Source organism: Chrysemys picta, chromosome 20 (assembly GCF_011386835.1).
Source record: "Chrysemys picta bellii isolate R12L10 chromosome 20, ASM1138683v2, whole genome shotgun sequence".
NCBI classification, from domain to species: domain Eukaryota; kingdom Metazoa; phylum Chordata; order Testudines; family Emydidae; genus Chrysemys; species Chrysemys picta.
In genome coordinates this window covers 17,016,750-17,137,555 of record NC_088810.1, presented here as the reverse complement: position 1 = coordinate 17,137,555, position 120,806 = coordinate 17,016,750, and the positions used below count along the sequence as shown (strand labels likewise).

The window sequence follows — 120,806 nt, the reverse complement described above, 5'->3', positions numbered from 1 at the left end:
GGCTCTTGGGGCTGCGTCCAACCAGTTGCCAGCTGCCCCCTGACCTGCCGCGGCATCTCCTCCCCATCCGGCCTTGGCTCATTTCCCGTTTCCCTGGTTCTGCACAGCGGCCCTCTGAAAATGCCAGCCCTGCGCTTGAAACCCAGCTCGCTGCCCGGGGAAGCAGCCCTGAGCCTGTGATGGTTTATGCTTGGGAGCAACTGCACACTCAAAAGTGATACTGTACTGCTGCTATCATAGGCGCTGGTGCCCCCAACCGAGATCAGGGCCCCATGGTGCCAGGCGCTGCCCAGACACAGTGAGCAAAGGCCCCTTCCTGGAAGACTTTATAATCTATTAAAGAGAGGGAGGGGAAACCGAGGCACAGAGCGGGGACATGACTTGCTCATGGTCAAGGGCAGAGCCAAGGCCAGAACCCAGGTGTTCTGACTCCCAGTCCAGCCTCCAAGCCACTGGGTCAGGCTGCTTCTCAAAGTGGGCCCAGCTGTAAAGTTACTCCAGCGAGAGATTGCAGGGTCGCTGCTCCCCTCCGCTCAGCGCTCCCCCGTCAGAAATTACGCTTCTCCGGGCCTTAGTTCTCCTCTCCAGCCGTTCTGTTTTGAGGCCCTCGTCAGCCGGCAATTGTAAAATAGCATGATACTCCACATGCTAAACAGCCTCTCATCTCTACCGCGCTCTGAAATCAACCTATACCACGGGAAAGAGAAGAAGAAAAACTATGTTTACAGTCTCCTGCTAATCCAGTAATTGTAAATAATTTCGTTGAGATTAGCTGTGATCCAAAAGGATTCGAGTTGCTGCCATTTTCTCCTCTCCACTTTTAGAGAATTTTAATGGTTTTTCTTTATATATTTTTTTCTTTTTATTTGAGGGTGGGTAAGAGGGAGGGGGTTTATTACCTGGTACTTTTATTTAGAGGGGAAAAAATACAACTTTTAGTGGGGAAAAAGAAGAGAAAAGTTGAAGTCTATGTTTCAGACGATATCGATGCTTAACTTATTTGTTATTTATTGCCATTTACTTTAAATAATTTAATTTTTTTTTCTGTCTAAATAAAAAGAAGTAAAATCAAAGAAAGGTCCCTGTGGCTGTGTTGAGTTCAGCACTCCATCGTGCCAGGCACTGCCCAGACACACAGTAACCGAGATCGGGGCCCTGTCATGCCAGGCGCTGCCCAGACACACAGTAACCGAGACGGGGCCCCATCATGCCGGGCACCGCCCAGACACAGAGTGAGAGACAATCCCTGCCTCAAAGAGCTGACAATCTACATAGACAAAGGCTGCACAGGAAACTGAGGCACGGCAAGGGGAGGTGACTTGTCCAAGGTCAGCTCAGGGGCAGAGCCAAGAACCAGGAGTCCTGAGCCCCAGGCTACTGCCGCATTTAATTTGCTGTATCTGCGCTGCCCACTAGACCATGCCATGTGGGCAGGGGACTGGACTCGATGACCTCTCGAGGTCCCTTCCAGTCCTAGAATCTATGAAAATCTATGAAAACCTGCCCACAGCACTGATCAGCTCAAGGCGCCCAGCTTCATATCCCAACTCCACACGTCTAGAAAGTCACCAGAACAATAAAAGGGCACACGGGCTTTGGGAACCTCAACTGAAGTACCAATATCCCATCCCCAAGGAGCAATGCTGCCCCAAGAACTGGCTCTAGGCACAGAGTCTCAGGGAGAAAGCGACACCACCCCCTGCTGCTTGCAACAGCGCCCCAAAAAGCGATACCTTCACCAAACTAACAGTGATGCAGCATTTCTCCTGAGACTAAACACTTGCTCGCTCACTAAGAACTAGCAAGGCTGTGTGTAACAGCGCCACCTGGAGACCCCTTGCTGTAACACTTCACCTCCAGCCCTGTTGAGTGCATGACATCAGTACCAGCTGTTGGCGTGGCAATAGCTGGCTGGAGAACGCTCCCACCCAGAGACAGGCACATGGGATTGCCCGGGGGCGGGCGGGCGGGGGTTGAAGGCGCATGATGCAGACAGTGCCAGGCTACTGCTGCCTTTGAGTCAGGATTGATGAAGGGCCCCGCCCATCCCACACCGGCAACTGCAGAGAGAGCAGCAGCTGGGGTGGGTGACGGCTCTGAAAACACGCGAGGAGCCCACTCCCCTGGCAGCTGTTTGCTCACAAAGGAACCACAGGCACTTTCAAATGTTTCCCTTGCTCAGGCCATGGCGGGGGGGCGGGAGGGGAGAGCATGTGTTGACGGCCGGCGTGCAACCGTTGAGGCCAGGAAGTGAAGGCGGCCGTCTTCGGAGGGAGCATCTGATGAGCCCAAAATTAACTGTCAGAGCTGAGATTTGGCCCAGGAAACCTAGGCTCACACCTGGCTTCTGTGCAAAGCGCCCTGAGATCTAGATCAGGGTTATGTCTCATCGGAAAGACAACGCCCCCCCCAGTGACATGGCATCTCCGGCACCACAGCACCCCCCCCAGTGATACAACACCCCCCAGCGGCAGGGCATCTCCTGCAGCACGGTGCCCCAGAGCACCACAGCGCCCCCCAGTGGTACAACACCCCCCAGCAGCAGGACATCCCCAGCAGCACGGTGCCCCAGAGCACCACAGCACCCCCCAGTGGTACAACACCCCCCAGCAGCAGGACATCCCCAGCAGCACAGCGCCCCCTAGCAGCACACTGACATTTCCTACAACAACCTGGGCACCTCCTGAGCAGGCTGCGGGGGGGGGGGGGAAGAGGCCGGCTGTGCCAGAGACTGAGTGCCCCTGTGATGCACAGGCGTTATGTGCTGTGCGAAGCCCTCTCATTTAAGCCCCCAGATGTTGCGCAGCCTGACTCTGCACCTGCAATACACAAGGATGCACCTCCCAAACGTCACCTCGGTGCCAAGGATAGCCAAGCAAGGTACCAAGTGACTCCACTAGATGGCAGCGCAGGGCAAATTTTGTGCCACTCTGCCAAGTCTTGCATGCAAGAGTCGATGCTGCTGCTGGTGGTGGGGTCTCAGGCCCCTTGTGGATGAGGAGCCAGCAAACGTCACAAGTGAACACGTACACGACTGGCGCAAACATGGTTTCCTGCGGCACAGCCTCGGCCACCAACCATTGCAGGCTGCTGGCTCTTTGCTGTTGCTGAGGCACCAGCTGCCACGAGAACAGGTGCCCTGCTTTCGCCGCTCAAAATACGGCCTCGAATCGGCCAGATGAACAAGATGCTCAGGCCGAGACAGCAGAGCTTTTACGAGTGTGTTTTGAAGGCCGTCCATCCACCACCGCCCGAGGATTGTGCTAGTAGGAACCTTGTCCCACCATTCAACCACACAAACAGACCAGAGGTGGCACACGTGGGACCGATCCAGTGTCCTAAAGTGGTGACCCGACACTGTCCATCTCTCACAGCCAACGAGCCGCGTTGTGTCAGCACGACTGTGCGCTTAGCATCTGTTTTGGTGCGACAGCGCCCCAGATGCAGCCAAGGCAGGTCTAAGAGGACGTTGTTGATTTTAATAATCAGGTAGACATGTGTAGCCCCCAGCACAGGTTGGGTACTTCAGGTTTCTTTAGGCTGACTGTAAAACCAAAGCGATTGACCGCACGGGCAAAGCGTTCAGCTATAAACCGGACGTCAACTGAGCGCGCAAACAGTGCTCAGCCGTCAGCGAAGAAAAGCTCCTTGATGGGTGAATCTGCCACTTTCAGGCAAGCACGGCAGCGTTGCAGGTTGAAAAACTCCCCCGCAGTGCAGAACTGGCTCTAGACTCCTCTGTCAATCATCTCATGACACGTATCCTGAAGCATAGCCCAAAAAAGGATGCAAAAGCACATGGGAGCCAGCGTGGCAACCATGTTTGGTGCCACTGGTGACCGGGATGGCGTCCAACGTCATCCCACCATGGAAGGACCAAATGATAGAAATAAACTTCACAGGGCATCTGATAAACAAACACTTCCAGAGCCCCTCCCAACTCACTCAGTCTAGAGCATCCTCTAAGTCGAACATACGAAGATCATGGTTTTGCTTCCCCCACTTTTCCTGCAGCTGGCGGGCCCGTGAGGGTCACATCCATCGTGCCTCATCCAGCCCAGAGTTCACACAGACTCAGGAAGGATCGGTGTTAAGGCTAGTCCACGTGACCGTGCAAGGATTTTCCCAGCGACAGAGAGGAGGGAAAGGCCGCGGTTTGCCTGATCACCCTCATGTTTATAGGCTGACAATGTTCGCATGCAAAACCTCACTCTTGCTCCCAGAGAACGCGGAGATGCCCTGCAGTAGACCTTGCTTGGTAGCCCCTGCTTATAGACCTTGGCAGGAACGCCATCTGCTCCAGGCACTGGGCCCGGTTTGATTGCTGTGACGGCAAGGGAGGAGGCGGGAACTCATGCCCGCTCTGATGTTAATGGGCGGTGTGGAAAAGGAAGTAGCCTGTAATGGACACGCACGGCAGAAGGCTTGAACCTCAGCAGAACCGGCCTCTTCCTCTGGGCCTGCTCTGCTCCATCCATCTTCTGGTCACCTTCTCTGCGTGAGGCTGGCCTGTCTCCCCCACCCATGCACATATACACATGCCTGGGTAGCCCTAACCCTGCATAACCACCCTGTGGAGATGTGAGAGTTTAGACTTCTCTCTACAGAGGGATAGCTCAGTGGTTTGAGCATTGGCCTGCTCAACCCAGGGTTGTGAGTTCAATCCTTGAGGGGGGTCATTTGGGGATTTAGTTGGGGATTGGTCCTGCTTTAAGCAGGGGGTTGGACTAGATGACCTCCTGAGGTCCCTTCCAACCCTGAGATTCTATAAGGAACCTTCTACAGAGCCCTGGCTGCGTCCCACGGCCTGCAGAGGAGAAGAGGCTGTTTCTTTAGCACTTACGCAACAGGCATATGGGGGCTGCAGGCTGGCACTGAGGGGCATCAACAGAGCTGTGCGTGAGGGAGCCAGAGCTGGGATAGCCAGGAACTGGTTGAGCCTCCCAGGGTAGCAGGCGCTCCTTGTGGGGGAGGGAAAATTCACAATCCTCACAGTTCAGCACCCGCCTCCTGCAGGCATTGGTCTAACAAGTCTGTGTCCAAAGCCGAGGGCCACTCCTGCCCCAACTCCTCTGCCACGCCTCTGTGTCCAAAGCTGAGGGCCACTCCTGCCCCAACTCCTCTGCCACGCCCCTGCCCATAAGGGTTGGCTGCTGGCAACACCCCCACTCCCAGGAAGGCCAGACAGGCCTGCCCCCCCCCCCCCCCCCACTCCGAAGGCGGCCGGGCCATGGTGCAGAGGTGGCAGCAAAGTTGCATCCCCAGCAACCTAGATTGCTGTGCTGTTGGGGGAGGCGCTGTCCCCCTCCAGGTAGGGCGAGGTGGGAGGGGGAGCAGGATCTGCTGACCGTCCCCCCAGGGTTCTTCATGCACAGGAGCCAGACGCACCACAACAGCACCACAAGAACGGCCTGCAGGGGCGGAGCTCGAGGGGGGGGGTTGAAACTGGAGGGCGGGGCCTGTCTTCACTGGGAAGATGGGGTGAAGCCAAGGGGAGGTGTGAGAAGGATCCGCGGGGCTGGTCTTCACTGGGGAAATGGGGCAGGGCCAGGGGGCAAAATGGGGGGCCCTGTCCTCACCAGGGGCAGGTGTGAGAACAGCACAGCCCATAGGGAGATGGGGTGGGACTGGAGGGGAGACAAGAATGGGGTGGGGGGGCAGTGGGGCCTCCATCCCCCAGCCAGCAGGATCTAGGCCCAGGGCAGATGGGGCAGTTGTACAGGCCCGAGACTGTTTCTCTGCTCGCTGCCCCCCCAGGTGCCTTGGACCAGATCAGAGCGAGCTCCACAGATGGGCAAGGATCTCCCAGTCCAGTCACTTCCCCAGGCCTGCCCAGCCCCCCCAAACCCCTCCCCCACAAGACAGACAAAGGGGGCCGGAGAGGTTGAACTAGTAGTTTCATCAATAAATCAATTTATTTAAAAGAATATGTTACAATTAATTACACTAAGTGACTTTACCAAACAATTTTAGAGTGGTTAGCTCTACAGAACAAGGAATGAAACACTGTTAGCAATCGGCGTTTTGTTTTGTTTTCTTCTTCACATTTCTGAATCACAAAAATAAAAAATACAAGATACTGCCGTGAAAATACAATTAGAGTTCTCTCAAATAAATTAAAACAAGTGTGCCTGGGATCGAAACCTGGGGTATTTTACTGGCTCAAAAAAAGGGCGGGGAGGGGGCGATACAAAATTTCTGTAAATTTAGTAGCAGGCATCAGTTCAGTCCCCCTCCCATCCCCCCAGGAGGGGGAACTCCCCCCCCACCTTACATCAAAGCTCTGACTGATGTATTATTGCTGTTATATCTGTTGCTTTCCTCCCGCGGATGAACCTTTGCATAACACGCTTCAACCCAGGGTTGGGGTGGAAGAGGGATGGCCGGGGTAAGGTATAAAATGCAGAGGAAGGGATGAATTGGGGGCACTGAGTTGCGGATTCCCTCCCCCCGAAAGCTCAATGTAACAGCCTACTGATCCATACACGACAGTCTGCGTCCTTGGCTATAGGGCAGTTGCTTTGTTGCGACTGGCTAAGAGCTGCCAGGTAACAGGTCAGGGAACTTCTCAACTGGAGCAGCTGGAATCTAAGCCGGGAAGAGGAGGACGGTGGCTGGAGAGGGTCAAGGGATGAAGCAGACACGGCAGCTGGGTACTTGCTAAACTGAATTCTGAAGCTGCGTTAACATTTTCTATACACCTGCATTTAAATAGTTCCCTCTAGAAAGGTGCTAGGATAGCGTGCCTCACATGCAGACTGGGCTGGGGGGTGGGGACTCTCCAAAGGCCGGGAGCAGTAAGGTTCCAGAGACTTCCCACCTCTCTACCTGTCGGGGTGCGCGCAAGGGATGAACAAGAGGAGAGGCCTGGTGCTGCAGACCGGCAGGGAGAAGGACGTGCAGAAGCAAGCCAGGGGCCTTCCTGCTAATGGGAAGCTACTGTATTGTGTCCAAACTACCTGGTTGCTGAACTGGTTTAGTGCAATCGGATGGGTTAACTGGAAGCAGAAGAGCTTCGTGCTGAAGGACAACTACATCTTGGATACCCTGCTTGGGTGAGAAACGTACCCTCCGCCACTCCCCCAAATATCCAGCCCTAGCCCCACCGGTTATTTCAAACAGGGACAAATTCTGTTCTCAGCCACCCTGCCCAGGGCTGTGCCAGAGGGCAGCGGACTTAGCTGTAACCGGGCAGTGCTTTGTAAACTCTTGGTTGGAGTCCTTTCCAGCACTGAATGACCAAGTTCCACGCTCTCAGTTGGAGCTTTGCAGCCAGAATACAGGATCGCTCGGTAAGTGTGAGGGCTATGGAGGCTTTATACAAAATTAGTTTAGAAAAATAGAACAGTCTCCATGAGCAAGGCTGCCATCAGCTTTAATAATATACGCTTCACCTCCGAAGCAGGGGTGTGTGTGTGTGTGTGTGTGTGTGTGTGTGTGTGGGGGGGGGGGGGGATGATCTGTAAACCACTTGGGTTTTTACAAATGCATCACTCACCAACTTCGGTTTGCAGGCAGTGAAAAGCTTTTGCACAGATAAAAATGTAGTTTTCCCAGAGAGCACTTGGCCATCTAAGCCACTCAAATCAGGTTAAGAGTCCATAAATCTGGCTTTGAGTTAGCTTCCCAGCCCTGAAGTACAGCTCTGTGCAAGCTCGAAAGCTTGTCTCTCCCCAACAGAAGCTGGTCCAATAAAATATATTCCCTCCCCCACCTGGTCTCTATAAATGTGGAGGAAAACAGAGCAAAAAAGAAAAAAAAATCTGCAAGACAGCAAAGAAGCAGTTACCTTGCTTTGGCCATTACTGCAAACCATCAGGCTCAGAGGAGGAAGGGGGGCTGAGAAGTTTATTTCTCGTCTAATTAAGGCTTCCTCATCAGCTGCATCTTCTACCTATTTAATTCAGAGAGCGTTTGAGGAAAGCAGTTATTATACCAAGCGCAACCTGACCTATTTAACTTTAACAGGCTCGTAGGTCTGACGTCAGAGCAGCCAAAGCCGATCAATTGATTTTTAAAAAAATCTGAAAAGTAAAGAGCCTGGAAATGGAAGGACTGGGGCTGCGTTTTTAAAAAGTGACCTGTGTTAAGATAGAGAGACAGCCTCATTGCTTATTTCTGATGGCACCAGAAATAGGACAAATTAAATCAGCCAAGGATTTTTTTTTTTTTTAAAGGAAGAGAAATTGACAGATTACCCGTTTCTTTCCAAATTTAAACACACACACACACACACACACACACACACACACACACACACACATAAAATCAGCATTTCGGGACCAGTCCTGTGGAAATGGAAATTTCAGTTCTTCCCCCTCAGGCCCCAAAAACCGGCACTCTGATGTGAGCAAAGGTGCTTGCTTTCTAGCTCTCTCAACAGACAGACAATGAGCAACATACCTAACAATGGTTAAATGTCACAGCACAGAAGTCAACTGGAAGAGGTTACTAGTTCTTAAGTTGACCTACTTCAGTCAGCAGTGAAATTTCATGTTTATGGCTCTCGCTCCATTTTTGTTTTTTACATGGGTCCCGCTGCAGAACTTACTGCTGCAAACAGATTTCCAGCTTCTTTAGCTATGGAAAATTTGAGTATTGGCACAAGTCCTTCCCTAAATCCAGTGGACTGAGAGAAACCTGGCAACACAATGGCTGATTACTGAGCTACTGCCTGTGTGAAAAGGGTCATAAGGAATATGGGAGAATCTCCCCTCCCCTATATCCCACCCCTGGATTTTAGGGAATAAGTAGAGGCAAGTTAAACCTTCTCAAGGTGCACCCCAAAACTGGGGGAGAGGAGACTTGGAGCCTGAATAAATTACAGACAGGGGAGGTGTTCGGGGAATGAGAGTTAAGCATTTGGGCGGGTGGCTCCCCTTTTGGGGAACTCATGTAGTGAAAACTGCCCCCCTCCTGCCCATGGAAACCAGCTCCTGTTCAATGACACAGTTAGCACATTGCACCTGATAGACCCAATAATTGGTCCTCCAGGCCCAAAGGTGGCTCCAGATCTCTGGGACTCCCTTATTTCCTTCCCAGCAGGAGAATAGCTAGACACACTTACAACCGCACTGGATGCCAAGGGAGCTAATACTGGGGAATATAAATTGCACAGAATCTGTATTCCTCAGATAACACTGCAGAGCAAGTCTAACCGAAACCGTCCACTCCTGCTAGTCCCAAGAACCTAGCTTAGCATCCTTCAAACAGCCTTTTAGGGCTCTCTCCCCAGCCTTAGCCAGGTGCTTGGCTGTGTGCAGAGAACTGTCAGCAAAGCCAAGCCAGCCGTGCACGCAGAGCTCTCTGGGTCCAAGCCTCCCCCTCTAACACAGATCTCTGCTGGAACATGAAATCCTCCAGAGGCTCCCAACGCAGCGCTTATTCCTGTGACATACAAACCCACTGAACTCCTCTGACTTGAGTCACGTGAGTAGCCGAGCCCAACGAACAGAGACCGGGGAGGGGCTCTTAACACTGCTGCTGAGATCTTTCCATCTGTTCTGATTAAAACAGAAGGAAATGTTTTGCTGATGAGACGGGGGCTCTGAGACAATCTCGTCACTCCATACACGAGAGTATTGCCCTTTGGGTAATTTATTGGGAGAGGCTAATACTGTGCACTTGGATAGTGCCTCCCAGTCAAGGGTTTCAAAGTGCTTTACACAGGCGGGTACGAGCACCTCATTCTACTGGTGGGGAAACTGAGGCATAGAGGGGTAAGTGACTAGCCCAAGGTCATCCAGAACGTCAGTGGCAGAATCAGAAATAGAACCCAGGTCTCCTGACTCCCAGTCCCCTGCTCTAACCCCCTGAACAAATTGCCTGCCTCACACACCAGGAGGGGACTCTCCAAGCTCTAAAGGGCTTCTGTGCTGGAGGATACACACTCCAGCGAGACAGCCCATCCGCCCGCTACTGAACTGCCAGAGGGGCCCACGATCCCCAGTGCCTTGAGGACCTGCCCGCCTGAGCAGGACGAAAACGCCTTCCTGCCATCAGAGGTTGATAGAACCACCTGGAAAGGTAACAACAGGGTCCAACCACAACAGCTGTGCCGTGTTCTGATTGGTCTCGCTCGGAGGTGGGGGGGATATAGCAGCAGAAGGATTAACCAAGGGAAACGAGCAAGCTAGCTTATCGAGGAACGGCTGGTCCAGGGAATTTGATGAAGGGTGGGAATGGTCCTTTTGTAGGTAGCTTTTCTTATGGCCTTCCAATTCTGCTCCTAACGCCAATGACGGGCAGGAAGTTGGGTAGATAGACCCGAAACTCAACACCCCACTCAGCCTAAACCGCAAATACTGCACTACAGAAGATGCTTAAGGGGAGAGCGACTTTGAAAAGGCACAAGCATTTTTAACCCAACAGCACCTGTCCCGCCCCAGCCACACCCTCTGAACAAGTTTCAAACACACACCCAAACTTTGGATTTATCTGCCCATGGCCAGTGGTTTGGGCTGCTCTATATTGTAAGTGACTCTCTGCTACAGGGAGCAACAGTTGCTATAGGACACAAAAAGCTTCTTTTAAATGAACAAAGAGAAGAATCTTGCGGCCCAAACGAGCCACTAGCAGCCTGGGATTGCAGAGGAAAAACTAATATTGCTCCCCAAACCCACCCGGCTTCTGACCAGCTTAGATCTCAAGTTGGTGTAAAAACATAATTCACTTCATGTTCCAACCAATATTTTGTGCTTCCATCACTACTTAGGTCCTACATCACATGCAATATGTTCCTGTACATAGGGCTGGAAAATAAGAAAAGCCGCACTGGGTCCATCTAGCCAGTACCCTGTCTCCCGACAGCGGCCGGTGCCAGATGCTTCAGAGGGAATGAGCAGGACAGTTTGGAGTGATCCATCCCGTCATCCAGTCGCGGCTTCTGGCAGTTGACGGTTTAGGGACACTCAAGAGCGTGGGGGTTGCATCCCTGACCATCTTGGCTAATGGCCATCAATGGCTCTATCCTCCATGAACTCATCTAATTCTTTTTTGAACCCAGTTATACTTTTGGCCTCCACCACGTCCCCTGGCGACGAGTTCTACAGGCTGACTGCGCATCATGTGAAGAAATACTTCTTGTTTGTTTCAAACCCGCCGCCTATTAATTTCATTGGGTGACGCCTGGTTCTTGGATTATGTTAAATTACATAATTCAGGGGTGTGAGGAAATTAAGCCTTGGGGCATCTAGAAGCCACAGACCAGGAAAGGAGGTGGAAAGTAAGAGGGATATTTGAAAAACTTTAAGTCTATATAGTTAAATGATAACGTTTTCACAGCTGCCCTGAATCTAGACTTCAGCTGCTTCTAAAAGCACTAACCCCCAGCCCCAACAAGTTTCTTATTTTAAGAAGCATCTAGCTTTGAGTGAGCCATGTGCATTTCAAATCCAGTTCTGATCGAGAATTCCTCACGCCATCTACAGGGCACAAAAGCTGGTTTGCATAACCTGTTGGCCCAGATACTTAGGTTGCGTCCAGCAATACCAAATCAAAGGAGGCGGGTTTCTGTGCACCAAGGCATCCAATGGGTTAACATATTAAAGCCCCTTATACAGAGCCACCCAGCTTCCGCAGCTCAATTTGGTTTCTTTGCAGAAGGGACACGTCATAGGTTCAAGATCTAAAGTACAGAGTTCCTACTGCAGCCTTTAATTCTTTGCACTCACTCAGACGGGTGTACCTAAGCTACCTAATTCACGCCCAGAAATGAGACGTTTGTAGGCAAAAATGTAGAGGCCAGCAGAACACTGAATTCTAAGTGCAAGGCCAAGGTTTCTCCTAAGCTGACGCTGCTCCCACTTCGAAATTGTGACTCGAAGGATGCTGTCTATCTTTAGAGAGCATTTCCTGGCCCGCAGTTTAAAGCAGCCTCCTGGCAGACCACACTGGCTTCATGCCATGACAGGCAGTGTCAGATCCCACATGTGGCGAGCTGGGTACCACGAGCCTCAAGGGCCGTCCTGCTTTATTAAAGAGATGGATTCTTCAAGGTAAGGGTGTATCGAGTTAAAGCAAGCAGGAAAGCCTGCCCAGGCCTCAGCTTCGGGTCTTTCTTTGCAGCTTCTCAAATGCACGGGCAACAGACAACCCAGCTCAGGGGAAAGCTGCCAATTGTCCTAGACTTCTTTCTGAAGACGGTAAGCCAATTCCATTGCTCCCGTCTCCCTCTCCTCTTCCCCTCCTGTCTATACTGACTGTTCCTTCATTCCCACTCTCCTTAGCCTCTCGCCTTCAAGGTCCCCAGGCTCCCTTTGATGTCCTTCCTGAATCAAAGGTGGGGCTGTCGGACCTCTCCCCTTGACCCACCATGGAGCTGAAAGTGCTGGACTCCGGCCCTGCCTGCCCAGAAGGCAAGACAAGGAGAGGGGCCTCCAGTGCCACCGAGTCCCACTGCAGGGCAGTACTGTACTGCTACCACGCCAGCTGGACCTCACACTCGGCAGACCAGGTCGCTGGCAAGGGCACCGTGGCCATTGGCTGGAATGGGCGAGTGAAGAGTTACTACTATGATCCACAAGGACCACAGCCTAGCTCAACACGGGTAGAAGTTGCCAAAACACCAGTCGGGGCGATAAATCAACCTGAGCGGCTATAAGGATGACCCGACTGCTCACTAGCAAACTAACCTCAGGTGTCCTCTAGCCTCCGGCTGCCTCCTCAGGTCCTTCAACCTGCAGCTGGCTCCCTGCGTCCAGTCCTAGAACCACACACCCGGGGACGGGGGGAGGTGAAGCAGTAGGAATTCATAACAGCCTGGTTTATACAGGGCCAGAACCCCCTCCCGTACAGAAAAGCCTTTGCACTGAAAAGCACTCGGAGAAGTTCGGCCCCACACTAAGCTCTGCTCAAGGGCAAGCAGAGGGCACATGCAGGAAAGGAGAGGAATGACCCAGGCTGTTGCTTGGCTGGTTAGAACAGTTCCAATTCTCACAGAGACGGGGCTGTTTAAAACCCGCCCCTAGCTCGGGGAAGCCACCCTGCACTGCCAGACCTCGTCTCCCCCACCCTGCCTGGGCCGACCGACTGCTAGTGAAACACAGGCGTCAGCACCGCACCCAAACAATGCTGCTTCTGTCCTGGAAAGCCGCAAGGAGCAGCCAGAGCCCGTCAGGAAGATATCAGCTCTTTGGCTGCGACAGCTCTGGGCGGTCTCGCCCCGCCCCAAAGAGATCTGATCAAGTTGTGGGGAAAGCCACAGACGGGGCCTCACTTCCCCTCCAAGCTGGACGGAGCTAATTCTGCTTTGCGGCTCTCCTTTTTGCACCTCTGCCTGAGGACCTGAGCGCCAGCACAAGGACTATGAACCATCCCAGGTCCACTTAACCCTTTAAACTATGATTGCAGTGGGCCTTACACTGAGAATAGGCCTTAATCTGGCACTTTGGCACAGAGGTGAATTTCACTCCTTAGGGCTTTGACCCAAAGTCCATTGAGGCCAATGGGAAGACTCCAACTCAAAACCCATCCTACCCATCGCTTTCAGAGTCCCATCAATTACAGCATCACACCCTGCGTGAACATTTACACCCGTGAGCAGCCCCACTGATTTTAAACGCTACCCAAGGTAAGGATGCAGGATCAGACTGTCAGTGAACAAAATCCCCTCTCTCCTTGTCCCACTAGTTCTGGAGCCAGCTGCTTTATACAATTATTAAAAAGGTTCAATGCAAAAAATGAAAAGAGAGAAAAAAAAAGAACCCAAATTAAAAGCTTGTAAACTTGTCAAGGTCCTTTGAGAGGAGAGGTATTTCCCTGTAATGTTACTTTTGTCTTTTTTTTTTTTCCATTAAAGTTAGTTTTTAAAAAAACACGATGGATTCGGAGGAAAGAGATGCGTGTAAAAACGCAAGCTTAGAAAAGGTACTGCTGCTGATATGAAATTTTAAAAGAAATATATATATGTATATACGTGTGGTATTTTGTATATATAACTTTCTTTTTTTTCCTTTTTTTCTTTTTTTACATACATACATATATATGTCTGAACAGTGCAAATGGATGGCATTTCTATTTCCAGTTGTAAAAAATATAATATAAGCACAGTCCATCTTCCAATGCAGGACCCAAGTGAAACGAAAAAAGAAAAACAGAATACCCTTGGGTGGATTTTGTCTGTTGTTGAAAAGTTTTCCCCTCTTGTTACTCTGATAAGCCTGCTGGTTTTTTCCTAGTTGCTTAATTCCATAACCATGAAATTCACAAATGGTATTGTTATTAATAATATTTAGTTTAAGGGCTTTTAATAACAGAATTTTTTAAATCTTTTTTTAAGTGTTAATTTCGGGGGGGTTTACGTTCTTCCACGACAGGAGGGGCTAAGTGGCGGCGTCTCTCTGCTGTGATCTGGCCATCTGAAAGATATTCTGAAAGAGAAGAAAGGGAAATTAAAAAGATGTTACTTACAGTAAGCCTCTGGGTTTGCTCTTACAGCCTCGCTAATCATCAACCCTCTCGGGGCAAGTTAGACAGAGGGCAGCCCCTTTTGCAGAGGGGGAAACTGAGGCACAGAGGGGGTGACTTGCCCCAACGTCACTTGACGAGTCCACAGGAAAGCAAAGAACAGACCATTGAGTCTTAATTCCAATTCCCAGTCCCCCACTCTAAGCACTAGACCCCTCCCCATTTCTGGGTCTCACCACTAAGGGCTACCAGGATTAGAAAACCTGCCTTATAGCGAGAGACTCAAGGAGCACAATCTATTTAGCTTGATAAAAAAGAACGCTAAGGAGTGACTTGATCACCATCTATAAGTACCTACGGGGGGAACAAATATTTCCTAACGAGCTCCTCAGTCTAGCAGAGACAGGTCGAACACCATCCAACGGCTGGAAGTTGAAGCGAGACACATGCGGACTGGAAATAAGGCGAACGTTTTTAACAGGGAGAGGAATGAACCTTTGGAACAATTCACCAAGAGTCGGTGACCATGTTTAAATCAAGACTGGGTATTTTTCTAACAGCTCTGCTCTAGGAATTTCTATGAGGTGTTCTCTGGTCTGTGTTGTACAGGGGGTCAGACTAGATGATCACAGAGGTCCCTTCTGGCCTTGCAGTCTATGACTATGAAACCTCCTGGGGCTAGTCACATGAGGCTCCGCTAATGCTCCTCAGTGTTGACCTGCAACTCCCCCACCTGCTACACTAGTCCTGTCCCTCCCTCCCTCCCCACCACTCGTTCACCTCATTCTTCATCTAGTGCCCCCGGACCATTCCAGCTCTGCCAACGCCTCAAGCCCCACTTGCAACTTCCATTCGCCAGCTGTGTAATCCAATCCTGGGCACAGCCTGGCAGTGAAGCTAGACCGAATGAAGGCTCTGCAATCGACCGTTCACTTGTGACCCAGACAGGGGAACGACTGGTGCTCTAACCTACCGCATGAGGCAGCCTCCCCCTCAGATCCCCAAGCCCATCATCATCCTAGGTTTGTCTGTCCAAGAACACAACAGCGTGGTGGTTGAGAGCAGGCAGATCTCGGAACACACATGCATGGATTCCTTGCCAGCGCTGGGTGCAGAAGTGATTCTGGTACCCGGAGTGCTAATCCCCAGCACCTTGGGATGCGCAGGCTGCAATGCTCTGCTCCCACTGCACTCCCTGCAGCAGCAGCATAAGCAGGGTTGATGGACGACACCAATAACCATTCGTAATTACCATCACTGGAAGCAAGGGTTGGAGGACCAGCCTTGCAGCAGGCAGCTATAGCAAAGATCTACTCCCCCTGGGCTTGCAGCTGTAAATTAGCCCCCTTCGCCCCCCAGCGAGGATGAGGTTTCCATTCATGGAGGGAGCCTTTGCTGAAGCTGCAGTCGGGCTCATGGAAGTGGGTTATAAAGGGGAGGGGTTTATACTCCCATCTCTCTAGAGGTAGAACTGCCATAGCGCTGGGTCAGCGAGTGGGCATGGGAAGCCATGCTTTGGAGGGGAACCAGCATCTGGCCTGAAATAGGTGAACTCCCAAGAGAGGGAGGGAGAGGAATCCAGACAGGTTGCACACACCTTGCACCTCTTGGAAGTAAATTCGTCCGACTTTTGAACAAGGCTTTTAAAAAGCAAAGTTCCTGGTTGTGCCGAATGGTCATTAAAGATCTCACAAGAGGGTTTTGCCCAGGTGTCCTTTGTCTCCCCTTCCCCTCCCAATCCCATGACCACTGTGCCCTGGTGCCCACTCGCAATCCCCACTCTGAGATGGCTGAATTGCTCTCTCTGCTGATTGCTTTGGGAGCCTGCAGAGGGAACAGAAGCACACGGCTTCCCTCGGTCAAGGCTGCTCCGCCCTCTCCAGACTTTCTCTAGTTCAGTGCTTCTCACCACGGCGTTTAAGCGCTGGTCCCCCTTGTGACTGAATTAAACCACTGATCTACTCTTCCATACGGTCACAAGGGGGCACGTAACAGCCTGAACACCACATGACACTCAGGGTACGTCTCCACTGCAAAGACAAACCCTGGCGCCGAGTCTCAGAGCCCAGGTCGGTTGACTCAGGCTCCCAGGGAGATAAAAAGAGGAGCATAGACGCTGGGACTGGAGCCCGGGCTCGGAGACCCTCCCCCCTTCCCAGGTTTCAGACCCCAGGCTCAAGCCAGGGCTGGAATGTCTACACTGCTATTTTTAGCCCCATAGCCTAAGCCAATTGACTTGGTGCCTTAGTTTAGGACCTGCGAGCAATTAAGTGGAAGGCATCGTACACAAATGCAAGAACATCTGGAATCTCAGCAAGGGGAATTATCTAGAGCCGAGTTCTCCAGAGCATTGCAGGCAAAGGGGCATTGCAGGCAAAGAGAAACACTAAACAATTTGTACAGGCCAATAGATCGATTACGGAAGTTCCATGCTGCTCATTGTGTCCCCGCTACCCCTGCACATATGGAATAGACCACAGCAGTCTGCAGAGACTTCACTTGACAAGATTTCTGGCACACAGAGATGCAAGTCAACAGCACGGGCCTACGCAGAACCAGAGGCTGTAGCCAAACACAGCTGGAGGGGAGGGACAGAGTCGAGTGCGTACAGAGATACTGCAAGTGGCCTTTACTTCAGCAGTATAAATGGCTGGGCTCTCACTCGGAGGGAGGAGCACAAGGTAACTAGACAGGAACTGGCGCTCACTGGTGAGCCCTCAACTCAACTCATCCACCCTCCTGTATAACACGGACTAACGAATCCTCGTGTGCATTTAGGGCAGCAACGGGGAGATGCGGAGTCAAAGATTGCCCTGAAGGAGCCTTTGGCACAGCTGAAAGGCTGGAGACTGCAGCACAGCCAGAGGTTAAAGTGGGGCAGAAAACGGGCGGGTGGGTCCTCAGGAAACCAAAGGCCTCAGCTCTCGCAACACGATAGGACGAGTGTCGGGTTTGGCTCACGGGTAGTGTGGGTCACGTACACTCGGACTGCATATTAAGGTGTGGGCAGCAGAATAAAACCCTCAAATTACATCTACCCTACAGAACCTACTCCAGCATAGCGCCTAGCAGAGACACAGCGCATGCCGACAAAGGTATAGGATCAGCTCTGCAAATGACATTAGCTATCTTGACGGGAGCACTTCTCTGTTGGTGTAGTTGTGTCTACACTGAGGGTTTGGGTCAACATAACTATGTGGCATGGGGGTGTGGCTTTTCACAGCCCAGACTGACCCAGCTACACCAGCCTACATTCTAAGCATAGATTAGGCTAAAGATAGAAAACCCCAGTCAGGCAATGGAAACTTCCTGGGTGCATCCGAGGGCAAAATTTGAGGCTAAAGGTTTAAAACTCTCTGTAGAACCAGTGAGAAATGCTTACTGCTTAGCAGATAAAAGCAGGGCGGCTTTGCTTAAATGATTCAGCTACACAAGATGGTTTCCCTCCCCACTATTCAATTAACCCCTTGATTACGGAGATGGAAAAGAGATCAGGACCTGCCAATCAAGTGGTACCAGGACGCCCCTCCAGTACTACCGTGGGAAAAGTTGGCATGCAGCTTCCGGGTTTAGTCTTTGGTCCTTTAAAGAAACTGAAAAGTAAAAAAGATGTGTGTCCCCTTTACTGCTCCTTTCTGACCCCCTTTCCCTCTCATCTGGGAGTGGAGAGAGCTTCACAGGTAAAGTCTCATTCCGGGTTCTCCAAAGATTGCCCATGTCCAGGACCTGTCAGGACTAAATATATCCAGTGTAAGGAAACAAAGAACATTTCTTAAGGCGGCATGGCAATCTCTCCCCAGCATGCAGCCACAGGAAATATTTTGCTTTGCAAGTTTCCTTTAAGGACAAGCTGCCACTGTTCTGAACGCTATTCTGCACTAGCAGGAATTGGCATGGAGAAGCAGGAAGTAAATAGTAGGTCCGCAGTACAGCAATCAGACCGGCTCAGAGAGCCCAGATGCTGTTTGCTTTCACCCCAGTTACCTTGCTGCACATATTGTCTTTACTGAAGTTCTTGTTATCCTTGTCTGTCGCTTCCTCCTCCACCTTTACGAGAAAAAAAAATATAAAAGGGTATAAATAAAAACTGATGGCGGGGGACTAAATATCTATTTCTATGGCACTGGTGTATTTAGGGTGAATTTAGGGATGGGATTTTGGAGGCTTCAATAAGCACCCCGGAGCACCAGGCAATGAATTTCAACTGTCTACTATTCTTTCTGTTAGGAACTAAGCCAGGATCAGACCTATGTTCACAACACACGCTCAGCCCTGCTCTGACACGAGTGCAGAAAGAGATGCCCACGTTTGGACTTAGCCCCTGGAGCAGATCAATATCTCCCAAGCAGGGGACAGTAACGTGAGGGGCCCAGTGCCAACCTGAAGAACACGGCTAGAGCTAGAAGTCTGTATACACTGACCAAAGTGCCTCTTCTCCCCCTCACTGCGTAACCATAGTGCCCAGCTGTTGCATGTGATAAAGAGCCAAAAATCCTGCCAGCCACCATAGCGAATGCTGCCCCTTAGGAAATCCAGCAGTGCACATGGCAACGGCATGGTTATGTACAGATGAGAGCTATCCAGACTGCCAGAGCATATTCACATACCAGCCTCAGATCTCTGGGGTATAGGAGCCTACACAAATATCAGCCCATCAGTCCTTACAGAAATACACGTCTGCTCCAGGCCCATCTGATGCTACAGGCAACTTGTGTTCAGAGATGGCACCCAACAGTGTTCTAATACGCAAAGCTAGTCACTTCTGGAGGCTGCCTGCTTCAGGATCAAGAGACGATAGAAGTGACCGAGTTGATCCTCAGAGGTAATGGGTTGAGCAGAGGAACTTAGAAGCACAGAACAGACTAATGGCCCATTTAGTGCAGTCTCCTGCCTCCCGCAGTTGCTTGTATCCAGTTGCTTATGTACTGGGATGATTGAGAATCACTGAGACAACAGAGCAGCACAAGTTTTCCAACGGACACCTTGTGGTGATTCAAGACACGACACGGGATGATGGCCCAGCACATTGCTAGTATCAGACCTCAACATCCTAAGCAGACTAACTCTGCATCATCTCCTCTGAGCCAACTCCCTGGGGGGCAGGTTGCCAGCTACCTTCTTTTGCCATCTCCCTGCTACACTGCAGTTCGCTGTAACAGGAAGCCGTACCAAGGGGACACAGAGCAGTCACATGGGGATAGGGAGACTCTGGCAGGTGGATGAGGGGTGGCCAAACATCTCCTCTAAGGACCAGGAGAGGATGGAGAGGTGCATGCAGTAGAAGCAGAAAACAATGAATACAAACAAGTGAACAAGCAACAGGTGGAGTGGGCTTATTTGCTAAGGTCTCCTTGGCTTGGAAAGAAGCCCCAGCACCAGCCAGAGTCGCACCTAAACATTGAATAATTTACCAAGAGGACGTCATGACTGACCGATTCTGAGCAGTCAACCGGGACTGGGATTCTGGGCATAATTTAAAAAAATATTTTGCACTTCTACAGAGCCTTCTCCTGCAGGATCTCAAAGTACTTGATGAACAATTAAGTAGTCCTCATAACCCTCCTGGGAGAGGGAGGTTTTGCTCTCTCCTTTTAACAGATCAGGAGACTCAGGCAAGGGAGTGACTTGCCCAAGGTGTCACCGCCAGTGATTTGCAGAGGCAGGGGTTTGATTACCGCATGCCACACACGCACAGCACCTCCTCTTCAAAAGGAGTTATGCTATGCAAAAGACGAGACCATCAGGCCCCAGGAGTCCTGACACCCAGCTCCCTGTTCTAGTCACTCGCCAACACTCCCATCCAACAGCTGCAGATAAAACCCAGGAGTGACTGCCAGGTTCCTGCTCCCAGAGCTGGGAATAGAACCCAGGAGTCCCCACTATCAGCCCTCCGCACTACACAACCCTCCCCTCCTGGTTTGGGCAGTAAGCTGATCTTGCGAACCAGTACGAAAGCTTGCCAGGAAAGGGTTACTGTCAACTCACAAAACGTACTAAGCGATTTCTGTGCAGTTTCAGGATCTTACCTCCTTCCTCCACTTGAGCTCACAGAACACCCGCTCGAAGCACTCGTGCATGTAGTTGAACTGCAAAGATAAAGCAGCCTTCTCTCAGGTTGACGTAAAGCGCAGCACCAATGACAGCCGTCCATTAGAGAGCAGGGCGGGACTCAGAAGCTGTACACTCAGGGGAAGGCAGAGGTACCAGCTCTACCCAGCAAGAACTTACTGTATCTCTGGCTCCTCCTAGTGGCTGTCTGGTTACGCAGCGCAATCTTCTCTCACGCCAAGAGATCAGGGCAAAGAGAATTTTACACCTGTTTCTAAAAACTGGGCAAGTCCCTCTCCTTAGTGCGTTTGCAGTTAACAAGGTCACTTACATATGGGGTGAAGATTTTAACCCATCGAGGTTTCTTCTCTCCTCGTGCGTATTCAAAACAGAATGCCATTCCCTCTTCGTCTGTGTCCCACCGCTGCATCTCGTCCCACTCAAATGCTATTACCTGGTTCTAAACAGAAGAAGAGATCGGGGTCCAGAGCAGGCCATGCTCCAGTTGGGAGGGTCTTGGCCAAGGCCGAGTCAGGAGGCAAGGTAGCTCCTGAAATGCTACAGGGCAGATCTGAACCGGGGCAGGGCAGAGAGCAGGGGAAGAGATGGAAAAAAACAAGGGAGTCCCAGGAATGCTGCAGAATGGTGCGCAGGGGAAGTGGGGAGGTTCTGCTAACGCTGCAGAGCTTGCTATGGGAATCCAACATAGCAGCAGTCTCTGTAATCACACAGCAGTGCATTTACCACCTCCTCCTGCTCTCAACTTTACTCTTCCAGCAGCTGCAACACCCCAGGAATGGGGAACCAGTATTCTGCCTCTTCCTGCAGCAAAGCTGAACTTGCTCAGACCAAGGAAGCCCTGCCATGCCCTTGAGTAGTTTACCTCTAGCTGACCCTCCTCTGTGCAGGCGTGGAGTTTAAAGTGCTTGATGCTGATGGCTGTGATCACATGACCCTTTCGCCGGGAGTCACAGGAGCAGTGGGGGAAGATGATCTCATTGTAACCCTCACATGTCCGCAGCATGTTTAAATACTGGAGAAAAGCAAGAAAGGGATGTGTTGGCAGCAACAATTCCCCCATCACCCCAACCCTCTGCAATCCCCTCAGTGTCCAGCAGCCCCTCACTGCAATCCCAGCTGGGAGACACATCCCTGCTCTTAACCATATGCATACCACCACATTCAGTCCACTGCCAGAAATTTGGCTGAGGTTTGCATGGGCTGAGTTCCTGCAGCCTCGAGCACCGACTAATTCCATAAATGCTTTATAAAAAGCTGGCTCGGCTGGTATCACTAGATACCATGGCTCTGAGCATCCTGGAAATCCTCGGGATATTTTTTTTTAAACAAATGATCAAGCCCTCAGTCTGAGCTCACCCTGAGTGTGGATCTCATTAAAACCATCGTCATTTAGCGCAAATTGCTGCTTATGCTGTCATGTTCCCAAAAATCGCTTGCTGAGTTTTACCCGACTCTGTCATCAGTCAGGGATGACTAGAGTCATACAGAGCTTAAAACCAACATACTGTGTGCAAGTATTGCTGAAGGCCTGGAACAAACTCAAAACAGAAACCAGGGACTTGGGGCCTAGAATGGGAGGGAGGGAAAAGTTACAACAGGGTGAATTGAGGCCAGGACATTAGCCTGGACTTTCAGACCTAATGCTGAATCTCCTAGTCATGGGCTCAAAAATCACATAGTTAAAGACACTGTCAAGTAGATTCAGGCTCGCCAGCCAAGGTTTGCGTTAAAGGATTTTAACAAAAACTATTACGGAAATATTTACAAGGGATTTCTCTTATTTAAATTAACGCTTTTTAAAAAGTGTAATAATTCGCCAGCAGTGCTGGGAACCCAAACAAAGCAGCCTTGAGACAGAATGGGAAACTGACCTAGCGAATTTCAATGAAAGCTCAGGGAGATGCGAGCAGTAATCAGTTAGATTTCAGAGCATCAATTACATGTTAAATAGCCCTTCTGAACTTCAAAGCACTTTCTAAACACAGCACCTCACTGAGGCCAGGTTTACACTTAAAACTTTTGCAGTATAAAAATACTGGTTAGAGGAGCAATTATTTTTATCCTGGCCAAAGCCCTAGCGTATATGTAGCTATAGCAGGAGGGGAAAGTGCTTTTACTGGTCTCAGTTATTTTGTTCAGGGAACTGGTATAAACCTGCATAAGCTCCATCCACTGGGGGGCTGCCAGTATAGCTATGCCAGCACACTTTTTCTAGTGTAGACTAGGTTATAGTGTAAGTTGTCACATCCCCATTTTACAGATGGGGAAAACAAAGAAAGTTTCAAGTGACTTCGCCAAGGGCACAGAGGGAGTCAGTGACGAAGCTGGGAAAAGAACCCAGTAGTCCTGTATTCCAAATATGAACCTTAATTTCTCCCCCTAGCTTTATGATTTAAAGTGTTTTATGTAAGGTTTTGGGGACAAGAGCCATGTCTTCCAGTGAGTTTGAACAGCTCCTTGCACAAGATTGCTCCAATCACAACTGGGACCTGTAGACTCTATTGCAAAAGGAAGTTATTAGCACAGGTGAAGAGTTCCAATTATATTACCTTGACCTTGGCCCTTTAACGCTATTTATGATGTTTGCAGTAGTTGAAAAGCCAGTGATGAACCAGCCGGTAAAGGAATGAAGGGGCTCCAGGCTTACTGGAGTGTCTCACCAGCTCAGCGGTGAAGCAGGCAGGGGGAGGGGGATGTTTAGTATTCGCTGTGGTAAGCAAATACACGGATTAGGGAGTGATTAGAATGCAACTCTTGGCTTAAGGCACCACAGCCTCTCAGGTGACCTGGAGCTCCACACAGAGACTTTCAAGATCCTCCCGCAATGATCTGTGACAGCTGTTACCGTCAAAAAGGGTCAACAGGGCTCCCACTAGTACGAGCATGGGTGGCGGGTGGAATCCCTCTCTGGGGAGGCTAGCCCCCAGTCTGCCCCTTCCGCCCATGCACTCCCCACGGCCTGAGCCCCGAGACCCTCTGCCCCCTCCTGGCTGCAGGAGCCCCGAGCCTCGCCCCGCCCAGAGGAGCTCCAGGCTGGCCGAAGCCCTGAGCCTCCCCATCCCTCTCCAACCGCCCGGAGGAGCCCCGGGCCAGCCGCAGCCCAGAGCGCTCCCCCACAGCCACCCAGAGGAGCCCCTGCTGGGCTAGCCGAAGCCCCGAGGCTCCCCCTCCCCCCGCCCGGAGGAGCCCCGGGCCAGCCGCAGCCCAGAGCGCTCCCCCACAGCCACCCAGAGGAGCCCCTGCTGGGCTGGCCGAAGGCCCAAGCGTAGGAGCCCCGCAGGACCGGCCGAAGCCCCGAGGCTCCCCCTCCCCCCTCCACCTGTCCAGAGGAGCCCCAAGCCAGCCGCAGCCTGGAAGGCCCCCTCTCCCCGAGCGTAGGAGCCCCGGCTGGGGCAGCAGAAGCCCCAAGCCGAGCCTCCCCCTGCCCGGACCCAACCCGCCCACCATCTGTAGAAGATGCGTTTGATATGCTCCATGCAGGTTCCGGGGCAGCTGAGGAGGAGGTATGTGCCTCTTCAGGCGCCCCGGAACCTGCATGGGGCATAATAAAGCAAAAACTTCACCACCAAACCCTGCAACTGGAGGTCCGGCAGCGCCTCCCTGGCCTATTATACCCGCCACCCATGAGTCTGAGGTACGGTAAGAGCTGGCAAAGACTAACTGGGGAGAGGATTTCAAACTGGGAGGTCATTGGCACCAGAGACCAGCAACCTACAGGCGGGAACACTGCTAGAGGCTGTGAGCATCCACCAAAGGCGGTCAGGGAAATAAAACCTGACAGGATGGAGCTCAGAGTCAGAAAGGACAGTGGGAGGCCCCATGTTTATTCAGTCTCGGTGATCCCAGAGCAATTCAGTAAGTTATTCCATGTACAAGCCCAATGAGTCTTCTGACCTTGAAGCTACATCTTCTGCCTCTGACAGCCCCAGCAGCAACAGGGAGGCTAGGAGTGGAGCTCAGCTCACGATGTGGTGACGTGCAAGGCAGGAGAACACCCCAGCTTGCTCGTGCGCTGCCGTGTTGGCACAGACGCAGAAGCCGGAGGTGTGTAAATAAAGTTACACGAGCGCCACAAGCACTAGCTATGCAGACTGCTTGGCGATGGGTTTTATAACCTTCCCCTGAAACGTCTGGTACTGGCCACAGAGAGAGAGGATACGGGATGAGATGCACTACTGGTCAGACAATTCCTGTTCTTAGAACAGATCAGGATGGAAACAGCCCTTTGCTCATCAAATACTAAACAAGCAGAAGAGCTACCATAAAAGGACCCCAACCGTGTGATTTATAAAAAGTCTTTAAGGGCTGTAGATTTACCTGCTCAATGTTTTTTAAAGAAGAATTGAATCCTGCCCCAGTGGTACACACCACACCAGTAAGGGAGTTTGACTCAACGCAACGCATGATCTGGCATATGGACATTAGCTCCATACAAACTAACTCACCGAGTGTTTTGGGAGTCTCTCTTACCAGTTAGCACCATGATAACCTTGCATGGGGGGACTGGCACAGCAACCTGGCATTTCCTTGTGTATTCAACCAACGCAAGTCAAAATACACCCACAGTGCTCTTCCAAACACAGCTTTCCTTGGAAAGCTTTTATAGCTACACTGCAGACCGGAAAGGCACAATTCAGGGCCAATGCACCCGATTTCATCTGCCAGAGGAAAAACAGCTATTTCCAAGTAATGAGAGAAGAACAAACATACCATGACCATCTTTTTCTGCTCAGACAGTTTCTGTAACTGGTAGGACTTTTCCTCAGCTTTGATGCAACCTTTCTTCACATCATCTACAGCCTACATGAAAAAAGGGGGAAGGAAACCGAGCAAAGTTGAGTCTTCAACCGACGGTTAAGGGATTTCTTCACTGGTCTGAAATGCAGGACTTTCACCTGGCACTTTTACGGGATTGTTGTGTGCTTTACCAATATGAATTCAGTGCACATCAATGGGTGGGCATACTGGTTTTACAGAGAAGTAAATGAAGGAAAACAGGTGAAGTGACTTACCAAAGAAGACAATGGGTCAGTGGGAGCACAGACAAGAACCCAGGAGTCCTAGCATATCTAGTGGCTAGAGCAGGAGACAGGGAGTCTGGACTCCTGAGTTCTGTTTGCTTTTTGAGGGCCTGAGCCAGTGATAAGTAACAGCAGGATCCTGTATTCTGTTTCTGACCCTGCCACGGAGTCACTGGGTGACAGTGGGCAAATTACTCAAGCCTCAATTTCCATTTCTTACACAACAGCGATGGACACAGGACGGGGCCTGCCCCGCCCCAAGCTCGTCATGGCGCTGGGGCATTCAATGTCTTGGAATTCGGACTAGCTACAGCATCACGAGCGGGAGCCGCTTTAAATGGCTTGTGATAAAGGGAGTTCAGCATTCCGAGGCAAGGAATTCACAGGCACCTACCTGGTGGAAGAAGTAGGTAACTGCGAGGTCATTGTCATTCAGGAGGGCTTCCTCTTCTGTAGTGAAGAGCCATTTCCTGATAGTCAGACAAGTCCCCGGCACCGCCGACGTGTAGTTCTGTACGTAGAGCTTGTGTGGGAATTCATTGGGCGCCAGTTTACGCACTGCAAGATGCATGGGAAGAGCAGGATGAGCTCTTTGGGGGCAAGAACCAACCTTTTGATCCGTATCTGTACAGCGCCTAGCACGATGGGTTGCTGGCCTATGACTGGGGTTCCTAGGCGTTACCGCAACACAAATGAAGAACTGTACACCAGGGAAGTTACACTGCTTCAGCTAACACAATGCAAAGCCAAGTGAGTGAGCAGGTCCCATGGAGCAGATGGGATCAAGACCAAGATCCTTCCCCCATCTGAATTTTGCCTTCACAATGTCGGATCTTTACTAGGCTAGTTATTTGCAGGCTCAGGTCAACATACAGGCACCCCAGCTATCAGGAATTTGTATGAAACCAGAATCCACTCGCTTGACCTGCTGTCTGAGGAACGCTGCTCCCCAGGGGTTGTACCTCAAGTCTGTGTGGAAAGCAGCTGTGTAACGCAGGACTTCAGCTGAAAGCAGCCACGCTTGGCGAAGAAAGACTATATTTGTCAGACCATCACAGTTTGTTTTCACTCTTCGTGACGAGTACAGGGATGTATCCTGCACAAGCCTTAGATTTTGGGTCTCTGGCCTGGGCATTGGGGCATTCAAGCCACTGGTGAAAACAATGCAGGGAAGTCTTGCTTTGGCCTACGGGAGTGAATAACACGGAATCTAGTGGGGCTACGATTCTTATGATCTATTGTCGAGCACTTCAGAACAGTACAATACATTTTCTCACACACACACTGAAGCGGCTTTAAGATTCTCCCAAGCGACAGGAGGATCTCACACACTATCTGGGCAGTCTGCCATCAGAACCAGAACAAAGACTCGTACAGCGGTCAGTGACGAAGGAGCTGCCTTCAGGCTATTCAATATCAGCTCGGGATGGTTGGTACCATAGGCAGCGTGCCTTTGTTGTGAGTTTACTGTATTGAAAAAACACTTTGCAAAACGAGGGAGAAAAACACAGTGTGGGCCGGTATGACCCACCTGAGTGACTTTTCAGCCCCACGTTCAGGTAGGAACACTGTCCTTGCACGATCACAGATGGAGCTCAGTTGTTTGGAGGGAAACTAAATGGAGTGTCAAGTATCAGAGGGGTAGCCGTGTTAGTCTGAACCTGTAAAAAGCAACAGAGGGTCCTGTGGCACCTTTAAGACTAACAGAAGTATTGGGAGCATAAGCTTTTGTGGGTAAGAACCTCACTTCTTCAGATGCAAGATCCCCACATACAGATCTGCCAATGCCCTTGCATCTGAAGAAGTGAGGTTCTTACCCACGAAAGCTTATGCTCCCAATACTTCTGTTAGTCTTAAAGGTGCCACAGGACCCTCTGTTGCTTTTTAAATGGAGTGTGTACAGTATATACAGAACTGTGAATATTCAGAATGAGTTTTACCAATACACCCGTCATGAAGGTTAACCAGAGCATATACTTTTCAATCGTTTGAGAAGCATGGCGCTCGTAAAAATAAGGAATAACTATTATTAATACCCAGCTCTTATATAGCACCGATTAGAATCACACAGTGTGAAAACTTCCTGTGTGAAGCTCTGTCAATACACCCCAATTCTGAACTCCAGTACGCCTGACATTCGTATCTGGGCTCCCTACACAGCTCTGCCAATACATTTCAATCCCGTCCTGCAGCACGCAATTCTAGTCCAGTCCCGGGCTCCCCACACACAGATCTGCCAATGCCCTGGGATCCTGCCCTGTCATCTCAGCGCCAGGTATCTCTGATAAAGCAACTGTCAACTCGGTGGCATTAAGTGGTAATTTTGTGATTGAGGCCGCTTCACAGGAGACAGGGATGACCCACTCCACTTTGATGATCCAGGATCAAGATCTGCATGCCAATCTAGTCAGCTGTGTCAGAGATATTTTAGAAGTGCTTTCTTTAAAAAAAAATCTAAAAATGCCTCTGCAATCCAAGCCAGACATGTCTTCCAAAGCAAAAGCCAGCGGGAACAGTTTGTACCATCTCAGCCTATATTGCACAATTAGCAACATAACACAAGGATTTAGGGCACGCCTTCAGCTATATAAGAAAGTTGTTAACATACAGATTGTGGGAACAGGGCTAGGAATCAGGACCCCTTGGCTCAAAGCCTAGCACATAAAATCTAATACAGTCACATCTAAGTTACTGGACTTCCTTCTGCTTCAGCAAATCCAGTTTGAAACTGGGTGAAAAAACAGAAACGCTGCTGCTGCTGATTGGAAAAAAAACACAGATCAAATCAGTATGCTTTAGTTATCTCTAGCTGGCAGGGAGGTGTCATCATCTAAACCCCCCGAGACTCCCACAACCAGGCTCAAATGCCATCAGAGTTCTCAGCCCTTCATCCTCCCAGGCACTATAAAGAGCATCTTAAGCACACTGGAATCCTTAAAACTAAAACATGTTTTTGTTTCTCACAGTTTAGTCTCCTTGAACTGTTTAAAAAAAGGGAAAGTCAAGCATTAGCAGAAGCAAAAACTATCAAACGTCGAGGGCTCCTCATTACCAGAGTCTCCAAGGCCTGGCAGATTTCCCCTGGGGGCTCTGGATTTTGAGAGCAGATAAGAGCGAAATGAGAACGCCAGCAGGCTCTGGTGCTGCAGAACTTTTGCGGGGTTGGGTTGGGAGGATTACGAGACTTACCAAAGGAGTGATTGATCACTTCAAACAAGGCAAAGTAGTTTGCTGTAGTGCTGTCCATTCCTACTTTAGCAGCCACAGCCTAAAGTGCAACCAAAAGGAAAAACGGTGTCAGCAAAATAGTGCTCAGCGCTCATCCGACCTTCTTCGGGGACAGGGCCAGCCTAGCTTCACATATGTTATTTCCAAGTCACCGATCCCGGGTATTAGTCACCAAGGAAAGCTTTAACACTATTCCGGTTCAGTCACACATTTTATTTAACTAGGGCTCAGAGTCTCTCGCTCTTTCCTTCTGTAAACTGCTCCAGATTTCAAGCACTGCCACAGCTGACAATTAGGTCATCTTTTCTTCTGGTGCCTCAAGTTTCAGTTCCTAGTACACCAGGCACAGACGCCCTCCCCCCCTTCCCTTAGGAGTTTTTCCGGCAATACTTCAGTCCTGCATGCTGATAATAGAGCCTTGCTTAAGTAGGACCTCAATACAAGCATGCAATTCAACAGACTGTGTCCTAAATGCATTAATATACACAGAGTCTGATTAGACAAGCACAGTTTTTCCCTGCATAAATCTAGAACCCGTGAGATTTTGCTGGCATGCATGTCCTTTGGCTCTGTTACTTAAAGCAACACTTTAATTTGTTCAGGTTTCCCCCATTAATTCTCTATGAGCTACCATCCTCAGTTACAGCAGTATTGGCTGCATTTTGTTAACCTACTTTAAATGGATCCCTTGGCGGAAGCACCACACTCTAGGCATACTCACGAAGCTGTAAACCAGTTAAGATCACTATGGTGTGGGATGTTGCAGTGACTTCGATGGGAGTTGAGAGGGGTCAGGACCTCCCCGGGGTCAGGCCTTAAACCTACTAGTCCAACTACACAAGGCTGCTAAATACTAACCCCACGCTCACGATTTCCCCAACGCAGACTGCTCCTATTAAGACTCAAGTCACTGCCCTACTAGACAGCCGCACAAGAATCATATGTTGGGTTTGCAAGCTCTCATTGCGTGCCGACAGCTAACTCTCTGCAGCCACAAAATAGAATTTGTCTAGTGATTAGAGAAATCCTGCTGCAGCTTTTAAAATATTATCAGTAAAAATTAACCGAGCGACGACTCTGCCCTTGCAGGAGAAACTGCCAAAGGAAACAGCATTTCACCAAGATGTAAGGTTGGATTTCTCCAGCGCTCTCTCCCCTGTTATGTTCTTGCAGGAATAGTTCCACTGGAACCCACCCACCATGGAGAACAGCAATGGGAAAGGTCTCTCTGTGCATGCAAGGTCTTGCTTCAAGTTTGAGCCACATTCATCTATTTCAGATCATTAGAAAGTTTCATGCAAATATGCACCTTACCTGATACACCTGGTCTGTAGTGCTGTTCTTTTTGACCCTGACTGTCACTGTTGTTGTGTCCGGTAGTGCTACTCTTAGTTCCACATCTGACACCCCATTGTAATTCTGGAAAAGAGAAAAGAACAAGTAATCCATCAGAGTCCTTTCTTCCCATCATGTCACAGAGCATCCAACCAGGAATCACTAGATTAGTAATCTAGGTACTGCAGGAGATACAACAGTCCTAAAGAGGAGTTATTTTACTCCAGAGAAGTAATCCAGAAGTGGCATGATCCAGAACTCACTCCATGAGTTCAAATTAAGTTGGCTAAGTTTACAAGAAGATTTATTTTTCTAACGGCCAGCCCTGCAAAGTCACGCTGGGGTCTGAGAATTAAAACAGGCTCTTTCTGGTTCACCCATCGCTATTGGTATCTAGTTTATCTGGCTCCCATTATGATGGTATCTGAGCCCTACACAAATAGTAATGGTTATCCTCACAACATCTGTGTGAGGCGGGGCAGAGCTATTATCTCCCTTATAGAGGGAAACTGAGGCACCGAGACATTAAGTGATTTGCCCAAGATCTTACACAGGAAGTCTGTTGTGGAGCAGGGAATTGAACCAGGGTCTATTAAATCCCAGCCTAGTGCTCTAACCCTGGGATCATCATCATCCCTCTCTAAGAGTTCTGTAGACCATTTCTGGCCTGTGTTCATAGATGTAACTGACAAGAAAATTTGGTCCTACAAAAAGAACTTGGTTAATCATTCTGGTTGAGGCTGTGTGAGCCAGAACACACTCCAGCTCCCATTCACTCGAGTCAAAGGTGTCCAGCGTCACTATGAATAAATACAGATTTGCTCAACAGGAAGAGGTCATTTTTACATAGTCACTTTTCAGAAAGTAACTGCACTTCAAAATGAATCTTCAAGCCTCAGAAACTGATTTCTGATTGCAACAGAGGCAACTTTTGAAAAAAGGAAGAGGTGAATGCAGCAGCGTCACAAGACAGGAACTTGAGTGAACCATTTCAGGTCACGATTGGATAGGATTTTCCACTTGCCTGAATCAGTGCATTCTAAGTTTGCCAATGAAGGAAAAAACGCTCTTGGATACAGCAACTCTACATACCACAAGAAGTTTGGGGGGGAAAGCCACAGCTAGTGGGAAAACAACAACTCACAATTCCTGCTTTGCAATCATAACGAAATTATTCCGAGATAAAACATTAATGTTTATAACATCTATTGCCTTGGCTGCCAAAGGCTGCAGCATAAAATATGAGTAACATGCAAATGCAAAGCTCCTCAAGCTACCAGAGGCTACACAGAAGCCAGCAGTGCTGCAAGATGCAACTAACACAAGCAGCCAGCAACAAACCCCATCAATGGATCTTTTATTGGGCCTGCCAAGGGGACATGGTACGAAAGGCAAGGACCCACTATTGAGAGAGTTTGGTTGCTTGTTTGTAGAAATCTGAACTCCAGGAACTGACAAGAACGGCATCAGAGCTGTTCTTCACTGCAGCAATCCCCTGGATTAACTGTATCAATAGCAGACGGCTATAACAGAGGCACATGGCGACCTCTGACAAGTCTTTTGCCCCCATTACGATGGTACCTAGTGGCCAATCAGGCAGCTTTCTGGGGTTACAGATACATCAGACTACTACTTTTTTGCCATGATTTTCTTTGTGTAACTGGTCAACAACAGATAGCTCAGGGCAGGTCTTCACTACAGGGAGGGGTCGATTTAAGATAGGTCAAATTCAGCTACGCTATTCGCGTAGCTGAATTTGCGTATCGGAGCCGACTTACCCCGCTGTGAGGACAGCAGCAAAATCGACCTCCGCGGCTCCCCGTCGACGGCGCTTACTCCCACCTCTGCTGGTGGAGTAAGAGCGTCGATTCGGGGATCGATTGTCGCGTCCTGACGCGACAGGATAATTCGATCCCCGAGAGATCGATTTCTACCCGCCGATTCAGGCGGGTAGTGTAGACCTAGCCTAAGCAACCAGGCGACCTGCTCTCTTTGGCCATACTTTACTTAGGGGTTTAGTTTGTTACAATCAACAGTCTGAAGGTAACAGTTATGAAAGGGAAAACACAGCATTGGATTAGCACTCTGGCGTAGTCTCCAGCATGCCCGCTTACCTCATCCGATTCCGATAAGAACTCCTGCATGATGTCGCTCTCCCCAATGACTCGTATGGAACATACTGCAGGACAAAGAGAATGCTGCGTTAGTGGATCACACCTGGAAGTGGGCACAAGAGCCTTCCACCCCAGGGGGCTGGTTTGAACGGAGGCTGGGGGAAGGGAAGATAACTTTCAGTCAGTGGTAGGTGGCCGGTGTGAAACGAAGTGGTAACTAAGCCACTGAGGACAGGGTCCACAACGCTAACAGACACTGCTATTCCGTTCTTGAAAGACTTAACAGGGAGGCTGAGGACTCAATGGGCCATGGAAGGCAGGGCTGAGATATATGAACAACGTGCGGGAGAAGCTTGCTGTGCTAATACCCATGCTGTACCCTCTCTACGCAGAGAATCCTCAGGCTGTCAAACTGGCACCTGCCACAAGCACTTGCGCGCACGGTCCATCTCACCCAGCAATAGCCAATCCCTGCTGCGTCAAGGCAAGCCAAGCACAGGGCTATACCACGGGGTGAATATTCCTTTCTGATCCCCATTTACAACGCCTTGTTCGGCACGTGTGGGGCACGGTCTCTTACTAAGAACACTTACGAGGTCCACAGATAAAGGAGGGGATTTGGATGCGGCGTCGCTACCCAGCATAAGCAACTGAAGCCATAAAAGACTCCAGGCTCTAAGCCACAAAAGCTTGAACAGAGACGCATACCACCCTTTAAAACATACAGCAGTGGCAAGGCCAAGTTACGGCAGTCTGGCTGGGATTCCCTAAGAAAAAGATCTTAAGAACGAGTCTCTGCACAATATCAAGTTGTCCTTATCTCCCTCTCATCCCCACTCCATCCAGAACGCGTGTGTTTACTGGCAAGTGCCACAACACTGTAAATAACGGCCCACCATGCATTAAAAACTAACTATGTTTTGTTGTTGGAAGTGCTCAGTAAGTCAATAACACACACGCCATTATGTCAAGTGAAGTTTGGTTTTTCTTGCAGTGTTTCGCTTGGAAACTCGAGCCTGGTTTTCAATGAGCCTCTTTCCCTTGCTGGTCAGCTCTACCGCCATCACCGTAAGACCTTTCCCCTGCTTGGAAGCCGACAGCTTCAATGGAGCCCTGGGCCTGTGCTTCTGGCCCTTTACCTTTCTCTAGATACTCCTCAAGCCCTCGGCGCCTGGCATCCAACTGCTGCTCCGATAAAGAGAAAGGCCATTTCCCCGGCAAGCGTGGAAAGGTGAAATTGGCAAACTCCCGCTTCAGGTTCTGGTGGAGGATGGCAAACTCCCGGTACCGCTTCGAACACAGCTGCCTCCCTGCCATGTAAACATTGTAAACCTAGCAGGATGCAGAGGGAAGAGAAGGACAGGAAAGTTGTCTCGTGCAATAAAAAGCTTCCCAAATGTCAACAGATGCAGTGCTGCCTTCCTGAGTCTGCAGACAGCCTGAAATTAGCCGAGAGTTGTGAACTGCCTCAGTCATCTCAATGGGGTGTTGACTTTGAAGCTTCATGATAGGTTAGAAAATTGCTAGCAATTTAAATCATTCGCTAAGTCACAGCTGATCGTTTGGTCGGCGAAACACACCAACTAACGATTCCAGGCATCACTATTTGACACAGCAATAGACTGGGGTGGGGGCAGTGAAACAGCTGGCATAAGAAAAAGGGTTGCTGGAGTTCAAGCTGCCTTTCGCCTACAAAAAAAACTGCACCCTAACCCTCTCTCCAAACGCCCCAACTGTGCACTACCCAGATGCCGGTGTCCAGCTTCCACCCTGACAACTTCTACAATGAAGAAAACGTGAAGGGATCACAAACTGAACGTCAAACAAGAAATACTGCACTGATTAGATCAATTGTTTCCATAGCCAGTAACTCCACACACACACCCCACCATGTGTATGTGTGTACACATACACACACCCACACCCACACTTAAAGCTACAGCTGAATTTCCAGTCTGCTGCAGAATTCAGCATCAGAGGGCCCCAGAAATCCAGGGCCTTTGTTGCAATGTTCAGAATACACAAGGCCTTACTTAAAACAAAGACATTCCTCCAGAGCCCAAAGATAGCCTCCGATCAAGGATCAGGCTTAGACTCCATGACTGAGTAGAGCCTCTTCTGCTGTCCAGCACTCCCAACTGTGCCAGAGACAACGGGGCAGGGGAGAGGGGTTCAAATCTTTTGGAAACACCTTGTCGTCCAATTAGCTTCTGTGCTGCGCACACAGCTCTGATTTCATCCCAAGGTCATTCAGGAAATGGGATGTGGCCTCTGTACCCTGATGGGAATTTGACATCAGAAAGGAAAGGAAAACGATCTAGAGCAAAGGGAGGTTTAGCCAACACATCAGGGCATCTTTCAAAGATCTAACGCATCTACAGATCATGCCTTCACCATTCAGCCAGCCTCCAACTTTAAGGTCAATTAATCCTACACACTACATGTGGCAAGGTCTTTTACAACGAATACTGTTAAGGGGTCCAGAGATAAGCGAGGGATTCAGAATCAGCGTTACCACCCAGACAGCACAACGCAGTGGTGCTCAACCAGGGGTCCAGGCCCCGCTGGAGGGCCGCGAGCAGGGGCGGGGTCCGCCAAGCAGAGCCAGTGTTAGTCTTGCTGGGGCCCAGGGAAGAAAGCCGAAGCCCTGCAGTGCGGGGCTGAAGCCCAGGGCCCCGAGCCCTGCCACGTGGGGCTGAAGCCGAAGCCTGAGCAACTTAGCTGTGGCGTGGGGCCCCAGGGAATTGCCCTACTTCCTAACCCCGGCCCTGGCTTTTATATGCAGAAAAACAGTTGTCGTGGCAAAGGTGGGCCATGGACTTTTTATAGCGGGGAGGGGGAGGGAGTGGGGGGGGGGCTCAAAGAAAAAGGTTGAGAACCCCTGGCATAAAGAACTGAAGCCACACACCAGGTTCTTATCGATTTTGCAGATGTCTTGGCATTGCTAATATGCCCACAGTGATAAAGCGGCACGAACCGATGGGATACTGCCTTAATTAGCTTCATAGGAGGAAAGGAATGTGCTAAAGATATAAACGGGCTTACACCTTTTTGTGGGTGCAAGAGAAATTTGCGCAACAGCAACTATCTTGGCAAAGTCACACATCAACTCTCCTTTGCATCTGCAACACTGAAAGCCCCGGCAGGTCAGAGAAGCGGAGTATTTCAAAAGGCACCACCCTAGACACAAAAGAGAACCGTCCACAGCTCTTGGAAAACCAAAGAATTCCGAGTCCCACTTCGCTTCCAAGATCTGTACAGGGCGTGGTCTGGGAATCTGAATCAATTTGTTTTCAGAATTAGCCATAGGAATAGCTGACCTGTGACCTTCCAAAAAAAGATATTTTTTCAAAGCACAACTCTTGCGTTGCTCAAAAGCCTATATTCGTTCTTCTGGCATTGCATGACGTGACGCTGGAGAACCCAGAGGAGGGAGGAAACAAGGAGGCGAGGCCAGTATTGGCTGTCCTCTGTCCAGCTGAGAACATACATTGCATTTGTCTAGTCATTTTAAGTTTGCATTTCATTCCAGCCACATTGCAGGCTTCCTACAGCACGGATACAGCTGCTGCAGCTTCCCTGCAAGATTTCTTCTCTTTACACTAAGACTCATGTTTCTATCTCCCTTTCCCTCTTGTCCTATAACTGGGTACTGAATTTAGCAATCTGCCTGGCGTGGGTGCGGAGCCCAGAACCGGAATAGCACAGGGGTGCTACAGGATTGAACTGATATGGGAAACTTGCACACTCCCTGTTCACACTATGTCTGGCCACTGCCCTGAATCCTTTGTTTCCATGAGGATCAAATTTGCTCCATTTAAACGCACACGGTACAAGCCTCACACTAGATTCTGCTTCTTGGTGATGAACCAAGTTCTAGTCCTCGCCTCCCCACAAACACACACGCTTCTGTGTCATGTTCTCCATGGGAAAATGCCTCCATTTTCTATGCTGTAAGGGAAAAAGGAAGAAACCGGGAAACAATTTGTCATCTGTCAGCTCCTAACACTCCGAACTGTAACTGCAATGCACACAGACGGGACTGCTCTGGTTCAGCCAAACTTTCAATCTGGGCAGAGCAATTCAAACCCCAGCTGAGTTCACTTTAAAAATTCCTTCACCAGTGCATGATTGCCTTGCATGCCCCTCCATCCCACCCAAAAAGCAGTACCACATCTGACCCTGACATCTTATCTCAAGACCCTCGGCAACTGTATATCCAGTTCCCTGTGACTGAAACAGCAGCTCTCTAGCCACTAGGAGGTGAAGGGAAGGGTCTGGGTAAGGGGATAAGATATGGGCAAAACAGAGAAAGAAAACCAGTCTGGGGAGTGAATTGGCCAAAGCAGTTTTTACACCATTTCTCCCCCACCCCAGGCAATGTACTATTAACCAGCTATTAAAGGACCTAGATGTCTGAGTGTTTAAGTACTGGGAACCAATGCTGGGAGAATTTTCACTTTAACAACTAATCTATGGGCTAATCCCAGGAGCTGGTGACTGGTAACTGTCCTCTTGACAATAAGTGCCTATTTGAGAGGGGAAGAATATCACACTTGTGGCTGGCTTCTGTCTCTGACAGTCACTTATTGAAAACCAAAGGCCAGATGGAATTTCTTCTTTTTTGCTTTAAGATTCTTCGCTGATTTTTCTTGTTGTTCAAACCTAACAGGTATGTTCTCAAAGCACCGTTTAGCTATGCAAATCACCACTAAGGCTAATGGTGCTGGAGGGCTCTGGCCCCAACGGATGGAGTACAAGACACAGCTCAACAGGTTTACTACAGAACCATTCAGGGAACATAAAACACAATCAAAGGAGCCAAGTAAAATGGCCTAGATGAGGCCTGGCCAATTAATATCACTGGAACATGCCCAAAATTCCACTTTGGGACCTGTAAGACATTAAATTCTCAGTGTAAATTTGCCCTAATCCAGTGCACAGTTTTAGGTCTTTCCCTGTGTTGCTTCCCAGCCATTATTCTGCTTGTAATAGATGAGCCCTCTCAGCCAGGCCCCAGGTGAACGCTACAGGAGCGGTGCCCAGGAACATTCACGCCTCCATTTGCTCATGGGAAAATTACTACGACCACGGGTCTCTGCAACGCGGCGTGTCCAAGCTCTCACGCGTGATCTGACAGCGTGGCTCAAAAGTGAGAACGAGTTTGATCTCACATCATGAAAGCATCAGAGTTACTCTCACAATTCAGGAGCAATCGGAAGAGTACTCAAAACTGGAATGGCAGGTGGGACTGAGGACCAAGATTGAAGTCCATCAGCAGAGCTTGTAGGGATCGCAGAGCTGCAAAAACAGGGCTGCCAGAGACCAAGATTGAGGTGACAGTTGTAGGGTGTGTTACTAGAATTGCAGGGGTGCAGAGGCAAGGATGCATGGGCCCCGGAGTGGGAACAGCAGAAGATGCGGCAGATGAGGACAGATGTGCATTGGCAAAGCTCCGTGGGCTCTGAAGTGCTAACAGAAGTGAAAATGTGTGTTAGTCACGTCTATAGACGCGACTCAGACCCACAAGGAGCTGGTGCCATTTTTACACCGTCACTGTTCTGACTACAAGCAATCTTTAACCGATTCCTCCCCCTTCCGAAGCTCTTGCTGCTCTGTGGATTTGTTGTGAATAAGCCTCAAATCTCCTTTCGGAGCCAGTGGTATGTTCTCAGTTCGAAGCACAGCAAATGCCAGCAACACAAGCTAGATGGAAATACATGCAGCCCGGCTGCCAGCAACAGCCAGCACCAGTCTTTGGGCAGAAACGTGACTAACAGATTTTTCCCAATTGATTCAAACCAACAACAATCATCAGTTAGTAAACTAACTGCCACCAAGAGAAAAATAAAAGTTTATTCTGTGATCTGCAGCAATTAGATTTTCTTTCAAAACTTAACAATGGAGGGGAAGTGCATACTTTAATCATCCACAACTCAAATTAAGTTTTCCCCTCTCTACATCTCTGGGAGAAGGGAGCCAGATTGGAAACATGCAAAATAGCTCGTGCATTTCATTCCAAGCTGCAGCCAGGCATCCGTGATAAGCCAGAGTCTATAACAAGCCTTAGCGGATGCATCCGCTTAGGCAGCAGTTTCAAGACAGACGATGTTATTTGAAAGAATGAGCGCCAGCTCCCACAGTGAAGGCAGCCGGGCAGGGTCTTCCACCGGGGAGGAAGGTGGTGCTTTCTACAGCTGATCCCTAACGAACGAGAACAGAAAGGGAAAGAAATACAGACACACACAATCCTAACGTTTGTTACAGCACAGAGGTTCCACACTTAGCCTGCTTATCAGGAGTGCTCAACATGCAAACAGCTCCCACTGAATTAAGTGGGAGTGGCAGACGCTCAGCAGCTGCGAAAATCAGGCCGCCGTAACACCTGTATGTGAAATCTTTGGCCACCTCCCTGAAGATTAGTGAAGGATCACTCATTACACACAGCACATTCTCAGGAAAGGCAGCAGAGTGAAACCGACACAATCACTCCAATTTCATTCTGCTGCGTGGGAAGCTGCAGGGACACAAGCATGAGAGGAGAGTTTTTCTTAAAGGATCATACTCCTTAGGTATCTATCACAGGTATTCTAGGCACTTAATATAAAACAGGATATAGAAGCATATATGAGCTAACTGATGGTACTGAATAGAAAGTGTCAACCAAAGGCCATTTGTCAAGGTCACCCTCTGGGACCCACTGCTCAGAGCTACCCCACTTGTATGAACTGGTTGGAAACTGACAGATAACCCAGTTCAGAAAAAGAGTAAGTATCCCAACAGGAATGTGTTGGCATCAAAAAACCATCATCATAATGGGCACTAATTGGCTTCCTTGCTGGCAGACTCCGCAGAGAAGCCAAGGGACTGAATGAACCATGGAGGCCAAGGTGATCTCAGCCCTAGAGGAGGTTCCTCTGTTATGATGATTTTGGGAGGCTGGGAGGGACCCATGTACAGAGGAAAGCTTACACTACTGCTGCCCTATGAATCAGAGGCCTTCCTACATGGGACTGTTAATCACCCTTTACATGCACTAAAATTAAAGGAAATAATGGGGGTTGCAGTTCCAAGATAGGGTCAGTATTACAGCCTCTTTGGGGTTGAGGGAGAGGATCTGGCAACCAGAATCCAGGGATAGATTAAAAACCAGGCCTCTCGGAAAACTGACAGCTTAGGACCTGATCAGCAGGAAAACAAACCAATCCTGGACTCCGCAAGGCATGCTCAAGCCAATACTAACCACAAACTTCTCGCCGTTCTGCTCCACGTGTTTGTATGTGGGGATGGAGATGGGCACAGCTTGCTTTTCGGTGTAGTCATAGAACGACTGCCCCAAAGAGTCGTCGCCGGGGTCGAGGTTATCAGCCTCATGGGGCGGAACGGATAACACTGTCAGTATTAACTCCTTCTCTCCTGCTCGAATCAGGTCCACCACCTGCTTGTGCGTTGCCCCTTCTACATTCACACCATTCCTGGGAAGGGAAAAAACAATAAGGCCATAAACAAGGCAGATGTGCCTAAGGAGTCTCAAAACCAAGCCAGGATCAGCCCCAAAAAGTGTGAAAACAATGTGGTGCTTCTTATTTACTCCCTTTACAACACTATTAGCTGAAGCTGCCTCATATCACATAGTTTGACATCCAATGTCCCTTCAGGGACTTCCACCACTCATGAATTTGAGCCAATATCTAGTTAGCTCCCAAACGTAGGTTTTGCAAAAAATAAAATAAATAAGAACCCACTTGATGAATGGCACTGATTTCAATTTTATGGCAGCGGAAATAGGATTTGCGATTTAACACTTCACTTGCAGTGCTGGGAAGCCAAACACTACCTGTGGCATATGCCAATCCAAGAGAACTGAATAGATTGGATCAGTAGAGATGGATGAAATTTTCTCAGCAAATAGTAAATTTGCCCAAAAGTCCATTTTCCAGGGCACCCAAAACTATTTGCAAATTCAGCTAACAGATTCCGCTGGAAATTCTTTTTTTTTTTTTTTTTTTAAGTAGTATCTTTCCAAAATCAAAAGTTGTATTTCACTTAGAAATTTTTCTATTTTTTTTTCTAAAAAACAAAAGAAAAGGGGGAACCTCAATCCTCCCAAATGACCCAAAAAGCAAAAATACCAAAAACATTTTGCTTTGGGTTTTAATTTTTTTCATTTTTGGGCAAAAAACACAAAAAAATCAGTTATGGGTTGAACCAAACCAATTCCCCCCCAAACACACACACGCTTTTCAGTTTGGCCCCCGGATAGAAAAATCAAATTAGTCGCTCAGCTCTACTGACCAGTTTAGTTTCACTCACCAACCTGTGAAGTCCAAAAAGTAAAAGATTCATTGATGGTAAAAAGCCCATTTGATTTTAATCCATGATCAGTTTTTGATACTACAGTATCTTAAATAATGCAGCTGAGACTTTTTTTAATACAAGTATGCTCTCCGTAATTTTCAAAATAGGTTTTACATATGAGAACTACAGTTCTTCACCTTCCCAAAATGCTCGTTGCTAAATAGGTCCCTGGAAGATGAACTCTTTGCTTTCAACTTCAAGCACAAATCTAAGGAGATCCAAGATTAAGGAAGCAAAGCTTTATAATGAATAATGTGCATTGTTCCAATCAGGCAAGGGAAGGTTGACCCTCAAAACAGAAAGCAGATTTGACAGATTTTAAGGCCTGAGGGGACCACTGTGATCACCTTGTTGACCTTCTGCACAACACTGGCCAGAGAATTTCATCCAACGATTTCTGTACCTAATCCCATAACTAACAGTTGAGTTAGAGCAAATATTTAAGTTAGGAAATAAGCCCAATGTAAAAAAACTGAAGGCTTGAAACTCTTGACACTAAGTGGTCTCTCAGAACTGCAAATGTTATTGCTCTCTCAAACTGCCACTGGACAGTCAACCCCTGCTAAATTCTGTTCCAAGGATAGCCCAAGAGACAACAGACCACACCTGGTTACCAGTTTTTAAAGGCATTTGTTTTGTAGTCAAATAAAATCCACCCAAACATAGCGGTTTTGTTCTCTCTTCCAGTTCTGGGGAGGGAGAAAAAAGCCTGTTTTTCTCCCAGATAAGAATTCAATTTAGCAGCAAATCTCCATAGATGGTGTCAACGGAATAGTCTCTGTCAGGGCTTGGTATCTGAAACATCCAGTTGTATAAACAGGAACTGTCCAAGCTGCATCCTTGCTAATCAGCCCAGAAGCACTGGAACTGGGCTGCAGGCTCCAGACAGAGAGCGCATGTCTCATCTGAAAGGACCGGGCCCCCTTCTCTTCATTAACTACACAGGCTGCTCAAACACACACACTTGGAAGGGCATGAACACAGAATTAGCTCAGGGATAGAGCGATGAGAAACACCTTTAATCTTGGGGTCACTGGTTCCAATCCAACTAAAGTCAGAGTGACCAAAACTAGGCCCCCCGATTTGTTTTCTTGCTACATAGGACCTGCTCTGTCCTATCAGGTTAATTGTCCATCATGTCCCATATACTCCATGAACACCTGATGCTTCAGAGGAATGCAAAAGAAAAGCTGTGCACACTTGGTTATGGAACGCTGCCCATGCAAGCAGAGGAAGAGAATTTTTTCTTAAACACGCCCCCTCAGGCAATTCTGTATCTCCCTCCTTGAGCGTGAGAATGGATTTTCATCATCTAAGTGCAGAAAGCCACAAACACCACTCACCGAATTATCCAAGCCTGCTTGAAATGCAGCCACCATTTTTAGCTTTCTGTCCTTCCAAATTCTCCCTAACGCTGAAATCAAAAAAAGGCAGCGCTTGCCACTTAATATCCAGTACCCTTTATCGAGCTTTTACTTACAGAAAGATCCCCGAAAAGATTGTCTAAACTTACAAATCCGATCCAAGGTTCTGAACCAAGCCTAAAAAACTGCTTAAGAGGGAACTCATAGAAATAGATAGGATCAAACTGTCACAGCCCGGTTCAAGTCACCCTCTAAAGCAGGGTGTTAAGCACAGTCGTTAAAATACTGTTCAAAGCTCTATGCAGCTATACCGTTTTAAAAGATGAAAGTGAACCTTCCCCACACATTGCCTTCAGGTTCTTCTGGGCTTAGAGGACTTTGCAGAACAGTGAAAGCTCTAACGCTTTGAGCGCCTGAGGAAGGTGGAAGTACTTTGTGTATAATGGTGCTGGTACTTAGGGTTTGTACACACTACCACTGATGTCACTCAGGAGTGTAAATAAGCAATAAGTTTCACTGACCTAAGCGCCGGCGTGGACAGCGCTCTCTCCCCCCGCCAACATAGCTACTGCCTCCTGGTGGTTTTATTACGCCAACAGGAGAGCTCTCTCCCATCGGCATAGCGCGTTTTCACCACACACATTACAGTGGTGCAGCTGCACTGCTGTAGTGCTTCTAGTGTAGACTAGCCCTTAGTCTCATTGTGCCTCAGTTCCCCAACTGTAAAATGGGGATAAGAGCACGGTTCTACCTCATGGAGTGGCTGTGTGGATAAAAACATGAAAGCAATGGTTTTCAATCTGTGACCCAATCAGCACACAGCTGCTGTCCATGTGACATCCTCAGGGCCATACAGGTACAGTAACTCCTTGCTTAACATTGTAGTTATGTTCCTGAAAAATGCTACTTTAAGCAAAACGATGTTAAGCGAATCCAATTTCCCCATAAGAATTAATGTAAATAGTCGGGGGTTAAGTTCCAGGGGGGAAAAAAACATATACATATATACACACACACACACACACACACACAGTATTTAAACAAACAACTGAATACTGTACACAACACTGATGATTGTGAAGCTTGGTTGAGGTGGTGGAGTCAGAGGGTGAAAGATGGAGGGATATTTCCCAGGGGATGCCTTGCTGCTAAATGATGAACTAGCACTCGGCTGAGCCCTCAAGGGTTAACATAGGGGTAGGCAACCTATGGCACGCGTGCTGAAGGCGGCACGCGAGCTGATTTTCAGTGGCACTCACACTGCCTGGGTTCTGGACACTGGTCCGGGGGACTCTGCATTTTAATTTAATTTCAAATGAAGCTTCTTAAACATTTAAAAAAACCTCATTTACTTTACATACAACAATAGTTTAGTTATATATTATAGACTCAGAGAAAGAGACCTTCTAAAAACGTTAAAATGTATTACTGGCACGTGAAACTTTAAATCAGAGTGAATAAATGAAGACTCGGCACACCACTTCCGAAAGGTTGCCAACCCCTGGGTTAACATATTGTTGGTAATGTAGCCTCACACTCTACAAGGCAGCACAAATGAAAGGAGGAAACACAACAGACGTATGGCAGTGGCTGCAAACATTCCCTGCGGACGCTAATGTGATGATGAACCCAGGCTATCCCACTGGAGCGTACCACTCCCTCCACTTTCCAAAGTGCCAGGGGGGAGGGGAGGGTGCATGTGTGTGTGAGACAGACACACTGTGTGTGTGTGTTTGTGTGTGAGAGAGAGACACGCACATTGCCCCTTTAAGTACGCTGGCCCCACTCTAAGTACACTGCCTTTTTAAGCAGATCAGCAAGTTGAGACAGCAGCTGCTGCCAGCAAGCTCCCTCTGTCCTGAGCCCTGTCGTGTCCCCCCCGCTCTGTGGAGATGGGGTACAGGAGTGGGGGGGCAGGAGCAGGGGGACACCCTGACAACAGCATCCCCTTCCCCCTGCACAGCAAGCAGGAGGTTCAGGGGAGCAGCTCCAAGGCAGAGGGCAGGAGCAGCACACGGCCGTGCGGGGAGGGAAACCTGAACTGCCCAGCAATTGATAGCCTGCTGGGCGGCAGCCGCACAGGGAACTTAGGGGCGCTGATAGGGGGGCTGCTGGTTCACCCTGGTTCCAAGCCCCTACCAGCTAGCTCCAACCGGCTGCTCTTCCTGCAAGCAGTGGACAAAGCAGGCGGCTGCCAAACAACGTTATAAGGGAGCATTGCGCAACTTTAAACGTGCATGTTCTCTAATTGATCAGCAAATAACGTTCGCTGGGACAGCGAGGAGTTACTGTAGTATATATATTGCGTGGCTACAGCCCACATAACACATTCAGAGCTGCATATGCGGCCCACAATAGTCAATAGTGTGAGAACCGCTGCATTAAAGAATGGAAGGCACTGTGCTCCTAGCAACGAGGGCCGGGTATGTACCTAAGATAGATAGTTACCTAAGATCTGTCCTACAGTCCCTCATCACTGATCACCTCCTGCCACAGGATTACCGTGTGTATGGCTACCTTTAAATTCCCATTCTGGATGATATAATGCAGCCATAACTGTCAACTGAACCAAGCTGTCCGTCACTGAAATTTAGTGCCACATTAAAAATGAGACTCTCTCATTTGTTCCATTCAACTGAAGTTCATGTGCTTCAAGTTTACCCTGCATGGGAAACCACCTCCATTTGTACAGAATTACATTGGGTCTGTAAAACCCCAGGACACTTATTTCACGAGTAGGGTCCTACCAAATTCACGGCCGTGAAAAACACATCACAAACCATGAAATCTGGTCTTTTGTGTACCTTATACTACTGTTTTACCTTATACTACACAAATTTCACAGGGGAGACCAGCATTTCTCAAACTGGGGGTCCCAACCCAAAAGGGGATTTGGGGGGCGGGGTGTGTCACAGTATTGCTATCTTTACTTCTGTGCTGCCTTCAGAGCTGGGGGGCTGGAGAGCAGCAGATGCTGGCCAGCCGCCCAGCTCTGAAGGCAGCATCACTGCCAGCAACAGCACAAAAGGTGGCAACATCGCGATCCCCCCACACACACACACACAAACACACAATAACCCTCATGATCCCCTTTTGGGTTGGGACTCCCACAGTTACAATATCTGAAACCATGAAATTTACTATTTTAAAAATCCTATGACTGTGAAATTGACCAAAATCTACCATGAATTTGGTAGGGCCCTATTCACGAGGCAGCAATGCTATCCCAGAATCGTTTCCATTAGTGCTGTTAAACAGTGCTGCAATGGACAGCCCTAGAGACTGACGCCATCAGTTTGTCCATAGACGAGGTTCAGCACAAGGGGCCGCAGGTCATGTTTTCCTCACACTGTCTGCCGCCTGCGTGCGTCAATCCAGACCTGAAAGGGGGAGCGGGGAGTTGGGCAGAGGAGAGAATTCAGTTACCGTGGCCCATTCAATCCTGGGCTTCCCGGAGAGACTGCCAAGGATTGCCAGTTGTGATGGTGGGTTTTGGTAATATGGACGACTATGCAATAGGAACTGGACAGATTCATTTCACAAGGGCTACAAGATGGAAACAGTTTTCAGTCACTCCCACCCTGAGCTGGTTACGAACTAGGACCCCAACAGAAAAAGCTAAATACTCATTCCCCGTCACCAGAGCCATCCCCGTCTCGCTCCTGACAGAGGTCATGCCAGTGAGAAACAATCAATTGCCCTCCTCTCCTCACTCACAATTTCTAGAGCTTGCTTAACCATGCCTGCATCCAGGCTGATCTGAAAATGGCTGCTTCCTTGTGCAATTGGATACATACAGCCCCAGTCCCCTTCCAGAACCACACTTCCTCCCAGAGCTGGGAATAGAACCCAGGGGTCTCGCCTCCAAGTCCTGGCTCGAACTACTGCAATGTATCATTTCATTTGCACAAAAGTAATAGTCTGTGAAGGCCCCCCCGCCACCCAGTCACTTAATATATCAACCCAACAGGCTTCTTTATAAGCCCAGACATGATTTCAATGGCAGTCCTGCTGCTACTCCACTGCACTAGCCCCCAGCTCCGCACTACGAAGGCGCTGAAGGGAGCAGTGCAATACCACAGGGGCCAGAGGACTAGCACCTGCGCAATAAAGTCACCATAGCAACTCAGCCAGGAGTAATCACCTCCAAGCCAAAGAACGGGAACAGTACATCATAAGCAGGGATCCTAGTTTTCTGTGACATAAAAACCAAAATTCTCTGATAAAAAAATCAAATCAGTGAACGAATGAACAATGAAACGCTGAACTTTAGTTTCCCTAGCCACAATATATACAGGTATCAGTTGAACACAACGTTTTAGTGAGGTCCAGTAGAACCCCGTTTATCCGAGCCTCCTTTATCCAGCTGTCTGCATTAACCGAACCACCAGCTGGCCAGCGCTGACAACGGTGGGGCTAGGACTGCCGACCAACGCCCCAGCTTCCCAGGGCTGGTGGTTCTGTTAATACACTGAAGCGGATACTGGAGCGCGGATAAATGGGGTTCTACTCTATGTGTTTTCATTTTTTTTTTTTTTTTCACAAAATATAAAAACTAAAGATTCTCTGTAAAAACGCAAATTCCGCATTTTTCTGTGGCAAACGGATTTCTAGGATCCCTGATCATATGGCATGGACAAATCAGAAGCCTCCAGAAGAAGGAGATCAGCTTAGCAAAACTAGGTAATATTTACTCAGTGATAGAACTGTTTGGTTTTACGGAGTTTAAACACACTGGCTCCTAAGACAATTGGACACTAGAGGATTTTTTTGGACAGGAGTGTGTTTTGTTTTTACTTCCGCCCTTGTCTGGATGTTGTAAAAAGGATATTAAGTTCCCCTTGTCCTTCCAGCAGACTCGCCCTGTCCCAGAGGAGAACTATTCATCCTCCAATTCAGCGCCTATCCAATCCGAGATGTCTCGCTGCAAGATACAAAGTTGTACTGAGCCCCAAGGTGGGAACCCTTAAACAGGAAGACCCATAGCATTCACTACTAATGGGCTGGAGAACCAAAACGATCTGCCATGACAAGGAACTTACTCAGTGACAACAGCACAACCTGCTGGGTGGCTTCAGCCAGACACCTGCAGTCCACAGCCCTTCGCCAGATTTCAGTCAGACCCAGAGTGCAACTGACAAAAACTGGCCACGCTTTTCCAGCTGTACAGTGCTAAGAGCAAGAGACTGTGAGTCCGGAAGTCGGGGGTCTATTCCCAGCTCTGCGACTGGGTCTGTGTGATTACGGGTAAGGCACTTCCCCTCTGTGCCCAATTTCCTCATCTGTAAGGCCTGGATCATACAGACCTACTTCACAGAGGGGCTGGGAGGCTCAATGAATGTTCGCCAAGTTGTTTGTTGAAATCTTTAGACAGAAGCAATTATGGGAGGACCAAGAATAGTTTAATGACTACAGACTTTGTGCCACCTTCAAGAGTTCCAACAGCTAAAGCAGAGGATAATTTAATCCGACTAGGAAGAGCCTTTTTAAAACCCCTACACCCAGGGGGACTCTCAATGCCATGACAAATGCCCCAGGATCTTCCCCTCCCACCCTTCTTTCTTTTCTTAGGTCTCATCAGGAAAATGATCAGTGACAGCGAGGAACAAAAACAGCTCCCCACCAGCAGTGCTGGAAACATTTTCCCCTATAGCTCCAACGGACAGGCTCAGTCAAGCTCAACGTGATCCATGGTGGCCAAGAGTGCGAGACAACAGCACAGCGAGGTACTTAGGAATGACGAGTTCTTACCCCTCTTTCAACATAAGCCTCTACTTGTACATGTTGGCACCATGAGACGTGCTGGTGATACAGACTGGTGGAATTACATTAACATAAGACAACGACCTAGGGGCTCTAGGAACAAAACTTCCGAAGCACCAAGCCAAAGAGACTGAGCAGAGGTTCCTGGTCCACAGGCTACCATGGCTGGAAAGAACAGATGGCTGAAGTCCCCTGCCCACTTTTACAGCTTCACCTCTGGAACGGGAGTTGCAAGGGGAGGAGAAGTAATCCAACGGGATTCTTGGCTGGGGGAAGGGGGGGGAGAGAGAGGTTTCTCAGCCCTATTTCCAACGGTGCACCCAGGAGTCCCCACCAGTTTGCTGCATCTTCCAAGTGCATCTTCCAGCAACGAGACTGTGTGGAGGGTCACTCAAAGAATACTGCACTCCAAAAAGCATTGAACTATGCCTGAACCTGGGCACATATGCAGGAAAACATCAGCAACCACGTTGGCAGTGAGAAGGAAGAAGCAGAGTGTAGTACCGTGAGCGATCATAATGGTCCCTTCTGACCTTAAGTCTATAAATCTATGACCGCTTACTGGGGGCCTTCATGTGGCCAGGGGCGCCTCTGCAGTGCTCTGCCCGTTTTCTCCTTCAAAGGGCTCATTAAACAAACCTTACAGTCCTCCGGAAAATTAAAAACATTCCCCACCTGGGATCCAATTTATTCAGTCCTCAGGTGCCCATTGGCCCTCCAGGCCCCAACCCAGTTCAGTCTCTTTCATTTCTTAGCTGGGGGAAGTAAGCAAGCAATACATCAGTCTCTCTCTATCATACAAAATATGCACAATTAAGAAGCTGAAAATATTAAGCTACATAATTGCTTAAATAAATGTATATCATTATAGTGTACCCACCTAGCAAAAAGATGGCCCAAATCTAGTGTAAAGGTTTATTTAGCAGTAAATCATGTTTCAAGTGTGAGTGTACCTTTCTTTAGAAAATAACTGAGGTACAAATGGGAAAGTTGATTAAAATTGAGGATTTTTAAATGGAAGCTTTCCACATGGTGATTTAAAATCAATCCAGCCTGAGGGGAAAAGTTTGAAATCAACTTTGTCCTCGCCTAGTGGAGAGCAAAATGCCAACAAAAGATTAACGCTAAAAGCTGCCTTCTCACCTGTGCGCACCTTTCAGACAACAAGTCCCAACCATCCCACTACTGGAGGAGAAAGTTCCAGGGACAAAATATTTGTAGGTTTTAAAAGCCACCTCTTTCTAAGGAGCTGAGCCAGCAGCACTGTTACTCTCACCACGATTTCATGCAGCATCCATCTCTGTTAACAGAGGACTCTTCCCCACCCCAGTCCCTCGCCTCTTTCTGTTCTTGACACCTGACTTGGAGCGTGTGTGTTCCGGCTCTATCCAAGATTCAGAATTCCTCCAAGTAGGTCTGTCTTTCAAGAAATATTAAAAGTCCCATAAAATTCAGTGAATCACTAGCAAGCCAGTCACACTCACTGCCTGCCCCTTAAGACCAATCCGCCTCACTAAAATCTCTCCCCGTTAATAGATTTGTTTTGAAGTGCAGAGTCAGGAGTCCAGTCACACAACATTCTTTTATTATAATAATGGGAGCAGGTTGCTAACAGTGGGGTGGAAAGAGCGATAATCTTGACACTATAGATAACAAGGATAGTAACCATACAGATCAGCGGCCTCCTCAGGAGAGGCCTCTGCTGGACATGAAGCTGAATCACCCTGTAGCAATGTAACAGGCCTTTCCCCACAACAGCTGCATCAGCCTCTGAGACAGAAACTTAATCATTTGCACCTCTCTCCCCCTACTCCTCTCACACTCTTACCCAAGCTGGAGTCCTGACTTCCTCCTTCCAAAGGCCACTGTGAAGTCCAGAAACAACTGACTAAATAACATTCACTGATCATCCTCCTTCGCTAACTGACCCCTTCTGCCCATAAAGATCTCACCAGTCTGCTGTGGACTGTACCAGTTCCTATCCTCAAACATCTGGCACAGGGGTGGCTAACCCGTGGCACCAGAGCCACATGCGGCTCTTTAGAAGTTAATATGCGGCTCCTGGTATAGGCACCGACTCCGGGGCTGGAGCGACAGGTGCCAACTTTCCAATGTGCTGGGGGGTCCTCACCACACAACCCCTGGCTCTGCCATGGGCCCTGCCCCCACTCCCCTTCCCGCCCCGTCCCCTGAGCCTGCCATGCCCTCGCTCCTCCCCCTCCCAGCATCCTGCACAAAACAGCTGATCGGGAGGTGCGGGGGAAGGGATGGGGAGGCACTGATCAACGGGGCTGCCGGTGGGCGGGAGGCGCTGGGAGCGGGGTGGGGGAGCTGATGGGGGCTGCTGACGTATTATTGGGTTCTTTGGCAATGTACATTGGTAAATTCTGGCTCCTTCTCAGGCTCAGGTTGGACACCCCTGATCTAGCACTTTGAGTTAAGGACTTCGATTGTATGGCACAATTCACCTACTAGACAGCGCAATACAGACTTACAGCAGCAGATTTTAGTAGTAGTGCCTAGAGGCACCAGTACTGGGGCCCCAAGTGTGCGGGGCGCTGTATAAGCACAGACAGCCCTGCCTCTAAGACAGGGGTGGGCAAACTACAGCCCTGGCCCGCGGGACCCTCCTGCCTGGCCCCTGAGCTCCTGGCCCAAGAGGCTCGCCCCCGGCCCCTCCCCTGCTGTTCCCCCTCCCCCGCAGCCTCAGCTCACTGCGCCGCCGGCGCAATGCTCTGGGTGGCAGGGCTGCGAGCTCTTGCTGGGCAGTGCGGCTGCAGAGCTCTGTGGTGCGCAGTGGCGTGGCTGGCTCCAGCCGGGCGGCGCGGCTGCCTGTCCTGGAGCTCTGGGCAGTGCGGATGTAGCGCCACCAATAACTGGTGCTCCAGGCAGCACGGAAAGGGGCAGGGAGCAGGGGGGGTTGGATAGAGGGCGGGGGAGTTGGGTGGTCAGGGGGTGGGGGTGTGGATAGGGGTCAGAGCGGTCAGAGGGCGGGAAACAGGGGAGATGAATGGGGGCAGGAGTCCCAGGGGGCAGTCAGGAAGGAGGGGGGGGTTGGATGGGGGCAGCGGGGGGCAGTCAGGAGACAAGGAGGGGTAGATGGGGCAGGGCCCGTCAGGGGACAGGGGGGTTGGGTGGGGCAGGAGTCTCGGGGGGACCATCAAGGGGCAAGAAGCAGGGGGGGCTCAGATAGGGGATGGGGGCCGGGCCACCCCTGGCTGTTTGGGGGAGGCACAGCCTCCTCTAACTGGCCCTCCATACAATTTCAGAAACCCGATGTAGCCCTCAGGCCAAAATGTTTGCCTGCTCCTGCTCTAAGAGCTGACACAACCCAGACAGATGAGAGAAAGGAAGTTACTTTCAAAATTTCAAGTAGGCTGGGGAAGGGGATGTAGTGAAAATTCAAGTCTTCACCTCTGTTGAATCCTACAGATTCAACTTCATAACTGGTCTCTGCCCTTCAAAGAATTTCAAACAATAAACAGCTCTAAAGAAGCACCACTGAGAAGTAAAAGCACAGATCCTTTTCAAAAACGTTATTTTGATCTGTGATGACATACTGGCAAGTGGTCCATCAGGAACTAGGCACTTCACAAAGGGTTGTGCAGGGTGAGCCAACCTGGCTCTCGTAAGCAGATTGCCATCTCAGATGAATTTTTATTAGGGCTGTCAAAAAAAATTAATCGCGCGATTAATCGCACTGTTAAACAATAACAGAATACCATTTATTTAAATATTTTTGGATGTTTTCTATATTTTCAAACACATTGATTTCAATTACAAAGTGTACAGTGCTCACTTTATATTATTTTTGATTACAAGTATTTGCACTGTAAAATAACAGAAATAGTACTTTTCAATTGACCTAATACAAGTACTGTAGTGCAATCTCTTTACCATGAAAGTTGAACTTACAAATGTAGAATTATGTACAAAAAACTGCATTCAAAAATAAAACAATGTAAAATTTTAGAGCCCGCAAGTCCACTCAGTCCTACTTCTTGTTAAGCCAATCGCTCAGACAAACAAGTTTGTTTACATTTGCAGGAGATAATGCTGCCCATTTCTTATTTACAATGTCATCTGAAAGTGAGAACAGGCGTTCGCATGGCATTGTTGTAGCTGGAATCGCAAGATATTTACGTGCCAGATGCACTAAAGATTCAAATGTACCTTCATGCTTCAACCACCATTGCAGGGGACATGCGTCCATGCTGATGACGGGTTCTACTCAATAATAATCCAAAGCAATGCAGACCGACACATGTTCATTTTCATTATCTGAGTCAGATGCCACTAGCACAAGGTTGATTTTCTTTTTTGGTGGTTCGGGTTCTGTAGTTTCCGCATCGGAGCGTTGCTCTTTTAAGACTTCTGAAAGCATGCTCTACACCTCGTCCCGATCAGATTTTGGAAGGCACTTCAGATTCTTAAACCTTGGGTTGAAATCTCACATTGGTACCTTCTTTGCGTTTTGTGAAATCTGCAGTGAAAAAGTGTTCTTAAAATGAACAACATGTGCTGGGTCATCATCCGAAACTGCTACAACATGAAATATATGGCAGAATCCGGGTAAAACAGAGCTGGGGACATACAATTCTCCCCCAAGGAGTTCAGTCACAAATTTAATTAATGCATTTTTTTTTAAATGAGCGTTATCAGCATGAGCCAAAACATGAAGGGGCATACGAATGTTAAACATATCTGGCACGTAAATACCTTGCAATGCCAGCCTCAAAAGTGCCATGCAAAGCAAATGTCTCTTCTCACTTTCTGGTGACATTCTAAATCAGAAGAGGGCAGCACTATCTCCTGTCAATATAAACAAACTTGTTTGTCTTAGCGATTGGCTGAACAAGAAGTAGGACTGAGTGGACTGGTATGCTGTGAAGTTTTACATTTTTTTTGTCTTTGAGTGCAGTTATGTAACCAAAAAATTCTACATTTGTAAGTTACACTTTCATGACAAAGATTGCACTACAGTACTTGTATGAGGTGAATTGAAAAATACTGTTTCTTTTGTTTATTTTTACAGTTCAAATATTTGTAATAAAAAATACACTTTGATTTCAATTACAACACAGAATACAATAAATATGAAAATTTCAGTTGGTATTCTATTGTTTAACAGTGCGATTAAAGTTGCGATTAATTTTTTTTGGAGTTAATCATGTGAATTAACTGCAATTAATCGACAGCCCTAACTTTTATCCCTGGATATTGTTATGTTACCAGGTCCTTCCTCACCACAGGAATTAAACGCCGAAATTCCTGGGGAAATGGAGAGCTGGTCTCTCTTATCGGCTTGACTATTTTTCTCCGTGTAAAGCCCCACCCCAGTAACATATACATGACTCTACCACAAAGAACTTACAATCTAAACAGTAATGTTTCAGATAGTGGAAATAGTCTCTAAGGCTATGTCTACACAACAGCCTATGTTGGCATAATTTATGTAGCTCAGGTGTGAATAAACCACCCCTTTGAGTTAAACTGACATAAACATTGGTGTGCATGGCGCTAAGTCTGCAGGAGAGCTTCTCACGCCAACGTAGCTTCTGCCATTCGCGAAGGTGGGGTTTTTTATGCCGATGGGAGAGCCGTAGTAGCGCTGTACATGTAGACATGGCCTTAAGCTATGTCTTCACTAGGAACACCACAGTACAACAACTGTAGCTGCTCCGCTGTAGCGCGTCAGTGTAGAGCAGTGGTTCTCAACCTGTGGGCCGCTTGTGGCCCAATCAGCACACAGCTGCGGCCCACGTGACAGCCTCAGGGCCATACAGGTAGTATATATATTGTGTGGATGCGGCCCACATAACCCAGACAGAGCTGCATATGCAGCCCAACATGGTAAATAGGTTGAGAACCATTGGTGTAGACACTCAGTACAGCAATGGGAAGGATTCTCCAAACACGGTAGTTATTCCACCTCCCCGAGAAGTAGTAGCTAGGTCAACAGAAGAATTCTTCCATCACCCCAGCATTGTCTACACCCAGGGTTAGGTTGGTTTAACTCCAAGACTCAGGGGTGTAGATTTTTTTTTTTTTACATCCCTGAGCACCGCAACTCAGTCGACCTAACTTTTTAGTGTAGACCTGGCCTAAGTGGAAGCCTCATGACTTGAGACCGTTAAAACTAGGCTGGATAGAGCACTGGAGAACAAACAACAGAACATAACCCTGCCCTGGCCGCTCAGTTAGAACCTAATCACTATTTCCCATCTCTAGTATGCTCCTAATGAAGGGAAGCATTTGTACGCTGACCTTTCTCTTTTCCAGCTGAAAATCAAGTCCTAGTTTTAACATTCTTCGAGTAAGATAAATACTCATTAAGTAGAGACAGCATAAGCAAATTAAAGTCCACTGACTTTACCACTGCTGCTATCTTCCTCACACTGAGAAAAGAGCCTGGATAGTTTTGTAATTGTTTTCACACAAGCGTCTCATGCCACTTTAAGGAAGTTCTAACAGCTCCGTGTGTATTAACAGGCTCGGCACTAGCCTATGATACAGTTCCCATTCTTCTGTTGCGGTTTTGGAAGCAATAAAAAGACTTTAAATTAATGCTAGTGAGAAAGGTTTTGAAGTACACACAAAAACTCGTGCTACCATTTCAAAAGGCTTTAAAAACAAATATTGCTATAAAATGAGTAAGAATTAACTAGGCAAATGAAGACTGTGTCTTACTAAAGGGGGCGAGTATTTTTGGACACTTAAGTAATAAAGCTTGATATCCATTCTGGAAACTGAACAGCAATTACTTTCTTTCAGCTTATACAAGCAAACAAAGAATTGCACCAATAAGGGAAGACTATCATTTAGTCCAGGTCTACACTACAGAATTTGTCAGTATAGCTCTATCAGTCAGGATGTGAAATAACCACACCCCCATCCAACACAGCTATGCTAGCAAAATCCACAGTGTAGACACAGTTATGCCAACAGAAATCTGCCTCTGTCAGCATAAACAATGTCATTTGGGGAAGTGGTATTATTATGCTGATAGAAGAACTTCCTCCATCAGCATAAGCTGTGTCTACACTAGGGGGCTATGGCAGTACACCTCTACCAGCATAGCATTTGTAGTCTTAGTGCCCGGCTACACTAGAGTATTTACAACAGCGCAACTCCACCAATGCAGCTGCACCACTGTAAGCTCTCTCATGTAGCCACTCTAAGCCAATGGGCAAGAGCTCTGCTGTCGTCTTAACTACTCCAGCCCCCGCAAGCGGCAGTAGCTATGTCGGCTGGAGAAGGTCTATGTGGGTGTAACTTATGTTACTCAGGGTGGTGATTTATTCACACCCGAGTGACAGATTCATAGATTCTAGGACTGGAAGGGACCTTGAGAGGTCAAGTCCAGTCCCCTGCCCTCATAGCAGGACCAATACTGTCTAGACCATCCCTGATAGACATTTATCTAAACTACTCTTACATATTTCCAGAGATGGAGATTCCACAACCTCCATAGGCAATTTATTCCAATGTTTAACCACCCTGACAGTTAGGAACTTTTTCCTAATATCCAACCTAAACCTCCCTTGCTGCAGTTTAAGCCCATTGCTTCTTGTTCTATCCTTAGAGGCTAAAATGAACAAGTTTTCTCCCTCCTCTTTATGACACCCTTTTAGATACCTGAAAACTGCTATCATGTCCCCTCTCAGTCTTCTCTTTTCCAAACTAAACAAACCCAATTCTTTCAGCCTTCCTTCATAGGTCATATTCTCTAGACCTTTAATCATTCTTGTTGCTCTTCTCTAGACCCTCTCCAATTTCTCCACATCTTTCTTGAAATGCGGTGCCCAGAACTGGACACAATACTCCAGTTGAGGCCTAACTAGCACAGAGTACAGCGGGAGAATGACTTCTCATGTCTCGTGTCTTTGTTTCGGTCTTCACCGAGAAGTCTGAAGGAATGCCTAACAGTGAATGCTAATGGGAAGGGGGTAGGTTTAGAAGATAAAATAAAAAAAGAACAAGTTAAACATCACTTTAAAAAGTTAGATGCCTGCAAGTCACCAGGGCCTGATGAAATGCATCCTAGAATACTCAAGGAGCTAATAGAGGAGGTATCTGAGCCTCTAGCTATTATCTTTGGAAAATCATGGGAGACAGGAGAGAGTCCAGAAGACTGGAAAAGGGCAAATATAGTGCCCATCTATAAAAAGGGAAATAAAAACAACCCAGGAAACTACAGACCAGTTAGTTTAACTTCTGTGCCAGAGAAGATAATGGAGCAAGTAATTAAGGAAATCATCTGCAAACACTTGGAAGGTGGTAAGGTGATAGGGAATAGCCAGCATGGATTTGTAAAGAACAAATCACGTCAAACCAATCTCATAGCTTTCTTTGATAGGATAATGAGTCTTGCGGATAAGGGAGAAGCAGTGGATGTAGTATACCTAGACTTTAGTAAGGCATTTGATACGGTCTTGCATGATATTCTTATCAATAAACTAAGCAAATACAACTTAGACGGGGCTACTATAAGGTGGGTGCATAACTGGCTGGATAACCGTACTCAGAGAGTAGTTATTAACGGCTCCCAATCCTGCTGGAAAGGTATAACAATTGGGGTTCCGCAAGGGTCTGTTTTGGGACCGGCTCTGTTCAATATCTTCATCAACGACTTAGATATTGGCATAGGAAGTCCGCTTATTAAGTTTGCAGACGATACCAAACTGGGAGGGATTGCAACTGCTTTGGAGGATAGGGTCATAATTCAAAATGATCTGGACAAATTGGAGAAATGGTCTGAGGTAAACAGGATGGAATTTAATAAAGACAAATGCAAAGTGCTCCACTTAGGAAGGAACAATCAGTTTCACACATACAGAATGGGAAGAGACTGTCTAGGAAGGAGTACAGCAGAAAGCGATCTAGGGGTTATAGTGGACCACAAGCTAAATATGAGTCAACAGTGCGATGCTGTTACAAAAAAGGCAAACATGATACTGGGATGCATTAAGAGGTGTGTTGTGAGCAAGACATAAGTTATGCTGACATAAGGTGTCATGCAGACATAGCCTAAGGCTCAATGCATTTCATATAGAATTCTCCTCACTTGGTCCAAAAGTGCAAACTGGGTTCTGAGAAGAGCTCCAAAGAGAGAGTACAAACTGGAGACCAGGACTTCAATCATCTTGCTGATTGCTGCTGATCTGATAGCGCTGTGTCTCATCGCTACTTTCAGTTCCATCACAACTCTCCTGACAAATCTTGTAACACTTACATAGCTCTTGCCACAGGTGACAGTGGGTATTTTCTGTAATATTTTTATGAATCCTAGGCACGCTTAAGTTTCCCTCCGTACACTGCATTGCTACCCAGTGGGTGCAAAAGGGTTAATCCTGCTCCCAGAAAAGGGCAGGAGGGGCGTGCGTCACCTCGCTGTCTGGGGGGAACGGATAGAGTCAGTAAAGAACTGGATCAAACCAATCCAAATCAACAGAGGGTCCAGCAAGACAAAGAGATGCCCTAACACAGTGGTCCCTAACATTTTACCGTGCGCCCCCTCTTTACCCCGTCCACACCCCGCCCTGAGCTGTGGTTGGGAGCCAGGACTGCAGATGGGGCCAGAGCCGTGCTAGAGGGCTGAAGCTGAGACCAGAGCCACAGCTGGATGCCAGGGCTGCAGCCATGGGAGCCGGGGCGGGGCTAGGGACAGAGCAGGTCTGGGTACAGCTCTCTCCCTGCTCCCCTATGGGGCCTGGCCGGGGCCCTGCCACACCTCCTGAACATTTCTCCATGCCACTGCCCCAAGGGCTGAACACCTAACAGCAGGAAACCCCCGCAGGCTGGACCGGGGACTGAGCTGGAGAACAAGGTGTCAGGTGACTGGAGGACGGGAGACCCTTTTGGAGGGACTCAGGAGCCTGGAGCTGGGGAGATAAAGAGGGAACACGGGACGAGAGCCAGAGGTGGAGTCCATCACAGCTTGGCTGGCTCATCAGGGCACTGGTTTAACCAGAGTGGACTATGGCATAACTTCTGCCTCTCTGTGCTACCCCAAGGACATTCAGATTCTGTAGCCAGGTGATTTATCAATGGTTCCCTTGTTCCGAAAAAGGCTGCCTGTGTCGCTGTAAATACTCCCTGAGAGCACGGTGCAGGACCAGTACAAGCCTCCCGGAGGAGTTTGGCTTGACTGGATTCGCTCCAGGGAGCCATGGAGAGAGAGACAGGGAACGCTAGAGCTAAAGAACCAGTCTTGGAGTCCACGGGCCTGCCTCTGTGGATCTGTGTGGGTCCTTGGGGCCCAGCACAGTAAAGGGTCACTCCAAGAAGACTACTTACAGGCTGGGGCATAGCCCAGACCCTATGACACCATACAAATAAGCAGAGACACACATCCTGCCAGCTTCTTCATTTATTACTACCGTATGGCACTACAGTAAAGTAGCAAAGTACTGGAATATTGCTAGTTTAAAAAGGACACAATTAGTGTTCAGCCTACGGTTCAGGCTTTGTAAATAAACATTTCAATCCTAGTATGAAATATGTTTCTTTAAGAGCTTTTATGTTTTCCTCCACTGTCCTACTATACCAGAACCAGAGAGTGAAACTGACTAAACACAAGGGAAACTGACCAACCTATACTTCCATTTTTTCAACCTGCAGGAAATGCAAAATTCTGAACAAGTGGTGAAAAGTAGCTATAAATTATTTCAGCTTCAGTAATCTCAGGTGCTATTAGTCACACACATGGATTTTGTTTAAATATACTATGGACATTTTATGTCAGCTTAGATGGATACATGCATGAGCTTTTCAATTGTGCCCTTGATGAAAAGCCCGTAACACAAGAACCCTTCATTAGAGTGGATTTATAAACACTGCTAGAAAGACAAAAACAAACTGTCACAGCAATATACAAACAGTGAAATATGTTGAGGAAGAAAGTCAATCAGCTGGTGTTGAGAAGGATTTTGGTTTTGTATCCTTACAGGAAACAAAGAAGGCAAAACAATCAGACTTAATGCACTGTGCAAGTAGTTATGCATACAGACTTACAAGTGGAGGAGTCTTTCAAGCGATACAGGACTAACAGCAACCACTCAGAGGAAAATGCTGAATCAATCTCCTGGTAAAACGGAAAACCACGCATCCCTCTTATTCATTTTATACATTCACAGGCCTGGAATTGAGCACTAGAACTGTAACTGTGTAAAGCACAAGTATGTTCTCCAGCGTCTCATCAGCTAAAATTACAGGAAGACTTTTAAAAAGTTGCCAAGACTCTGAGCTGCAAAATTGCAAGGAGAAAGTGAGGTATAATCAGGGAATGTTCATTCAAGTACTTGGTGAGCTATAATATAACACGACCACAGTATTGAGCACTAAAGCGGAGACCTGCAGGGCTCGGAAAAGAGAGTTCTGCCTAGCTCAGCCTGCTGACCATTTCGTAAGGTGATTTTCTGGCAATTTGCCCTCTCGGCAAGCAGTAAAACTCTGAAAAAGCAGCACACACAGCTGCCTCCTTGTTTTTCTAGAGACAGCGTCTGTACTTTTCCAAATCAGAATCAGCTTTCTGTGCCTCTAGTCCATGCACAAAATTAGACTTCAGAGCGAAGAGATGAGTTTAATCTCATTCGAGCAAGAAGGAGCTAGTCTTTTTATGTGACAGCACTGAGAAAACAGAAGCGTGTGTGCACCCACATATATAGGTCCAGCCAAGCCCAGAGGCGTTGGTACAAGTCCCCAATCTATTACTCAGGTCTTTAAATAACCTGCAGACATGTATAATTTCTCACCTATTATGAGTAATTTATTTGGCTGTTAACATCCCAGAGGCATAACTGGAAAAGTCAATTAGTAGAACACCCAAAATATTTTCTCTAAGTGCTCCTCTAGTCTCAAATTACCATAGTATCTAAACACCTCCAACATTAACAGATTCATCCATACGACACCCTATCAGGCAGGAAAGTATTATCCCCATATTAGAGACAGGGAACTGAGAAGGAGATTAAATTATTCTTCACCTGTGTGTGTCACGGCATAAACCAAACTCCAAGGGAAATTTTTCTTATAGGATTATTCAATAAATGCCCACTTCAGCCTATTTTGCATATTCCTTTGAAGTAGCAAGTCCTGTTGGGAGACAGGCACCAGCACAGATGGACCACCAGTTGGATCTGGTAAGCCAATTGCTAGCGTTCCTATCTGTGGCAGAGCTATGAACTGAATTTAGCTTTGGCCAATGACTTAACCACCAGGCAATTCTTCCACACGTGGCTCACTGATACTTAAAACTTGACTCCTTCTGAATCTATTAGATCATCTCAAGCAAGCTTTCCTGTAACCAGTGATTTGCACACCTGAGAGAGACATTTTTTTAAAAAAGATTCGTTATGACTGTCATTCAAGGTGATAATCAAGGAACTAAATTTGCTTTCTTTGTCTGCCTTCAGTGCCCTCAACTCCCACAAACAGACAACATGCTAAGAAGATTAGAGAGGCATTTCATAGTCATTATGCTGCAATGTCAGCTTTCAAAACCAAGCATTTTGAGCTAGAAGTTACAAGGGGGAGATTCATACCAGAGTATCATGCAGTTAAGAGCTTTATAACAAGCATAGAAAACACAATTAGACACTGTTGAGAAACGTCAGACATGCATAATGCTTACCCAGAGATTGCAAAATAGTTTACAAATGTTAAGCCTCACAATCCCACAGAGATGCCATACAAAATATTTTTATTGTGATGGAGCCAATTGCACTAGGTGCTCTACAAAGACAGAACAAAACGATGGTCCCTACTCCAAAAAGCTTACACCTAAGAATGGATGAATACTGCACCCCAGTATTTCTCTTTACTACAGAATTCCCTATTCTTTGAATGAGGAATACTGCAGAAAATTAACGACCCCATGCGCTAGATCTCCTGTTTTAAATGGTACTCACTGTATTTACGTTTTATATCACTTTTACAGATAGATAAGCTAAGGCACAAAAAAGTGAAATGATGCGATCAGGACCATGTATGCTGTGTTGTTGTAGCCAAGTCAGTCCCAGGCTATTAGACACCCCCAAGGTGGGTGAAGCAATATTTTTTTTATTGGACCAACTTCTGTTTTACTAGACCCACTCTCTTGATCAAGTCCACACAGCAAGGAAGTGGAAGAGCTGGGAACAGGTAGGGTGACCAGATGTCCCGATTTTATAGGGACAGTCCTGATATTAGGGGCTTTTTCTTATATAGGCTCCTATTACCCCCCACCCTCTGTCCCGATTTTTCACACTTGCTGTCTGGTCACCCTAGGAACAGGACCCAAGAGACCTCCTCCCAGCTTCATGTCCTAAAAGAATGTTACTTTGCTTTGTTATAGGTCAATCGCAGGGAATTTGCCTCAGCTTATGTGAGTTCCAACAAAGCCCATCTCGGAAGCACACAGTTTCAGTGCTTTTGAAGATGCGAAACACTACGTAAGTATTTGCAAACACAGATGCATTTAGACACCTAAACAAATGGCCTGATTTTTAGGGATGATCAGCACTCAACAATTCCTATTCCGTCTCAGGATCCTTATTTATTTGCCTAATCACAGGCCATGGAGGCTGGGAAGGAGGGCAGGGGGGCCATCCGGACCATGGCTTAACCACTTTTTGGCTGGGTCAAACTGTGTGGCACTGCAACCCTGCACACCAGCTCACACCACCACTTCTTCACATTTGGAAGGGGCGGATATAGGGGTCCATGGGCAGGGAAGTCAGGCGCATGGGGGGTGCAAATCTATAGCTCCTCACACATGCACTTTAAGTGGCATTCCAGAACCCCTGTGGTTAAGTATGAGTTAGCTTCGACACCCAAGTCTGAAAACAGTCCATCTCTACCAGTGCTATCTCTGCAGCGTCAGATGAGCCTCTGCAGAAATTAACTTTAAGAGCAGGTTACACTAGAATGGAATGAATGACTTATTCGGAGTCAACATACTAGAAAGCACTGGATTCGGTGTGCCCCCAAATCAGCAGCACACTTAGTACAAATGTGTGCCTCCCAAGTCCCAGGGAACCCCACCCCCACCATTGCGCTTCTGTGGAGAGGAAGGGAAATCAATGTTATTTCTGGAGTCAGTTTTATTGTTTTCTCCTCCAACTTGCTGCAAGACTAGAATTACTTCCAGGGGTTGGATCCAGCGATAACATAGCTGAGTGTGAAGAGACATAGGATCCTCTGCTCCATGCTGACAAAATGCAATCAGGAACAAGTCACCTTTTAGGGTGCCGATTTATGCACCTAAGTTAACAAAAGTAAGATCTGATATTTGCTTTCTCGCACTGGAGACCCTCCTATTTCACCAGTGCTGCAACAGAGACACTAGGAGAGATGAAAGTGATTTGTCCCAAGATCACACACACTGTCAGTGGCAGAGCCAGACACGGGAGTCCCAAGTCCCAGTTCTCTGCTCTGCCTTCTATTCTACAGTCTCTCCAATAGATGGGAATAGAACCCAGGAGTCCAGACTCAGTCCTCTGCTCTAGCCATTAGACTACATGGCCTTTCAAGAGCTGGAGCAGAGCTCACTAGAAATCTTGCTTCACAAGCCTCTGCTCTAACCACTAAACCACATGTTGCCACGTGAAAGAAACTAGGGGTCAGATCCTGAACTGGTGTAAACTGTCCTAGCTCCACTGGACAATTTATACCAAGTGAGGATCTGCCCACAAGTAACCTGGTCAAAGAGCAAATCCTTGGCTCCCAGGGATCAAACCCCAAAGCCAGCCCATAGCCTCTAAACCTATTTCAATAATTTTAAACATTCAATTCTCTTTAGTGTTTTCCACAGGGAGCACGAGGAGGTGGAGGATTTTAGACTCAGCGTCCTGTAACGCATACAAATATTCCTTCAGTCGATAAATACTGGTTTTCTAAATACATCCTCTAGCTGCAAAATTCACCGAGTGTACATGTTCTCTGCGAAGGAAAGTCAAAGCACAAATATTCGGGTCACACAGCAGAAAGCCCATTGTGGATACAAGGCTCCCCCAGCACAGGTTACGAACACCTACATAACCAAGGGCCTGAAAGAACATTTCCCATCCACTGGGACAAAACAAACAACTCCTCCTTCACACACTTAAATCCGCAAAGACTGGAAACCAAGGCATTTTTACTGCTATGAAATACTCATATTTAATAAGTATTTCAGGATAACTGACTCTGCAGACATATTGATCTTTACGTATTTTTAATTTATCTTACAGCTGAACACAATTAGGGGGAAAAAATCACAAGCAGCCAGAGGCACCGCAGAACCCACCTGAAGAATTACAATGCGCTGGGGGAAATTCAGTTCAAAAATCTCAATGGGTCAAGGACAAGCTATAAAGGAGGCTCAATTAACACTGGAGACATGGCCTAGTAGTTTAGGGCCAAATTTTAAGTTGTGCCCCCCTCCCCAAAAATCAGACTCAATATAATAAAGATAAAAATGTTTCTATTCAGAGATTTTGTTGGGAGTTGTATTTAAATACCTCACTACATAGGACCAGTGCAAGTGACCAGAAACCAATGACAGTCCAGTACCATTATCCAAGTGATGTGAAATGAGAAGTAAAATCAGCCCCACCTCCAGAAAGTGGCTCCCTCTGCACTCGCTCCTTCATGTAGGGACTGGGGGGGACTGAAACCCTATTCTGGAAACATACAGGTGGGGAAGAATATCCTAGGTTCTCTCCAGAGAGGCTTTCCCTTCTCTACATGGAGTATGTGCTGGGAGAGATATCCTTCTCTCTGCCAAGGGTGTAATTCCCCTTATGCACCTTGACCTATGTTCTCTCCAGTCCCCGGGCGGGGAGTGGGGGTGTCCTTCTCTCTGCCAAGGGTGCAATTCCCCTTATGCACCTTGACCTATGTTCTCTCCAGTCCCAGAGGGGTAGGATCCCCCTATGTGGGCAGGGGTCACCAGTCTCTCTGTGGGGAGAGGGGAGATTCTCCCAGAGAAGGGTCTCTGTCCTGGTTGAGGCATATTCCCATTCCCAAGGAAGGCATTAACCCTCTCCCCTACAGCAATATGCTCAAGCCCCCCCCCACGCCTCCCAGGATGCAGACCCCTTTGCACACCACAGAAATCTCTCTGAGCCCTTCTGCTGTCCCCCAGCCACCCCTCCCCAGAGCCCTACTCCATATCCGTATCCTATAGTCTCCCCACCCCTGCACACACTTCCAGGGTACTCCATGTACACTCCCGGGGGGTCCCCTCCCCTGCTGGTCTCCCATAGAGCAGTTTCTCAGAAAGGTCACCTCTCCCCATCTGCCATCAGGCAGTCCCACCGTGCTCCCGACTTGTGCGCTCCAGCCTATATGCCTAGAGATCTCAGGGCCACAACTCTCCCCACCCAAAGTATCCCCATTTAAATGCCCCCCAAGACGGCACCCCTCCCTTGCCAGGGCCCCACTCCTCCAAGGCGTAAGGGGTTTTGATGGGGGAGATCATCCTCCACCAGGTCACCCACAGTCCCAGCTCCAGTATGTAATCTCCCCACCCCCTGCCCCAACACATCTCTCTGAGCTCAGCTCCATTGAGGCTCGTTCTCCTTCAGGTGAGAGGTCCCCTCCCCCTTCAGGGACTCAGTCCATAGGTGCTGGAGGATGCAGCTTCCATCAGACACAAGTTCAATGGGTCTCGGCACCGCCACAATACACATTGTCCCAGTCCCCCTGGCCCAGTCCCGCCCCCAAGCACTCGCATCCCCAATACGCGGCCCCTCTGGGCGGTGGGGAGGGGTCCCCCTCCATCCCTCCCCCCATCCCTCTGTGCGGAGGGGGGCCCCTCCCCCATCTCCCGCTGCCCCGCCCCCCGGGGTCACTCTGAGGGGGGAGGGGTCCCCCCCCCGGCTCGCTCGCCCACTCTCTCTCTCTCCGCCCGGCCCCCCCGTACTCACACCTCCAGGATGCGGTCCCCCTTGCGCACCCCGGCGCGGTCGGCCGCCCCCCCGCCCAGCACGGCGCTGACATGCTGCAGCGGCGCGTACAGCTCCCCGTTGATGCTCCGCAGCTGGCCGCCCTCGCTCACTTGGCCCCGCACGTTGAAGCCGTAGCCGGACTCCGACTTGACGATGCGGACGACGCGGGGCCCCCCCGCCCCGGGCCCGCCCCCCCCGTTGCGGTGCGGAGCCGGCGCCGAGCGCTGCAGCCCTTCACCCTCCTCGTCCGCCATCTTGGCGAGCAGTTCGCGGCCGTCGCCGTCACGCGATCCCCTCACCGGCCACCGTAGCCAGGCCGCCGGATTGCTAAGGGAGATGTAGTTCACTGGCTCTGGGGGGCGCACAGCACCATGGGAAATGTAGTTTAGGGTCTCTGAGGGGCCCACGGCACCACGGGAAATGTAGTTTAAGGGGGGGGCTGAGGGGCGCATGGCACCATGGGAAATGTAGTCCAGGGTCTCTGAGGGGCGCACAGCACTATCGGAAATGTAGTTCAAGGAGCCTAGGGGGCGCATGGCACCACGGGAAATGTAGTCTGGGGAGTCTGAGGGGCACACGACGTCATGGGAAAGATACTGGGGGGGGGGGAAATCCTGGTGATGCATGGCACTATGGGAAATGTAGTCCAGGAATATCGAGGGGCTTCACAGCACCAGGAGAAATGTAGTCAATGGAGCCTGGTGGGCCTTGTGGGAAATGTAGGCCGGGGATCCTGAGGGGTTCATAGCCCTATGGGACATTTATTCTGGGGAACTGAGGGCCCCATGGAAAATGTAGTCTGGCGAGCCTGGGGGCATATGGCACTATGGGACATGGAGTCTGGGGATGCCTGGGGAGCATGGCACCCTGGGAAATGTAGTCTGGGGCCGTCTCAACCCCCCCAAGCCTCATGGGTGATATAGGCCCTATCACCCCACAGCTCCCCTCATGGGAAAGGTAGTTCAGCCATCTCCCACATGCAGAGGCTCATGGGAATTGTAGTTCCAGAAGCCCTGGTACTGCTTCATGGGAGATGTAGTTCATTAGGAGAGCCCCAGCCACAGTGTGTGTGGGAAGAGGTGGGTGCTGGGGGTTGTAGTTTTGGTGACTGCCTGGGCCTGTCAGCCCTGACCTGAGCCCTCCCTGGGGCAGAGCGGGAGTCATCTCTGACCGCAACCTCTCACCACAGATGGCAGCTGTCACTCATTGCCATAGCAACTGTGAGACGTGAGACATCTCACCAAGCCACGCTGAGATGTCATTGCACCAAGATGTCATCACGTTTACTCTCATGACAGCCCATTGTGTTGGAATCCCATCACGTGTCATAACATCCCATCACGTCAAAAAACCACCATCACATCACATGAACCCCGGCTTCTGGCAATACATTACGATGTCATGGCTGCTGTGACAAAGTGCCATGGTATCACACGGCGAGGCTGACAACACATCGCGGTGTGACATTTCCCCCATCACACTGGGTTGCCATTGCTTTTTGAAATGTCATCACACCCCCCATGGCCAGGCCATCCCGGTGGGTGCACATCCAGTCTTCACTCTATGCCAGGGGTCGGCAACCTTTCAGAAGAGGTGTGCCGAGTCTTCATTTATTCACTCTAATTTAAGATTTTGCGTGCCAGTAATACATTTTAACCTTTTTAGAAGGTCTCTTTCTATAAGTCTATAATATATAACTAAACTATTGTTGTATGTAAAGTAAATAAGGTTTTTAAAATGTTTAAGAAGCTTCATTTAAAATTAAATTAAAATGCAGAGTCCCCCGGACCAGTGGCCAGGACCCAGGCAGCGTGAGTGCCACTGAAAATCAGCTCGCATTCCGCCTTCGGCACACTTGCCATAGGTTGCCTACCCCTACTCTACACCGTGTTGTGTCAGAAGGCTGTTACACCGTGTTCCAGCTCCCACAAGTTCCATCACAGCCCATTAATATTATGTATTATGTGTATTGCAGTAGCACCTAGGAGACCAGGTCATGGACCAGGACCCCATGGCGCTAGGCGCTGTACAAACACAGAATACAAAGATGATCCCTGCCCCAAAGAGCTTACAAACTACGTATGAGGCAAGAGATCCTCCTAGCTGGTGTGGCACCATAATCCTCCTAGCCCTTTGGAAAGGCCCCCTCCACATGAGGTGTCTGAGAAAGCTTCCAAAATATCTGCTGCTGCTTGGGCTCCATTTACTGGAGTGTACCCCATTCCAGCACGCCCATCATCCAGAAGGTGGAGGTGCCGTGCTGTTACATCATTGGTTGGGGAGAGTTTGTGACGTTGCAACGCTAGTCAATTCCTTTCACTCTGATATAGTCTCCTGCTACCAAGCAGGGCAGGGAACCCTACTCTTACCCCACCATAGATCCCACCCCAACAAAGGCCAGTTGCAGCTGAGCCCAAAGCGTTTAGCTCAGAAAGTCTGTTCCAGCAGGAGAAGCAGCGAGTTCTCATTGTTCAATAACAAGACAGAGAGAGAAACCCAAGGATACAGAAAAGTGGGTGTTGGCAACTGCTGTATTTACTGTCAACACATATGCACTAATATGGCTGAATCCCACTAATGTTTGCAAATGATGCCAGCTGCACCAGCCGGGGGAGAGCTTCCGAGGCTGCACCGTGTGGTGCATCTAGTAGGGGTCGTGGGCTACGCAGCATTAGACAGAACTCAAAATCTTCCTGCTCCAAAAGACCAGCCCCACTGCATGTGAGCTAACATAGAATTCTCTGGTTTGTCATATTCTCATCCCAACTCCAGGAAGGGAGCGGGGTCTAGTAGGACTCCTGGGTTCTGCTAACAGTCCAGGGAGGGGAAATGGTCTAGCGATTAAACGTAAGGGGCCTTGGAGCTGAGACTCCTACATTGTATTCCTGGCACTGCCACGAACTGTCCAATCTTGGGTGCGTCTCCTCATCAAACTGTGCCTCAGTCTCCCTGTTGGGGTATGTAAGGGTTAAGTAAAGACCTGGGCTCCGCTATCCTGGTAATAGGGAGTAAAGGCACAGGCACGTACTGTCTCTTCGCTTGATAGATAAAGTTGCCACCCCTTTCCCTTCCCTTCTGCTTGTTAAGGATAGATAAGCGTTGCAGCTGCATGAGAAATATGGTTGGCTGAAGGATACCCTTGTATGAAGAAGTGCTATCTCCCGCCTCCTTTCCTTTCCCAGCTACATAAATAAACCCGAGGTCATGGCCCCTTCCTCCCTCCCCTGTGAACTGCTGATTAGGGGAACTTGTGGCTACAGTTACTGCAAAGAAATGTATCTTCAAGGTAAAAATGTCTGTATAATATACCCGCCCCGTTCACAGCATTAAGCATAATTATATTCAGTATATAGCTCTTAATATTCATTATATGGGCACTCATATTATCAGATAAGGGTTTTTGGGGGGTATTATAGTAAATTTACGTATTAACTTAGATAAAAACAGTGTGATGTGACTCATTTGGGGCTTACTCGACAATTGGGTCGAGGGGAACAAGTACTGCCATAAAAAAGCCCGTTTACTCAATCCACCTCTGGGCGCTCCTGCTCATTCTTTCTGCCTCTAACACCCCCCAGCAAGGCTAACCATTTTGGCCAGGATACTAAAGCAAGCCCCCATTTTTACAAAAAGGCCCCTGGGATGTTGCAGTCTATAGGGGTTTATAAAAATATGCTAATGAGTGAATATAATGTAACTGGGATATGCTTCATGCAAAAGGTCTCTTGTAAGGTATCCTTACAAAGCTTCAAAAAGAACAGGAGTACTTGTGGCACCTTAGAGACTAACAAATTTATTAGAGCATAAGCTTATGCTCTAATAAATTTGTTAGTCTCTAAGGTGCCACAAGTACTCCTGTTCTTTTTGAGGATACAGACTAACACGGCTGCTACCCTGAAACCTTACAATCTACTGAGTGTGATCATCCTATAGGTATAAATGTACCACTTGTATCTGAAACTAGAAATATGAAATATAACTCTGAGGGCCTATTGTAATTATGCAAAGTGTGGGCCATTAATGGTGGGTTGGAATCTTGATGATTCCCATTAACCAGGACAATTGTCTGCAGATGGGTGTGTTTACCTGTAAGTCTTCCTGTGTACGTGTGTGCTGGCAAGTGGGCAATGAAGTCTTGCAGTGACATGTGATCATGTCACCTGAACTGGAATCCATCTTTAACCTGGTGTCTTTCCATTGAGAAGGAGGGGGTAGGAACCCAGAGAGGGACAAAGGATTCCCATCTTATGCAAAAGATATATAAAGGGGCGGAACAGAACCAAAGCGGGAGAGGAGCCATCATGAAGAATCCCCTAGCTACCACCTGAGCTGGAACAAGAGCTGTACCAGGGGAAAGAATTATGCCCAGGCCTGGAAGGTGTCCAGTCTGAGAAAAAAAATAATTACTGAAGCATCTCTGAGGGTGAGATTATCTGTATTCAGTTTGATCAGACATAGATTTGCACATTTTATTTTATTTTGGGTGGTGACTTACTTTGTTCTGTCTAGTTTCAGAGGGGTAGCCGTGTTAGTCTGAATCTGTAAAAAGTAACAGAGGGTCCAGGGGCATCTTTAAGACTAACAGAAGTATTGGGAGCATAAGCTTTCATGGATAAGAACCTCACTTCTTCAGATGCAAGCGAAGAAGTGAGGTTCTTACCCACGAAGGCTTATGCTCCCAATACTTCTGTTAGTCTTAAAGGTGCCACAGGACCCTCTGTTACTTTGTTCTGTCTGTTACTACTTGGAACCACTTAAATCATACTTTCTGTATTTAATAAAATCATGTTTTACTTATTAACTCAGTATGTATTAACAGCTGGGAGAGCAAACAACTGTGCATCTCTCTATCAGTGTTATAGAGGGCAAAGAATTTATGAGTTTACCCTGTATAAGCTTTATACAGGTTAAAACGGATTTACTTAGGTTTAGACCCCATTGGGAGTTGGGCACCTGAGTGTTAAAGACAGGAACACTTCTGTTAGCTGCTTTCAGGGAAACCTGCAGCTTTAGGGCAAGTAATTCAGACCCTGGGTCGGTGTTGGAACAGACGGGAATGTCTGGCTCAGCAAGACAGGGTGCTGGAGGCCTGAGCTGGCAGGGAAAGCAGGGGCAGAGGTAGTCTTGGCACATTGGGTAGCAGCTCCCAAGGGGAGTTCTGTGATCCAACCTGTCACACCCGCACATCCTGCAGAGCAGACAAGGCCTTGGGTCTCCAAGGTCGTATCTGTATCATGCTGAAAGAGCAAGCAACGTAGAACTCAATGCATCTGCCTCATGATAATAAAGAGCCGAGTCAGGCCTGAACCAGGAATCAAATCTCTGGCTCCATGGCATTAGGGCTAGAAATTCAGACAATTTATTCTTAATTCTGGGTCATTCTATGAACCCTTTTGTAACAGTGGGGAGAAGCAGGGGAACAGGGCAGGGAAAGGAGCACAGAAAGTGACCCCTTCCGCAGTATCTATTTCCCTTGCCAATCTCCAGCCCAACCCATCACATTTTTCCTATTTCCCATCTGGGACAATGCAGGGGCTGGTGCTGGAGAATCCCTGCTACAAATGCCTTCCTCCCACTGAGTCATTTCATTGCATTACCTACTCCCAGACCCAGGTGACTTGGTCCCCTTTTTTCCCTGCTCTCCCTGACCTGTGGAGCAGTCCAGTCGGTCTGCCCCCGATTTCAGGGTCCTTGCAGAGAATGAGCTGGGGGGTAAAGGGAAAGAAGAGATCCCGCGGAATTGCCGGCTGATCTCAGCCTCTGTCTGTGGAATAGGACTTGCCAAATGCTCTAAAGAGTCTGAAACTGCTTGCCTCAGTTTCCCTCATTTGGCTGTCAGCAGAATTCCTCCCTGTCCTGTCCCCAGTTTAGTCAGGATTTGGCCTAGGCATCTGCACAGAGCTAAGACAGAGAATCCCTCTGTCACCACCTCCAGGTTTCATGTCCCCGCCCCACCCCAGTCTTCTTATGTCCATCCATTTCAGAGAGAAGCTGGGCTCCAGTCAATCTCTGGTCTCCACTGCAGCTGGGAGAACACCACCAGCTGTCATGCCTGATCAATCAGCAAAGCGACAGCATCAGCACTGCAGTTTGATTGCAAGACCTGCGATATTTGGTGGGTTTTCTTAAAAGTCTCAGCTCCCGCAGCCAGGTGACTACATGAGTCTCTCAGGGTTCTTAAAATATATGTATTTTCATTCTAGCTCAGATGACTGGAGAAAAACTAGAAGATGTGGCCCCTCGAGGTGCCGTAACCAGAAGGTGACTAAAGAGCTCCACCTTTCATGGTGTTCGTTTGAGAGCTCATTAGTTAGGGGCTGGGCTCGACTTCTGAACTCTTCACAGTGGTCCCTCCATCCACGCTGGAACAAACCAAGAACCGCCAGCTTTATGTGATTGCTGGTTGGTCCTTCGACTATTCCTGTCATGCTGGCTGTGATGACAGAATCCAGTGATTTAGGCTACACTTAAAAATACAACGTAGCCATAGTGGCCGGGATACGCTAGCCACCCCAGGCCTGCCTCATTATCGTGGGCACATAGGCAGGGTAGTGAGGTAACACCAATATGTCTCCTCCATCCGGGAATCATGTTCCAGCTGTAGACATCCCCTTACTCTACAAGCCTGGGAGCCTAGGTCTACCCAGAGCTCCCCCAATTTGCTTGAGGAGTAGGTAACGCTGCAGTCAATACAGTAGCCACAAGGCTTTTGGGTAAGTGCAACATGGCAGATGCAGAGGGTTATTATTCACAGTGAGATGGCAACAGGCCAGAGCCCAGCTCCAGCATGCTCCGAGCTCTGTAATCCTACAGGGAGCTGTCTGCTCATTAGCTGCAAACTCCTAGGAGAAGGCTCTTGCGCCGACAGCATGGAGATGTCAAGGGACAACAAGGCAGCCAGCAGCAGGGTGAGGAGGAGGTGGAAGTAAATGTAGGGGAGGACAAGGAACAGTCTGGACTCAAAGGGGAGGTTGCCAGAGATGAGGGGGGCTAGGTCCCATGAGTCTGGCGAGCCAGGAGTAGGAAGCAAGAGGGAAACTTGGAAAGGCGGACAACACAATTTACAATCCAGTCCTGAGACAGGATTTAACCCTCGCCGCTCCCTACCCCTCAAAAGCCATCTGCAAACCCTGCCCATGCCCCCCCTCCCCCCCCACACACACACCGCATGCTGCCAGGAGCCATCCTGCATTTTCACCCTAGTGTAGACAGGTTCCTGGAAGGAAAGCGTGGCATGAGGAGGCAAGCACGGCCATGGAAAGGGAATGGAGAGCTCCAGGGGTGAGATGGTAGGGAAACGGCCTGCTACGCAGATCTCCTGCAGATCCTTCACTTACCCTCTGGCCTCGGACTCAGTCCAGCTGCCTCGTTGTGTCACAACAGCCGCTATGGAGCTAACGTCCCTGGGAATTATCTCCCCATAACTCCATGTCGCCCCAGTGGGCTGACAGGGATCAGCCTCCAGCCATCTGCGAAACCAGGGCCAACAGGATGGTGAGCCCGAGTGGGCAGCGCAGCACAGTCCATCAGCCTCGCTAAGAGTAAAACTCTTGGAAAGGGAGAGGAAAGGAGGCCCCAATTCCCACAAGCGCCATCCCGCTCCTCAGCGCTGGGCCTTTGCACCTGGGACCCGAGTGAATTGAGCCTGGCAGCAAAAAGGCCCCATCGCGAGTCCACTTCCTTCCTCTTGTAGAAGAGGAAAGCTGGGGCAGAGAAATGCAATTTGCACCAAGATCACAACCTGAAGCTGTGGCAGCACCAGGGGTTGAAACCCAGGAGTCCTGCCCAGGGCCTTAGGCACATGGCAAACCCCAGCAGAAGGTAAAGGAAGGTGGTCTGAGTGGAGCAGCATGGAGACACTTGGATAAAGCTGGAAATGGTGACGTTTAGGCGGGACATTAGATTTATCAGGAGGGAGAAGGAGGCTGTGTGATAGACCCCCACATCGCAAGGCCCAGCTCTAGTAGCAACATACTCCAAGAGCACAGCCTCTCAGCCTCCCCAGATACCAGCTCTGGGCACACCTAAAGCAAGTAGCATCCCTCCTAGCTGCTCAAGGACACCATAGCAGGCTCAGGCAGGTGTGTGCAGTATTCACCCCTCTATGGTTTAAGGTTAGTTACTCCATAGTAACAGCTTCTCAGAACCACCAAAAGGGAGGTGAATGAGGGGTTAAGGTCAGGGGATTTTTTGTTTTGTTTTAAAGACCTAAAACTGAGGGTTCTTAGAGAGCTCTGGCCAGTGCAAAGAAGCTGGGGAATTAGGCCCAAAATCTCAACCACATCCCCGTCTTTGTGGTTTAATTCTCCAAGCACCTTCTGATGCAGATGGTATCACCCCTCACCTCCTTCCCTAAGTCAAGGTGCCATACTCCACCCCAGGACTAGCAGCATGTGTGTGGTGGGATGAACGGATCCCTAGATGTAGTTTATGCAGCAGCTTTAGTGTGGTCTGGTAGCCTTCAAGCAGGCAGGTGAGATACAGAGAGAAGGCTTAGAAGATGGCCAACAAAATCTCCTTCACCAGGAAGATGTCAGCGTTCTAGAGAGCCACATCAACGTGAACTCTCTCCCCCCCCCCCCCCCCCGCCACTAACGCCAGTTGCATGTTAGTGACTCCTGCTGCCTCAGGTTAAATAATCAGAGAAAGAACCACAGATAATTAGATCCCTTGGTGACCACAGCTCCCTTTAGGAGAATCTGCTGAGCCGCCTGGCCTCTCAGGGAGTGGGGAGGTGGGAACAGTAGCCCTGGAAAACACTTCAGAAGCACAGCAGTAGGGTTAGCACCTCCTAGAGACTACATCTAACACAGCCGTTGGGTGCGTGACTCCCAGCATAGGTAGACAGACAGGCGTTAGCTGGTGTGCTAAAAACAGCAGGGGGCTACAAGGTTGAGAACCCCTGAGTTTGGCAAAGCACAGTACATGTAGCACCCCACTGCCATTGCCTCTGAGCACCTCACAAACAGGGATGCCTCTCTCCTCACCACACCCGTGGGGTAGGAAGTACCAGTTTTACAGCTGGAAAACAGAGGTGTCAAGAGGCCCCGTGGCTCGGCCCAAGCTCCCATGGGGAAGCTGTCAAGAGCTGCAAGTTAAATCCATAGGTCTGCTGAGCCTCAGCGAACAACCCTCCCCTACGGCACTTAGTCTCCCTAGCCTGAAGCAAGTCCAGACAGCTCTAGAAATCACAGCAGTTCCAAGGAAAGTGACAGGCTACCGGATTCTCTGTCAGACATCATGATCTCACTTAATACAGAGATTAAGAATTCAAACACCATCATCCTGATAAACCACGCAGAAGTTTATCACAATAAGAGTCCATGAAGTTGTGTTTCCCCAACCCCTCAAAACGAAATGCTCCGCTGCCCTCCGCAGCTAGAAGATTAGAGACATTCTAGGTACCGTAGGTGGTGTATCAAACTTTCCGTGGTTTTGTACTTAGGCTCACTGCAGCAGTTTTATTTCACAAGCAACAGCAGAAGGGCATCAATAGCTGCACCGGTGAGTGCATCTTCAAGGTAGTTTCAGTTAACAGTACATACTGCCCAAGCAAAAATAAAATGAAAGGTGCAGGTGTCCCTGATCTGCTGAAATGAGTAAGAACTTGGACTATTACAATGGAACAAACCCTTACATAGAAACCATACAGACTAAGAGGGATGAGATCAACAGGATGCTCTAAAAGTTACCCTAGAGAATCAGATCCTTTCTAGAGGATTTTTAAGCCAATATCTAGAAATCAAAGAATTGTATCGTTAGAGACCAGTATAGGTTGGCTCATAAGGGCTCTCCCTAAAACAAGCCTGATATTCAGTGACATTCCTGATATTCAGTATTCGTTATCTGTCTTTTGAAGAAGAAAACTCACTTTTATTTCAGAAGATTTGATCAGGAAATCTGATCATCAGAATCTGTGCAGAAAGCCAGCGTCACCCCATCCAGATACAGGTGTGGTTAGATGTTGATAGATGTTTGGCTGCGTGTGTGTGTTCCCTCTGTGCGCTGCCCCAGCCCTGCGCAGACAGCTGGCACGGCAGACCTCGAGCGAACCGCCCAATGACCACAAGATCTGTTAAGGATGAAGGCACCCAGCCAGGTTTATTGTCAACGAAGCACAGTACTAGTATCCCGCAGACTCTATCGGACCACTAATACGTTATGCCCGTAACAACGGACCAGCTCAGCAAACAGTGGGACTTTGTTCCTCCCTAAGCCAGACAAAGATACTCCCTCTGAGATACATCTTTATACCCTAATACAAACAAGTTAGTACTGCCCCTCGGACATTGATAACTAGCCCCATTAGGGGGCAGTAACTCATCCTTGTACATATCGGTTCAATTAAAACATCTCTATCACATACTGTCATCCTGACCTTATCTTTTAGGAGGGGTCAGTGTGTTCCTGTTATCCTTGAGAAATGTTTTTGTACCATCCTTAATAGCGGGATGTTCTGATGCTACTTGATATTGGGATGGGTTTGCATGAGTGCTGTGACAAGCACTCCTTAGGAATGTGTATTTCTGCAATATTAGCCCTGTTCTTGCCAAGTTGTGTGAGCAGGTCCTGCCTCATACCAGGCCTCTAATACAAGGGCTTATATCTCAGGCTCTCTTCCTACTACAGCAGGATTATTTGGAGTCAACATCTGCTTCAGCCTATGACTTGTACTAATTGTGCAAGACCGAGATTCCATTTTCCTACTCGCTGTTCTAGGCCAATACAGCAAGCCTGTCTGCCTCCATCCCCATCAACTGTCAACATTGAAGCCAATAAGGATGTAAGAACCTGACAGGCTTCTCTTCTTCCTTTACAGCTGAGCACTGTATCTGCCTGAGATGTGCCATACTGTGCTGGGCCCTTCGATACCTATACGTACTTTCCTTCATTGCACTGTATCTGTGCTCCCAGGGATGAGAACCCTTGGAAATCTGAAGAGTTGGTTAGGGGGAAGAATTGGGTGTAGGCTAACCATGCAGTCCATGGCTATTGGTCTAAAACCTTTAAACATGCCGCAGCGCAGGCTGCCGCACAGGACGGAATAGCTCAGGGGCCTGGAGCCGTTCACTTCCAGGATGCTGGTATTAGTAGCGTCTGAAAACTGTTCCCACTGGATGCTGATCAGTGACCCACATCAAATGTTTACGTCCAGCCTAACTCCAAATTCCCATAATTAATGTATAAAAACACAACAAATTCCACATACATCCCAGCACGTATGCACTATTTACATAATTTATTCAATCCACTACAGATTATTTGGACGGCTATGTAAGGCATATGGTTTTCTGCACTAAAGAGGTTATTCAATAGGTACCTTTCACAGAACTGGTTCTGCCTCTCTTTGCTAGTATATAGAGATACATGTGACATCTTTCCTCTGCCAGAGATGTAGAAAAAAAGAAGGCTGCTTCTTTTCAAATCACATACAAGTTATATAATAACTTTCAAGCCCAGAAGAAAAACCGGTTGGTATCTTCCACTGAAATCAGAAAAAACACGCACGCACTAAATATGCTACATAAAAACTATGGCATTAGCACTTGTGCTCGTCTCCAAGCTAATCTGAAGACACTAATAATTTACTGAAATAAATACAAGTAGGAACTGGACAACCTCTTTTATACCTACACAGATCTGCTTAAGATTCGTCTCTCTGCTACTGAGGAACAGACTATTGAAAAGTCTTGTGTTGGATGCATCCCAAAGAACAGCCACTCGCAGTGGCCACAGGAGGGAGGAGCCAGACCTTAAGAGGACATCAGTTGGAGTCCGCTGGTTTGGTGCGGATTGGGGGAGAAACATGGGAATCTGATTTCAATAAGATGATTTTGGGTGCTGATTTTTTTTTTTTAAAGATTAAAAATTTAAGTCCACCTTGGTTAGTTGCAATTAAAAAAAAGCAGGATTCCACCGAGGAATAAAGAAGGCGTATAGTATCGTAAGTTGCTCATAGAGCAATTTCAGGCTTAAGCAAAGGAAGAAATAGTAACAAACTGTACCAGGGAAAGTCAGCCTAACTCTGGGGCTGAGTGCAAGTAGGTCTGTGTTATATACACACATGGGTTGGATGTTCCCCAGACACATCAGATACCATGCTCAACAAATTTGCTTCTGCTGGACTGTGGAAGCCCCTGGGGACAGCAGTGTGGAAATGTCCGTTCAGTAGGCCTTGCTGCTCTGCCAGTCACCCCAGGGGACAGCTTGGCCCTTAAAGCATACAGTTCTCTGGAGGCATTGCCCACCATTTGTCCGGCAAGCACAGGGGGTGGCAGTAAAGTTCAGTCAACAGTAGCAAATGGTGAGTTTCTTCAGTTCAGAAGCCGGGCACAGGAGAGCTCATGTTTCCAGCACTCTGATGAGAGGGAGGGGCTTGGGTCCAAGGGGCTTCACCAACCTTTTACTACAAAGCAAAGAAAGGAAAACACTGAAGCATGGATCAAGTTCTTTAACCCACCCTCCCCTGGATCTATCTGGGTTATTACATGCCGCCCCCCTCCCACATCAATCTCTGAGCATCTCCCAAATATCCATGCATTGAAGTTGACAAGTCTTGTACCCCCTTTACAGACTGGGAAACCAAGGCAGAGGGATACAATTGCTTTGCCTCTTGCCAATGCCTTCCATCAGTGGTCTTGGTGCTTAACAGTGAATCAAGCTTCACAAGCACGCCCACAAAAAGTTCTCTCCCTATTTTACAAACGGGAACATTGAGGCACAGAGTGAAAAAAATGACTTGGTTCAAGGCAAACACTGAGGCAGTGACAGGATTAGAACCCAAACCTCCTGCCTCCCAGGCCAGTGCTTAGCTAACACAGAAGAAGCAGCTTGAAGTTGGACACCGTAAAACCTGGCCTCGGTCTTCCTCCACAGGTCACTGCAGCTCCCTCCTTACCTGCTCGCAGACTCAGATTTTGAGCGAGCTCTGGTGCTATAGCTGCCAGGGTTGGTTTGCTTCTCGATCAGGTGCTCAATACGATCGTGCATCTCCAGATTCTGAAACACAGACCAGACCAAGAGTTTCAGTTCAGTCTGGAGAGAAAGGCCAAAGCGGTGGCACGGAGTCGATTATGCCACCACCCAGCGAACAGAGTGCTAGGTCACCAATTCCCATGTGTTATCGGTTTACCACCTTCCTAAAAAAATAGTTGGGAATAGCGCTGGTGGAACATCAAATTCACGTACCACTGGAGCTTTGTGCGCCACAGTTTGGGAACCCCTGTGCTACGTTGCACAATGCTAGATAAACAATAGACAAGTTTTACTCCCTGCACGAAGGACCTGAGTCAAGCCATCTTTGAACAAACTACATGTTAATTAGGGGCTGACGGAGGCGTCGGGGGCAGATGAATTTCTTGGGGCTTTCATCTAATTCACCCTCCTACATGCAAACTGCAGCCTAGAGATACTTTTGATACTTTTATGATCAAAATGGAGCTCATGCCCCTGTGCCCCTCCCCCCGCCCCCATCACGGTTTCATTAGCTTGGCAGTTCTACAAGAACATATGGAATTAAATCGGAATTTAACTTGGATTTTAGATGAAAGTTGCACCATTTCAGTTTTCTGCCTTCGGGTTCAGGAAAAGGGAGACATGCACTCACTGCCCCATCCCCCTCTGCTGATTAGCAACATGCCAAGGCACCATGAAGGGAAGAGAACGGTTAAAAGCTGCCAGCACATGCTCAATTTTAGCCCAAAGAGGAGATGCATTTGCATTCCAATATCAGGGAAGCGCAGCTTTGCATTTTGTAACGTTACTATCTGGCACATACGTGCCACCAAAAGCAAAACTTCATTGCTGCGGAAGCGCGCCTTGGGAGACCGTGGACTAGATTTGAGTTGTGTCTGCTACAGTAACCCAGCTTCACTAAAAGAGAGACAATAGAGCGTAAGAAAGTGGCTCAGCGGAAACCATCCAAACCTACAGACTTCAACGCAAGCATGACCTGTCCTTGCTTGTGCAGTGGGGCACTGCACGCTAGGGCTTTGCTAGCGTCTCTATCACCCCGACTGGGTGGCCTTCAGTGCTTTCAAGAAAAAGCAAAGTTCATTCCATACATTCCAGTTCGTTGTTCCAAACTTTAAAGTGACTTGCAAAATAATCACACGTGACATTTCGCTGGCATTTAAAGTTTGAGGGGATAGCTCCTATCAGTTAAACAGGAAAGCTCTGATCGGTTAAAGCAGGCTTTATCACCCCCACCAACATGCACTTGGAGAAAACAACTCCTAGAAGGGCAGCTTAGCCAATCTAAGGAAATGAACAAACATACCTCAGCTTCCAAGTAGGCAACTCTCTCTTTGAGCTCCTGAATAATCACATCCTTCGCATGAATCACGGTTTTGGAATTCTGAAGCTGTAAAGGAAAAAGTTAATCAAGATGACTAAAGAAATCTCAGACCTGCCTACACTAGACAAGGTATCTGGAAAGCATAATAAACGAGGAGCCTTTTGAGGATAACACCAAAAAAGAACATTCACTACAGGTTTTCTGTAACTTTGGATCCGGGAAAAGGAACTCAAAGTTCTGGGCAAGAGTCTCCGAACTTGTGGACAGTCTAGAATTAACTATTTCACTGCCAGAGATTCATTGATGGGCCCCACTGCAGACAATGGGCCAAATTCCCTGCTGGTATAAATGACAGCAACTCATTTTATTTCCAAGTAACTAGTCTTGCTGGGCACTATGGTCCGATTGCCATCACTGCGACCATTCCTTCAGACGATCAGACCTTTCACACCTGGGTCCCTCGGGGACCGTCATCACTTTGGAGGGCAGCAGGGTGGAAAGTGCATTGCGATAGTTTCAAACAACTCCCTCCAGCAGACGTTCAGAGCCAAGCTATCAGGCTCCGTGTGGCGTTCAGCTCATGCTAACTCAGCCAGGAGAGACTGAGCAAACCTTGTGCTGCCTTGGTCCCGTTTCCTCCTCACGCCAAAAGCAAGCATGGCCTTCCCTTAAAGAGGGTCTAAAAATAGATTTATGCCGCTCAGCTCGGATTCTGCAAACTCGGCATCTTTTGTATTATTTGCATTCCTATAGCTCCAGGACCCCTAATCATGGACCAGACCCCCTCTGTGCTCAGCACTGTACAAACAGGGGAGAAAAAAAGACACTACCTGCCAGCACCAATAGGTTTCCTAGCCCCAGCAAGGCACACCCACCTGCTCAATCATCTGCCGGACTTTGCGCTGCTGACTCTTCAGCATGTCATCGAGATGGTGTATCTTCTCCCGCAAGGTGGCCACTTCCTTCTCCAGCTTGGCCGACCTAGGAAGGAGACACACGAGTGAGTCAGAAAGAGCCATTTAGCCTCCCCCGATTAGCAGAGGAATACGAGACGGAGCGTTTCACCATAGGCATCTCGCCACCTCCCCAGAGCTGTATTTATTCTGCCACGGACGGTCAGTTGTGGGTAGCGTTTTCTGTACGCATGCACGCGCCCCAGCCACAGGGCAGAAAAAGAGCAGTAATAGACAGTAAGGGAGTTGGGGTTTTCTCAGATGACAACTCATGGATCTAGACAGCTGCTGCAGACAGCAGATGCGCCAACGGTAGCAAAGACTGAGTGGAGAGACAGAGGCCAGCAACACTAACTGAGCAGAGAAAGACAAGGTCTCAGTTTACCTGACAACAAGGTGTTCTAATAAACAGAGGCCATTTCCACTTGGATCCTGGAGCCAACAGGAAGCTAGTGGAGATATGTGAGAATGGAGTGACGTGGTCAGGTTTTGGATGTGGGAAATTTGCTTTGTCTAACAAGGCCACATGAGGACTGCACTCAAATTCTAGGGAAGGTTTTTGGGGCACTGCAGGCTGCAGTAGGAACAGGTGGATTAGTCATCTTGAGAAAACCCTGCTATTCGGCAAACAGCTACACCCGCCCTTCACAAGAATGCGAAGTCATGCCCCAGCGAGCTGACAGCCTCCTAGGCTCGCTCCCGAATTGGCGACTGCCTAGAAGGAGTCTCGGCATCCTGCCCAAGGCTGAGCCTCACCTATCCTGTTCGGCGAGCTTGTCATTTTGCAGGTTTCTCAGTTTCTCCAGCTCTGCTTCACCTTCTTTCATCTTCAGCAGCAAACTCTGATGTTCCTGCAACAGATCAGAGGACAAGTTACAACAGCTGCTCTGGCCTCTATTTCAGGGCAGAGGCAAAGCATCGGGCTATGTGGATCTGTAGCACTGGGCGGTCCTAGGAGTTAGCCTTGGTTGTCAGCAGAGATGCGGATCCTGCAGCCGGTATCTCATGGAAATTTAATGCTTGTGAAAGCAGAAAGGAGAAGAAAATTCTCCATTTCCCTATAGGACGGGAAAGCAGCAGTGCAAAATCTCCCCCACGCTGCGCTCTACCACTGTGCTTCACCCCTGCCCTAGACGGAGCCCCAACAGGGGAGCTCAGTCTCCATGGCTTGTTCACACCTTAGCCCCTTTGCTGAGGATGCCAATACAGGTGCCAGCTGTGCAGGTGGTTATTACTACATGGACACCCATCCCCTGGAACTTGTTACCCAGAAGCCATCAACAAATGGCTACCTGGCAGACTGCAGGCTCGCTTCCTGCTGTAGGAGGCGGCACTTGTGCCATAGCAGCGTTGCTCTGGAGCTCATCAGTGTCCAGCACCTTACGTGTTGCAAGCACTAAACCCGTCACCCTTCGCAGCGAGCACCCGACAGAGCGGCCCAGCCACTAGACCATCAAGCAGGCCCCATGTTGATCTCTAAGCAGTACCTTCTCCATCCCTGACATGAGCCTCTGCACTTCCTCCAGCTTCACTTCCTTCTCGGCCATGCCCTCCTCAGCCTTCTTCAGCGCTGCACTGGTTTGCTCTATTTCTTTCTGGTATTGAGAGGTTGTCATCTGCAACATAGGACACAAAAGAAAGATGTTTCTGATCCTCTCATGGTCAATAAAGACAATGAGAAGGCCCCTCTCAGTGACTGCATTTTAAAGACGGGATGGCATTTTTAGTCTTGGCAGGTGTATTTTGCTGAAGGAAGCCAAACAGCCCAAAGTGCTGGAGAGAAGGAACCTCTACAAAGCTTTGTCTTCAAAGCACTTCAGACTAACTGATGCATAAATCCTATGGCAATGGAGACAAAAGTGCATCACAAATGCCAGAAAACTCCTCATCATTCAGGCATGCGAGCGATGGAAGTTTTCCATCTCGTTTCAGATGAACACTCAGGGTATGTCTACAACATCACAGCTGCGCTGCAGTAGGGCTTCTGTGTAGACACCATCTACACCAACCAAAGTGGTTCTTCGGTCAGCACAGACAATCCACCTCCCAGAGAGGTGGCAGCTAGGGCAACAGTAGAGTTCTTCGGTCAACCCTAGCGCTGTCTACATTGGTTGGCTTAACTATATCACTCAGGGGTGTCAATTTTTCACACCCTCAAAGACATAGTTATGCCAATGTAAGATCCCAGTGTAGACCAGACCTCAGCTTGAATGACATCCCCTAGCCCAGGAGTCAGCCACAGAACTGGCACTAGAAGTCAGGAGCTCCTGGCTCCCAGACTTGTGGGCTGATCATCAGATGCTTCTGTTGTTCTGTAGAGAAGGACTCTCCCTTCTCCACACCCACCAACCTCCCAGGCTTGTCCAGAAGGTATAGCTGAAGTGGACTCAGCTGCCAAACCAACTGATTAGCATCTAAATGGACATTATGTATGTAAACAGGAAAATTATTTGTCAGATAACTAGTATAGCAGATCTCAGGAATCATGCACAGATTTCCAATCCCTGGGGTAGGTGTCAGGAGTGCCACAAACTCAATACATTTCTGCAGCTCCCACCACCCCAAACTCTCTCCAGGCAGCGGCAGAGCCCAAGTCTGCACTTAAAATTTAGATCGACCTCGGTACTCTACCTGTGCTTCCCCGCCAGTTAGTTCCTTTAGCTCTTAATCACCCAAACACACATCCCTGGTTTGGAGAGGAAGGGAACAAGCAGACCTCTGCGGGGCCTCCCTCTAGGAGCACAAATGCAGGGTAATAGGATTTCCTTTCCCAGCCATTTTAGGGCTAAAGGGATTTCTCTTAGACAACAATTCACTCAAGCTCCATGAAAAGAAAATGGAGCCTGGAACCACTGGCACAATGAAACTAAAACCTGAAGCATCCCCAAACAGGGACTTCCCTCAGCCCCAAGAGCTCATTACATTTAATGAAGTCTCCAGATACGCATATGCCAACATGGCAAAGCCAGAGTTTTTCCCCTAAACAAAAGGGACCATTAATCCCCAGTGCTGGGTAAAGGAGCAAACCAAGAGATCCTATTGCGTCCGCACTCCCTAGCGCACAGGAGCTGTCATTGTAAGTTACTTTCACTGCAAAACCTGCTTATCTCCCTAAAGCAGCGCGTAAATACAGTCACAGCTAAGTGAGAATGAATTCAGCTGCCACCGCAGAAACCCACCCACATGTTTCCATTTAATAAGTTACCTGATATGAAAACATGGCTGGGTCCCAGCTGCCCAGTTTGTGCCACATCCCTTCACCACCAAGACATCTTGTGATCTTGATGCAACAAGCTAAAAATCTCTCTGTAAGGGGAAGGATTGTGTTGTGGAGAAGGCACTGGACAATTCAGCAGATCTGGAAGGGTTCAATGCTTGGCTCTGCTTCAGACTCCCTATGTGAGTCTGTTCAAGGCACTTCATTTTATAGATGGGGGGGGGGGGAAGTGAAGTGAAGTACAGAGATGGAGATGATACTTCCCTCATTCAAGGTTTGTTCTAAGGCCAGAAGGGGTTAGTGTGATCATCTAGTCTGACCTCTTGCATAACACAAGCATCCTACCACCTGAACAAGGACTTGAAACCTGGCCCCTCACATTAAGAAGCTGATGCTTCACCACCTGAGCTATCCAGGTAATTCACTGCCGTATGCAAGGCGCGCATATGCTGGTCATGAGCACTAGGATGTCCTATATATAATTAACAGGATAAATAGAAATTGGAGGAGACTAAGGAAAATGGCCAAAATGCCACTTGTCTTAGCAAGCACTTTGCCATCACCCACTAAAGTCATTATGATTTTACCTTAGGTTTCATTAACATTACCTGGAAACAGTCATTGTATAACTCAAGACCAGTTTGTGAAAATTTCAATGCAATGTGTTGACTTGCAGTTTACAGATTGTGCATATTTAGTTAAGACTTTAATGGCAACCCTGTGCTCAACTTGAGTTTTCGACCTCGCCTGGGGAAGAGGCTGGCTGGGCTGACTGATGTGAACTAGCCAGAATTGTGTTTTACTCAGTCATTAAAAGCCAGTCAAGTCTATTTACTCTCTGTGACGTTGTGCAGCCTATATGGTTTTATAAAAATATGATAAGTGAATATAATGTAACTGGGATATGCTTCATGCAAAAGGTCTCTTGTTAGGTATCATTACAAAGTTTATAATCTACTGAGTGTAATCATGCTATTTGTATAAATGTATCACTCTTGTATCTAAAACTAGAAATATGAAATATAACTGAGGGCCTATTGTAATTATGTAAAGTGTTCAGGGTAGCAGCCGTGTTAGTCTGTATCCTCAAAAAGAACAGGAGTACTTGTGGCACCTTAGAGACTAACAAATTTATTAGAGCATAAGCTTTCGTGGGCTACAACCCACTTCTTCGGATGCATATCATATATGTTGTAGCCCACAAAACCTTATGCTCTAATAAATTTGTTAGTCTCTAAGGTGCCACAAGTACTCCTGTTCTTTATGTAAAGTGTGGGCCATTAAGGATGGTTTGGAATCTTGAGGACTCCCATTGTCTGCAGATGGCTGTATTTACCTGTGAGTCTTCCTGTATGTGTGTGTGCTGGCAAGTGAGTAATGAAGTCTTGCAGTGACATGTGATCATGTCACCTGAACTGGAATCCATCTTTAACCTGGTGCTTTTCCAGTGAGGGGGGGAGGAAACCCAGAGGGACAAAGGGTTCCCGCCTTATGCAAAAGATATATAAAGGGGTGGAAGAGAACAAGGGGAGGGAGGAGCCATCATGAAGAATCCCCTAGCTATCACCTGAGCTGCAACAAGAGCTGTACCAGGGGAAAGAATTGTGCCCAGGCCTGGAAGGTGTCCAGTCTGAGAAAAAACTTCCTAAAGCATCTCTGAGGGTGAGATTATCTGTATTCAGTTTGATTAGACATAGATTTGCGCATTTTATTTTATTTTGCTTGGTGACTTACTTTGTTCTGTTTGTTACTACTTGGGACTACTTAAATCCTACTGTCTGTATTTAATAAAATCAATTTTTATTTAGTAACTTACTCAGAGTATGTATTAATACCTGGGGGAGCAAACAACTGTGCATCTCTCTCTATCAGTGTTATAGAGGGCGAACAATTTATGAGTTTGCTCTGCATAAGCTTTATGCAGGGTAAAACGGATTTATCTGGGTTTAGACCCCATTGGTAGTTGGGCATCTGAGTGCTAAAGACAAGCACACTTCTGTGAGCTGTTTTCAGGTAGACTTGCAGCTTTGGGGCAAGTGATTCAGACCCTGGGTATGTGTTGGAGCCAGACAGGAGTGTCTGGCTCAGCAAGACAGGGTGCTGGAGTCCTGAGCTGGCAGGGAAAACAGAAGCAGGGGTAGTCTTTGCCCATCGGGTGACAGCTCCCAAGGGGGTTTCTGTGATCCAACCAGTCACACACTCTCTGGGTTTCAAAACTGCCTGAACAGCAGGTCTTCAGAAGTGTGTCCCAACCACGCAGGCCAGCACAACCCCAAACTGGTTTCAACTATTATGTATTCTTTGTATTGTGCTTTCAGCCAGGAGCCCCAGTCATGGATCATGGCCTCATTGTGCTAGGTGCTGTACAAACCCAAAACAAGTTTGGGTGTTGCTAACAGGAAAAGGGCAGTGTAGCTCGGATTGTCTGGAGAAAAAATGTGAATTGATGGCTGGTTGAAGGATTCATGATGTATAACCTTTAATACATATCACACCCTCACATCCTGCTTTCCAACACAGCTTGTATCAGCTCCAGAAGGAGGGGGCTGGTCAGTTTCAGAGAGCTTTGAAAGCTACTTAGTAGCGTGCACTTGAAGCTAGCCCCTCATTCAGACAAAGATCAAGCTCTTTCAGCAGTTAAACATTGCTGTGTATTCACCTCAAAAGTGGTCTTGTCTGACTGATGCCGTTTCTCAGCCTCCTGCAGTTTCGTGAAAAATCTCTTTGCGGTCTCACGAATTTTTTCTATGTCTTCTCCTGAATAATCATCCTCCTGCAAACACAGCATGAAAGCTTTATTTGTCTCAAGTTGAACACTATCAGGACACTTTTTTCTGCATGTAGGAGAGCCAATACTTTTGACCAATAGGTTACAATATTCACTACAAAAAAGGGCTGCAGAAGTTGTGGTAAAGTTTGATTTAGGTAAGTAAGAGAACAAGTTCTCAAATTCCACACTGAGTCGGGTGTCTTGGGGCCCAGAACATTTAAAAAAAAAATCATGTGACTTTCTTAGGTCTCCTTTCAGCCCCTCCCATGGTGTCTCTAGGATCGGTCATGAGTCACCCTTAGGTACGCCAAAACCATCAAGTGAACCAAGTCATGACAGCTTAAACACTGACTGATTACTGAATCCTGCCCCCCTCAGTTATGGCTTTTAAATTATTGGCAAAAGGGCTGCAGCATTGTATTGTGCCACTCTTCAGTATGGAATGCCATTACTGTAGAGACAGGATGAGATAGCTGTATATTGCTCAATTTTCTGCAAACTGCACTAACTTCAGATAAGATGGACTCCTTAATTATCCCCGCATCCAAAAGGTTCCTGTGAAAAGGAGCCTTGTGCTTGCAGAGATTTAAAAAGAAGGTGAGCTCATTACTAGACCAGCTGGTTTAAATGCATGTGAAAATCAGACCTGACCTCTAACCAAACCCAGATACAGCCAGAACAGTACCTGTGAGCTTTGGAATGCAAGGTAGATCTTAGAGCAGTTATAGGTTTGAAGTTGAAGATTTTAAAAGAAACCAAATCTAACTGCTCAAAACATAGTTCCCCTTTTTGGTTCCATACCTGATCCTCCAAGGAGTTCCTATGGCAATATCCTGATGGCTTGCAGATTCCATTCTGTTTTTCGAACATTACCTATTTAAAAAAAAAACATAAAAAAAAAAACAAGAACTGTGATCCTCCCTCATAAAACTAGGCTTCGATGTTACAGACAGAACACTTCCATCAGCTTTATATCTTTGTATTGCTGTAACAGCTTTAAAAAAAAAAAAGAGGAATATATATTTTTAATAGGTTTACAAAGAACATGCACTAGAACAGCCAATGCATTTAGCTTGCTGAATCTTTCTCGTTCGCTTCTGCATATTTCTCAGTTCTTCCTCCAAAGAAGGTCTCCGAACAGGCTTTTAATCACCCAAGGGGATTTTATTTCTAGGCCACATTTTGCTGTTATTTTTATCCAAACATGGCATCTCTTTCCTCAGGAAAGGAAGTGCCACTGCAAGTTGACTGAAGAAATGTTCCTGTTACCTTTGCACATTGCAGATTAGTCTTAGCTCCTTGTCTGCTCTCAAGTTTACTACTTATATCTTCTCGCAGCTTCTTCAAAGAACTTCTAGCCTGGTAAACGCAAGTCAATTTAGCTTCGTCTGTATGAACAACAGTGTCAATTATTCTTTTCAATATACATCAAATGCACATGTAGTAGGTCCCAAAAATAGGGTGTAAAGACATTACATGCCAGCGTTTGAGGCCAGACAAGTAAGCAGAGGTCTTTGTCTTGTACCAACGTGCCACAAAAGTCCCTGGTTTTACTAGATATTCACCAGCAAGCAGCACGGACTACAAGTGTCTTACTATCCTCGCTAAAGCATAAAGGACAGACTATGTCCCAATATGTATGCTGATTTTTCATTATTGTTTAATTTTCTCTGCAAGAGCACATTGAAAACTACAACAAATAGAAGTGACTAAGATCCTTGTTATTCCATGCATCTGATCCCATGTGGCTTCAGCCAAATGGGAATTTACTGACAAGTACAGTCTTGACTTGCACCTGTGATACAGAATTAGTCACTAGAGAAAATGAATCTGGTAATTTTTACAGGGTCACTCCTCCAGCAATAGTGACCCCAAGGCTGAAATGCTGATATTTCAGCATGTGCTTTCTGCATCTCTAAGCATCTTTCATACAAGAATCATCAAGCACTTTTCTAGCTTTAAAGCTCTCAACCCCCCCGTGAGGTATGTATTGACTCACTTTAGAGGAGAAATCGGAGACACAGAAAAGCCAAGATCATACAGCAGGTATGACTATGCTACGTGGCATGTTCTATCTCAATTACACCAGTCACTGATCCAAGGTGCTTATAAAGCACAAACGCTGCTTCAACTGTTTTGAGGTAATTTGGTGTAAGGCCTCTTCTACAGAGTTTTTGTATGGGTATAATAATGATGTCTGTTAAGGTGCATTTATTGATATAGTTATACCAGTACCACCCCTTGGGCAGCACAGTTCTATGCTTATTTCTCCTATAGCAGTTTTCTTCAGCAGATCTCAAAGCGCTTCAGTCTTTTAATGTATTTCTCTTCAACTCCCCAATGGGGTAGGGCAGCATTATCAGCCCCATTTAACAGATGGGGGAACTGAGACACAGATTGGCAAAATGACTTTAAGGTCACACAAGAAGTCTATGAAAGAGCAGGGAATTAAATGCAGGTGCTCCCATGTCTTAGGCAAGTACCCTGACATCCTTCCTCATTCTATTGGTATAGCTGATTCCCCTTCCCATACAGATAAGAGTTAAAGCACTACAACATGCGTGTTGAATAAGGCCGAAGTCACACCATTAACATGACTGTTACTTGAAATCTGTCACTTATACCAAGTATACATCCAACTGGAAGTGAGGGACACCCTGACCAATACACACCCAATAAGAACTCATTGTAATAAGTGATAAGTGGTTAATAAAATTGAAATCCCAGAGACTTAGCACATGCATACAAAGATTAAAGCATCTTGGTGGCTTAGAGATAAATTTCAATGGCTCTAACAGTAAATTACCTTACTAGTAATGGAATATGTCCACACACGAGCCAAGAGGGGAGCCATAGCTGAGAGCGGGGGCATGGCCGTGGATGGAGCCGGAGCTGCGGCCAGGGTGGAGAGGGGCTAGGGATGGCACTTCCTCCCTGCACCTCCATAGGGGCTGGCCTAGGCTCTGCCATGCCTCATGGACATCCCTCCATTCCCTCCTAGCGTGCCGCACCCCACAATTTGGGCCCACTGCTCTAACAGAAGAGACTGCTAAAGCCTTTGTGCTTTTCAATTCGTTTTCAAGTAGTCTGACCAAGTCTGTGGTGCAATTACTGCAGTGAAGAGACAGAATGAACTATTTTTATTTTCTTTAGGGGAAACGCATTTTGTCTCGGAAGCTGGAGGCCAAGATTCAGAAGGCTAATATAGAATGGAGGCATAGGAACTGTCCTATTCACTCAGATGTTGGGCTATCTAAGCCAGTATCCCAGAAAATTATGGAGACATTTAAGTTTATTTAAAAGCCAAGCCTGAGACAGACCAGCCTAGACCCTACTATTGCAAAATACGGAAATGGTTGAAATCGCAACCAGCTATCTCCCACTCCCAACCCCACAAAGGTCCAGTCCCATCACTGCTGCCAACTGGACAGGGAAACGTTAACCCTTGTGTCAGACATCAGATTTCTTTAGGCAGGTGGAGCCTTGCCTACAAAACTGCCTTCTAAGAGGCAGCTCTGGTGCCATGCCCGGGTGTGGCTGGGGAGAGCCTAGCCGAAAGTCATGCAGTTCTCACACAGCTGACTTGCACTTTACCCAATGCAGCACTGCAAAATGCCTCTGCACTGTGGCAGTGTCAGGCCACGTCTACACTTACAAACTTACAGCACGCAGCTGTACGGATACAGCTGTGCCACTGTAAGAGTGCCTGTGTAGGCACGTTATGCCGACAGGAGAGAACTCTGTCAACATCATAAAACCAACTCAACAAGCCGTGGTAGCTATGTTGGCAGGAGAGCGTCTCCCACCAACAGAGCCCTGTGCACACGAGCTCTTATGCTGGCAAAACTTGTCGCTCAGGAGTGTTTTTTTTTCCCACACCCCTGGGTGACAAAAGTTTTGCTGATGTAAGTGCTAGTGTAGACATGGCCTTAGTCTTCGGAAAAACAGCTACATGGGTTTCTACTCAGGCATGGGGGGGGGGGGGGGGGGGGGGGAGGGGAGAGAGAGATGGGCAGATTCCTGTATGGGAAGAGAACACCTCTGCCATGACACAGATTCTTCAAACATTGCCACTGGAAGTTGAGGGCACCAAAGCTTTGAGATAAGCCTCAAACAGGCAGCTGAGAGAATTCAGACTTTGGTTGGGTTAAAGTCAGCAACATATTGTACGTTAATTCTGAAACCAAAAGCTACCTCTTGAATGTAACGAACTTCGCTTTTCAGCTGACAGACATTCTGTTCATGCTTCACCTTGTCCTCAGCCCGTGCTTTTAAGTAAACCTGAGTCAGAAAGAAACACCCCAATGAAATAGCTGTTCAATTACAGAAGATACAAACCAGAATAGTTACAGTCACACAGTTAGGTACAATGAGCTCTCAAAGCCCTCTAAGATCTTCCAGGCTCTTTTTCTACCTCTATTCCTTCCTTCATTGGGACATTGTAGCTGGGATTTGGACACCCAATTCTCATTAAATTTAATTGGCTTTGAAAACTTCAGCCTCTGGCGTGACCTTTTCAGTAGAAGTTGTTAAGGATGGTTATGGTCATTAGTTTTTCGTCCTCTCTCTAACTTTTATTCACTTCCCAGTTTTTACATTTGGATGATTTTAACGCATTTGTTTATTTCTCTAAGCTCTCCCTTACGATTCCCAGGGTGTGGAGACTAAACATTCCTCAGATGCCATTTTTGTTTTGAGTTTTAAGAGTTCCAGTTTAATCAAGTTCATTCCATTAAGCCTGGGAAAGTTACTCAGCAACTCTCCAGAAGTTAATTTACTGAAACAATGCAAGGTTTCCACATTTCAAAATGGTTTCTCCTGAAAGAAAACCCACTCTGCAAGCATTACCACAGGCTCTCCTACCCAAGTCAGGATACCACGAACCATGCTTGCCGAAATTTCTTGTTTGCACAGCCAAAATCTAAATTTTTAGTTTACGTCTAAAATTAAACAAGATTAATTTAGTCTCAATGCATATTGGGTACCTCTAAATTAACTGGGCAAATTAATTATTCAGATCAGCTGGGAACCATGGTTAACACTAACCTTGATGATCTCCTCGTGACCGTCACTTGATTTGATGCATTCTGAAGCCAGTGAATGGCCATTACTTGATCTGTTGGCCACCATAGCAAAGGCCCTTCCAACAGGCTGCAAGAGACAATGTAGTAAGACATTTAGATAATTTGTTTGCATAGCTTGGCTGGACCTAGCACAACCAGCTTTCTAGTCAGATCAGCATCAAGCACTTTATTAGAGAAATGCTGTGTAAAATGCACTCTGGACCCTGTGGGACAGGCACAGTTTTTTAGTCCTGGGTTTATACAGCCCCTGCACAATGGGGCCCTTCTACATGACAGGAGCCCTTAGGAGCTACAGTAATTAAAGGATGCTCCTTTAAGCGATTTGCAATGAGCAAATGCTTATGCAGATCAGGAAATGGAGTTCTCTCTAGCATATCAAGCATAGCATAGTTTGACTATGATCCCTTACAAAGTTCTTTCCCCTCCAAAAAGTTATTGTGAACAATAGCTTTTACATACAAGCCAGAACAGAAGAAGTTTCTACTTATTTTAAAATCACTGGTTTTTAGCAGCCCTTAGCGTGGCGTTCGCTGGTAAAATTCAAAACATGGCACACGAAAGTAGCAGTGATTCCTACATACAGCAGTATGTTCATGCCTGGAACACACACCTTTTGTTTCACCTGATCACGTTGCTTGCCTGGAAGGTCATTCTGCAACGTCAGCCGTAGCACTTTCACACTGTCCTGTAAGAAAGATGCCAGATTTTAATTAAAAATGGTTTATGTTGCTCCATGGTTAGGTTTCAAAATATTTTTTGTATCCACATCAAACATTTGACACAGTTAAATACAAATTTCAAATGCCCATTTACATTTTTTCCCAAAAATCAAATGATTGTCTGCATAGACACAAGGGCAAGCCCTGTCTATTTAGCTCTCTGATTTTGACTACAGTTGATGTAGTAAAATAGTTAGGATTAAAAAGGAGAAGACAAAGTGAAAAAGAGATTGGAAAGCACCTCACCCAAACCCCAAATAGACCTGAGGAAGCATTGGTGGGGTGAGAAAGCAGTCAGAGGACCTGGTAATGATATTAGCCCCCAGGCCGGAAAGACTGCCCCTGACCATATGTGATACTGGCTGATCATTTAGGGGTTGCCATAGATTCAAGGCTGCTACTGAAAGTAACTGTTCTGCATTAGCACCTTCCCACCAACGGGAAAGACATAGTGAGGCCTTGGCTACACTTACCCGCTAGTTCGGCGGCTGGCAATCGAACTTCTGGGTTCGACTTATCGCGTCTAGTCTGGACGCGATAAGTCGAACCCGGAAGTGCTCGCCGTCGACTGCGGTACTCCAGCTCGGCGAGAGGAGTACCGCGGAGTCGACGGGGGAGCCTGCCTGCCGAGTGTGGACCAAGGTAAGTTCGAACTAAGGTACTTCGACTTCAGCTACGTTATTCACGTAGCTGAAGTTGCGTACCTTAGTTCGAATTAGGGGGGTAGTGTAGACCAAGCCTGACACATTTATCCCTTCCTTTATTCTTTGAGGCTAGCTAACTTCACTCTGCATGGAAGTTGAGAGCACGCAGAAACTGAAGATGGTGCAGAATGCATTTGTCCATTGAAGCTATCCTTCATGCCAACAGCGTACACTCCCAGGGCTCCGCGAGCTATTATTTCCAAGTGGTACATAAAGGGATTGGCTTTAATCTATGAAGCAGGTTTGGGACCTGGCCACTGGAGAGACCTCTCTTCTATCCCATAGCTGTGATCAGTCTAGTCAGAGCACTCAGTTTAAAAAGGCGCTGGTTGCAACTGAGGCACTCTCTGAAGGCCTCTGAAAGGCAGGGAGAATGTCTGTGCCAAACTGAGAACATCTTGCTTTGTCAGGATCCCCACCACCCAGGAAAGGGGTGTAGGTGCATGATTTGCTCATGGGAGTGCGCCCAAGAGACCCAGAGCTCAGAACAGTGACCAGATGACACTACCCAGACCCAGGGGGCTTAGAAGCATGTGGGATCCAGCAGTTGGGTCTACTCATAACAAACTGGGTATGCCGCAAAGCCTCTTTTTTCTCTGGAGTTTAGGGAGACGTGGCTGGGAGATCAGTAGGGATAGCTCAGTGGTTTGAGCATTGGCCTGCTAAACCCAGGGTTGTGAGTTCAATCCTTGAGGGGGCCACTTGGGGATCTGGGGCAAAATCAGTACTTGGTCCTGCTAGTGAAGGCAGGGGGCTGGACTCGATGACCTTTCAAGGTCCCTTCCAGTTCTAGGAGATGGGATATCTCCATTATTATTATTATAGTACACAAACAGCCCCTTGTTGATTGCTGATGGGGAGTGGGTTGTTATCTATTAGATCTGACAACTGGGGTTAGAGGGAGATCAATCGTTTCAAAAATCCAGAACAACAGATGGGCACTTAATAAATCAATTTGCACAGTTAGGGTTGCTCAGCTCTCCTTCAATATTTTCCTCATGCACTAGGAAACAAACAAGTCAAGTCAACAGCAACACTTCTGTTTCTCTGCCTATCCCAGTAAAAAAACTTAGCAAACTTCTACTACTTACTATTCTCCTTCCACAAACACCCAAGCCTTCATAGGCTACCATACAGCCTTAAAGACATACACACAGGGAAATAAGTTAAAAGTAGTATTCACTCTTTTAGGGTAGGGTTTTCTTTTCTTAAAAAGAAAACTTTTAACACCTCTCCTGAAAACACATGTCAGATGGTCTCGGTATTCTTGGTTCTGCGCAGGGGACTGGACTAGATGACTTCTCGAGGTCCCTTCCAGCCTGCTATAATTTCATGGCTCCAGGTCAGAAACCCAATGCTGATATGTATGTAAATAGGGCTGTTGGAATTTGACAAACCTGCTGCCACAAGTTGTTGGATATCAAAAGCTATGATATGGTTAATGAGATGCTCTCAGATTGGCACAGTACAAGTCAGTTGTGAAATAAAATCTTTAAACAAATTCCAAAACAGGAAGTTATACAAAGCTCTGTAACTACAAATATACTGTAATTTACACCTGAAGTGCAGTATAGAGTTTCCATGTATGTTCTTTACAAAGGGTTCTGAAATAAGCCATTCAGTAGGGTCCAATTTCAAAAGCCATCTCTATTTCCAAAATATCTGAGTGTTCCTCGCACAAATTTTAACTATGCTGTTTTGTAAGTTTTGTTTTTTCCTGGTGTTAACATATTTCCATTCTTTTCTCCTGTTAAACCCAATTCTCTGATACAACCTTAGGCTATGGGTTCTTTACCGCTGCATCAAATATTTAGTAATGTCAACACATGTATTTGTTTGGAATTTATATTCCAGCAGATGTTTACATAAACATGATTAAGTAATTATTTGAGAAGCCAATTCTACAACAGGACATAAAAATGCTGGCAGTTAACTATAATATAGAGGTGTGCTTTCAAAACAGTTCAAGTTTTAATATGATTTAAGGTCAATGGCGGTCAGAGTTTTACAATGGTGAAAGCAATTTTGTAGAAATAAATCATCAGTTTTATGGAATATTTCTCCAGACACTTCCTCATGCATAATGTGTGTGAGAAGCAAATTAGGCAATTGCATTGCAAAGCAATTGGACTAACAGCGATCCAGTCCAGGTCACAATAAGACAACCTCATCCAGAATCATTTTCTTATAACAGAGAATGATATCGGAATACTGGACAATCTATAACCTTCATGCTGACTAATTTAATGGTTTAGTATATCACATGAACTAGCATTTGAATCTACAATACTCTGCAATTAGCTACCTACAGAATACGCAGGCTTCAAAAAGTGCAGCTAAACCCACTTGTAATAAGACATATGTCTAAGTATTCAGGGGTTATGACTTTCATTGGGACTTGTGCTCCTCAATCTTCAGATGACTTTGAAAGTCTCCCCCTTAATACATCGACTTCTACTTATTACAGTTGATCTGTATTTTTAATTCATATGCAATCACTTGACATATCCAACAGAGCAAGGAGTTTTGATATAAAGTTTATAAACCATTACACTTATCAGTAAAATAGGTTCATCTTTAATTCATATGCAACCGTATGTCTCATTTAATAGGTTTATACAGTTCAGCATGGCAGAAACAGGTTATCCCATTCAGATCCCTGTAAGTAAGAAAAAGTTTCTTGAAACATACTCCTTTCTCTGTCTCATTTGGAGCCTTGTTTACAAGCGCAAGATTCTTGTCCATAGAAACAACAGAGTGAAAGGCACCGGATGGGTTTTAAGGTGTCTCATAGTGTAAAACGTCATCTATACTGCATGCCTAGAAATTGGGATTCCTTAAACAATCTTTTAACAGCCTAGCTCTGCAGCGGGCAAGTATTTAAAAAACGGACTTGCTAATGCTACAAACTATACATATGTGCTACAATGCATGCCTGCTATTGTCTGCACACCACGAAAACTGCTTCAATGCTATATAAATTTGCTGCAAAAAAAGGAGCAGGAGTGACTATTCCTACGACTTGCAGTCCATGGGCTATTCGTTATCTACAGAGCTGCATTCACCAGTCTCAGTAATTCTCATGGCTACCTGAAACTCAGTCCAGAATTTTTGGGTTTCCAGAAATTTTCTAATCCGCTAAACTCACAAGCACCTCACAGCACCCTAAGCAACTGCTCCACATCTGCCTTTGTTGGCTACCTCTCACATAAACTCAACAACGATTAAATTTGCAGACAAAAACAAAAATCAGAGGGACTAGGACTAGAGATGGATTGAACCAAACTGCAGAGCGACCAGGTGCTACTAGAGCAACTGAGGCCATAAACAACAAAGGGGGCTGAGTCGGTGCTGATAAACGTGAAACTGAACATCCAAGAAATGAACCGCACGGATACAGAATGAGAGCAATCTAATCAACCAGACCACTCCTTGCACTGGAGCCTAGTTATTTCCATCATCCCTTTAATAACATCTTATTACTTTTTCCAACATAAACAGGTGCCTCTAGTTGCCATAGGGAAGATACAAAATTAAGATGGAGATGCTTGAAGAGAGACTAAGAGAATGGTCATCTTAAGTAGCGAGACACAAGATGGTAGTTTGAGAGCCACTACCCTAGACCAAAGATACCATAAACACACAAACTTGTATAATGCTTTTCGGGATGGCAGGGCTAAAGAAAATCCTGTAGACATAGGAAAGAGACAAGGATTCGGTGAATTTCCCCCCACATCCTTCCCATTTACTGCTTGTATTTCTACAGCGACATTCTATTACAGCAAACAAGCATCTGCTCCGGAATCTGAATCGCTGGTGGCAGAGCAAATTAAAAAAATTCTCTATGGAAAAAAACGTTGAGACTGACTGCAAGCTATTATGTAACCTGGGAGAACAGGTACTGTCTCATAAGTGACGGGTTTCAAAGTAGCAGCCGTGTTAGTCTGTATCTGCAAAAAGAACAGGAGTATTTGTGGCACCTTAGAGACTAACACATTTATTTCAGCATAAGCTTTCGTGGGCTACTGCCCACTTCTTCAGATGCATAGAGTGAAACACAGACAGAAGTGAGGTTTTTACCCACGAAAGCTTATGCCCCAATAAATCTGTTAGTCTTTAAGGTGCCACCAGACTCCTTGTTTTTGTAGATACAGACTACACGGCTACCCCCGATACTTGACACAGAAAGAAGATATTTATACATACAGAGAACATGAAAAGGTGGAAGTACGCATACCAATTGTAAGAGGCCAATCAATTGAGACGAGCTATCAGTAGCAGCAGAAGAAAAAACTTTGAGGTGATAATCGAGATGACCCATAGAAGGTGTGAGGAGAAGGTCCCCCATGTTTAGTTCTCCTCACACCTTCTATGGGTCATCTCGATTATCACTTCAAAGTTTTTTCTTCTGCTGCTACTGATAGCTCGTCTCAATTGATTGGCCTCTTACAGTTGGTATGCGTACTTCCACCTTTTCATGTTCTCTGTATGTATAAATATCTTCTGTCTGTGTGTTTCACTCTATGCATCCGAAGAAGTGGGCTGTAGTCCACGAAAGCTTACGCTCTAATAAATTTGTTAGTCTCTAAGGTTCCACAAGTACTCCTGTTCTTTTTGTCTCATAAATAACATTCCTGCTGTGGAGCTAGCACTTTAGTCAATCATCCCAGATATAAGATTCCATGAATGCTTTCAATCTTGTCAAACTAATCTTTCCCAAGTCAATCATTTGAGAAGTTTGGAGCAGACACATCACTGATATTATGCAAGTTTAACAAAGAAGCTAGACAGACCAGCTCCAAGCATAGCCAAACCTTGGTCAAGCACGGATCCTTCAGAGCTCTAAATAAAAGTGCGTCACATTTTTAAGAAGAGCTTCCTAAACATAATTCAAACAAATGTCTTGAAAACTTTTGGAACAGAGGTGTGATCTGGTCACGTATTCTTTCTCTGATCTTATAGAAAAGCAGAGACCTCTCCAAGTCCACACAGCACAATGTTTTAATTTTCATTGCTATTTGTACTAAATAAAGATTAATCTACAAAACTGCACAAATTCACTCTTATCGGTAACATTCATTCTGCATTACGTTTCTGGTAGATTTCCTTGTGCTTAAAATCAAGGTGTTATGAGCATAAAGAAACCCTACCTGATTAAGTTAATTTTCTGGGAGAATTAAATCAGTGAAAAAAAAGGAGTTGGAAGAGAATGCTAAAATGAACTCTCATAGCATGGCCAAACCTCGCTGCTGTAGTACATGTAAATTCAGGCACTCATTTACCTTGTAAGAATCCTAAGTGAAAAGGAGACCACCACGCACAGAAGTCTGCACTAATCTCTCTCCCCTACAGACAGTCAAATTCAACTCCTCCAGAGATGCATTTGGCCCATGTAACTCCACTGACTGCAATCAAGTTAAAGCAGGGATGAATCCCACTTGTCTACCTTCCAGCTACATTTAAAACCATGACTATGCTGGTTCCTCCCTCCACCCCCCCCCCCACCCCATTTAAAACCATGACTATGCTGGTTCCCCCCCCCTTTTAGAAAAAAAAAACACTAACAATTTAGAAACTAAGGAAATACACATTACTGCCCCCAGTTATTTTCTACAAGAGGCAGAAGGTGTTCTTTGTAACTTGACAGGTGTGTCTGTGAGTTAATGAGTAAGTGCTACGTACTACCTATTAAAAAAACCAACCTCGTGTTTGGAACAAACCTCACATGGCAACACCTTAGTAAATATCATATTAACCTTGAGCTATTTGCTGCATAAAGATTATGCAACTTGCTCAATTTTCTTTGCTTCCAACACACCCTGAATTGCACATGTTTAAAGCATTTACTACAGGGGTCACGAATTATGGAAGAGCCAAAGGAAACCTGACAATTTTTGTACCGTTTTCTGCTTGTGTTTCTGTGAAGAACTATCTACAGTTAGAGGAGATGCCATTTTTTATTTAAAAAAAAAAAAACACACTTCTGATGTCAAGAGTTTATTCTGAGTGGGCAACAGTGATGGAGTGGTATCTGATTTAACAGTGTGACATTCTCTGATTCTTCAATGCATAAGATTTCAAATAATCTAAATGGAGACATTTCTGCCACAATATAAGGTAACTGATGTCAAAGGGGAAGTGAAATAGGGTCAGTAGCTGAATTAGGATTCACGTATTTTGAAAAGTCCAATTTTAGACCTCATTTGTGATCGTGGCATATTCATGGCTGTGAAACCCATCAAGAACAAAAATAAGCAGGAACACAATGGATGCAGATTAGTTAAATAACTGAAGGAAGAGATACTGAGCACTGCTCAGCAAAGTATGTTTCAGCTATCTAGCCTCAAGAGCATCCAGAAGCAAGAAAATTAATCTAGGGAAAAGAGAAGGTTATTGGAGTACTAAAGACCTCGGTTAAAAACAGAAGATTATGTTGACCTGACTAAAGAAGTGAATGGAGAGCTACATAAGAGGAGGATTATCTTTTTTTGAGACAAGAGGAGGATTATCTTTTTTTGAGACCAGGCTGAGACTGAAAGCCAGGAATCCGACACCAGCATTGAATCACTTGGTGACCTTTGACAAGTCACTTCTCAACTGTGTCGGTTTGGCAAATGGGAACTGGACTGACCAGAATGGTATTATGAAGAGTAATTAGGTAATGTTTGCCAACTGTTGAAGACGCAAGGTGTGATAGGGTTGCTTATTACTACAGTACCACACATAACATGTATGCAGTACCTGCATAACACAACTGTTCCATATATGGTAGGGAAGGGCTGCAGGGAGTTAGGATTCTCTCATTAGAAGACTCAAAGATGAGTCACCTTCAATAGGAACAAAGGCCTGGGGACTGATACTGGCAAGGATAATGAGAACTGAACATGAAACAATTAAAGTTCTGTTGAACAACTGCACAGGAGAAATCCAGAGTACATTTATGGGAGCCATGTTTTTCCAGGCTGCATTTCTCCCCAAGATATTAAGATTCTAGCTTCTTTTTCTTGTCTAATATTTATATAGTAGAAAGAAAATTGGATCAATTGACTGACACAGGACTGACTGCAGGACCCAAATGGACAATTTGGTGTGCCTGGAGCTGTGTCTAGAAAACTTGGGGTTCTGGAAAACCCAATTTATCAGATCCAGTATATGTCTGCTTCATCACTAGCCCAAAGAACAAACATATTGTCAAGAACTGTAAGCCACACCAAGAGCTCGCATTCCTATCAATGAGATCTGCTGAAAGCAATTTAGAAGGACTTTGAACAAAACAAAACAAACCACACAAAACAGAGCCTAATTGTAAAGTGACTAACAACTAAAACCAGTCCCTCTTCAGCTTTGTGTAACCTTGAAAGCATGTCTCTCTCACCAACTGAAGCTGGTCCAATAAAAGATATTACCTCACTCACCTTGTCTTTCTAACAACCAAAACACATTTACTACCGGCAATGGCCGATGCCTAGATGACTCAAATCTTGTTATTAAAATCCCCAATGTAATTATCACCCTGACTACAGACACAAAGCACACAATTCTATTAGCACAATCTGGATATAGTTATTTGACATCTGTATTATATCAAAACCATTTGCTGCCTGCATGACTTTTCCCACAAATGTAGTAAACATTACATGAGCCATATCTGTGGGCATGACATCAAGCTGTGCTATATAAATTGTATATTTATAAATATTTTAAATAGATAAATAAAGGTGTAGCAGGCAATGATTCTTGTGGTGTTCGTGTTTACATTTCTCTCTAGGTCCTTATCTGGCCCCCATCATCATAGACGTAGAGTGCCTATATTTCTTAAAACAAAAAATATAAAACAGAGTACAACACTAGTGAGGATGCCTAAAGATTTCTGATTAGCCTGGAGAATATTCTGATCTACAAACTCTGCTGACCGCATTTAACACTTGAAGCACACGCTTGTGCCACAGAGAAAAAGGTGCTACTATGAAAGAAAATAAGCCTACAGTATGTTAATACAAGATTATAGGACATGAACACTTTAAGGATAACATTTTGATAAGCATTCAACAAGGCTTCTAATATTTTTACAAGCCAAAATAAATTAGTAGAAGGGGAAGGGGAAAAAAAACCCTTATCATGGAACTACATTTGTAAGAGATTGAAACAAAGCCCTGTCTGTTCTGCATTAGGGTCTAATAACTTTCCCTGTTTGCAGTCCAGGAGCCACCTGCTGTCTATGGCAGCTTTCAACAACCAAGGAAAGTTACAGAAAGGCTTTCTGGTTACTGGAGTCTTCATAACCCTCCATTAACCCCATGTCAGAGTCTTCCTGCTTCTCCTTTGCAAAGGGCTGCCCCCACCCCCAAAAGGAGCAGGGCAGGGGTCTTCATTTCAGACCAGGGTTCCCCTTCAGAGCCGCAACCAGGTGCGCCACAGATCCCTCACCCCCTGCGTGCCAGCCGCCACAATCCCTACATCCAAGCCCAAAGCCACTTCCATCGCAGGAAGGTGGACAGCCCTAGGGACAGGAACCCGGAAGTCACAGGGGAACCCGCAGCCATGTCAGGAATCAAGGGGCAACCACCTAGAGCCGCAAGGAGCTAGATCCAACTTTGAACCCCCACCCCACTTACACACACAGGAGAGAGGGTGCCCCCCCACTAGGGGTACAGGAGACCAGTCCCGAACTAGGGAATTGAGGGGTACCCCCTGGAGCCAGGAAGGGGTGAGACCAGCTCTCAGAGCCCCCCAGGAATTGAGGGGGTCCCCCAGGGCCTCAGGGGGGTGAGACCAGCGCAGGGAGCCCCCAGGGACTATAGGGGTCCCCCCTGGACCCATGAGGAGGTGCGACCAGGTGGAGGAGCCTCCAGGGCCTATGGGGGTCCCCCCTGGACCCATGAGGAGCCCCCAGGGACTGAGTGGGGTCCCCCACAAAGCCACAAGGGGGGAGAGCAGGTCACGGAGCCCCCAGGGACTGAGGCCCAGCCCTGCACCCTCAGCGTGGGGGGAGGCCACTGAGCCCCGGGGCCAGCCGTGGTCACCCCCATGCGGGGGGCGTCTGGCCCGTTGGGGGACCCCCCGAGGGGCTCCAGCCCCACAGGCCCGGGCGGGGGGGGCTCACCGGATTCTCGCCGTCCGGCCGCACCTCCGCCAGCGTGCACACGCTCCGCGCCGCGCTCATAGCACCGGCCCGGCTCCGACCACTGAGCGGCGGGGGGGGCCCGCCCGCGCCAGATATCCCGGCCACGCCCCCGGCCACGCCCCTCCGCGCCTGCCGGCCGCGCTCCCCGCCTCGCCTCCTCACGCGCCGCCTCCTCTGAGCCCGGGGCTCGCGCTGGGGGTGCGGCGGCGGCGGCTGCTGCTGCCGCCCGCGCACGCGCACGGCGCCCCGGGGAGCAGGGAAGATGAAAGCAGGGCGGGGTCTTGCATGTAAATTAGTGCGCCGCGATCGGGAGTCTTGCCTGACACTTAATGCAAAGTAGAGCGGGACCTTGGAGGTTAATAGTAGTAGGGCGGGGTCTTGCATGTTAATTAATGCGAAGTAGGGCGGAGTCTGGCGAATTCATGGCGGGTCGGGGTGTCGCCTATAAATTAATATACCGCAGGGCGGAGTCGTGCATGTTAATGCAAAGCAAGGTGGGGTCTTGCATGTATATTAATGCAAAGCAAGGTGGGGTCTTGCATGTAAATAAACGCACGGCGGGTCAGGGTCTTCCAGGTAAACGAATATACAGCGAGGTGGGAATCTTGCATATGCAAAGACCCGCCCCGTGGTGAGGGGTCTTGCATATAAATTAATACACCGGGGGTAGGGTCTGTAAATTACGGTGGAGCGGGGCAGGCTCTTTTGTTCAAATCGTGTACTATGGAGCCACGTACATCAAGTAGATTGTAGCCACCTCAAGGTATGGGCGGGCCCGCAGTATGTTTGCACTCTGTACCCATGTATGGTTCTCGTTATCAATTGTTTGCGCCCATCTATTTGCATTGGCAAATTAAAGTATGGGCTTTTAATCATCATTTCCCCCTTTCGCAAAATTGCATGGGAGATAATAGATGGAAATTAATCCATGTCATGTAATGGTCTAATTACCGAACTCTTCTAAATTCTTCTGTAATTATTTGCATTGGAGGATATTACATGGAAAAATGCATGACTGTTCTTTATGTTTTCTAAGATATTTATCTTATGGCTAACTAATTTATAGGTACACATGATATGGGTTTTAATATTTACATTACAGTTATTTGATACAAGGGGGATGCTGAATTTATAGTTTACAATTGCTTTCCACTGACTTTAATTGGAATGCAAAAAAAAAAAATATTCAAAATTTCAGATGTTTTCAGTTTGTGTCAAGAAATTATCTGAAAATCAATGCAGGATTTTTAACTGGAGTTTCCAGCCATTTGTACTGGAAGGTATATTACATGCAAATTCATTCACAGATTTTTATTATTTTTGAATTAAATATATGGACTTACATACAATGCATAACTTAATTTCATTGCTATTATTTGTATAATCGCGGCTGCATGTATTGTTTCTAAATTACTTTTGCAGTCATTTGTATCCAGAACATGACATGTATGTGGTCCATGAACTTGAAGAATCTTGCATTTGTTTGCATTGGAGCAAAACATACATAACATGACTGAATTGTTTTCTAGTCATTTGCTTTGGAGGGATATTTAAGTAACTTTAGCAGCTGCAGCCCAGAACAAGGAAGGGGGTGAAGATTGTGTCCTGCAGAAGAAGTATGTCAAAGAGAAGTTTAATGGCATAGCTGGTTAAAGAAGATATAGAAGTCAGCTATATTTACTTCTGGGTGGTACATTCCATTGGAGCTGCTGCCTAATTGGCCTATCCACAGAGATTATTCTGGAGTTTTGCTTAAGTGTCTTCAGAGAAGGCTAATCGTCATTTTTGATCTCCTGCCATGTATTAACATCATGCTTCTCTAGCACCTTTTCAACCACGGATATTGGTTAATTAAGCCTCACAGCACTCCCTTGAGGTGGTGTCATAGCCATGTTACAGAAGGGAAACTGAGGCATGCAGGTCATGACTGATTAAATACCCCATGTCACCCAGCAAGGTTATGGCGGGGTCAAGAACAGAACCGATAACACCTCTGTTTTAATTTTTAGGGTCACATTCCCCATCCAGCGTCAGCAAAAGAACCTAGGTGTCCAGCCTTCTAAGCCCTTGCTCTCACACCCATACCATGTTCCCACCCAGAACCAAGAGCAGGAGAACCCAGGAGTCCTGAGACCCACTCTTTTGTTCTAGCTACTAGGCCAGACTTACACTAAGATGCAGTAACAGAACCCAGGGAGTGCTGACACATACACTGTTCTTCTAACCACTCAACCACATTCCCTCTCCTGATTTCTCCAGTTGCTCCCAAGGGCCTAGAGTTCTCCCTAAAGCCAGGTTTGCTGCAAAGAAGAATGAGTTAATTGTTGCACTGAATCTGTCCCGTTCACCCTGGTTTGTTGTGGTGCTTTTCTTTGCAGGTGCTGGGTGAGTAACCAGCCAACTCTCTCTCCTCTGTTTGTGATTCAGCAGGCCAGGACTTGGAAAGAGATCTAGCGCGCTGAGGGATTGTTTGGGGCGCGGCAAGGAAGTTTCCAGGAGCCGCTGTGAGAAGCAGACTGTCTCTTTCTCAGAGTTGAGCAGAAGAAAGAAGCTGATTGGGGTTTTATGTTCGTGCCAGCTCACTGCTGCGTGTGAGAACAGAACCTGGGGAGAGAGGGCCACGGCATGTCCACGTGAGAGAGCCTCAGGAAGCAACGTGAGGAGCAGGGCGAATGCTCCACGGCCCTGTTTGCTTTTTGATAACAAAGCCTGTGGCCCCGACGTGCAGCGGGCAGAGACGCTAACCCCTCCATGCTGCGTCTTTCTGAGCATGGGCAGGTGAATTCTTCCATCTGTCTAGGATAGCTGGCCCCTGTCACCATCATACCCGATCAGGTCAAAGTCTTCCATGTACTGATCTTCACAAATCCCTTGTGGGGGCCAGGCTGTTTTCCTCCTTGTACGGATGGGCATCTGAGGCCACAGAAAGACTTCAGGGGACATTATCGTGAACTCCGAAGTGCCTTAGAGTCCGTCTACACTGCAAACCTGTCCCCCTGCGGCAGCGAGTCGTGGAGCCAGGGTCCGCTGACTCGGGCTTGCGGGGCTAAAAACAGCAGCATAGATGTATGGACTCATGTTGGAGCCTCCTCCCCTCGCCAGGTTTCAGAGCCCGGCCTCCAGCCTGAGCGGGAACATCTCCATTGCTCTTTAGTCCTGTAGCCCAAGCCCCGGGTGCCTGAGTCGGTTGCCGCGGGCTCTGAGACTCTGCTTCAGGTTTTGGGTTTTTTTGTAGTGCAGACGTCCCCAGTTAACAGTCCCATTTACAAAAGGGACGTAGGCACTGCGGGGCAGATTTTGAAAGGTGCGTAGGCACTCAGTGCGTTTACAAAAGTGACGTGCCTTTGGGATTCCCACTAGGCACCTAGCTGCATCTTAGTCACTTGTCCACAGCCCCATAAGGGACCTATAGCACAGCAGGGACTTGAACATAGGTCTGCCCCATCCCGGGCAAGCACCTTAACCACTGCACCATACCTTCCTCTCAGCCTGCTGCTCCCTTCACTGTAAGAGCCTTGTGATGGTGTTGGCCTGCCAGCCCCAGAGACTGATACCCTCCATCTCCACAGAGGGCCCAGCCTGGGGAAGCCAAGCTTCCCCATTGCTGTCCTGCCAATGGAGCTTAGCGTTAACCCCTGGCAGGGCCCTCCTCTGGGGGCATCCATTGACTGCGGCCTCTCTGTTGAACCTGGCTATTCAGTGACCAAACCCAATTCACACCAGCCTCCCGGTGGGGATCAGAGGAGAAGGATTCCCAGCCACCCGTCCAGAGGCTGACTCCCAGTCCTCTGAGCCAGCCAGCTACCCACAAGACCAAGCAATGGGTCCCTCACCATCTCTTCCTGCAAGGCACCATCGACCCTTAGGCCTCAGCATGAGCTGGGTGCCCCTCTCCACGCAGCCTGGGGCTGGGAGAAGTTTAATAGGATTCCCTCCCTCCCCCGCTTAGAGACACCATCGCAGGATAGAGCCTACCTGGCAAAAAATCCCCTCTTCCTCTTCACCCCCGGCGTCTGGGCAGGGTGCTTCTTGGCCCCCCTCAGCTTCAGGGCTCAGTGCCAGCTGGGACTGCAGCCTCCAGAAGGCCATTTCTTCCCTTCTACAAGAAGCATCTGCAGCAAAGCCACCTCCTCGCATCCCAACTCGCAGGGAGCCAGTCCGTCCTCCTCCTCTGCCAAAAGGGCGTGCCATTTCCCCTTCTTTTCCCCCTCCTCCGCTGCGCTGAGTGCTGCATTCCAGGAGGATGAGCTCAGGGGGACCTGATCCTGCATCTGGGTGAAGAGAGGCGCTGAACCGGAGCAAATTTCTGTCTTGCCCTGTGTTCACACCAAGCAAGTTGCCCCTTAGAGGCGGGGTAGACCCGAGAGGGGAGCCTTGCTCGAACCACGGAGGCAGCAAACCTGAGAGACAGAGCTCTCTCGAGGCTGGGGAATGATCTTCTTCAGAAAGTCAGGCCCATCCCAAACCTCCCCACCTTCCGCTCCAAGGCCAAGGAGCGCTTCTTTGAGCTGTCTTCTCTAACATAAGTACAGAGCAACATGTGTGTCTTAAAATAAAACCACCCCCCTACGACCCTACCCAAACAAGACAGGCCCCTGTCCACGCGTCTCCCCTTGGGGAGAGGATGAGAGACCAAAGGACACATAAACTGATGTGGCGTCACGGTGCTTCATGCATAACGGAGAGGCGTGGTGGAAATTAGGGGGTTCGATGCCTTTGAGAATCTGGGCCTCGCGTACTTGGGTGATAAGCGCAGTGTAAGAACCCCTATAGAACAATAGATAGAAGAACTGACCCGATTCTTCATTCCCCGCCCCAGTTTGCACTGACTCCACAGAAACACGGGACGGGACTCCTTATTTCTCATGTTCACTTGGTATCTGCTGCATCTGGGCAGAACCACCCGGGCCTCCCACCCAAGAGAGACCTGGTTCTCAGAAGGTGTCTAGCCTAGCTGGACAGACCCAAGATGTTCCGACTGGCAGCTACACATTTCGGTGTGTCTGTGTTTGGGGGGAATTGTCCGTTAGGAGCTGCAGCTGAGGAATTCTGATTCTAACAAGCCGGGAAGGGGGGGGTCGCAAAAACCAGCCGAGAATTCTCCTGTCATGTTTTCAGATTGCAGAAAGAACCACTGGGGACAAAACTAGGGGCAGGGCATTTGCTAAAATAGAGGTTGTGAGGCATACACTTAGAGCAAGGGGACTGAGAATCAGGTAGGGTGACCAGACAGCAAATGTGAAAAATCGGGACAAGGGTTGGGGGGGTAATAGGAGCCTATATAAGAAAAAGACCCCAAAATCGGGACAGTCCCTATAAAATCAGGACATCCGGTCCCCTAGAATCAGGGCTTCTGGGGCCTATCCCCAGAAGTGGGGGGGGGGGGTGTAGGGGTTACAGCAGGAGAGTGGGAGTCAGGACTCACAGGGTTCTACTCCCAGGTCTTCCATTTCCTCATTAAGGGCCAGTTTTCCAAAGGCTCACCACCTATAATTGGAGCTGGCTTTTCAAAAGAGCTCCCTTTGCAGCACCCAAGGTGCAGTGGTCTTTTGAAACTCCAGCTCCCAGTGTGGCAGCTGACATCTTGGGAAAAATAGTTCTACATGACCAGGAGTAAATCCCTCCCCCATGCCTCAGTTTCCCCATCAGTAAAATGGGGATAATAATCCACAGGTGGGGGCCCAGCATGTTTGAGACTCTCCTCACCCCCTCCCCCATACATGAGGTCACACAGAAGCGGACTCACCTTTTCCAACAGAAGTTCAGGGCTGGCTCTACACGGTGCTGGCTCAGTGCTCCTCTGATGGCAGGCACCACTCAGCATTTCCATAGCTCCCTGTGAACACAAGCATTGCTAGGGAGCGAGGTGGAGAGGTTCCACAGGGACCGAGCAGGGTAGGAGGGTGAGAGCAGGGAGCTGTGCCAGGCTGTAAAACATGAACTTTGCCCCGCGTTAGCTGGGTAAACAATGGCTACAGAGGCCCAGTGGGCTGCTCCCCTCCTGCCCTACGTCACAGGCCCAAGATAGCATCCGGGGAGCCACCCACCCATCCGGGTGCAACTGCCGGTGGATGTTCCAAGCCAGTGTAAACTCATACAGATCCTGACACAAAGGGTCTGACTGGTAGAGCAGTGTCACATGCACCCACTGGGCGGTGGGTGAGTGCGCCAGACAAGTCATTTACCTGCCAGAAGGGGGCTGTGGCAGGAAAAGCAACCAACGGGGGGGGTGAGCCATAACCTAAGGCACAACTCCCCCCCTCCTGCCGGCATCCCCCGTTAAACACTTTTCCTACTCGCCAGTGCCTCCTGTCAGGGTCCCAGGGCCAGATTCTGACCTCAGCTGCCTTGGCGTAAAGCCAGAGGAATTCCACTGATGCAATCTCTCTGGGGGCCCCGTTCCCAGAGCCCCTCAAAAACCTTCAACACCTGCCTGAGACAGGGGCATGTCACACCCATTGTGCGCATGGGGGACTGAGGCCCACAGCGATTAAGTGACTTGCCCAAAGTCCAGGGGCTGCAGAGTATGATTTAAAGTGTGTGTGGGGAGGGGGGGGGGAGAATAGCTTTCCCTCCCCTTCCCCTCTCAGCACTCACACCACCAGCAGCCTGACCCTCCCCTTGGCCCAGGAGCCCCTTACACCCACCACCTCCTAATTTGAGTGAATGATGCTGTGACCTAGCACATGGGTCACAGCGCCATTCAGGTTTGGCCCAGCCAAGAAGAGGCCAGGCCATGGCCCAGGTGACCCCTTTCCCGTCTCCGTGTCCTGTGCTGATGTCACCCAAGTAGTTTATGGTAGAAGAGGGCACCCCCACGTCACAAGTCAGCACCCTAACCACTTATTTCTTCATCCCTCCTCTGGATTGAGACCGTACAAATGCCAAGCCAGTGCAAACAACTCCTGACCTTGAAAGGGTACGAGGCATGGGCTGCTCATTCAGCTGCAGCTATGATCCCCTCTGATGCCCATTTTGCTAGCAACTGGCCTGTCCCAGGCTCACATCCGTGGTCTCTCTTTTTTTGGTATTGTTCTTGGGTCTTCAGCCCAGGCCCCACAGTAAGCTTTGATCCTTCCCTTGCTCCAGGGACACAGACTTTGCTAACACAGACAAGTTCCAACCAGCAACTCTTAAAGGGAATCCCCAGCTCACAGGGGTCTTTCCAAGTTCCTCTGATTTCCTATTAACTCAAAACAAACATACCAGGCAATAGTCGTAAATGTCAGGGCCTCTCCAGGTGGGTGTGTCCCAGAGACTACCCAAACGCCCCCTTCCCCTGCAAAAATAATTATCTCCGCCCCACTCCTTCCTCAGTCCACCTCCCCCCTCCCCCCGGTGGTTAAAACCAGGCTCCCCGATCTCCTTCCTGCTCTGCAGCGAATCGGGCCCTGACGACGGGTTTGCATCAAACAGGATCTGCCCCATTAAACTAATTGCTACATCTGTGGCAGTCTGGCTTAGCTGATTCAGTCCTGATGTCCATGACCCAGCCATAGACAGCTCAGTCCACAGCCCTTGTTACCCAATAAACACCTATGTTGTATAAAGATGGATGAATCCTTCAAAAGTCCTAGAGAACCAATCTGAAATCTCCATGGTGATAGTGAAGGCCTGCTGAGCCATAACTCCCAGCTCAGGGGCAGGTGAACACAGTATATCTATCTTGGTACTTATATGGTCACCATAGTACCTGAGAGCCTCATAATCATTATGGCATTTTGTCCCCACAACCCCCCTGTGTGTAAGGGCAGGGATATTAGCTGCATTTTACAGCGGGGATGTGAGGCACAGACATGTTAAGTGACTGGCCCAAGGTCACAGAGGAAACCTGTGGCAGAGCAGGCCTTGAAGCCGGGTCTCCTGCAGCTAGCTAATGGCTCAGGACGCTTGGGTTCTATTCCCAGTGCTGCAACAGACTCACTCTCTGAATTTGGGCAAGTCACTTCCTCCAGCTCTGTGCTTCCATTTGTAACGTGGGGATTATGATGGTGGGTGGGGATTGGTTTGAAGAATCATCATAAAGTGCATTGAGATCCTTTGATGACAGGAAAGAGCAATGAACTAACACTGTCAGAGCTGCTGGAAGCCCGGAGTTTGCAAGATCGCTTTAAAATCCTTTGGCTTCCATCATCAGGACGTTGCTTAGTGCTAGAAAGTGGCAGCCGTTTGCAGAAGCAGTGTTATCATCAGAGAAGGAACCTCATGCGATGAAGTGACCTTGGGACTGCCTGCCCAGCATTCGAGGGTTCTGAGACACTCCGGGATCCCTGTAGCATTCGAATGGAGCAGCCTTATCCGAAAGATCCTTGATTTATAACTTTATAGAGGTCTACAGAATCATGAGCGGCGTGGAGAAAGTGAACAGGGAAGTGTTATTTACCCCTTCACATAACACACGAGCCAGGGGTCACCTGATGAAATTCATAGGCAGCAGGTTTAAAACAAACCTAAGGAAGTACTTCACACAACGCACAGCCTGTGGCACTCACTGGGCATCAGAGGTTTAGGGACACACATAGCGTGGGGTTGCATCTCTGACCACCTTGGCTAATAGCCATTGATGGACCTATCCTCCAGGAACTCATCTCATAGACTCATAGACTTTAAGGTCAGAAGGGACCATTATGATCATCTAGTCTGACCTCCTGCACAACGCAGACCCCAGAATCTCACCCACCCACTCCTGTAACAAACCCCTAACCTATGCCTGAGTTATTGAAGTCCTCAAATCGTGGTTTAAAAACCTCAAGGTGCAGAGAATCCTCCAGCAAGTGACCTGTGCCCCACACTGCAGAGGAAGGTGAAAAACCTCCAGGGCCTCTGCCAATCTGCCCTGGAGGAAAATTCCTTCCCGACCCCAAATATGGCGATCAGCTAAACCCTGAGCATGTGGGCAAGACTCACCAGCCAGCACCCAGGAAAGAATTCTCTGTAGTAACTCAGATCCCACCCCATCTAACATCCCACCACAGACCATTGGGCATATTTACCTGCTAATAATCAAAGATCAATTAATTGCCAAAATTAGGCTATCCCATCATACCAACCCCTCCATAAACTTATCATCTAATTCTTTTTTGAACCCAGTTATACTTTTGGCTTTCACAACATCCCACTAGGTGCCTGTCTGCATTTCCAAGTGCCTAAATCCCATTCAAAATCTGTCCCTAGACATCTAGATCAACTCCACTGAAATCACAGGTCCAGATTCTCCTCTCCCACTGACTTGGCCCTGGTCACTCCATTTCATTTCAGCTGAGTTGCTCCAACATAAGCGAGCGCAGAATCTGTCCTCCAGAGTTGGCTACGTTTATGGAGTCCGGACTCCCACCATCTTCTGAACTCACCTCCCTATAGTCACACTCGGCAATTTTAACCCCTGGACTTGAATAACATTCATTTCCTCTTCTCTTTGCGAGCTATTTTCATCTCATTGTTCCCGGCTAGGCAAATCTTTCTCTAGTGGGTGTCACCAAAGGAGTTGTTCTTCCCCATAACTTGGGCCTAACTAAAGTAGGTTACATCCAACACCCTGCACTTGGGGTATAATGGAGAAGGCATTTCTATGTTTATCTCTGAATGGTGAAATTTGCCCTAGCGAGTCCTGTGTGAGGTCACCTCTCTGTGAGATGAATACACATCTCTGAAGGCAAGGTCTGCAATTATACTGGGCAACATAGCCCCTACTCAAGTATTTATTTGTATTTTCAAAGCTATGAATCACCCCAGTTGTGGTTTACAGTAAGTATATCAGGTTGCTATTATAGCTGTCCGAGGCCTTTCATAATTGAGGGCAGATGCCTCACAGCAGCCATGTGGGCTCAACAGAGCATGTGTTTATTAGAACACATGTTCACGGCCAGTTCCTCAGCGGGTGTAAATCCACAACGCTCAACTGAAGTCAATGAAGCGATGCTGATTTACCCCAGCAGAGGATCTGGTTCATTTGCTCCAGTGGAGCAGGGCTCATTCACACCAGCTGGGGATCTGGCCCCATTGATTCCAATGGAGCGCTGGCCAATTCACACCACCTGGGGTCTGGCCTCATGTGGTTCCAGCTGTAGAGAATTGTTATGGGGTTATTTATTGGAAGACAAAAGGATTGTCTCACTGTTGTAAGCCAGAATTAAGCAACCTGGGCTGCCAGCCATATGGTAACACCAAAACAGGGCAGCAAAGGTGACAGGTCCTGTTTAAGGCACTGGACTGGAACTCAGGAGAGAGAGATTCAATTCCGGACTCCGCCAGACTCCCCATATGACCTTAATCAAGTTGTTTAATCTCCCTGGGCCTCAATTCCCCTGTGATGTTGCTCCCCATAATGCTTTATGGAAATATGCTTATAAATGTAAATATGACATAACTGGAATATGTTTTATGCTACATATGCCATGTAACATATCTCTGCAAAGGTTATGATCTATTGAATCTATTCCTCCTATTTGTATGCATGTAACTTTTTTGTATTCAAAGTTATGAATATTGGCTGTGTACTTGTTTGATTTTAAGTAGCCTTAGTAAGGCGTTTGGTCAGCTTCCTAAGAAAGGAATTTGCAAATTAAGTGCCCAATCAAGAAACACTTAACAGACAAGGGAACCTAGGAAGACCCCAAGCCACATAAGAAGTCTACCTGGGGACGTTCAAGGTAGCATGTGAGCAATGGCTGCCACTTGTAAGGAACTGAGTCATGAATGGACGTGTGAGTTGCCCCTCTGACTCCAAAACTCCATCTTGGAGCTGGATTCTGCATAGGAGAGAGGAGGGGGTCTACACCCACAAGAGAAAGTTTATTTAAGCCCCTGGGAGACCCCTCCATTTTAGCTTCAGCTGGATCCAGAGATAGCCTCTCCACCCCCAAGGATACCTGAAAGAAACTGGAACAAAGAACAGTAACCACAGGGGTGTGAGTGATTGCTGGACCCAGACTAGAAGGAGGCTAGTCTGTAAAAGAAGCTTACTGGAACATCTCTGAGGGTGAGATTTCATCTGTAATCACTTTCTTACAGTATTAGGTTTAGACTTGTGTGTTTTATTTTATTTTGCTTGGTAATTCACTTTGTTCTGTCTGTTATTACTTGGAACCACTTAAATCCTACTTTTTGTAATTAATAAAAGCACTTTTTACTTATTAATTAACCCAGAGTATGTATTAATACCTGGGGGGCCAAACAGCTGTGCGTATCTCTCTATCAATGTTATAGTGGGCGAACGATTTATGAGATTACCCCGTATAAAGCTTTATACAGGGGAAAATGGATTTATTTGGGGTTTGGACCCCATTGGGAGCTGGGCATCTGAGTGTTGGAGACAGGAACACTTCTTAAGCTGTTTTCAGTTAAGCCTGTAGCTTCTGGGGGACGTTGTTCAGACCTGGGACTACGTTTGTAGCAGGCTAGCGTGTCTGGCTCGAACCAGGCAGGGTACTGAAGTCCCAAGCTGCCCGGGAAGGTGGGCTCAGAGATAGTCTCAGCACATCAGTTGGCCGTTCCCAAGCAATTTTCAGTGATCCAACCCGTCACATCCCCCACCTGTAAAAAAGGGATAATAATTTTTCTGGTCTGTTCAGACTGTAAGCTCTTCGGGGCAGGGACTGTCTCTCACTGTGTGTCTGTGCAGCACCTGACACGATGGGGACCTGATCCCGGCTGGGGCTTCTAGATGCTACAATGGAATAAATAATTTTCTGTATGCACCTTCTGCGTGAGGATCTCAAAACACTTCAGAAACATTCATTAACTAATCCTCAGAGCAGTGATCTGAAGTGACATCCAAAATTATCTAGGAACATAAGAACATAACATAAGAATGACTATGTTGGGTCAGACCAATGGGCCATCTAGCCTAGTTGTCTTTCAACAGTGGCCAGTGCCAGATGCTTCAGAGGGAATGAACAAAACAAGCCAATTATCAAAATGACCCATCCCCTCTCGTCCACTCCCAGTTTCTGGCAGCCATAGAATCATAGGGTTAGACGGGACCGCAAAGGTCATCTAGTCTAACCCTCTGTCAAGATGCAGGATTTGTTGGGAATAAATCATCCAAGACAGATCGACTGTTTCATTGTCCTACTGTGCTTACAGAAAGGAAGCTTTTCCAGAGATTTAATCTAAATCAGAGTATAGTCAGAGGTTTAGGGACACCCAGAGCATGGGGTTGCATTCCTGAGCATCTTGATAAATAACCACTGATGGACCTATCCTCCAGGAACTTATCTCATTTTTTTGAACCCAGTTATACCTTTGGGCTTCACAACATCCCCTGGCAATGAGTTCCACAGGTTGACTGTGCATTGTGTGAAGAATGTTAGTTTTAAACCTGCTGCCTATTAATTTCATTGGGTGACCCCTGTTTCTTGTGTTATGTGAAGGGGTAAATAACACTTCACTATTCACTTTCTCTCACCACTCATGATTTTATAGACCTCTATCATATCTCCCCTTAGTCATCTCTTTTCCAGCCTGAGCTACCCTGGGCTTTTTAAATCTCTCCTCATACAGAAGCTGTTCCATACCCTTAATGATTGTTGTTGCCCTTCTCTGTACCTTTTCCAATTCAAATGTATCTTTTTTTGAGACGGGGCAACCGGAACTGCACGCCGTATTCAAGATGTGGACGTACCATGGATTTATAGAGAGGCAATATGATATTTTCTGTCTTATTATCTATCCCTTTCTCAACGATTCCCAACATTCTGTTCGCTTTTTTGACTGCCGCTGCACATGGAGTGGATGTTTTCAGAGAGCAATCCCCACGACTCCAAGATCTCTTCCTTCTGTGGTATCAGCTAATTCAGACCCCATCATTTTGTATGTAGAGTTGGGATTATGTTTTCCAATGTGCATTACTTCTCACTGATCAACCTGAATTTCATCTGTAATTTTGTTGCCCAGTCTCCCCAGTTTTGTGAGATTCCGTTTGTAGCTCTTCTCAATCAGCTTTGGGCTTAACTATCTTGAGTAATTTTGTATCAACTGCACATTTTGCCACCTCGTTTTTCATTCCCTTTTCCAGATCATTGATGAGTATGTTGAACAGCACAGGTCCCAGTACAGATCTTTAGAAGGCCCGCTATTTACCTCTCTCTACTGTGAAAACTGACCATTTACTCCTATCTTTTAACCAGTTACTGATCCATGAGAGGATAGAGTTTGATGGCTTACTTTGCTTAAGAGCCTTTGGTGAGGTACTTTGTCAAAGGTTTTCTGAAAGTCCAAGGCCAAGTACACTGTATCCACTGGATCGCCCTTGTCCACATGCTTATTGACACCCTCAAAGAATTCTAATAGATTGGTGAGGCATGATTTCCCTTTACAAAAGCCACCTTAACTCTTCCCCAACGTATCTTATCAATATGTCTGATAATTCTGTTCTCTACTACGGTTTCAACCAATCAACTTAGTCTTACCAACCTGTAATTGCCAGGATCACGTTAAAAAAAAAATAGTTCTAGCTACAGAAACTACTCACCTAAACCAAAAGTCACGGCCTGAGTAGGATGGAAAGCATTCAGATGTGCCTATGACAGTGGGTGATCAAATCTATCAGGAAGTCACCCCCTCGATGGTCCAAATTCTGATGGCCCAAAAGAGTACAGCCATGGCTATCTGGAATGTACGAACTATGAATGAAGAAGTCAGAAAAATTACCGGACAAGTTGTCCTCTCACAAATAATCTACAAAAGAAGATATCTGTGGCTAGGACATGTGCCGAGACTGGAAAAAGAACCCTGGTCAAATACCGCCCTTGAATGGAAGCCAGAAAACGCAAGAAGAAAGAGCGGTAGACTGTGAACAACATGGAAACAAACAGTTCTGAACGACGTCAAGCACCTCAACATGAAATGGGAAGATTTGGAGAGAAGGGCAGTTGACAGGCAACGATGGCAAATGTGGGTAGCCCAATGTGCAGCAAATCACGGGATGGACTAAGGTCCAAAGATTTCAGACCAGGTCTCTAATTTGCCAAGGTCGTTTTGAATTCTAAGCCTGCCCTCTACAGTGCTTGCAACCCCGCCAAGCCTGGTGTCATTCACAAATTTTGTGAGCATCGTCTTCTCTCCATTATCCATGTCATTAATAGCAATATTGAGAGTACCGGCCCCAGGACTGACCCCTGCGGGACCTCACTAGCTCCACCCTCCCAATTTGACAGTGAGCCGTTGCTAACTACTCTCTGAGCACGGTCTGTCGACCAGTCGTGCACCCATCTTGTCGTAATTTCATCTAGAGTATGTCCCTCATTTGCTTATGAGAATATCCCTGTAGGACTGTGTCAAAAGCCTGACTAAAATCAAGATATAGCACGTCTACTGCTTCCCCACATCCACTAGGCCAGTAACCCTGTTGGCTGGGCAAAATTTGTTCTTGACAAATCCATCTGGCTAGAACCCTGTTACCCTGTGGGTGCTTACAAATGGATAATTTAATCATTTGGTCCAATAGCTTTCCAGCTATCGAAGTTAAACTGCCTGGTCTACAATTACCTGCATCTTTGTTCCCATTTTTAGAACCCAGGAGTCCTAAGTCTTTAGCCCCTTGCTCTAACCTACTAGCCTACACGCCACTGTCAGAGCCCCTCCCTGTGCCTCAGTTTCCCTACCCATCCAGTGTAGATGATGATAACTTCACCTCCGTAAAGCTCTGTGTATTATTAGTAATAAAGCCATCAGGCCAATAGTTAACAGGACTCTGAGGGAACTGAATGCTAACCCAGGGGAAAAACTCAGCTGACTGGCCCTGGCTTTTGCTCAGTGGTGGACAAGACATTGGGCTAAGCCCAGCACATACATTTGGGCTCAAACCAGTTCTGCTGGCCAGTCACTGCCTTCCAGGCCCAGCTGCTGTTAATAACTCAGGTGCAGGCTGGCAGGATGCAGGGCTGGGTTTGTAGTGTTTCCTAGCAGCCTGGAATGTGGTGACGACAGCCTCCAGGAGACAGCGGTGTTAGAGGGCGGGTTCATTTCCCAAACCTTTCTGGGCACCGTCGCTCCTCCCAGGTGAGAGGAACCTGAGACATGTCCTAAAAAGGAAGCATCATCTGGCTGTCACACCAGAGGCCCCAGCCCCGTTGGCATGAGTGGGTGGCTTCCTAAGTGGGTTTGTTGATGAGGGCAGGACAGGCGGAAGGGAAAGGGAAAGCGTAGTGTCTCCGAATTGGGTAGTATCCCTTTAAACTGTCTGTGAGCCCTTTAATGGCGCTCACTGGGTTCTACGCTTCCAAAGCCACCAGAACCTGCCAGAGCAGCAGTGTGGCTGGGCCTTGTGTGTTACACACACGGGTGTTTGGACTCCACCCTGTCAGGCCTTCAGATTACGCATGCTGTGTCAAGCGCAAAAGACCCAACAGAAATCCCAGGGCAAGACGAGGCTGGGACGCCCCAGCACCAAGTGGCCCCTATTCTGTTGTCACTTACGCTAGTGTAAATCAGAAGAAACCTCACCAAAGCCAGGTGCGCTCATGTGACAATGCGGTTCTGGCGGAACCCAACTGAGAGTGCTAACTCAGGACAAATTGCTCAAACAGGGCAGTTACAGCCCAAGGCTGGGGTTTTTCCACCTCTAAGGCAAACCAAACCAGCCAGACTAGGAGGACTTCGGTCTCACCCCACTGGCTAACCACAAGTCTCACAAGCAATCTCCTTAGACACTCCAGTTTCCCAGTATTACCACCAGTGCCACTTGTTATGGGGACAAATGGTTATGAAAACCAATACCCCAGTAAAAGAAAAAGGTTCTCCTGATCCCAAAGGACCAAGCCCCAGACCCAGGTCAATATACAAATCAGATCTTACCCACAAATCACACTGTTGCCAATCCTTTAGAATCTAAAATCTAAAGGTTTATTCATAAAAGGAAAAAGATAGAGATGAGAGTTAGAATTGGTTACATGGAATCAATTACATACAGTAATGGCAAAAAGAAGAACAGGAGTACTTGTGGCACCTTAGAGACTAACAAATTTATTAGAGCATTAGCTTTCCTGGACTACAGCCCACTTCTTCGGATGCATCCGAAGAAGTGGGCTGTAGTCCACGAAAGCTTATGCTCTAATACATTTGTTAGTCTCTAAGGTGCCACAAGTACTCCTGTTCTTCTTTTTGCGGATACAGACTAACACGGCTGCTACTCTGAAACCTGTCAGTAATGGCAAAGTTCTTGGTTCAGGCTTGCAGCAGCGATGGAATAAACTGCAGGTTCAAATCAAGTCTCTGGAATACATCCCCCGCTGGGATGGGTCCTCAGTCCTTTGTTCAAAGCTTCAGCTTGTAGCAAAGTTCCTCCAGAGGTATGAAGCAGGATTGAAGACAAGAAGGAGATGAGGCATCAGCCTTATATAGTCTTTTCCAGGTGTAAGAACACCTCTTTGTTCTTACTGTGGAAAATTACAGCAAAATGGAGTCTGGAGTCACATGGGCCAGTCCCTGCATACTTTGCTGAGTTACAAGGCCTATCTGCCTTCTCTCAATGGGTCCATTGTATAGCTGATGGTCCTTAATGGGCCATCAAGCAGGCTAGGCAGAGCTAATCTCAGCTTGTCTGGGATGTCACCCAGAAGCATAGCATAAGTTTGCCATACAGACAGTATAGAGCCAATATTCATAACTTCAACTACAAAACTGGTACACACATATAGACAGCATAATCATAACCAGTAAACCATAACCTTGTCCTAGACACCCCATTTGACCCCCTTTATACAAGATTTGGGTGCCACTACAGGACCTTGGTTGCAACAATGATCTATACGGTCCCAGTTTATGTCAATAACATCACAGCTCGCCAAGGGGCAGCTGTACACCAGCACCGTGGGTGAGTGGTGAGAGCACTAGATTGGGATTTGGGAGATGTGGGTTCTAGTCCTGGCTCTGCTGGTGACCTTAGGCAAGTCTTTACTTTGTACCTCAGTTTCCCCTATCTGTAAAATGAGCAGAATGATACTGCCCTCCTTTGTAAAGTGCTTAGGGGTCTAGGGATGATTAGAGTCAGTTAATGCTGCTCTAGGACTTCTCCGCTGGGAGGTCATACCACCCCCTTAGCTTGTGGAGTCAAGGCACTGAGCTGCCATGCAAACTACCTTCAGGATCCCTGCACCCACCAACTGGGCTAGATTGGCAGCTACTAGCAATCCTTCCTGGCTGTGGTTTTCCACATGCAATGAATTTGATAGGTCTCAGCCTAACTCTTAACAGAGATATGTCCCCATTCCTAGCTCCCTTTACAGGCAGAGCGCAGGCACAGAGAATGCACTGGGCTGGCACTCAGGAGACCTGGTTTCAATTCCTGGCTCTACCACAAACTCCCTGTGGGAGGATCTTTATTTCTTTGGGCCTCTCTTCCCCAACAGTAAAACGGGGGCCATGGTCCTTCCTTTGTCTATGTCAGTTGCAAGCTCCTTGGGGGAGGGACTGTGTCTGTGCAGCGCCTGGCACAATGGGTCCCTGATCTCCACTGGCGTCTCTAAGGGCTATTGTAATACACATCATCATCATCATTAAACACGTTTAGTACCGTAGTGCCTAAGGGCAGTGGGGCCCCTGGGGCCAGATTTGTAGCAGGAGGCATGAGGCTGTCAGCTTATACCCTGAAGCATCCTTCATCCGCAACTGCATTTCATTATCCTGACATGACCATCGCCAGACACCAGGGAGCGGGCAGGCCCCAGCTACCATCTGAGCCAGGCAGGCAGTGCCCCACGGCTCGCACATGGACCACAGCCAGGCTGCCAGCACCAGGCGTGGGGTGGCTGCGTGGGAAAGGATTCTCGGCCGGTGCATTTGGGGTGCTCCCGGCACCAGGCGGCCCAGATGCACCTTGTAGACCTGGCACCTCCCTTGGTTTTACTTGGTGATGACAGAGGAACAATTACAACACTTAGCTCAGGTGCCAAACAAAGGCCTAGCCCAGCTTCCCCACTCCCTGCAAGCCAGGGAACCGGTTCTGCCCTCATTACTCCATCAGGACCTGATGGGAGGGGCCTTGTGCTTCACACAGCAGAGACTCTGGTGCCAAAGTGTTGCAGCAAACCCAGGGTGGCAGACCACGGAGATTCGACTGGGGAAGCCCCGCACGGGCTGGAACTGGTTCCCCCATGCAGGGCCCTGGCCTAGCCCGGGCAAGTATTTGAATAAGGCTCCTCTGGCAAAACATGGCTCATCTCAGGGTGGGGAACATTTGTGTTTTGAGCGATTCAGGATTCCTCACGGGCTGAGTCCAATAAGTGAACCCACGCCCTTCTCCGGCACGAGACCCCAACGGCCCGGCCAACATTAAATCCCCACAAGCCTCCTTGGGAAGTGTCCCCATTTTGCAAATTGGTAAACTGAGGCACAGAACAGGGAAAGTGACTTGCTCCCGCAAGCACATAATATCACAGCTGGGGTTCGAACCCAGGAGTCCTGGTGCCCATTCCCTGCTCCAACCACCAGCTCCCGCTCCCTTCCCAGGGTCGGGAAGAGAACCCAGACACCTAGTCCCCTGGTTTTACCTCTAAATCTCACTTTTCTCCCAGCACTAAGAACAGAACCCAAGAGTCCTGAGCCCAAGTCCCTTGTTCTAACCTCTTCCACAGCTAGGACGAGAACCCAAGAGTCCTGACTCCCAATCCCCAGTTCTAACCACTAGACCTCACTGCACTCCCAGAACTGAGACTAGAACCCAGCCCCTCCTCTCAAACCTGTTTTATTTTATTATAACTATTTTAAATTTCTCCTATCAGCCTGAGTCAACGCTGCCCAGAGCGCTAAGCATAAGATTGAGACCCAGTCCCCTGGCTCTGGCACTTACCTGCTGTATGACCTTGGGCAAACCCATGTGCCCAGCTGTAACAAGGGAATCTTGATACAATCTCAGGGTTTTATTCTGCTGCCCATCACAGTAGCATCTAGGCACCTTCCACATAAACTCAAAACTAAAGTCCTTGGTGGATTTCTTGGTGCCTCAGGTTCTTCTCCCTTTTCCGGGTGAAAACTCACTTGGGAGTCAAGCTATCAAAACACAGAACTCCTGTCCCAGGGGGGCGGGGAATTCCACCAGTTTGACGTTTTGTTTCATCCTGAATCAGGGATGTGTCAGCACCTGTTCCCTGCACCCCTTGTGGCAGAGACCAGCCTGGCTCCATCTCTGTTGTCCTCTTGGGACACGTCTACACAGCAAATTACCGCGGGGCAAACCAGGGTGGGAATCCACAGCGCAGCCGCTTGTCCCATGTGGACGCTGCTACAGAGCAGTGATAGGCCCAGCGTGCGGCTTGTTGGGCAGTAACTTGCCCTGTAGACCGGCCTCAACTCCAAAGAGCATCAAACAAAAGGGAATTGCAGGCTGCAGCCCGCTCCCTCGCAGAGCGGTGACCCTCCAGACGTTCTCCA

General features: G+C 47.8%; 2 protein-coding genes across 21 annotated transcripts; both read right to left on the bottom strand.

Annotated features, from left to right (window-relative positions):
- Nucleotides 1-14,229: 14,229 nt before the first annotated feature.
- SNX27 (sorting nexin 27) lies at nt 14,230-64,894 on the bottom strand. 3 transcript variants are annotated; one of them, XR_010593999.1, is made up of 14 exons: nt 64,551-64,894; nt 39,417-39,648; nt 33,313-33,505; nt 32,174-32,238; nt 30,039-30,143; nt 28,686-28,764; nt 25,891-26,054; nt 25,186-25,275; nt 21,338-21,487; nt 20,786-20,914; nt 20,433-20,492; nt 18,391-18,453; nt 17,905-17,999; nt 14,230-14,369 (listed from the first exon to the last, which is right to left on the bottom strand). XR_010593999.1 is itself a non-coding variant. In XM_005293710.4 (13 exons), exons 1-13 carry the CDS (start codon nt 64,823-64,825, stop codon nt 14,322-14,324), a joined length of 1,653 nt encoding a protein of 550 aa, XP_005293767.3. In that variant the 5' UTR covers nt 64,826-64,893; the 3' UTR covers nt 14,230-14,321. The 3 variants fall into 3 exon arrangements, 2 of the variants coding, with proteins under 2 accessions (XP_005293767.3, XP_065429798.1); XM_005293710.4 differs by lacking the exon at nt 17,905-17,999 and having other exon boundaries at nt 64,551-64,893; XM_065573726.1 differs by lacking the exons at nt 17,905-17,999; nt 18,391-18,453.
- Nucleotides 51,370-107,376, bottom strand: TUFT1 (tuftelin 1). Of its 18 annotated transcripts, none has more exons than XR_010594008.1 (15): nt 105,414-105,678; nt 91,502-91,576; nt 90,854-90,958; nt 90,002-90,088; nt 86,609-86,680; nt 85,697-85,810; nt 81,308-81,436; nt 80,577-80,671; nt 79,743-79,848; nt 78,850-78,933; nt 77,470-77,570; nt 76,206-76,977; nt 75,892-76,056; nt 74,443-74,643; nt 51,370-52,141 (listed from the first exon to the last, which is right to left on the bottom strand). XR_010594008.1 is itself a non-coding variant. In XM_065573727.1 (14 exons), the coding sequence occupies exons 2-14, from the start codon at nt 105,627-105,629 to the stop codon at nt 76,914-76,916; spliced, it is 1,338 nt and encodes a 445-aa protein (XP_065429799.1). In that variant the 5' UTR covers nt 105,630-105,709; nt 107,185-107,294; the 3' UTR covers nt 74,647-76,913. The 18 variants fall into 18 exon arrangements, 6 of the variants coding, with proteins under 6 accessions (XP_065429799.1, XP_023962785.2, XP_005293768.3 ...); XR_010594001.1 differs by lacking the exon at nt 105,414-105,678 and adding exons at nt 87,077-87,166; nt 101,418-101,837 and having other exon boundaries at nt 75,892-76,977; XR_010594005.1 differs by lacking the exon at nt 105,414-105,678 and adding an exon at nt 101,418-101,837.
- Nucleotides 107,377-120,806: the final 13,430 nt, after the last annotated feature.

Coding starts and splice junctions, on each gene's coding strand:
- SNX27 (XM_005293710.4), bottom strand. CDS start 64,825: ATGGCGGACGAGGAGGGTGAAGGGCTGCAGCGCTCGGCGCCGGCTCCG. Junction 32,239..33,312: donor TGAGGAGTATCTAGAGAAAG/GTAAAGGGCCAG, acceptor TTTGTCCTGCAG/TATGTTCCATACGAGTCATT. Junction 21,488..25,185: donor AGCAGAAAAAGATGGTCATG/GTATGTTTGTTC, acceptor GCTTTTCTCCAG/TATTTAAACATGCTGCGGAC.
- TUFT1 (XM_005293711.4), bottom strand. CDS start 101,822: ATGCAAGACCCCGCCCTACTACTATTAACCTCCAAGGTCCCGCTCTAC. Junction 90,959..91,501: donor GTGATCAGGTGAAACAAAAG/GTGTGTGTTCCA, acceptor TGTCTCTTGCAG/CCTGTTGGAAGGGCCTTTGC. Junction 81,437..85,696: donor CAGACAAGACCACTTTTGAG/GTGAATACACAG, acceptor CCTATGTTGCAG/ATGACAACCTCTCAATACCA.